The 135,500-nt window shown below is 42.4% G+C and overlaps 1 protein-coding gene across 7 annotated transcripts; it reads left to right on the forward strand.

Annotated features, from left to right (window-relative positions):
* Positions 1 to 15,096: 15,096 nt before the first annotated feature.
* LMO1 (LIM domain only 1) lies at positions 15,097 to 120,235 on the forward strand. Of its 7 annotated transcripts, none has more exons than XM_082195216.1 (4): positions 15,714 to 15,982; positions 89,496 to 89,709; positions 109,734 to 109,859; positions 119,777 to 120,235. In XM_082195216.1, exons 1-4 carry the CDS (start codon positions 15,961 to 15,963, stop codon positions 119,880 to 119,882), a joined length of 468 nt encoding a protein of 155 aa, XP_082051342.1. In that variant the 5' UTR covers positions 15,714 to 15,960; the 3' UTR covers positions 119,883 to 120,235. The 7 variants fall into 7 exon arrangements, with proteins under 7 accessions (XP_082051343.1, XP_082051342.1, XP_082051348.1 ...); XM_082195222.1 differs by lacking the exon at positions 15,714 to 15,982 and adding an exon at positions 23,107 to 23,701; XM_082195219.1 differs by lacking the exon at positions 15,714 to 15,982 and adding an exon at positions 23,107 to 23,697.
* Positions 120,236 to 135,500: the final 15,265 nt, after the last annotated feature.

Consider the following 135,500-nt stretch of genomic DNA (forward strand, 5'->3'; position numbering starts at 1 on the left):
GAATCAATGTTCAATTCAGTTACGTAAGCCATAGTTTGCTTGGTAAGAAAAAACGATCAACTGTGGTTTGCCAGAGACAAGGATTGTGAGCTGGGCGCATAAGGGAAGGAGTGAGGGGCAGAAGGAAGGCTGTCTGCCCAAGGTTCCTGTGGACTCACAAAATGCCAAACACATGGTATATTGAATGGGCCCCATAGGTATAATAAATTGCAAGTTTGTGCTGAATTTTTAGTCATCTAAGATTTAGTTGTGCTAACTCAACAGTTGTACCACTTTGGGCTCGTCCACACTGTTGCTTGTCCCGTGACTAGAAAGCGCAGATCCCAGCAGTCTTGCCTTGGCCCCGCTGCTTTCACCAGGAAAACCAAGTTTTTAGTGCTGAATCAGAGCGAAATTGATTGAAGTTTGCTCTGTTCAGCAGTCAAAAGTGGGGTTTCCCAGAGGAAAGTGGCAGGGCAACCAGAAGTGTGGGTGAGCCCTTTGTCCAGCAGTACAGGACTGAATCCTAAGGACCATGCCCAGCAGTCTCATCTCTATCACGCACACTCCAAAGTTGTTCCTCGGCATCAAGAGACCTTTTGCAAACACAGTCGATTTGATTTGGTACAAGAGATGATGGTAGCTAGAGAAAACAGGGCAATCACTTCCCTATTTGTTCTGCCAATATCAAATGTTCTTTTTTTGATTCAAACAAGGCAAAGAGCGCATAGGATGCATTGCTTAATAAACAGATTTTAGAGAAGAAAACAAGGAACCAAGAGCAAAGCAAAAAAAGGAGACATCTTGTATCACTTCAGTTGCTGGGAACCACCTCATGTAACGCGACCAGGGCCAGATTTACAACAAAGCTACTGAAGGTAACGGGGCCCTTTATATGTCCAGCTGTCCTTTGTCAACAACAACATTGTCACTGTTTTCTGTGTTGAATATATGCTATCTGGTAATTTATGGGCCTAATAGGTATCTAAAGCCATTTGCACATAACGCAATATGTATTTTATCAAAGTAATTGATAGAGAAATGAGCAAAGCAGTGATATTTTAGGGAGCAGGCTAGCAGGCGTGGCCCATTACGTACATCATAGGAGCCTACACAACACAAAACACTGTTGCTGTATGTAGGATTTATTTGCTTTTTATCTTACATTTTGGAAATGTACATCCAGGTTTTTTCCCCTTTAAATTTTTTGGCTGCCCCCAAGAGAGTGGAGACCTAAGCTATAGCTTGTTTAGTTTATATGTAAATCCGGCACTGAGTGCGACTCCTGTAATCATCAGTATGTGGCACCTTCCATGGTCTTGGTCTATGCTGAGGTTAATGGAGAAGAGTTCCCAGCCCCTTTTATATCTTACAAACATAAACCTTCTCAGAGACTATGTGACTAGACACCAGCACTCCTTTAACAGGTGGCTGACCTTGAAGCCCTGCCAAGAGCTTCCCATGACAAAGTGATAGATAACGTATTAGCCACTTTATCAGCAGGTGCCTGAACACAAGAAATGTGGCTGGCTAACTGCTGTACAGCAGTGGCTTCTCTCTCACCCACACCCCCACTCCAAGGAAAGGTGTGGCCACAAAAGGAGCAATTGCTGTATAACACTAACTCCTCACAACACAAAGGTCTCCTGCATTCCCATTACACCACGTGCCAGCAGAAACACTTTCCATACTCTTTAACGGTCTCTTTCCATCCCATCCATGGTCTGCTCCTGTTTAAACTGAATCTTGCATCATTGCCAATATATTTCACATTTTGAAAGCCTTAAAATTCCAGTGTTTGGACAAATTGTGTGGAGTCAGATCTCTAGACCTGCACTACATCTATATGTGGGAAAATATACTGTCACAAAATCTTTGGTGCCACCAAGTACTCCGTGGGAGAAGCTGGCTGATTTGGCTTGTCAACTGCGCCATCACCCCAGACTCCTTCTGTGCAGAGTATTGTAGCTTTTCAGACGTTGGAAGGCAAGCTGAAATATTTGACAGTGGTAGAAAAATTGTTTTAAAGTGTCTGTGTCCATAAGATCCACTCTAATATTGGTTGTCCCATGATCTTAAAGCAGCATTTCAACTCCACCCTTGCTATTACCGGCTACTTGGCAGGAGCACTTCTCTCTAAAAGTGTTTTAGTGCTCACAACTGACGGTAAGCCGTATTTTATCTATCTAATGTGTAATTTAATAAGCCAACGTGCAATTATTTGAATTAATTGGAAGATGTGTAAGAGCTTTTTTCTGTTGTAATGCACTTTGGTCGTCATCTTTAAATGCACATTTATATCTAGTGATCTATAAATATTTGAGGTATATTTATGCAAATTGGAGAGACTTCCAAGCCGCTATAGATAGTTTGCAAGAGTGTTTATAGTGCAAATTCACACTGAGTGCATCAAGCAGTGTATGCTAAAAGAGAATTATTAAGGTTTAGATTATTTTTGTGGGTGTTTTGAAATAAGCCCTGTATTTATGTTTGCACTTCTTGTAAATGCGAATTTGATACCAGCCCAACTACGGGCATGCTTGGTTTTAAAGGGATGTTATAGTAGGAAACTGATGGACATGCACTTTGAAACACCTTCTTGCCCCAACTGAGTCTTTCTGGTGAAGCCCCTGGCCATTTTCATGCCATCGCAACAGAGTGAAGCTGAGACCTGTCAGCAGGGTGGAGGGGACCAAAGAGGAGAGCATTTCTACCATTTTGTCTGTTTATCGCTCCTTTGGAACCTGAAAAGTAAACACACAGATAAGTGGCATGGAAAATGCCTCACACAGGGCAGATGAGTATTGGCAAAATGGTGCCTAAGAAAGCACTTTCTCTCCTACAGACTCATTTGTTCACTGAGAAAAATCGGATCCCTGCCCCAATGGTATTGCAGGGTCCACAGATTCACTTAATTGCTGCTTGAAGTAGAGCTTGTAGCCTTATGGCACCTGCTCTGTAGAATGCTCTGCCTCATGAAGTAAGGCGGCCATTTTGAGGCTGGTGCCCATTCAAAGCTTTTCTGTTTGCCCAGGCATTTACAAAATGTTGATATTGTTTACGGTTGTCCACAGATCTTTGTGTGGTCTGCTGGATTGGTTTTATTTCATACACACACACACATTGGGCTTCTTTTGGGAGTTTCTTTTCTTAATATGGTTTAACATAAATATGAAGAGCAATAAACAGTTCAAAATAAATACATACGGAAAACGACATACTTTTCCTTCTGAGAAATCTACGCTCCCTTTCATCCCATGGAAACACAAAATTGAAGAGGACGTAATGGTTCCAGAAAAAGCAAATATGGATGAAGAATTGGAATAGAGGAAGAGCAAGAACTTTTAGAAGATATCTGAAGGCAGCCCTGTTTAGGGAAGCTTTTAATGTTTAATGGGTTATTGTATCTTAGTGTTTTGTTGGAAGCCGCCCAGAGTGGCTGGGGAAGCCCAGCCAGATGGGCGGGGTATAAATAATAAATTATTATTATTAGTAGTAGTAGTAATAGTAGTACATGTGCCTTAAGAGCTTCAGGAGAAGCCCTCTTTGTTGACCCAACTGCAGCTGAGGTACAAGGGATGGATGCAAGGGTCTTCTTGGTGCTGGCCCCTTACCCCTAGAACTATCTACTTCCAGAGAAGCATCTTGCACCATGGTTATATTTTTCTGGCAGCAGCTAAAGATACACCTTTTTTGCACAGGCCTTTGAAACCACTAGGTTTTGTGTTACTGATTTGCTAATTATATATTGTGTTGAGGCTGCTGATTTATGGTGGGATTTTGTTATCTGACTTCTAATTATCGTGCTGTGTTAATTATTTGTTTTATTTAATGGTTTTCTGGAATGTGTTATGTGATTTCTGTGACCCACCCTGGGACCTTATGGTGAGTTAATAGCAAGAAATTGAGCCAGTCAAAAAGGAAAGGGGGGGAGGGGGGACTAGAAAGCTCACGGAGACACAGTTTTGGTGGGGAACAAGGAAGAACTGTCAATTAACGCAACAGTAGAGAGTACAGAGAAGAAGAAAATTAAAGAGGAGTGAGAATATAATTAAGAGGAACCCACAATCTCCTTGGCTGGCTTGCATCACTTTTGTGTTTCTCGAACATTTGCTACTGACATGTAATTTGCTCCAGGGTTAAGCAAAGTCGAGAAGTTCTATATTCTTTCATTGGGTCAATAGTTACTGTTCCTTACTCTAACTTCTTAAGTTAACCTCTATCCTGGCAGAGGATTTTAATTTTTAAAAATTATGTTTTGTATGACTTTCCTGAAACTGCTTTGAGAGGCACCTTTGAAAGGTATCTGAAAAGTGCTATATAAATGTTTGGAACAGAACCATGAAGCTGAAGGCCTCTGGTCAATGTGGGAGATTCGTAGATGGAGCATTGCCAACAGATGGCTATCTAGTCTCCGAATGATGACCTCCAATGGAGAGAGAGCTGTCCTCCCACACTGCCAGGTTATTGGTTCCATTGTCCAACAGCTCTTACTATTAGAAAGTTTGTCCGAATGTTCGACACAAGCTACTCTCCTATGACTAAACTCCATTGAAATCAGAGTTGCCCACTGAGGTGACAAAGAGCAAGTCTTTTGTTCTCTTCTATGTGATAGCCCTTTGGATATTTGAAATGAATAAATAATATTGCATTAAGATTATTTTGTGTGTGGTGCACTCATGAGTTCTTGCACCTTAGCAAAAGATCCCACAAAGGCAATGGTGCAAGCACACGCACAGTTGCATTGAGTTTGCTTTTTGCGGTACTTTACCAAAGCATACAAGTGTACAGGATACAAGAAGGTTTTCCTCGTTTTTATTAACCCACCATTTTGCAATTAAAAAGCAAAAAACCATCTTATTTTTCATTACAACAACAGCAGCAGCAGCAGCAGCAGCAGCAACAACAACAATTTATTTATACCATGCCCATTATGTGTACAATCACAGCGAAGTCTCTATTTTTCAGTTGAACACGTGTGTTAAGGAGCGTGGGGAGAAAATCATGAATTAATGGAAGTAACAGAAAACTGCAGCACAGTGCATGTGCCAAAATAAAAGAGGAACAGTTAGTGAATTCCTTATACATTGGTTCCACTTTGAAACCAGTTCATTTGGAACTCCAAAATTGGGATAGAATTCAGATGAAGAGAATTTTGGAACCATCCCTAGATTGGACTATCCTTGGAGACTCTATGTCAGCATTCCAGATGTCAAGTAGGGAGAAATGGAAACCAACAGAAAGGTCTCTCTGAAGCCACAGCCAGATAAGCTTGGGGAAAAGGGGAGGCATTGCTGCTGCAGTGTTTGGGAGTGATGGCACTAGGGCAAACTTTTAATGAGCCAGGGCCAAACTCTGGTGGCATTTGGGCTTGGCTTGTAGAAAGCTAGGGTGTACACTGCAATGTGCAAGCTCTTTAAGTTCACCCAGTCCTCTTCCAACTTTCACTGTTGCTAGAGATTTGGTTTAGGATTGGATGAACCAGTTACATCATGCCATGAATCTTCACAACTACCCTACAAAGCACTGATAAATGGTGCCTGCCTTGCCCAAAGCATCGAGCTTCACAGCTGAGTGACAGAACTGCATTGCATCACAGTCTTCCACCTTCAGCTCTCTTCCTTCTGCACCATTCTGGCCTTCTATCCAACTGCATTGATCTACTCAGATAACCGGTGCCTTTCAAATGCCATCGGATGCATGGCAAGCTTTTCGGTGCAAGCTCCCAGTTGAAAGAGAGGAGAGGAGCACAAGCAGAACTAAAGCTTTCCAAATAAGACACTAAATTCATGATTATTATTTTTTAAATCCTAAAAGTCTTGCCCCACAGTCTTCAATCAACGTTATCCCCATCTCAGTGCACCTATTGTCGGTTATGAATCACTGGCAAGGCACACACCATATAGCTTTCTAAGCCTTCCAGTAGGATGTTGACAAATTGCAGAGCTTCCAGCTGTCCAATGTCAGTGCTCTTTTCTTATTCTACCTTCTGCACTCATTTTCTAAATCCAGATGTGGAAAGAAATCTGATACTTGGGTTGGGGAAGACAGTGGTGACTACTTGCAGTCACAAGCGGTGTATTCTTTCCTCCCCAACATAGCTAATGGATCAAGAGCAGCCAGCATATGGGTCATGTGTGACTTTCTAACTATCAGGGTAACTACATTATATCTACAGAAATTCAAAAGGTGTACTGCTGAGCCATTGGTATAATGTTCTTCATTATAGGCTGATAGCAGAACCTTCTGGTGGAATCTCCCTACTATTGGGCTCCTAAGAAGTCCTGTTCTCCTTGGTATGTGGCTGCACTACTTACCGTGGGCTAGAATACAAAATACCAAAAGGTGGCATTAACCTTTAAAGCCCCAAAGACATGAGACCTGGGCCGCCTTCTTCTGTAGGTTCTTCTCTGCATACTCCAGCCATCAGCTGAGGCCCCCTGCTTCAGATTCCTCAACTCTGTGAGGAATGGCTGCAGGTAACCATGTTTTTTTTTTTTTTTTTTGGTTGGAGCAGCGCCCTGTGGAACTCCTTACCAAGTGAGGGGCACCAGGCCTCTAGGTTGCTAGTTAAAACATGGGGCTTTAAAAAGACATTTGGCTGATTCATTTCTTTTCCTGGTTTATTCTGGTGTGACTGTCTTAGAATTTGTTATTGTGGCTTTACACTCATATTTTGATCTTATAACCAGGGTTGGAATGGGGACTGAGTGTATATTTCAATACCTCTGTGATGATTGGTGGTTCGTTAGTCACCTTGACTTTCTTTTGAAAATTTGGTGGGATATGAGGTGTTAAAAAATAAAAATAAAATAGGCAAACGGCCTATAATGCACTGAGTACAGAACATGCCTTATATGGGACATCTATTGATTAGTCGGCCCAGAGAGTGGAGGAGACATGGCCTTTTAAGTCTTGGTTAAAAAAAAGAAAAACTTTGGTGGAAACAGGAGATAAATCTCAGAAAACTTCACATTATGTATCAAATTGGGTGAGAAAGATTCTCTTTATTCCTTCACCCAACTAAGGGATATGTAATCCTATCGAATGCATATTTAAAAGTCAATCTAATATGCATCATCATCATCATCATTATTATTAGGGTATAGTTTTAAGCCACTGAATAAATTAACAGAGCATGTTCTTTGGTGCAGACCCATTAATGTTAATTTTACCATGCCTGTGCATATGTGAGTATTCTGAGAATATCGCCTACCACAGTTTAAGTTGGTTCCAATATCATAATGCAGATACTCATGGAGCTGTAGTGAAGCCACATCCTGTACTTTGTTTAATGCCTGTGAATTCCCAGAGAAGGTCACCATAGATTGCACAGCTTATGAGCCAATATGCCAGCCTTATGTCATAGAGGGACACGGGAGGTGCTGTGGTCCAAACCACTGAGCCTCTTGGGCATGCTGATCAGAAGGTCGGCAGTTCAAATCCCAGCAACAGGGTGAGCTCCCTTTGCTCTGTCCCAGCTCCTGCCAACCTAGCAGTTCGAAAGCAGATCAGTGCAAGTAGATAAATAAGTACCGTTATGGCAGGAAGGTAAATGGTGTTTCCATATGCTCTGGCTTCCGTCACAATGTTCTACTGCTCCAGAAACAGTTTTGTCATGCTGGCACCATGATCCAGAAAGATGTCTATGGACAAATGCAAGCTCCCTCAGCCTGAAGTGAGATGAGCACTGCATCCCATAGTCGCCTTTGACTGGACTTAATCGTCCAGGGGTCCTTTACCTTTTCCGATAGAGGCATCACACACACATTCTATAGAGGGTCTAGTTTTATGAGTTATCCTTCACATTTTTATTTCTTTGGAGTGTCAGAAATAACACTGTGACACAAGTGATTCAACGAAAATACTCTGTACTTAAAGATTTAAGAATTCTTTCATTTTTAGCTGATCAAGTCCAAATTCCATATACAATTAAATACAGTAGATTTTGGTGGTAAGCTAAAAAACACAAACCCCCGCTCACACAGGACAGTATTTTAGCACTGCAGAAATCCCACTGAGAAACAGACTTATACATGTCTTAAGTTCTTTCTGAACTGAGACCAGATCTTGTTATGTGTTATAAAGCGTTTTCCTTACACGGTCCCTGAAAAATGCAGCGGTTTGTTCTGATGAGTTGACAGAGCTACTGGAGATCTGGTGCAGCCTAGTAGCCAAGGGACTGAGCTACTAGGATATCCCCACCTTTGCCATGAACTCACTAGGCATCCTTCGGCAAGCCAGTCTCTGCCAGCTTCAGTCCCAACACCATTTGCAAGAAAGGGGATAATAAGGAGGAAATCACAGCCCCGAGAAAAGCCCTTTTTAGGGCAAGATTAGGGCACCCAAAATGACCGCCATATTCTTGTGCAAAAAAGGGGGGTGTCCCGGGACAGTTGAGAGCTATGCCAACATCATGTAGACTCCTACTGGAAATCATGAAGAATCACTCTTAGCCAGTATAGATCAGCATTCCCAAACCTAATGCCCTCCAGATGTTTCAGACTACTATTCTCATCTGTCCTGACCATTGGCCTGTCCTGACCTGGGGCTGATGGGGGTTGCAGTTCAAAACATCTGGATGACACCAGCTTGGAGATGGCTGTTGCAGACAGTTCTGAGCTACATGGACCAATGGTCTCATTCAGTCTGAGGCAGCGTTTTGGAAAGGTTGTAGTATATGAAAGTTTTCTCCCTTTCCCAGACAGTTCTCCACCCTACTTCCCCCACCTGAATCTGCCTTTTTCAGTGAACAGAATAGTAAAGCAAACACTTCAGAAAAAGTTTTCCGACATGAAAACAGCACTAATGCGCTAGCCATAATATGTGTTGCCCATAAAACACAAATGCAAGATGAAATAATGCATCACTTTTATATAGATTCAGAGTGTTTGAAGTGCTTCACATCCATTACTGCAGTATTCCCTTACAGAAAACCCTGCAAAATAAGTCATCCCCATGCCATGGTGCAAAGATGGGACTGGCAGAACAATCATAGAAGTATCTGTTCAGACATAAGCTCATTGAGTTCAATGGAACTTGAGTGAGTGTAGAACTGTATAGCTTTTGGGAACTTGCCTAACATTGTGAGCTGCCTAAGATCACTCCAGTCTGAGGTGAGATAGCATGTGATTTTGGAAATTTAGAGCACATGAAAGAGCCACATTTTGTATAATGCACACAAATATCTCTGAATTTAACAGGACTACTTGAAACCAGGGATTTGATAGAATCATTTGTAGCCCAAGCAATAACTCTGAAGCTGAGCTCAGAATTCATCCAAGTTCTCTGAAAGGTTGGAGGTTGTGGGACCCACCAGAAGGCTGTGGGAGGTGTGATGTATTTGAAGCTACAATTGATAAAGCCAGGAGAACATTATCAGGCTGGATTCAAGTGAATATTACTCCGAAGGAAAGGGATATTTGAATTGAGTGAAGGCTGGATGTGTATTTATATCTTATCAGGAAAACTCTTCAACGTATATCTAGATCACAGGCCCAACTAGATTTGGAAACCTCAAAAGCAAAGGTTTCAGAATGCAGCTCGAAGACAGAGGAAGATGCTCGGAAAGATGTAAGTTTTTGCGAGCCCTGAACAGCAATGTCAGATTCCTGTTCTAGCCTGCCGGGAGCCCTGCAACATTTTGCTGTGAATAATTTGCGTCTTCTCATACTGCAGGGGAGGGAGGGTACCTGTGGCCCTCCAGATATTGTGAACTTCAACTTCCATCACCTCCAGCCAGCATGGCCAGATGTCAGAATATGAGAGATAAAGTCCAACCGCATCTGAAATGTTTGATTATAGTAGACACAATATTGTGATAATCTATTGTCATTTCCTTTATTTGTTATTATTATGGGGTTTGTTTACATTTCTTGTTTCTCTGTACACGGGATACAGAAATATTTTTAAAAATCAATAAAGCTGTTACCAAACAATAACAGTATCTGGCGAGTCCCAGGTTTCCCTTCCTTTTAATACTGAATAAGGCATGGTTTCTGATCATGCCTCTAAGCTGGGCAGCAAAGCTGGAATGCCCAAGAGCCTGGCAGTGGTTTCTGAATACTTGAAGTCACCTTCAATTTCTAGAGATCAGGCACCCCTCTTATCTTGTATATCTGAGTGCCTTGAAAACCTAGTTCTTCTCTACAGCTTTAAATGTGGGGTTATAAATGGAGGTTTCTTATTGTTGTTTTATGCTACTTCTGATTTTATTATTGTTGTTGCTAACTGTATGTTTTATTATAGATGCTAGATTTGTATTTTTTAAATAAATGTGTAAGTCACTCTGTGGATGGCCTTCTTGAAAAGCAGAGTATAAATCCTATGAACAAAATGGACAGAAAAAACAGTTTCTCCAGTCCTAATTTATCACACACGCCTCAGTTTCCACCCCAAACTTTTCCATTGCTAAGGGCAATGAGCGGCAGAGATGGGAACCAGGAGTCAGGGCCAAAGAGCAATCGGGATCAAAGAGTCAACCAAGAGGCAGAACCAAAGAGCAAGACCAGAAGCACACCAGTTGTTCAGCAAGACCTAGACAAAAAACCACTTGTTCGGGAACACCGCTACCTAGACAGGAAGAACTCTTATGCTACTTCCTGCCCAGGAGATGGCCAATCAGGTGGGTGGAGCTAGTCTAGAGCTTGGAAGGTTCTTCACTGAAAAGCTGCAGTTCTGTGCTTCATCACAAGGGCTAATCATCAGCGATTCCTGACACCCATACTAGCAGCAATCAGTGAAGAGAAACAGATAGGCTCTACTGATGCACCCCCCCACACTGACTTCCTGCCCAGTAAGTAGCAGTGCCTCTGCTGTCGGGAGACCAGGTACATGGCACTGCCCATTTGTATCAACCACTCATGATGTGGCATCCAGGTCTTTGCCTCCTGGATTGCTTTCTGAACCCTTCTTGCTGACTCCTTCTGACCATAGCTGTCAACTTACAGATTTGAAAATAAGGGACCAGCAGCCTTGAAAATAAGGGACCTGCAGCCTCACCAGGCACTCCAGTCTTCCTGCAGTCTGGCCAAGCTCATGCTGGTAGCTTCGAGAACACTGTTCAACCAACTTTGTAACCAGAGGTTCAACTGAATAGAATCTGAATCACATGCACCACAAGGCCTATGCAGCCTCAATTTAAGATGGCTCCCCGGCCTGGCTTTGCACTGCAAAGTTTGCAGCAGCACGTGCAACAAAATGGCAGCCAGCATTCAAAACCCCCCTCAGCTTGCATTAACTAGCCACACACAAGGCATGCAAGCTCCACCCCCAGTCGTTCTTAGACTTCTAATTGGGTGAGCAACACAGCCAAGCAACACAGTTGGAGCCTCCCTCCTCCCTGGCCGGCAGAGAGGGAGAGGGAGAGGAGCTGCTTCCTTTGAAATTTAAGGGACATCATTTAAGGGACATCCATCAATAAGGGACAGCAGCGGGACATGGTGCTGGAATAAGGGACTGTCCCTTCAAATAAGGGACACTTGACAGCTATGCCTTCTGACTCATACATACTACAGGGAGGCAGAGATGAATACACCCCACACAGGTTTGGAGCCTGGTGAGCTGCTTAATACTCACCCAGCTTTGAACCTTAGTAGTCACATGATAAAGCAATTTTACTATAAGGCTAGACTACTGAAGTTCAGGGCTAGGGGAGCAGGAAGCTAGTTCTATATCTTAGGGATGGTAAGTCAACTAAGTCTTATTCACTGAAATTTACGAACATGACTAAGTTATGTCCATTAATTTCAATAGGACGACTGTAAGTACAACTTAGCAGTGCACTATTCTGCTATTGAAGAGGGATTTTCTAGTAATTCCCCTCGCACAATTTATTGGAGATCCCCAGCTTGTATTATCATAATGTTCCTTTAGAGATTATGAAAATATACTCTAGTGCCAAAATGTCAGGACTACCTTAGGAATGGGCAAAATATCTCTACCTCATTCAAACTTCCCACAAGTTTTGTCTCACTTGTTTCAAAGATTTTCCCTTTGACATTCCCTTTCCAGAAGTGTGGTTTAGAAAGACCCAAGCCTACATATATTTGGGTATTTAATTGATTATTAAAATTTCATAAACTTGCGGAGTACATGTAGTGTACAGAAGGATCTTAAAGCAGGGATCTTTACATTCATCAATGCAATAAATTGGAATGCAGTCAAGATAGAGTATTTAAAACTCCTTCTAAATGGAAGTGCAGAGGTTAGGGTATGCATTTCAAATGGCAATGTAATTATGTAATTACAGCTGTTAGAATAATCTCATTTTATGCTTTAGTTATTCTCTCCCCACGCCCCTTTGTGACTTCAGTCAGTCTAAATTGGTGGTAAGCATCCCCTTCTTGAATGATGAATTCAAATTCATATCTGAGAACAGGACTAAATGCAACACTACTCAGTTTGTAGTTTCAAGTATGTTTCCGCCCATGAGACTGTGAACTTGAATTCTCCCTTAGAGAAGGGGCATAGCCCAGAAGCAGAATGCATACTTTATGTACATAAGGTTCCAGCTTCAGTCCTTGACATCTTCCTTTAATGGATCTCAGATCATAGGACTGAGACTGCAACAAAGCTATTGCCCGTCAGAGTATATAGTCTTGGGCTAGATGGGCCCATGGTCCAATTCAGTATGAGTTTGCTTCATTTATTCATATTCCCTAGGCAGGGTTTCCCAGCTGGTTTGGGGCTACAACTACCATCATCCCTAGCTAGCAGGACCAATAGCTAGCTAGCAGGACCAGGGATCCAAAAACAGCTGGCAACCCAAGTTTGGGAAACTCTGCCCTAGAACAAGGGTGAGAAACTTTTGACCCTTCAGCTGTTGCTGGATTACAGCTCCTCTAATCTCTGAGCATTGTCCATGGTCAACTGGTGTTCAGCCACGCTGCCTTAGATAGGCCCTAGATTGGTTCCCCAAACTGGTGCCCTCCTCATCTTTCATACTATAACTGTCATCCACCTGACAAGCTTGGCCGATGGTCAGGGATGATGGGAACTGTATCCCTAAAGTTATGGAGTGCCATGTGCACCAGGTTGGAGAAGGCTGGCAGCCTATAGTAGAACTTGCAATAGTACTTTTCCACATCACTGTGACTATGAAAGATATCCCAGCTTTGGTAACAGCATCTCACTAAGACCACTGCTTATAGCAAACCACAAAGAACGAGAGTGAATTTTTATATACTGATCAGTCATTGCTACAGTCCAAATGAAAGTTTCCTGGAAAGGCTCAAACCCGACAAGTTTTATCCTATTGTAAAAGAGCCTGCTGCAAAATGATTTCTCCACGGTTTGGTATTTCTCCAGCTCTGTTGTGTTCTTTCAAAATGTGATTCATTGAGTTAAGCAGGTCAAGTTCCTGTGGGTGCAGTATATGCCATCCACTGGAAATTAAAGACCAGAAAATTAACAGGGTTTGTTGTGTTACAAAGCTGAAGACATTTTATCCGCATGCTCCTAGAAACACATCCTGAGCTAATGGAACACAGTGCTATATTCCAAGTCATATTTATACTTGCAAAAGCAATGAGTGTACTTCAGTTAAGCTCACTTGGCAACTATCTCGCCAGCTTCTTTTCCTCCTTGGCTTTAAGTGATACGGACAAGGTGTGCTTTAAAGATAATGGGCAGAGTTGCCAAATGAGCCGGTTTAATCATGGAAGTCCTGACATGGGTGAATGTGAAAATATGGGATTGGGGGTCAGGGACCAAAAACAAAAACCTAAGCTGCAATGGCTGCAATTAGTGGGGTCCTCCCCCCCCTTCTTTCCAAGTGGTCCATAATTTGAACGTGGTTCATCAAGAGGAACCATCCTGAACCAATAGTTGAAAACTAAAGGGCTGGCAGATGCTCTAAAACCCGGGATGAGCAGTTAATATTAGGGGTTTATATATACATATATATAGCCAAATGGATTAATGGATCAGCTCATGCACTGCATCAGGAAACAAAAAGAGTACCTTCCATATTTCTGTGCACAATGGGGACAGTAACAATAGAAAGAGGAAATTCCTAATTGGGTGCAAAGAGGTGGGTAGCAGTGGAGACAATTGCAGCTCCTTTTTAAAGACCGAAGTTCACAGGAAGAAGAAGAAGAAGAAGAAGAAGAAGAAGAAGAAGAAGAAGAAGAAATAGGTGCCTTCCAAGCACCAAGTTCTCTATCCAAAATAGACTATGGGAGAGAGGAGACGAAAGAGTGTGTATGCGCTCGCCTATAATTGTTGATTTCAGTTTGTATTAGTTCTGCCTAGTCTCTTTTCAGCACTTTAGTTTCTGCTAATGGAAAATCAAGCCCATTATATGGTAAACGTGGGAAGCAAGTACATTAATAGTGGGCACTGACATTAATTCAGATTGTAAACAATTCACTACTGTTACCACTACATGCTAAATTATGTGTCATTTGTTGCTTTCATAGGGCTATTTCCTTCACGGCTTTTTCGGGGGTTTTTTTGTAACAGAAAGCATAGAGATTTTTCACAGTTGTCTGCTCTGATAAACAACTATTTTGAAATCCTCCCTTAGACCCTAAAGAAAAACAAATATTACTTGCAAACGCTTTCCAACCCAACCATGTCACCGAAGTTCATTGCAATTCAACTCTGACTCTGTACTTCGAGAAAGTTAAGCAAGGCAGGGTGGGGGGGGGAGAGATGTGGGGAATAATCGGATGCAATAGGTAGGCAGAAAATAGCGCTTATTTATACTGGAGCACGTGTGTCAGCGGTGCTTCTTTCCCCCAGCTATACACTCTGCCCCCCCCGTCTCCCCCCCTCTCTCTCACACACGCACGTATATGTACGCACGCACACACACCCACTTTAACTGTGCTTTTGTGTTTTGTCAGAATTAATGAGAAAAGTTCCCTTGCCCTAGGGGTAATTAGTGTCCTTGGAGTTAAATAAGCTAATACTTAGACACCTCTGGCACAGGCAATTATGTTTGTGTATTGAATAATTGATTCAAAGAGGGGGGGAAGGGGGGTTGCTAATCAGATCTGAGCATAATGAATTGATTTAATTAACAGGGGAATCTGAGGGTCCCTGGGAAATGTGTGCATTTATTCAGCAGCAGGAGAGAGTGCAGGCACATAAATTGAGAGAAAGGGCAGCAAGCAAGCGCATTTGCTTCAGCGATAGGCTCGCATCTTTCCAGCCTCTCCTCCGCCTCCCCCCCCCCCGCCGCCGCTCCTCTTTTGAATATAATTTTAGATTTAGAGTGAAATCAAGAGAAAAGCACTTTAGAAGCTTGTCCGGCTCTGCAGTAGCAACAGCCAAAGAGGGTTTAGCGGAGGATCCCAGGCGCTTGCATTAGGATCATTAGGGGGCTCTGATTGTTATTATTGTTATTATTTCGACTGCGTGGAGGTTACGGGGAAAGGGACGAGCAGGAGAGAGAGAGAGAGAGAGAGAGAGCCCTCGATTCGTCTCCCTCCTTTTCTCGATGCGTGCCATTTCCAAACTGGCATTCGAGTTGCAGCCCCAGAAGGAGGGTGGGTGTCTCTGAGGTTGCTGCTGCCGCCGCCTTGGGGAAAAGAGAGAGAAAGCTAGAGAGAGAGAGGGAAAGCGATCGAGCAAGAGCGAGCTGGCTCTTCGGGGGTTCGCCTCCTGTAATTCTAGCTGAGCGCGATCTGGGTTAAAAGTCGTGCAACTGTAGCCGGCTTGGCCGGGGTGTGCATGTGCAAAAGGGGGGTGGGGTGGGCGGCAGGGGGAGAGCGGAGGAAAGAAAAGGCGAGAGTGTGGGGCGGGGTGGGGGGGGAGAGGGGGGAAAGAAGAAGAAGAAGGGAGGACGCCGAGCCGGGCGCATTCCCCCTCCCGGGCGGCCCGCTTTGCAAACACTCCTCTCTCTCCCCCGCGTGCTCCTCTTCTGCCGGCGCCGCCTGCCCTTTTTCCAACGGAGCGGAGGAACAGCGAACCGGCGGCTTGGAGGGCGAGCCGGCCACGGAGACGGAGCGGCGGAGGCAGCCGATCCCCGCCACAATGGTGCTGGACAAGGAGGACGGTAGGTGGCGGGTGCGGCGGGGTGGGCGAGAAGCAGCAGCAGAAGCGGCGGCGGGGAGCTGTGGCGAGGAGCGAGCGTGGCTCCCGCTTGCCCTTTCCACCCTCCGTGCCTTCCTCGCTGCTGCTGCTGCTGTGCAGCTGGCAATAAGGCACCAGAGCCGCCCGAGCGGAGAGAGAGGCTGCCTCCGGGCGACGTGCGCGCGCGCGGGGCTGGCTGAGGGACATTTCTGCAAAGTGCACGGCCCGTCCCCTCGGCGCCTGTGCAAAGAAGCTTCTCTCTCGCTTTGCCCTCCCGCCTTCGGGGCTAGGATTCCGAGGATTTGCCCGGGTGCTGCTATCTTGTCTCTCTCCCCCCCTCACAGGACCCCGAAATTGTCATGTTGCGAAGGGAAGCCAGTCCCGTCCTTCCCTCCCGCCTGCTGCGTCTGCTTCTGCCACTTTCTTCTCCCGTCCCCGGATTAGCTCGCCTGTCCTTTAAAAACCCATTAGTTCCTCTCGCGAAATAATGTCGCCACCTTGCCTCGCTCTCTCTCCCCCGCCTCCTCTTATTGAGGAGAGCCGGCTTGGCTAAACGGCCTCGCCAAAAGGCTCCCGGGTGTTTTCAACGGGGAAACGGGGTTACTTTTAAATGTTCGAGAGAGCGCTTCGGAGGCCGAGCTGAGGGGACAAGGTGTGCGTGGAGAGGCGAGAGTGGTAACTGCGTGCAAGTTTCGAAGAAGCGTGTGGTTATTGTTAAGACTTGCCGGGAATTCAGGCAGGGCTCACTTGGGGGTAGCGAGGGAAGGCCGGAGTTTGAGGCGAGAGTTAAAAAGACTATATAAGCTGATGAAAAGGGCAATTGCTGAGGAGGAGGAGGAAGGGACGTCGCCTCTGAAGAGACGGAGGGAGCTCTCCCAAGGGGTAAATAGGCTCCTGGAAGTTGGCGTGTGTTGAGACTCAAGCGAGGATAAGTTAAGAACAGTGGCGTCTACTTAAGCAGTAATTTTAGCTGTCAGACCCGGCTGTAGCACTTTTTTGAGTTAACCATCTGAGGCGGCCTTTGTCCCAGCTGCACTTTAAAAACAGCAACGCAATAAAGTCATGGAGCAAAGCTTGAGCTTTCGTTTCCCCCCTCTCCCGCAAGAATATGTTGCTTTTTCGTTTTACAAGAAAACTATTTGTCAGCACAAACCTAATAAAGCTTCTCTTGCTCATTGCGCAAGGATTACTGTTGGGTTTGGTTGTTGTTGTTGTTTTTTGAAAAACCTACATAATTTGTGAGAGTGCGTCCTTTTAAGTTTGTGAGACAAATCTCTCTTCTTTTGCAGCTGGGAAAAAAGATTGCTGGTACTGTATAGTTCTCAAAATGCAGCATGCTTGGACATCACTGCATCTCGACATGTGTTGAGTTGCTGGTTTTGGGGTTTTTTAGGTGTGCACCTAAGGTTTCAAGGTGTACACCTAAAACATGTACAAGTCTTACTGTAAACAAACAGGTGTCCAGAAACCCATGTACAGCACAGACACATGTGCCAGAGAACCAGATTGGATGTGGCTCCTGCCTGAGGGTGAAATTTAAGAAGAGGGCTGAATGAGGCCATTGGCCTACCTGGTCCAGGATCCTGGCCAAGCAGGAGAGTCCTCTCCCCTCCCATGGTTTCCTAGCCTAATATGTGAAACTGTTCTTTTAGTATGTCTGGCGCTGTACCATTTTTGCATGGCGCGTTCATGAGCAACCTTTTCGTCTTCGAGTTTTTATTCAAAAGCATCAGAGCATAAATATTCCCTCACAGAGCTTAGCTAGGGAGCACTGATGCTTTCCCTTTGCAGCACCAGTGTTTCAACACAGAGTTGCGCTCTCTCATACTTTCTCCTTAGTTACTCAGTTATAGGGCTGGAAAGGCTTTTTTCGCTGGAGCTTACTTCCAAGTAAGGGGACATTGCATTGCATCCTTAAGCATCAAAAGATGCTCAGGGCCATGAAAAGGAAATGCTGTCCTTAGGTGTAAAATGATGTTTTGGCCTTGATAAAGTTATGGGAGGACATGAAGTTTGGGACATGAAGTCGTCATCCCGCCGCCCCCCCCCCCATGAAAGTTCTGTTAAAGTAGCATCCCTTTGTGTTATGCAAGAACAATAATGGTAAGAGAAAAGTTTCATCCTCCTGCTTTGCATACACTTTCCATTTCCAAGGATGTATCTGCTGAGTAAAGCTTAATAAAATGGAAGTGCTGCCTTCTCTAACTGATGTACCCAGTTATGAAAGCTGAGAACCAACGATATAAACTGGGGCGGGGGGGGGGGAGCGGGAGCACAATCCTGCGCCTGTTTCATGACTCTGCCTTAATACCAGAGGGCAGAACTTTGCGCACTTACAGAGATTAACCCATCTATGGCTGTGTACTAATCAGGAGAGGAATCTGACTGTCATACATTGAAAAATGCATAATAGTTAAAATTTATATGCTGTTTGTAAGGCCATAGAGCAAGGCTGTGGGGCAAAGTAAATGAATCAATCAATCAATCAATCAAGCCCTAGCTCCTGGTTGCTAAAAGCTCTTAAAAATTGTTATTAACAGGTAGGAATTAAATATCTTTTCAGCTCTATGAGAGAAATGTGGCATATGTTTCTGTCCCCAGTACTGAGATCTCAAATATTTTCAGGGTAGGTATGCCTAGTTGTCTATATGCCCAAACTGGAACTTTTGTTGCTATCATGTCCCCCCCCTCCCCACCAGCAGATATCTGAAACTTAAACACTGTTGTCTCAATCTTGTTTTCTAGCAATTGAGGTTTTCCCTCCCAGTCATCAAAACTTAGGCCTCCGTCATAACAAATAATGGCTATATCTCTGAACAAGTTCATTTAGGACTTGGGTCGAATCCCCATAGTAACTACATATGAATTTTAAAAAGCCTCCGCCTTGTCTATTCCCCTAAAGACAAAGATGTAAGAGGTTAACTAATGTCAGTATAATTAAGCAAGGTTAATTCATTGCTGTTTTATTCCTGTGGGATTTTACTTGCATTTCCATCTGCTCTGGTTTTGATGGTGTGAACTGCACCAAATCATCCGAGTGATGTTGAAATGTTACAAATTTTGTTTTACTAGACAAAAAAAAGGTCTTTTTTTCCTTGATCCTTTTAAATAATAAGCAGGGTGACATTCTGTCCTCCCTTAACTTTTTTTTTTTTTTTGCCAAAGGGAGCCTTCCAGCCTATATCTGTTTAAATCTGATTGACGGGTCAAACAGCATGATGCTGCCTCCACAGAGGTAGTAAGGGAAGCAGGTGAGCTACTAGGAAAGACTGAGATCTAAGGAGAGTTTCCTAATGGGGGTATTTGGGTTCTTTCAAGTATTGCAGACATACTCATTAAACATAAGGAGCTCAGGGGCTGGAATGATGGTGGTGTAAGGAAGTGAAACTAGAAACATTGATTATCCAGACAGTTCTCAACAGCCCTCCTTCCAGGAGCTCTCACAAATGGCTGTATAAAAGGAAATAATGGGGATGGTAGTGAAGGTAAAGAGGAAATTAGAATGGGATGCACTTAAAAAGAAGAAATGTTAAGGAACAAACCCCTGATGAGAGGGATGTGGAGATCAGAGTAACAAACTGAAGCGGCGCCTGGGAAATTTTTCAGAATTGTTTGCAAGGAAGTTATTCCAGCAGAGAAATTTACGTCTGTTGAAATGTGTCTCAGAAATTAAGGGCAGAAGCTGGGAAAAGAAACTTGAAGGTTTGCCCCCCCCCTCCAATTGGGGGTTTGCGTGCTGTTCTACACTAATATTTCTCTTTCTTCTTGATTGGGCTCCAGTTGTTGCTAATCTGCAAACATTAAAGGGAATGTCCTATTGCTACATTAAAAGTGAGAGAAGTGGAAGTTTTTATTGGCCTTTGGTATTCCTCTGTAAACTAAGGTGGAGAGATCGTGTTAATGATACTTTCAGGAAGTCTTGTTTATGGGCAGAAGGTCAAATTGTCACTTTACCTCTAACAGTCTTATCATTTCATCTCATAAAGTATCAGCAATTAAAAAAACCTAATACAGTCAAATTCTGAAATAAGAGTTGTTCTCTTCAAAGTGGGTGTTGGAGTGGCCATTAATATTATGGGCTGTCCTTTGACAAACTTTGGTTTTTGATATCTTCTAGGAAACTAGCAACACTAATGGTTTAAAAGCTGTTCTCTAGCTAGGAGTAGACTGCAGTGCACTGATTTTTTCTGTATTACTAAGATCTCTGCAGATCAAGTTCTGGAGCACGAGAGGAGAACTGGCTTCATATTTATTTTATTTTTAAATTTTCTGTCCCACCTTTGGAAGCATAGAGTTTGTACAGTTGCTGTTCTTTCAAATCTGATATTTTTTGTCAGTGTTTTTGTCCGTGTTTTTGGCAAATGCTAGTTTTTTGTATAAGTAACTTGTTAATTAACATTCAGGCAAAAGTCTATTTCTGTGGGATAGGACTCAATAATATTCCAAATACATGAAAGGACAAGAAGACAAAACTGTCATAGTCTTGATTTGATGTCTCCTGGCACCATGTCAAGTTGTGTCAGTGAGGTACCATCACGTCCTATAAGTCCAGAGTGATCTGATGTGATTAGATTGATGAAATAGAATGTGATATTGAGGTAGTGATGGGGAATCTTATTTTAGGACAGAAGCATAGGTCAAAAATTAGGGCTGAAGGAGCAGATTCTATGACCTGGAATGTATAGAACTCAAGTTATACTCATGTGGACTAGGTTACAACTGAATTTCATTTTCTTCATCTTTATTCCTTCTTGGGTGACTATGCCTGTTCAAACCAACTCAGTGCCAGGTGTAGATCCAAAGTTGGATCAATATGGACTGCTTTTGAATTGCAAATGATTCAAGTCCTACTCAGTCAATTTGGTGCAGAATAATATGACCCATTCTAACCTTGGTTTAACTGAAGGTGCTTCGGTTAATAATTTGAGGCTACAGTTTGGCCGAAGTTAAGCACTTTTCACTCACACTGATTTCAGGAGGAGAGATTTTAAAGCAGGCTCTTCACTCTTCCATTGAGATCAAAGGGATTTTTAAAATGCTTAACTTTGGCTGGATCCTTTCCTTAGTTTATTAGCATTTTAGAGAGCATGGGCGGTGGGGGTGAGGATGCCAAACAGTGGAGGAGGAGATGTTGAACTGGGTAAAATTAATAGATGGAATTGTGCTGGCGTACTGCTTCTCATTGTAGTTTCAATTGAGGTTTAAAATAATGGGATGGGCTTAGGGGACATTTAAGTCTCCTGTTCCCATGAAATGTAATAACTCTCTCTCTCTTTCTCCCTCTCTCTCTCTGTCTGGATATCTCTTAAATGATACTGCTGAAGGAAATCTGTGGTGGTATAAAGAGGGAAGCAGTGTTTCAAGAAACTTAAAATTTGATAGCTATTAAAGTTTAACAATGTGTTAGAGAAGTATTATATTTGCTTTTATGATTCATTTAAAAGAACCTCGAACAGGATGAAACCTGACAAAATAGATGCTGTGTATACTTTTTCAATTTGGCAAAAGTGATGCTTTCTGAGGGCATTTAAAGACCAGATCTAAAACTATGGATTCTTAGGATTGCTGGAAATGATAATGGCATGCCTTCTGAAAAGAAGTGCCTTTGGGATTGTGGCATTAAAATCCCACTGACAGTTGTGGCATTCATGCTATAACATAAAAAAAATTCTCGTTTGCAGATGGGCAGTGGCCAAATGAGAAGGGAAGTTTTAAGTATTGAATGAAATGATTCTCTATGCAAAATGATCTATTTAACATCAAATACGTTCAAGGACTGTTAGGATTAAGCATTCAAAATGAAGGGGAAAGGCAAAGCCATTTGAGTTGAGGATAAGGAATCTAATTAAAATAGGTATTAAGGGTATCTGGCTTGAGCTTGCTATCGTGCTTTAAAAAGATGACTCTTGTATCTGTTGTAAAGTAGAGGGAGAAGTATAGCAGAAACTGGAATGAAATGTTTTCTGGGATTAAAAAGGCAGTCGGAAACTTGTTCTTTAGCACTGAGTACTTAAGAACCTCATCCTGTAAGTGTAACCCTTATTTCCTGTGATAGAAAAATCTGAACGCTTCTTCTGAGAGTACGTTTTATGTGTGCAACTAAGGAGCGTTTCGGTTCAGATTTTGGTTTCAGCATCAGCAGTGTAAACTATCATAGTGAGACAGTGTGGAAAGAATGAATTGCAGACGAGAACTAGCTAGTAAAGGATTCCCCATCTTCATCATATCTAGGTGTTACTGGTGAAAAAAATCATGGGTAGAAGGTCTCCCAGTTCACTACCTTCCCCTGTACCCAAGAGTTCAAGTTTTAGATTAAAGCATATTGATGTGAATATTGTAGTTTGTGTTCAGTGTTGTGTCAAAATGTCAAAGTGGGGTGTGTTTTAGAAATAAACCAAGTGATTTTACAGAGGAAGCTGCCAGAACGGCTTTCAAACATAGAAATATAACATGACTGTAGGATTAGGGTGGAAGAGTCACATATATATTATTCAGATGATAAAGTCTTTTGCATAATGACTTACCACCTAATTTTTTTGTGGGAACCCATGCATGTGAAATAGCACCCATGCACACCCACACATGTAAGACTACAAAAAGTTATTTCACACTGTATATTAAAACAACAGCCTGAGGGTGTTTTACCATCTCAGTAAAGTGGGAGGGGGAAATTGGGGGGATCTGCCCTGAAACTCCTATCTACTACAGTGTACAGAACTGTGTTTCTGAACGATAGACTATGACCTGCTAGAAGCAACCAGTTATTTCAAAGTAAGCAGGAGAGAAGGAGAAGTGTGATGGGGGGGGGGAATGTGTGTGTCTAAGTATGATTAATAATGCAGATGGTAGTTTACTGTACAGATATTAAGGATATTTTTTCTCTCCTACTGAGCATCATATCAAAGGTGCACTCAATCAAATAAATGAACCAATGTAATGAAAATGGAGAGCATCAAAACGACAAAGTTAATAGAAACGCAACGTAGTTGGTGCTCTCTGGTTATAGCGCAAACGGTGCTGCAGGTGGTGCTGCTGAGCTGGAAAGCTTTAAATTCTCCATTAAAACCTGACAGAAGAATAAGCGGGTGTCCCTGGGAAATGAGTGCATTTATTCAGCAGTAAGGGTGCAAAGCTCACACAAATGGAGAAGCAGAGGCAGCAGTAGCTAGGCTCAGATATTTTTCTCCCCCTCCTCCCTCTCTTTGAGTGTAATTTTAGATTGAGATTCAGCTTAAATCCAAGGGGAAAACACTTTATAAGGCTGAAAGCTGTATAGTTGCAACAGCCAAGGTTATGGGCTATCAAATGCAATTACATTAAAACAGATTATACTGTGCAAATTGAGCCATTTAGAAGGTGAGAACCAAAGAAACAGCTCTGACCCCCCCTTCTTTTCTAAATTGCAGTTTTAGTTCCTTGCAATTCCAAGGTACGAAAGTAGGTGAGACTGCTTTTGTATCTGCAAAGTGCTTCATTTTTGAAGGTAATTCTAACTGAGTGCAATCTAGGTTAAAAGCTGGACAACTGGATAATTAGAGCTCTCTCACTGCTAGAGGACAATCAGCCGTACGTGGCAGCTCATCTTGGCTCCCACGTAGACTAGCTCTTTTCTGCCTTGAGTGGAGGCTATTGGAGACAGAGCATCTGCACCCCGACTTCCTCTGAACCCTGAGATGATGGTGCTGGACAAGGAGGACGGTAGGTGAGCTGAGATTTTGTGGGCATCACTCAGCATATTCACGTATGCTGCTTACATGCAGCGAATGAACCTTAAGCGTGCTTTAGTCTCCTGTCTTCCGTTCATTTTATGACCCTGTCTGATATAACAGCTTGCTCCCTCCTCTGCTCTGGCTGATCGGCAAAGGGGGGGAAGCAACTCACGCTGCTTTACTTTTGGTTCTAGTGAAGGCTAACAAGTTAAAAACTGTTTAATTTTAAAATAATTGTGGGAGGGTCCCCCCCCTTACTTGCCACCCTGCTTGCTGAATTTATTTTTGTCATCTTGGTGTAGTTTCTCCCTCTCCCCCCCCCCTGTTTGCTACTTGAGAGAGTATTCAGAACTCTGCATCTCTAAAATGCCTCTCTTTCTCTAGCTATAAGCTTAATAATTACAGTTGTGAATGCACCTACTAAATGGCTCGTGGAACAAACATTTTGGTAGGAAAGAGTTGATTTCGTTAAACATAAATGTGTGTATGTGTGTGTGTTTGGTAACTCCTCCTGTTTTAATTTCTGAGGCTAACTTATCCCTTGCAAAGAGTAAATGAATAGCATACAAGTACAGCAAAGGGTTCAAAGACAGATGTGGCATAGTTGTGTGTGACTGTGAAATGACCCGCGAGACGCAACTTAACACTGGTGGTTTCTAGGAAAAGTACGGTAAGTGAGAAAGACATGCTGTTTATAAGCATTGTGTGTGTGTCTGATATATCTGCTTCAGCTAGTCTTGGGGTGCCTGTGATACAGATTATCGTTGGTCAAGTTTAAGGGTAGCGTATGAAATGTTGCGCTTGGAATGCGAAGGGGCAGCTAGTAAGTTAAAAGAAGTGTGAGAGTTCAGAATCCTCCCTCCCCTCTACTGTTCGCTTCGTTTTCTCAAAAATGAAAGCGAACTTGAACATACTTCCAGGGAGAAGTTGTGTGTTAGGTTAAATATTAGTTCTTCATATGGTGGTTTCATTTAAGCACGTTGTCATTTACCAAGTGACAGCAGACAGTTTCTGCTATCTGTTTCTGCTATCTGTTGCTGAATAGCATGTATGTTGGTTGGGGTATGTGTTAGGGTATCAATGGGGAGAGAGTGACAAAAAAAAAAATCCCACACTGGATGTGGCCAGGTTTTCAGTGTGGAGATCAGCAGCAGCATTATTTTTCTTTTCCAGCCCACTTAGGATGATAAATAATGTTGCTGTTGAAGAAAGTGCTCAACATAACTTTTCATGCAGTTGGTGTATTATTTAAGGCAGCTCTGAATATTAAAACAAAGCAGTGTTGATTGCATAAGGTTGCTATTTACAACATTGGCTAGCTCAGTTTTTTTTAAAGGCAGCAGTCTTACACAAGCATCTAGAAATACGTCCCGTTGAACTTGCTGGAGCTTCTTTCTGACATGCATAGGATTGCACCATTCGTGTCTCTTTTATCAAAGGTAAGTTAACACGAGAGTGGAGTGGGACAGAGATAAAGCAACACGCTTGCATTTAAGAAAATTGTTAATGCACTGATGTGTTTCAGGATAACAGAAGTTCTTTGAAATTTAGGTTTTTCTCCCTGGCATGTAGTGGGGTGTACCTAATTTGGATGCTGGGAGCCCCCCTGAAAAGTATTGCAGTATTTAATGCATACACTGCTTTGATCTGCTTTACATAAGTTTAACAGTGCAATGCTTTACATCGGTGCAGTCCTATGCATATCTATTCAGAAGAGAGTTCCACAGAGTTCAGTGAGACATACTCTCAGGAAAGCATGCAACCTTACTGTATTTTTAAAACTCCTTTGATGTTTATTTAAGTGTATTACAATGTCTCTAAAATTCTTAGTTTGAGCTGTCAGTCATATGCACGAGTAAAAGCTGCCATCTAGAATTTTGTATTAACTGGACATGTGTGATGACAGAAGTTTTTCTACCAGTTCTGTTTGGCTTTATGAAAATGCCCTGGTGCTTAAAAAGTAAGTCGTCCAACAACATTTGTTCTAGCCTCTTTTCAATAATCAATAGATATGGCTTCAAATAACAAAGTGGTTTAAAATTATGAACAAAATAGTTATTTAGTATAGATTAGTATAGGTTAGAGATAGCAGTTTTGCAGAGAGAGTTGAAAGTGGTATCACTCATTTTTGTTAAGCACCCCAGAAACTCCACTTACTTCTTTTGTCGGGGTGTTGCTTTTGGTCAAAGAGGTGTTTCAGGTATTTGAAGCACTGCAAAACCTGCAAATCCTGTTTCCTGGAGCCAGTAAGGGATGAGTACACACACCACAGGCAACAGCATCTCTATCAGACCACTCTTTTCCCCCTGAAAAAACTGGCAGAATTAGCAAAGGTATTTCAGAGGGCTTACTGTTGTTAGACACTTGCTGAATGAACATTGTTGTTGTTGTTCTGTCCCAGCTTCTACCAACCTAGCAGTTCGAAAGCATACCAGTGCAAGTAGATAAATAGGTACTGCTGCAGTGGGAAGGTAAATGGTGTTTCCTAATGCTCTGGCTTCCGTTGCATCAAAAGCGGTTTAGTCAGGCTGGCCACATGACCCGGAAAGCTGTCTGTGGACAAATGCCAGCTCCCTTGGCCTCAAGCAAGATAAGTGCCGCATCCCATAGTCGCCTTTGACTGGACTTAATCGTCCAGGGGTCCTTTACCTTTTTACCTATTGTTCACGGAACAGATGGCATATATATATATATATATATATATATATATATATATATATATATAATGTGTATATATATATATATGTTACATGAGAGTAAGCTCTGCATACATAAGGAAGCACATCATAAGAGTACTGAGGTTGCAATGCTATGCATACTTACTGAAGAGTAAGCTCATTGAAAGCAGTGCATAAATTATGCTGTTGGCTTATAATTCTAAACGTTATTATCAGAAAGAAAGGTTAATTGTACACATGATTAGGATCAGGCCCAAACCTGCATGTGAATAAGAAATATTTGGCAGGCTGACCTTATTTTTTTACCCGTCCACTATAACTGTACTGATTTCTTTGTTTCCCTTCAGAGTTTCAAGTGTTCAGAGGAAAGCAACATCTTCTATGGTTGGAGTTTCTTGTTGTTTCTTTTAGTTCACACTTAGTTGAAGGTGTTGCACCGTTGAGACGGAGTTTGGTATCAAAGCCAAAAAGAAATATTTCATGACATGATGGTCTTTCTGAAATCAATAGGACTTGCATAACAGTGCCTGAGATCTCTGCTAGAATTTTTGGGTGGTGGTGTAATCTAACTAATACATGAAGGAAAACAAAATGAAGTTGTGTGCAGGAATTTAGAAACATTGTTTCATATGTAAAAGGGGTAAGTGAGGAGTGCAGTTCAGAAATAATAGAACTCCAACCCCACTCCAGCCGCCAAATTAAATATCCACATATCAAGTTAAACTAAAGTGCTTTGATAAATCTGTTTTAAAACCATTCCTTAATAAAGGAACTTTGACGGTTACTCTGCCTCTACTACCTAGTTTGATTTGCTGATAGCCTTGGACCACATTGTTTACATTAAAAAATAAATAAATTATTTTTTTGAGGAGGGGGTAGTTTGCCAGAAGCTGGATGCTTGGAGTAATGGATATCAAATAATTTTTAGAGGAATGCGTAGGTTAACTGCTTTTGCAATCCTTTACAAAATACTTATTATACAAAATGGTGCAAACCTCTACACCCGTTAATACCAAGAAGAGAATGAAAGAGCAGAAACCTGAACTGCAAAGATCAACCCCTGAATCTGCCCAGTCCCTGTTTGTATATAAGGTCTGATGGGCAAGGGAAGTCAAGTGAGTTGGTCATTCAAAAAGGTGGTCAACAGCTTAGGTCAAATGATCACCATGACAGTGAATATATTTGGAATTCATATTAATTTGGTATTTATATTTGAATTTTGCTCCTAAACGGTGTCTCCAGAACTTTAAATAAAATTCCAAATTTACCGTATTGGCCTGAATATAAGCCTCACTCCCCCCCCCAAATTATGCCAAAGTACGGCTTAAATTTGCGACCTTACAAAAATTGGCTTTTACGATTTCGCTGCTGAAACAAACATACGGTAAAATGGAATGGGTGTGAGCGCCTCTGGAATTTTAAGGCAGCGGCTTATATTCGCGTATTGTCTTTTCTCTCTCCCCCCCCCGCCCCCCGAATTTTAAAGGTGCAGCTTATATTCGGGCCAATACGGTACATGAATTCCAAATATATTCACCTGTCATGAGACGTGAGCATATCCCCCAAAATCACTCCATCAGGAGCATAAACTTTTGCAAAAGATAGCTCAGTGGTTAGAGCATGAAACCTTTAATTTCAGGGTCATAGGTTAGAGCCCCATGTTGGGCAAATGATTCCTGCATTGCAGGGGGTTAGACTAGAAGGCCCTAGTGGTCCCTTCCAACTCTACAATTCTATGATTCTGGGAAAAGCACTATTTATACCTAATCTCCAAATCCTGTATTTGAGTTTAAGATCCTAGTATTGGAATCTTCAGTTTGAAAATTCAGCCTTTGCATGTAGATTTCAGTTTGATGCTTCTAATTCATTTCATTTTGGAATTGCAGAAGGCATAAATTGCTGGTGCTACTTAGGCGTACTATTTAGTTAGCACTGTGTTTTTCTTGAATGGTTTTTTTTTAAAAAAAGTAAAAGTAACAATATGTAAAGGAGAGTAGATACGGATGAAGGTTGTTAGCAGTTGGAAACATCGGCCAGTTATAGAGCAAGACATTGATCAGCATATTGTAGCATCCATAGCTCTTGAACAGAACAAAGGTCACAGTAGCAGGAAGCATCAAGATTAGTTAGAGAACTCCAGGCACTTGACGTTGGGGTAGATTTCTCTAATAATAGTGAAAGTCAAAGCTTGCAGATAAATTGATCAAGAAGGGACAATCCACTTGATGTAAGATACCATTAGCAGCACACTTACGGGCATTTAAGAAGGCACTTACAGAGTAAAAACAAACCTGAAGTGGGGTGTTGACGGTATTGAAATGTGGGAATGGGAGATACCTGGTGTATTGATAGTGAAGAAACGGATGAGAGGGGAAAGCAAGTGACTCACTCTAAAATGTCACCTTAAGCACCACTCTGACTGCTTTCTACTTTGAGAAAACGATATGCATGTGCAACATTATGGAGCCATTGAACAGGCACTTCTGTATATTGTGCGTCCCACCAGTCCTCCTATAATGATAAATCTCTTTGCTTTGGAATAGATGCATTTCCAGGAGATATCCTGGTAAAAGTTATCTGTAATTACCTGCGGCAAATTGCAAAAAGAATTAGAAATACATTGCTGCTGAGGGACTCTGTAATGTACCTAGTTCAGAAAATTATGCAGTCTACTAGGAAGAATGAAGATACTTTGTTCAAAATGAGTGTTAAAAGTATCAGTTTATTAATTGTATTTATCATTGGCAATGCCAGAAAAGAAAAGAGAAAAGAAAAGGTAGTTTTAGCAGCGGTAAAAGTAGAAATAGATAAGTTTGTCGTTCTGGTATAGCATAAAAGAACGCCACCAAAACATCTTGCTTATGTAGTGGTAGTAACATCACAACATCTTAGAAGAACACACAATTCAGTTTCATCACTAAATATTGGGGATTGTCACATGTCAAACTGGTAGTACTGGTTTAAAAGTAATTCTTGGTTTAAAAGTAAATGTCAACCTAACATGAGTGAACAAGGCTGATGGCACATGGCTGAATGTAATAAACTGAATGGTTGTATGTGATTAAAAACATAGCTATTTTGGGGTCCCACACTAAGTACAGCACTGGCTTTTTAGAACATCAGTCTTAGAATAGGCAGTTCAAATGTGTGAAGCTACAGTATGTCTGGACAGAAATTTATTCCTCAGGGTCTTGAGTCAGTGGTACTTTAACCAATCTATTTTCTCCACCCAAAAGGAAAATGAGGTGTTCTAAGAGCCATAACAATGAATACATGTGACAGCAGAGAGCCTGGATCATCCACTGGACAGAGAATTTGCTTTGTAAGATCTGGGTTCAAAGCACAACTTTGCCACAGGTTTCCTAGGTTACAGTGAGCAAGTAAATATTTTCTGTCTCGTACTCTAAACATTGGAATATTCAGAGAGTGGTTGTGAGGAAGAGTGAGCTGAAATTTGTCAAGCGCTTGGCATGCCATTGAAAAGATTGATTGGAATAGACTTTTCTTTATTTTAAGGTAACATCAAGGCTGTAATCCTGTGATTATGGGCTATGCTTAAGGTTCATTTGAATCAACGGCAATTGCATGCATGTTGCTGTTGTAGGATGTCAGCCATCATTTGACTGGCTATGCTTGCAAACCCAGTTCCTAGAACTTTTCTAGGGAACAAAAACACATAATAAATAAAACCTGAGGCTGGATCCCTCCTTCAACTTGTGCTCTTAATTTCCAGATGTTGCTGTTGGGATCAGTTTGGATACTCTGTTTTAGCATTAATCACTGGAGAAGGGGGATGAATGTGTATGAAAAGTATGCACTTAAAGGTTTACTTTTAACTGTAGTATGGAAGAATCTTTGAAATGCAGGGATACAGACACTATCTTTCTATGGACTTGCATTCAGTGTTCATGTTGCACTCACAAGAGATGATAAAATATCAATCTCTTTGCTGTAGCAGCTCTTATGAAACACTGGAACTACAGAATCTTCAAAAAATGTTCCTTTTAAGAGCAGTACATTATTAATAAAGTAGTCCATTAGGTCTGGTGATAAAGGGTCAGAGAGTCTGAAATATCTGTCTCTCAAATGGTTAAGGAATTCATCACGGTTGGAGGATTAATTGATTTCATTTGGGAAGCATTTTAGGTCTTCACATTTCAAGTTCAGAGGTAGCTGTGCTCTGTAAATGTGACTTTCCTACTGGAAGTTCTTGTTTAATCCACATCAGATCATAAATTTGACCCCCCCCCCACCTCCCAGTGCAAGTGCGCCTCTGACTTGGACTGAACATTTGTATATTCATTAATCTGTATCCTTCCAGCTATCTTCCAAGGAGATCAGCATGGTGTTTTAGTCCTGCAACCACCCTGTGGGGCAACTGAGTCTACGCGAATCCACCCAGAAAGTGCCGGGATCTTGAGGCTGGGTTTCCACATTCAAGAGTACTGTTTAATCTACTTGCACCAAACACTTGCGCAACACTTTAAAATAGTTAGATGATGGAAAGAGCATCATTATAACCTCCAGGTGAGATTTCAGTATGGAATTTGAAGTTAACAAGACCTATTTATACCGATGTTAGTAAAGTTGGCAGTGTGTACATAAATTAATTTCAGCCACTTTTGGGCTTGCAAACAGCAATAAGAAACAGTTAGTGGCTGTGTTTGTACATAATGATAAGCATTCATTTATTGTGTTTGGAAAGAGTCACAATGCCCCTGCGAGTCCCACCCTCTCCCTTCTCAGATGTAGCTACAAAGAGGAATTCTGAAGTTGTTGCGTTTAAAACAGTTTGTTGCACCTGAACCCAATCAACGTAGGTAGTATTAACTATGGCTTGCTGAAATAAGTCAGCTTCAACCATGGTTATGAATCCGGTTTCTTGAAACCCACGGCTAAAGCTGACTTGTTTCAACAAAAGATATGTAAGATCAACCACAGACGGGACATTGTAAACAGTGGTTAAATGAAATCAGAAATGAGAATTTCCGACTGAAAGCTGCATTGGAGGAGGAGATGGGAGAAGTGGTGCATGGACTGAGGATCACTTAGGCTCAGTCCTCTCACAATAATCCATAGTCGACCATAATGTCCAGACACAGCCAGTGTGCGTTGTGGGTGCAAGTGCTGTTATTCATTTCAGGTCTGCAAGTACCTGTCAGCATTGTTATTTCCCATATCTATTAGGTTAATATTATTGTCCTCCTTTCTTCTTCTTCCAAGACACATCCTGAGATTATTTTTTATCCGCTTGGCTCAAGAAATTCTATCAGGAATAGCACTAGGCAGTACTGACGCATAATTGAATAGGTTTTAAAAAACAAAAACACTTGATTTATTCCTGGACAGTGTTGAAAGGTATGGCTCAAAGTCACTGAAAAGAAGGGGTTTGGTAGAGCAATTCTTTGTTCTGTACTTCCTTGAGCTGGATTTTCTCTTCTTAAAAAGATTGATACTTATATGCTTAAAGTGAAAGAGATTGGATGTGAAGTATGTGAGCGGCTACCTTCGTGTCTTCCGTGGAATGATCAAGAGCTGCTGCGATCTCACGAGCTGTGTTCAGTTTGGACGGAAGAAACAGAAACATATTGCAGTGGACTTGATTTCTAATAAATAAAAGCAAGTATAATGAGTGTGTAACTGGGGAGGAAGATAAAGGCAGCCATGCTTTAAATTGTTAATGACGGTGCCAATGGCTGCAGCTTTACCACAGCTGTTTAAATTGATCAATTTTGTTTAGGCAGTAGCCCGGCGTGCAGCCCTTTCAAGGGAGCTCCAAGATATTTTTAAAGACAAATCTGGATCTTATTAAATGGGCTTTTTAAAGGTCTGGAGTGCCAATATTGCAGATTATTTTTAAGGGTGGATTTGCTTTCTATTGTCACAGTTCCGACAGGAGCGCATTCTCTGTGTAACACCTCTAAGCCTCGGGCTCCTAATAAAACCACAGTTTTGAAACCACTTAACAATTAAAGTACCAGGATTGTTTGTGAGTGGATTCCGGACTGCAGCCTAAAGAGTTCCACTTGTTAATTTTTAACTAATGACACGTAATCAAAATGGTGGAATGGAACACCAGCACGAAATATGCCACTGCTTTGCCATGAGTTGTTGGCAGGCTTTTATTGACAGACTGTCATCTTGCTGGGCGGGGAGGGGGAAAAGTATATATATTCCAAGATTGTGGATGGCCCTTTAATAATGCTTAGCATTTATATAGCAGTTAAGAGTGTTTGAATCACTTTTCCTGTATTGTAATATTTGCAGCAACCGTGTAAAGCCACTAGGACCCCAATATGCTAACTCCAGGTGTGAGGACTCCCTAGCAAAATGCAGTGAAAGGCAGAAGCACTACAATTTGTGCCAAATGACTGTGAGCTGCCTGCTGGTCTAAATTTCACGCAGTTCCCTAGTGTCGCTGCAGGGCGCTGTGGGGTATTTAAAATGGCAGGCAGCTTCCCAGATCCAGCTGCTGACACAAGGTTTGCCCACAGCTGGGAGAACAGGCATGTAGGAAGGCTCAACCTCAGGGACAGTGCACCAACCCCCCTCTGGTCTGTGGGCCTCAGCACCTGCCTGAGGGTTCCAGATGCTGCACCCGGCCCTGAAGGTAGAGGTTAGAGATGGAAAATGTGACGGAGTGGTTTGCTGAAGAACATCAAGGGAATTCATGGCAGAGATGACTTTGAGGTTCTGCCGCTTAGCCACTGTTTGATACTAGAGGTATTCTGGTAGGTGTTTACTAGCATTTGTTCCATACATCCATGCCCAGTAAGGGCCAGATTTGTGTGTTCAGCCGCACTACCTATTTTTGAAAAGTTCATCTGCAGCGAGTACAAACAATTGGGGTAAACGGGACTTTTGTTGCTATTGGTCTGTATTCGTGGATGGGGGACTACTGAACTCTAATATGCAATGGCACCTACTCAGCTCAATGCTCTTTGGTTGAAGGTTGAATAAGCGGTTGAAGGTTTCTGCAATGGCACCAAAGGCTGGCGAAACCTATCCAGTAGCTCAGAGGAAAATGAGCCTTGTTTGAGCACTAGTTATTCCTTGGCCCCTATAATGTGTTTATAGTTGCGTAAGCTTAAGCTGAATCTGATTTCTTTCTCTCTTTTTTAAAAAAATCATCCTTTGAAAGGAAAATGGTTTCTATAAATATTCTGCTATAGATATGAAGCCAACAGTGGGCAGCCGCCTTACACCTTTTGACCTGTCTGCAAAGAACAGAGCTCTTCTCTGCAAAGGACTCCTTGATGTCTGTTTTTACTCTGTGCCCTTCCATTCATTTGCCTATACAAAGCAATAAAGGGTAAAACTAAAGTAACATAAATTGGTCTGTCTTCCTGAATCCATGTCTCGCTAATGTACCCAGATTAACTCAACTGTAAATTGTCTCCTTTGGATGTCGTGTCTTGCTGAAAGTTTCCTATATGATTCATGATTTGAATTGCTTTTAACAGCTATTGGCTAAGCAATATGGTAAATGTACAAGGTGATGCAATTGGCATTAGTGAGAGAGAGAGAGAGAGGATGCACAGGAGCATGTAATGCAGTCAATACTACATTAACTACTGATGCCCAATTACAGAAACTGGAAGAGTGGCTTTTAGGAGCATTAGGACTTGCAGAAGAGCTGAGATCACCTGCCGCTCCTTGCCTAAAAGCTTCACCCTTTATGCGCTGGGATCAAAGCAAACATTCAGTTGCTATTTTGTCGTGCACAGCAACAAAGGGGCGTGTGGGGAGGGGGCGGTTCTTGTTCTTTTCCTTGCCTAAAAAGAAGTGTCACACAGATGCTTTTAATGCATGTAAATTCATGTCTTCGTTTTTCAAGATTTTGCTCTCCCATCTCCTGGGGGGGGGAGGCCCTATTTGAATAAAGACTTTAACCACCACTGCTCTAACTAGTTCTGTTGCTCTGTGCCTTTGTCACTGAAAGACGTACTCTACCTCTCCCCCACTTCTTTTTTTGTCTTTAGTGAATTAGATGGAGCAGAATTCATCCTCCCCACCCCTGGTTTCTGCACTTTCTCTAATCCCAACCTGATTGTTTGAGAGGCGAGGTGCCTTAAGTCGCTAGAAAGCATTCTAAATATAGAGAGATGATGGCTTCATTTCCACTGAGGTGGTAAACCTGAGATTCAACTGTACTGCTTCAAACAGCAGTTGTGGACTCGCACGATTGAAAGTGCTTCTCCACACAAAATCAGTCAATAAAAATCCCAGCATGTCAGGGAGAAGGGTGGGTTAGATGCTTCCACCATACCACTTTCCCTGGGGGTAGGGGTTTGGGGGGCCCTTCAGGTTGGTGTTTTATTGAGGGTACATTCAGCAACATGTTATTGACAATACTAGGGCTAATACTGCATTAGCAGTGGATTTAACCTGTGTTATTAGTTATTCTATGATGATTTACCAATGCTACCACAGGATTTATGTCAGGAGGGGTTGCAGCACAACAAAAGCAAGGATTTTAGCAGGAAATTACAGGATATCTGCCCCAACAGGATCATGAGTGTAAATCTTCATGAATGTGCAGGATAGATAGATAGATAGATAGATAGATAGATAGATAGATAGATACAGTGGTACCTCTGGTTGCGGACAGGATCCATTCCGGAGCTCTGGTTGGGTCCTGAGGTTTTTGCAACTGGAGGTGTCTTGTGCATGTGTGCAGCTTGGTAGAGCGCTTATGTGCATATGGCATATGGAAGGCTAGGATGAAACAAGTTGTTTGGGATAGCTAGAGTTCAGCTGGTTGAGTAGAGTACAACAGACAAATACTTTAAGCTCTTGGGGCATCAAAGAAGGAGCAACTGAAGCCCATACTTTAAAGATACAAAGTTTTGACACCTAGAGTTCAAATTCCATGCTGTAACTCTCAAATATTATTTTTCACTGTTTTTAGTCTAAAAGTAATTTGCAATATTTAGCTCATCCTTGAGAAATACAATGTGATTCCAGTTTTACAGATGAGAGGAAGGGAGATTGATGCTTGTCTAGGAGCTGTTCAGTGGAGTTAATGACTGAACTCTGATTTGAACTTCATGTTGATAGGACAGAGTGCAGTGCTATCTACTGGACCATTGTATGTGGCAATTTATAAGAAATAAGGAGAGGGTGTAAGCCAGTGGTCAGTGTGCAATGTCGATTCTTAACTTCCACCTCTCTTGTTTCATGTCAAAAAGTAATGACATATGCGAATAATTTTATAATTAGGCACAAGTCAAGCACAAGGAATGATTAAAGCCACTGGGAGCTTGAAAGGGTCTAGCATTGAAATTGTAGCAGTGCAGAGCGAAAGGTTTGTATTGTAATGTTTAGTGAAGTAAGTTTAGTGGAATGAAGAATGCCAAGACTGAGGGCTCATAGACATCATGACCACTACACAGAGGTAAGTGGAAATAGCCTCCATCTTGCTGTGATATGCAGGGCAGCTGGGTTCTACCTTCTCCGCCACGGTGTGGCAAATCGACCTGCATGTTAAAGCCACTGAGTAGATATCAAGTGGCCTCCATAGAGTGGTCTCTTTGGAACCCCCTCCTCTTCAGTATTAGACAGGCACCACCTATGTTATGTTTTGGTGCCTCCTGAAGGCCTTTGTCTTCCAACAAACCTGTTAAGTTGATATCTTTTCCAGTCTGCATTACTACTGGAATTGTTTATACAATGTTTTATTGTTTTACCACTTGCTTTCTGCCTTGGGCTCCTTTGGAAACGAGGGAGAGATATAAATTTAGGATGGAGTTCAGCGTCATGTTGTGGAGAATGTGCCACCAGAACAAGCTTTGCTACTTACCAAATGGAACAATCCTCGCCCCCCGCATGCTGTTCTGGGTGTTTTTCCAACCCTCCTGATCCAATTTTAGGGTTTGGGAAAAGCCCTCATGCAGAGCTTTTGTTGATGAGACTCAAAAGAAATAGTATTAAGAAATAATGGAGCAACCTTATCAGTGTCTTCAAAGAGCAATTCTAAGAGGAGGAGCCGAAACTATTGTTGTCTTAGTCCCAGTTCATACATTCAAAAATCAGGCATTCAAAGTGGATTTAATCACTGTAGCTGTATAGGAAAAATAACATAGGCGCTGGATCCTCTTTGTCAAAAAAGAATTTTTGGGAGCCCTCTGACATCCTTATCCTTTGGAAAGAGAAAATGCATGAAGGACTTCTTGACAACCTCGTGGACCTAAGCTTCTATGTTACTTTTGTGGCAAAGAGGGAAGATTTAGGAAATATATCATCTGACTATGACTTAGATTCCTAGACTGAGACATTCCTTCTTTGTCCTGCTACTTTGCATGGAAAGGAGCAATAGAAAGCAGTATGTTTTCATCGCCTTCCTATGAATATATCCACCCCCCTTTTTCATAGAGGGAGAAAACTCAAGTCAAATGCTAATAAATCCCAGAACAGGGATGGCCAACATGGTGCTCTCTATATGTTGCCAGGCTACAACTCCCATTAGCCCCAGCCAACATGGCCAAGGTCAGTGGGAGTTGTAGTCCTACAACATCTTGAGGGTACCACATTGTCCATCTCTGTCCTCAATATATAATTTCTCAAAAGAATTCATGGGTATCCTTACTGATGAATCAAGAGTGCATACTAGTGTTGTTCCTGTCTTGGCTAATACTTTTGCACGTCTGCATATGTTTTGTTCAATCAAGTATTGGGCAGAATCAAAAATTGGGAGAGGATTGTTGCTGTTAGCTCTTCTTTATCAGTGCTCCTTTGCAGACCCAAAAGACACTCAGGAGAAGACCAAAAAGTCATCCCCTGGCCTGCAATCAGGGCAAAGAGTGTGTAATGTTCTGGGGTCATGAGTCTGCTTGGTTAAGATCTGGTGGTTCTCATAAATCTTGTTAGAAACGGATGCCAGTGGTTCAATATGCAAAACACTTCCAACACATGCTAAGTTGTTTAAACAAGCAATAGCTTCCAACTGGTCAAACTCTTGTGATCAATGTTTAGTTTAATGAGCATTGTTGACAATATTTCCCCTGTAACAGTTCAGGTCCACAACCCCCAAAGTTTAAGAAACCTAGGCCTCCTTTTGATTTTAATCACACACCCTTGCACTCTGATACTTTCCTTGGTGAAGTTCTGGGCTCACATTCCTAGTTAAGATCACAGGCACACACACCCATATGACTCATTTGTTAGCCTTTTCTTTTTGGAAAAAAGTGCACTCTTTAAGTGGGCTGCTCAGCGAAATAGGTACATTCATAAAATAGCTGATTGAAAAGCAATATTTCAGATAAATACAAGCCAGTGATCTATCAGCAGCTGTAATAAAAGCTGGGCTTCAGGCTGTGATTTTATTTTGAAATAATAAGAATTGCTTTATTCTTTTTACTTGAGTTACCATGGTAATTCTGTCGTGTAGCAGTGTTATATTGATTTAGAAAGTGGACAGTAATATTTCTTTTGTGTTACTCTGTTTCTAGGGGTTGATTTCTAATTTCCACTTGGAGATTACTTTTATAAATTTCTTAAGTCCTTCCCCCTTTTTTCTCTAGCAGTGTAATTTCCCTCTCACACAGTGCTATTTTCTGAGCTTATTGGTTTGCTCTTATTTTAAATTAAACTTGCAGGCTTCAAATATTGAAATGACATCTTTGTCTGTGTCTGTACTTTGGTTTAGCAAAATATTACAGTCTGGTGTTTTATACTTAATAATTTAAGGGAAGCTTTATGGCTGCCATCAGTGGTTCTTGGGTAACGTATGACTAAACCAACAGAAAGCGTGGACCTCTAACATTTTAATACTGTGTAATGATGCCTCAACATTGCATACCATTTCCTTGTTAAAGAAAAATGTACCTGGTATGCAAGAGCAGGTTTTAATAATTAAGATCTCAGGTTATTTATGTGAATTTATAATAGCTGGCTTGGTTTCTGCCTTCTTAACTTCCAAGGTAGCTAAGAAAATAGCCAGTTCAGTGCATGAGGAGTTTGGCGCGATGGGGAGACAAAGCCTTCCATACATTTTCTTCTTTCAAAGTGTTCTTCCATGTCTGCGCAGGTGGTAGCTAGAGCAAAATTATTAAAAAGCAAACACCTAAAACGGCGACAGCTAAAATGCAACACGGTTGTTGTGCCCATAGGACATCTACTCATAATTGCTGGCATCATGTAGTGTTCTTAAACCTTGGGTCACCAAACGTTAAACTACAATCCCCATCATCCTTGACCATTGCCAGCTAGAGGTGATGGGAGTTATAGTAACTGGTCCAGAAGCTTCAACTAGTACCAAATGCTGAGGTCTGGCAGCATGTAATTCCACTGCTGAGACAGCTGCACATTCAAGATTCTTTTGTCAATTCGCAAAGACCTCAACAACTTGGGCCCCAAGTATCTGATCTCTTGTACTCCATCTTGATCATTGAGATCCCCTGTTGGGGCATTTTCTCGGGATTGCCCACACCCTTGAGGTATGGTCAGACTTCATAATGGGCTGAGCCTTTAGTGCAGGAGGGCCTGCCCTATCGAACTTCGTACCAGTAGAGGTTTGCCAGGAACCATCCCTGCCTCCTTTCAGACATCTTTGGAAACTGTAATATTTAGACACACCTTCACAATCTGAATTCCTCTTTTTAGCCAGCCAGTCTCTACCCATTTTGCATTGATGTTTTGAATTATGCTTAATAGATGCATGTGGACTGGCTTTATTGTGTATGCTGTATGATTTACATTCTGAAAGTGTGGGTGGGTAAATAAATAAATAAAGTTTGACAGGATCTGTGGCCCAAGGCCATCTAGGAACCCTGGTATAATAATAAGCCCTCTTCCTTTTTCTCCTCCTGACCTTAAACCATTTTTCTTTCCTCTTTTCCTTTCTACTGTTCCTTTTTCTTGTTCCCTACTAGTTGTCAATATGTTTGGGGGGAGACTAGTTCAGGCCCAGGTAGCAAAGTGCTGCACTCCAGATGTTGGACCACAACTCCCATCATCCTTGACCATTGGCCATACTGCCTGGGGATGATGGGAGTTCTAGTCCAACAACACCTGGAGGCCATCACTCTTTCATGTTCAAAAGAGTAGATTTAGGGAGGGATTGAATTGTCCTACTAGGTTTATAAAATATAAAATGTATACATTATTATTATTTTTAAAAAACAAACTATGATCCAGTTTCAAACATTTAGGAGCTATAACTGATCTGCCAACAACATTGCCGTACCTTTGGTGCTAGTTATCAACACTTTTGGTCTGGATACCCAACTGCCGAAGATCATGTATCCGTTATCTGTTACATTTAATTGCTTATCAGCAACTTCCTCTAAGCGCATGAGAAATAATGCTCACATGATACTCTTCCTGGGAAGGGTTTGTCTTAGGAGTCTATCCTTGCATGTTTCTTTGATCAGTTCCCTCCACTGAAATCAATAGGGATCCCTGTGTCGTCTGTGTTCCACAGATCTACGAACACACTCACTGATCCTTAGATGAGACTGATGTGCTTTTTAGTTATAAAGTGACCTGCAAAGGTTGTCATCCAATTCCTGAAGGTGCTCATAGATTGATAGAATTGTAGAGTTGGAAAAGACCCTGAGGGCCATCTAGTCCAACTCCCTGCAGTGCACAGCTAGTAAATATTTGACATCATTTTTAAATTGGGCATAATTTTACAGATTGAGAAAGGCATCCCACTTAGGATTCTGTCTATTTAGAGGATCAGGACCTAATTTTATTACTTAAGACAAAGGTAGTTCTTCATTTGCTTTAAAACTTTGTACAGTGGTACCTCGGATTAAGTACTTAATTCATTCCAGAGGTCTGTTCTTAACCTGAAACTGTTCTTAACCAATATAATATTATTTCCCAATATAATATTGGGAAATGTGAGACGAGGATAAAAAATAAACGGAAAATTATCAGACAAGCTGAGGGAAGTTCTGGAAAAAAGGGTTTAAGTTAAAAGTGGATGTATAATTTTGGGGGAAATTTTTTTTTATGGAAAATCTAATAAAAAATATTTATTAAAAAAAAAAAGAAACTGTTCTTAACCAGAAGCACCACTTTAGCTAATGGGGCTCCCTGCTGCCGCCGCGCCGCCGGAGCATGATTTCTGTTCTCATCCTGAAGCAAAGTTCTTAACCCGAGGTACTATTTCTGGGTTAGTGGAGTCTGGAACCTGAAGCATATGTAACCTGAAGCGTATGTAACCTGAGATTACATACATACATACATTTGGGAAAAATGGTTCAAATGTGAGGGCCGATATGAAACAGTAGAGTTATTTTTAATCTGAGAACAAACTTTCAGCATGCTTTACAAATCACCCACCTTGATATTTTTGCACATAAAGCAGGTGAGAGTCCCTAGCCATCCTTTTGACGTCACTTGGCCACAGCTTAAATGCAAATGCATCAAATTAGGAAGCCTATCCCTTGTAGCCTTGGGCTTCTCTCTCAAACCTGCTATTCTAGAATGGCCTTATTGTTTGGATACAACCAATATTTTTAATCAAAATTCACTTGGCAGGGAAAACCCTGCACATTTCATTGCAGCCTGAAGATATGTTTATTTTATTTTTCTGCTAGATGTTTCGCTTGATTTTTTAAAAAACCCATTACTTTCAAAATACAGGACAAGGTAAATCTTGGATTCTAAAAGTAATGTTACCTAAGATCCTGGATTAGCTATGCAAGGCTGAAATGAATAGCCTTTCATAGAAGACAGCATATCCCAGGGTGAGGGAACTAGTGATCCCAAGTGCTGGATGTTGCAGATCTCCAGCTCCCACCATTGTCCTTGCTGGCTGGGGCTGGTGGGTGTTGGAAATCCAAGGACCACTGCCGGAAGATCTTAGAATTGTAGAGTTAGAAGTGACCCAAGGGTCATCTAGCCCAATCGCCTGCAGTGCAGAAATCTCAACTAAAGCATCCATGACAGATGGATCCTTGAATCCAGACTTGCAGATCCTCAACTTGAACGCTGGCCTAATTTCTAATGCTTAGGTGGTTAGGTGCAGTGCCTTCTGTTGGACTGGAGACCATAATTCTTCCCTTGCAGGAGATATTGCTAAATAGGAAGGCTGGCAACCTGGATCTGAGTGAACTTCATAAGCAAAAGAAAGACCTTCCAGGTCATGCCCAAGTGATCATCCTGGATGCTTGATTCATATATAACTCGTTGACATGGTAACAGCATCGCATAGTTTCACTACATCAGTTTTCCATGGTGATAGTATTTGAATGTATCGTCACACATAGTGAGTGCATAAATTGACTACTGTAGTCTTCACTAGGGTTGAACTAGGTTGAAACACTAGCCTTCCATAAATGTCAACTCTTGCCACATGCAGATGAAGTCAGATAGCTTCAAATTGATGACCTAGCCTGAAGAAAGGAGGACAATTGAGCACAATTAATGTTAAATGTTAACATGCAAAGCGAGCAACTGGGGGACTCCTGGACAGTGAAAATTCAGGCATAAAATTCCAAGGCAAGCCAGCTGCTTTTCAGTTTTTATGCAAAGATCTGGATACGGTTTTTGAGTACTTTTAGTTGAAACCATTTTGAAACTTACCCAGTCATCAGGGACCCTAAAAAGTCAGGGTATCTGCTCATGTGTTTTCTAAGTCTGTCCAGTCAAACATGCTTAAAAACCCTTCTTCAGACCTTAGTGCTCAACACATAAAGATCTGAAGGACCATGCCTAGAGATGATGGCACACCCCCTGTGCCTTCTCTAGTTTTTGCTGTGGCATATTGTGTGTTCAGATGAACACCAGAATATAGCTAAAGCTTTTGAAGGATGAGTAATCCAGGTTAAATCTGTGTTCACCTGAAAAGTTCACTAGCTCTCTGTGGACAAGCCACTATTTCTCAGTCCACACATTCATGTCCCTTAGCTCTGAATAATTACTTGCCTGTGTAACAAAAGCCATGAGAGCTCAAATGCTAACAAATAGGTATTTCGTGTCATCTGGAGCACAATAGTTTTCATTGCTGGCAGCTGTAGGCCGTCAAATAATAATCACTGAGATGCATATAAATGCGTAATCATTCTACCTTAAGTCTTCTTTAATAAGGCTGCAAATACAAAGGAAATCCATATGCATAAATATTTTCCTAATATGCGTGGGGACAGGTGGAGAACGATAACTAAACATTCAGAGCTGATGGTGTTGGTGCTTGTTTCCATTTGTGGACACATAGAGCAATGAAAAGTTGAGCAGGGCAGCAAAGGATTTCTAGTACATGAAGGCAAGACACCAGAGTCTAAGCAGGAGTAGCTAACCCCAGTTCAGGGGCCTAATCTGGCCTCCCACAGGAATTTTTTTCTACATCCCCTCCAAGACCCAGCCTAGATATAAAGCCCAGCACCCTGACGGCAGTGCAGATTGCCCCATCCCCAGTCATCAGATCAATCATTTGATGAGCAGAGGGAAGGGGCGATTACCCCCCCCCCCATTTCTGCTGATTTTCATGTGTGGCTGGCTTTGAATGCTTGGGAAAGTGTGAGGTGACCAGATCCACTGTTAGTCACACACACTGTTGGCATAATGAGTCCATCCCCAGAGGCTTGCTCAAGGGTAAACATGGCCCTTGGAAAAACATGTTATTCTCCCATTAGTCCCAAACATTATTAGTCATCATATGTGGCAGGCGATTGCAAAGGCCAGGGCCTTCTCAGTTGTGGCACCGATGTTGTGGAAACCTGTCTCCGGGGTAGTTTACCTGAACCCATCTTTATGTTCTTTTTGTGGCTTTGTCAAAACATGGCGCTTTAGCGTGGTGACTGAATGCTTTTAGGATTTTCTTCTACTTCTTTGATAGTTGATTCTCCTTCATGGGTTTTTTAAAGTTATTACTGTTGCTGTGCTTTGATTGACTTTAAGAGGTGTGCATGTGTGTTTGTCAGAAACACATTTTAAAAATAAAACCAGTTAATACTGTTTGTTTGGTCTGAGATAAAGAGAAACAGGGAGAGATCACATGAGGGGGAATCAATATCCTGACTTCCCCAGCTACTGTTAGTATCTTGGAGAGCCTTGCCTCAAGGCATGGCCTAAAAATACAAATAGATAAATAGATATGTCAGTGAGTTTATGGTCTGTATGTTGCTTGGACAAGATATTTGAGGCTCCCGCCATCTGCTTTAGACTGTAATTGCAATTTGTCTCTCCCTCTACAGTTCATTCGATTATGACTATAAAACACACCTTCTGGGATGGCATAATTGGGCAGCTCAGAAGTAATCTTGGTTTCCACAGGAGAGAAGTTTGCAAACTGATGTATGTAGTACCAGAACTCACTAAGAATCTGATTAGAGGCAGGAAGATCTTGCGCAAGGACTGTAAGCTCCCTGTTGATTTGAAAGGGTCAATAGATTGACACTGGCCTAACTACTGTGGATTAAGTTAGGTTTGATTCAAATGCTACTTTGTTTGTAGTACTGATTGGGCTATTCTCCAAGAAGCCACTGTTAACATAGTATAAATACACATGGGCCTTCCATTTAGTGCTATGCTTACTGTTCAGCAGTTGTGGATACTCAGCAACAGACATGGCAAGATGGCGCCAGTATAGCTTGTCTTTGTTTCTTTTCGCTTTCTCTTCTCTCTCTTCTTTCTCACATATGCACCATCCCATCTCTTTCTATTTTTAAACAGCATTTGAAGATCCATCTTTAAGAAGAACTGTCATTGTAGCCTTCAGCTCTTCCTCTCCTTGGGTCTCCTTCCCCTTGCCTTATTGTCTGTCTCTGGTTGCTTCCATGTGAGTCCTCATTCCCAGGAATCGCCAGAGAAATTTACAGGGAGTTAGAGATGGAGGAGAATTTTGTTTGGTCTGCTTTTTCAAACTGAGCTGACACAATTCATGCCTCACAGGCTAGTACACAGATCAGAATGTAATTATCCTTCAGGTTTTGCACTTCTTTGAATTTTGCATCACACTTTTTGTTTCAAAAATGTATTTAAAATGTGTCTTTTAGGGTAAAAGATGTTTAGAAATGCATCCACTGAGATGAAATAACATACTGTATTTAAGTGCATGTTTATGATAAAATATTTATTTACATATGTATTAAAATAAGTACAACTTTTTGTATAGATACTTTTAAAAAAGAAAATGCAGATTGATTCAGAAATGAGACTAAATGGTCTTATGAATGAACACATGAAATAGACATAGATCTGAAGTATAGTGTTTCAGCCATCCGTACAGAGAATCCCTGCTAATTTGTTGGTAATTGAATTCCATTTCCCCCCTGAGTTATCTGTCCTTTTTTAAAAAAATGAATCTGAATTTTCCAAGTTGCTGTGGCGTTTAAGCACCTCACTTTAATGTATAAACTATTAAAGTGCTATTGATGCACTATAGTGTGGCTTATGAGTTAGGGTGACATACTTTGCAATGCTGTTGTGGAAGAAAAGTTAAGGGAGAGAAGCAGAAATCCACCTCCTTCGAGTGAGTCAAATTCCTAGAGGAGCAAGGGCTGTTTTTGGTACCCTGCATGTTGGTAGAGGCAGTGAGAAAGTGCCCTCATTCATCCCTGGAACTCTCCATTCCCTTGTTCTGTGACATACACCTGCATGTTGCTGTGCAGCCTCAGATGGAGCATCTGCCTCTTGCTCTAGCTTCTGCACTTCAGAGACGATGGGGGCATAATGTCCTTGAGCACCAGCAGCTTTTTGGCATTTTGGACGTCTATCTCAGTGGCCAGCTCCCCCCCCCCCCAGTGATATGCCTGGACAGGATGGTACAATCTTGGGGTTGGGGAGCACCAGGGTCACCATTTGCTGCCATCCCCATATCCTCTGCAGCCATAAGCCAGCACAGCAGGTAATCTAGACCCTGTGCACCGTGCATTTTCCATTCCCTGTAACTTTTAAATTTAACTCACAGCTGTTGGCATTTCTTTGGAAAAGGTGTATATTTTCACTGTTCAGATATATATATATATATATATATATATATATATATATATATAACTTTTGAAAAGGCAGCAGTCCTTAGCGCATTATTTTTTACAATGAGTAAGTACCATTGCATTCAATGAGGCTTACTTCAGAGTAAAATGTTCTTAAGATCTCACAGCAAGGCTGCAATCATCTACTTTTGCCTTTGCTGTGGAGACGGGCATTGTGGGGCGTTAATATAGAGCTGTATTAAATGGTTTGTGGAACCACAATTATAATTGCACTTCCAGCTGATTGGGGGGAAAGCAGTGCTTCAGCAGCCCCACAGGATCCTAGTGTGGAAGCAACCTACATAATATTAGAATAGAGAGAGAGAGAGAGAGAGAGAGCTTGTTTCCTTTTTTAACTGCTGCCCACAGCTTATTATTTAAGTCATATAGAACAGTAAAGGTGATTGCTACACAGCATTTGCCAAACTAGTTCCTAATACTTGCCGTTTTCTTTCTGTGAGATGGTTTACACTTAATGCTGAAACCAGGTGTAGGAATCAGGATCAGGTTGCGGGATCACCTGTGCCAGCCTTTGCCAACCCAGTGCCCTTGAGATGGGTGTTACAGTCCAAAGTATCTATGCCTTGCTATGAACATAGCCAGGATCCCAAGCTTTCTGCATTGAGTGTTTTCTAATGTGAGATCCCATAGGCCACCCCTACTATTTAAAACAAGTGCAGCATTAAATCTCAACCAGTCCTAATAGATTTTTGCAAACAAAACAAAACAAAAACCATTGGTGGATATTCTATCTATACAGCACCATTAATATTGGGGTTTTTCATCAACCAGTCTAGGGAACTGGGATGACAGCTGAAAGGATGTATTTTGCATCCAACATATAAGCCAAAAGAATGCAACAAAGCTAACATTATTTTGGTTCATCCTTGTTGATTCAGTTTGTGACATGAATAATTAGGTGCTGATAGTCGTTGAGGAAGATGGCTTTGTCTCTCAGAACTGTGAGGAAGAATAAATTGGCTGTTATGCCATTTCGTGAATTAAATGTCTCTTGTTTTCCTCCTTGCATTGTTTTGCTGTTTAGGGGAAGAGAGAAGAGGCTTTGTTTATGCATTTGCTCCATCTTCTTCTCATTTGATGGAGATGCTGACAGTAGCTGAGTCAGAGCACCTGCAAATAAGAGTTATAATGTACTTTACGGTATATGGTTTACACATTTCTTTAAAACAGAAACGGTGTCCTAGAAATATACAAAACAATGCTCAAGCGAGGATGCAATCTTGTAGCTCCATCAAGAAGCACTCTGAGCAAATATATGATTCCTTTGAGTTTTTGGATGAACAGAGGCCATAATTCAGGCCAGCGTAACTCAACCTTCTTGAGTCTGCTGCCTTTGGATCTACACCCGACCCCTTATTGACTTGCTGGCCAACAGAACTCCCCAGCTAAATTTCCTTCAGATTCTCTCATGTGTGCAAATGCCCAGTAACATAAGCAAGCAAAGTTCTTGGTGTAAGTAAAGTTGCTACTAAGTTTCACCTGCAGGCTGAGAATTAGTGACAGTTCTCAGGCAGATTTGGCACATCCCCAAACATAAGGAACTAGATACAGATAGGTAGCCATGTTGGTCTGCCATAGTCAAAATAAAAAAATTCCTTCCAGTAGCACCTTAAAGACCAACTAAGTTAGTTCTTGGTATGAGCTTTCGTGTGCATGCACACTTCTTCAGATACACTGAAACAGAAGTTGCCAGATCCTTCTATATAGAGAGAAGGTGGGGAGGGGTATTACTCAGATTGATGGCATACTCAAATGCCAACAGTGTCCTTCAGCTCTCTATATTGGACAAACAGGCCAAACCTTACGCCAAAGAATAAACGGACATAAATCTGACATCAAGAATCACAAAACAGAGAAACCAGTAGGAGAACACTTCAATCTCCCAGGACATTCTATACAAGATCTCAAAGTAGCTGTTTTACTACAAAGGAATTTCAGAAATAGACTGGAAAGAGAAGCTGCTGAATTGCAACTCATTACCAAACTTAAAACCATGGAGAGACCTGGTTTGAACAAAGACATTGGATTCTTATCTCATTATACATGACTTAGCCATTTTTCACCTTCTCACCCCTTGCCTTTTCCTGTAAGACCTATTGCAGTCGTTAAGAGTCGTCAACAGGCTCATCTCAGCTATCTGCCAATCTCCCATTCCCACCACCCTTCTGAGTAATACCCCTCCCCATCTTGTTTAAGACAACATCTTAAAAAGCAGAGACATCACCTTGCCAACAAAGGTCCGTATAGTAAAAGCCATGGTTTTCCCAGTAGTGATGTATGGAAGTGAGAGCTGGACCATAAAGAAGGCTGATCGCCGAAGAATTGATGCTTTTGAATTATGGTGCTGGAGGGAGACTCTTGAGAGTCCCATGGACTGCAAGAAGATCAAACCTCTCCATTCTGAAGGAAATCAGCCCTGAGCGCTCACTGGAAGGACAGATCGTGAAGCTGAGGCTCCAATACTTTGGCCACTTCATGAGAAGAGAAGACTCCCTGGAAAAGACCCTGATGTTGGGAAAGATGGAGGGCACAAGGAGAAGGGGACGACAGAGAATGAGATGGTTGGATGGTGTTCTTGAAGCTACCAGCATGAGTTTGATCAAACTGCGGGAGGCAGTGGAGGACAGAAGTGCCTGGCGTGCTCTGGTCCATGGGGTCACGAAGAGTCGGACACGACTAAACGACTAAACAACAACAAAGAGTGTTGGAACAGTTGTTAGTGGAGGAAGAAAGCATGGTAAAAGCCTGTCCATAACAACAACCACAACCACCACCACCACCCACATAGTACAATAGGGCAGGGCAGTCCAGGAGATGGAGTGTCTAGGAGAACTCCAAGTAAGCAGCTCGCTCCAGCAAGTCTTAGAGTGGACTGAAAGGTTTTATACTCTCACGGCAAGTTTACCACTCAGAGGTGATGCAACTCCTGGACTGCCCTGCAACTCCTAGGCATCTTTGAGGCTGTAAAGGGACAGGTCTCTGGCATGGAGCTCAGCCCAGACACTGTTCTATTCCAAAACATCCTTGCATTGATGAAATGACATGGGCGTGGAGAGATCACTTCCTGGGGAGGGGGGGCAGAGCACTCCAGAGCTCTTGATCTGCTCTGACTCTGGCTCTGACTCAGACCAAGAACCTGCTAGATGAGGCCAGTGGTCCAACTAGTCCAATATCCTGTGCTTACAGCCAGGGACGCGGACTTATAAAAAATATTGGGGGGGCCGGGAAAGCTCGTGAAATGTAAATAAGCTCATGAATATGCAAATAAGCTCATGAATATGCAAATAAAGCGGCGGCGCCCCCTCGTGAGCGAATAGGGGAGAGCGTGCTGCTGCCTATTTATCAGCTCCGGAACAGCTGATATGCGGGAAACCTGGGGCTAGAGGCAGGAGCCCCCGCCCCCGGGGATTCCCTAATCTCGTGGGGGACGGCCGGGGCTCTCCGGCTAGGGCGCGCGGCTGGCTGGCTGGCGAGGGAGCAGGTGGGGAGGAGGCGGGGGACGGCGGCGGCGCCCGAGATTATTGGGGGGGCTGAGCCCCCCAAAAAATTTTTTTGAGGGGGCTCAAGCCCCCTCAAGCCCCATGGAGTCGGCGCCTATGCTTACAGCGGCCAACCAGATGGCTATGGGAAGCCCACAAGCAAGACCTGAATGCGAGAGCATTCTTCCCTCCTGCAATTTCCAGCAACTGGTATTCAGAGGCATGCTGGCTCTGGCCCTAGACGTACAGCTTAGCCATCAGAGTTAGTAGCTATTGATGATTGTGTTGCTGGTTCCTGTATTTCCCCCTTGAGTCACTGATCCGATGGATCTGCTCCATCTTTTAAGTCAGAGCTCGCTCTGCTCCTCTGAGCCGGGGTCCTTCACAGTGTCTGTTTTCCATGGGACGTTTCATGAAGTAAATGTATACATTGGTAAAACATGAATATTGCTTGTATCAAGAGACTCTTTTTAATAGATGGTTACTACCACTTGCTTTGATGCAAAAAAAGTTGATTGTGAAATTGAATGTGGGATATAGAGTGAAAGCTGAAATGGAACATCTTCACATGTGAGGAAGAGTGGGATATAACAAGAAGAACAGCAATAGTAACAAATGTATAACAAAATACCGCTTTCTTTTTCTTCTTTAAACTGATTTGATTTTAAACAACAACAAAAAATACATGTCCATTTAATCCTCCACCGTTCAGTTAACAAAGTAAACAAGTTCATGTGTTGCTGTTCCTGACAATATGCATTATACATTTGTACATTATAATTATGCACTTTATCGCTTAGCTATTTTACGTTTGCACGTATCTTTTCAAAATTGATGGAAGCATGTGACATTGTATCGTTGTTCATAGACCTGCAGTTTTAGCTAGTTTAAACCCAACACACTGGTTATTTTCCAAAATTTAACGAAATGTTTCCATCCCCTCCCCTGATGTTCACACATTTCACTCTTCTCTCTTAAGGCAGGGGAAGCTAGCTTGCAGCTCTCTAGAATCTGTGTTCCTGTGCAACTACAACTCCTATCATCCCTAGTCAGTAGCCACACTGGCTGGAGCTGATGGGAACTGTATTTCTGCAATGTCTGAAAAATAATAATAACAAACTGAACAATAAGATTAGAAAAATGAGAAATGGAGAGAAACCAAAGCTGACAGATTCACCCATTCCTACTCTAAGGTTAATCTATTCATCCTCTCAGCAGTTATTATTATTATTATTATTATTATTATTATTATTATTATTAAAAGCAGCAATGGGAGTCTGAAATCAGCAGCAGAAAACTGGCAGAGGGAGGGGCTTCTTATCCATTTTTCCCCCTGCTGTCTTCACAGAACCCTCCCCACTCCTTCCTGGGGCTGCGGGGGGGGGGATTCTTTGAACCCATATCTTTTTCTCTGTGTTGGGGAGGACAGCTGAATGATGGACAATACCATGATTGCAATGAACAATAAGGAAATAGGGAAAGGGTTAAGCACCCGTCCCACCCTCCCACCACCTCATTCTCAGTTTCAACCCAAGCGATAGCTTTTATTTTAGAAAAGTGTCTGGGGGAAAATCACAAAAATTTAGCTTGGCCTTTAAAATAGAAAAAAATATATACAGTGTTTAAAAAACAAAAGAATTGCACAGACCGAGAGTGTATAGAAGCTCCTGCTGGTTTCTCTTTCCAGATATTTTTCTCCTAAGCCCAAGCAAGCAGTGGTCTTGACTGGGAGAAAAGAGATGTAGAGAAGTAAGCACATAGTGGGTATTGAGGGGAGGGTTCCACACCTTCCACCCACAAATCCCCATTGCTTTTAAAATTTGATCCCCTGCCATCACCTTTCCACCTGATAGTTGCAATTACTAAGTCCCCATGAACTTTAGGAATTTATTCTGTGTATACATGCATGGGATTGCACTATAAGGCTCTAAGCATAGTTGGAGTCATGACTAGGGCTTATTTCTGAGTGGGCACACATAGGATGGCATGGCAAGTTAGTTGGCACTTGGTGCCCGCTGAAATCAGTGCGGCTTAAGCCTACTGTATTTAATAAGGGCTTTCTTGTGTGCACACATGGTTAGGATCCAACCTGTGGAACTGCTGCCACTGTATCTAGTTTGGCCCTCAATTAAAATGAATGTGTTAAAACAGGATTTGACCCTGGATTTCCACCAGTGGGTGGATAGCTTGAGTCGCAAAACTTGAGGAACATTTCGGGGGTTTTTAGTCCTTGTTGCAAACAGTAGTCTATTCTTTCCGCTGTGCTTTATCAAAGTTGCTCTATGAAAGTCCATAGTGGGAACACAGTTTTAATTGTTGGAATTTGGGGAGGTAGATGGAGAAGAGCAAAAGAAAGGCTCAAGAAAAACCCATCTGAAAGAAGTTGGTTGCATACAGAGTATTTCTGCCTCCCTCCAATGTTAAGTAATCTGTGTTAGAAATCCTTTATGTCACGTCCTTTACAGTTCTCAATAGGCTTTTTCAGTCAAACAGTATGGATGCTAGCAGGAGGTATATTTGGCAAATGACCTCTTCTCAATACATGTATGTTCAGAGGTTTGCTTTTCTCTATTCTTTTAATGCTGTGCTCTAAAAAAAAATACATTTTTCTTCCTTAAGAAAAGGGAGATTGAAAAGGCACATTGAAAAAAATAATTCTGAAGGGTGGGAACTCTCTGTAATTTTTCTTCCATGTTAGTAGCACTTAAAAGTTTTCAATCCCTGATTCTGAAACTTGTTTTTAAATAATAACTTTTTGGTTCCACTTAAAAACTGGTGGTATTCAACTTTGTTATACTCAGAGTAGGCCCATTTAAATTAGCATGTCTAAGCTATGCCTATTAATTTCATTGGTTCCTCAGCAAAGCATAGCTAAATGATCCTCTTGGTTTTTTAGTTATGTTGAATACTTGGGAATCAAGATTCCAGCTTCCCAAGCAAATTAGTAATGAGGTCTACTTTAACTAAGTATTAATCTCTTTGTGTTGGTTTTGTGTATCTTTCTAAATACATGACTACTAACACAGCTGGTTAGTATGTAACACTTTGCATCCTTCATGTTGCTTTAGGGAAACATCCATATTTTCTTGGATGGTATATCAGAGGCAAGGCCTCCTATGGGGTAGCTGTTATTGATAACACAATCTTATGCATGTTTACTCAGAGGTAGGTTTCACTGAGTTTAGTGGGTTCCATCTATTAAGTGTGCATAGGATTGAACCCATAGGTACATTATTTATTTATTTATTTATATCGTGCCCAAGGCAACCCAAAGTGACTTAAATATAACATATATATATATATATATATATATATATATATATATATATATATGCATGCAGGTTTTGGTGTCTTCGGGTGTCTTCCCGTGTAAGAGTCGGGGTGTCTGTGCGACGTTTCGACGAGGTCTCACTCGTCATCTTCAGGCTGGTGCTTTCGGCTTCTTGTTACTGGAACAGAGCAGAATCTGGTGTTTGAGTTCCTATAAATACTGTTGAGGGGTGTGGTGTATAGCCTCCAACGTTTTGGGCAGAGAGGAAGTTCCTAGATTAGTGTGCCTTTTCTTCTTTTGTTCCTTAATTACTTGAGGGATATCTTGAGTGATTTCATGAGTGATATTCTGAATACCACTGGGTGGGTCATTAAGTGTAGATTAGTTGCTAAAGCTTTTGTGTCTTGACCTCTTGAGCTTGTGAAGAGTTTTTCTGAGAAGATGGCTGTGCTGCATTTAGTTGTGCTCTGGCTTGGCTTCGTGTATAGGGGCGAGCTGTGGTTTTGTGCCTTGTGCCAGCCAGATCTGTGTAGGGATTGCAGGGGGGTGCAGCATCCGGAGGTGCCACTATAGTTTGGCTACTGGATGGAGTCTGTAATATGTCTGTGGAGAGGGTCTGGGTTTGGGTCTGGTGTGGTTGATTGGTGACGGCGTTCTGTGTGCCTCTGGTTCTGGTGTCGGTTTTTGTGGGGAGGGCTAATTTCCAGATGTCTGGCAGGCGGGACGTGTCATCACGCTTGTTCATGTTGTGAGGGTGTTTCTCTATCTCGATGGCTTCCATGATTATTCTCTTGTGGTGATGTTCCATGTTAAAGAGCAATTTGGAATCTGCAAAATTAATTTCGTGTCCTGTTTCTTTCATGTGTTGGAAAAGAGAGGAAGTTTTTTCTTCTTTTTTGACGGCATTCTTGTGTTCTGCGATACGTGCATTTATTCGTCTGTTTGTTTGTCCAATGTACGTGGCTGGGCAGACTTTGCAGGGTATTTCATAGACCCCTTGGTTTTCCAGCTGGATTTTGTCTTTTGGGTTTCTGAGGATATTGGCCACACGGGAAAGAAAAACTAGATAGCTTCCTCACACATCTCAACAGCCTACACCCCAAAATACAATTCACTATGGAAATAGAAGACAACAACCAACTGCCCTTTCTTGACGTCCTAATCTACAAAAAACCTGATGGCTCCCTAGGACACACTATCTACCGGAAAAAAACACACACCAACCGCTACTTACATGCACAATCACACCACCACCCTGCACAAATAAACTCCGTAGCCAAGACTCTCATCTCCAGAACCAAACGCCTGGCTGACAAAGACCACTTGACAACTGAGTTACAGAATCTCTCAAATGTGTTAATCGCCAATGGATACCAGAAAAACAGGGTTACGAAGCTAATCCAAAAAGAAACACCCCCCAAAAACCAAGACACAGAAGAAAACAATGGCATGGCCCTCCTTCCTTATATCAAGGGCACTACAGACAAAATCAGCAAAATCCTCCATAAACACAATATCAAAACAGCCTTCTGCACCAACCAAAAAATAGCCAATATCCTCAGAAACCCAAAAGACAAAATCCAGCTGGAAAACCAAGGGGTCTATGAAATACCCTGCAAAGTCTGCCCAGCCACGTACATTGGACAAACAAACAGACGAATAAATGCACGTATCGCAGAACACAAGAATGCCGTCAAAAAAGAAGAAAAAACTTCCTCTCTTTTCCAACACATGAAAGAAACAGGACACGAAATTAATTTTGCAGATTCCAAATTGCTCTTTAACATGGAACATCACCACAAGAGAATAATCATGGAAGCCATCGAGATAGAGAAACACCCTCACAACATGAACAAGCGTGATGACACGTCCCGCCTGCCAGACATCTGGAAATTAGCCCTCCCCACAAAAACCGACACCAGAACCAGAGGCACACAGAACGCCGTCACCAATCAACCACACCAGACCCAAACCCAGACCCTCTCCACAGACATATTACAGACTCCATCCAGTAGCCAAACTATAGTGGCACCTCCGGATGCTGCACCCCCCTGCAATCCCTACACAGATCTGGCTGGCACAAGGCACAAAACCATAGCTCGCCCCTATACACGAAGCCAAGCCAGAGCACAACTAAATGCAGCACAGCCATCTTCTCAGAAAAACTCTTCACAAGCTCAAGAGGTCAAGACACGAAAGCTTTAGCAACTAATCTACACTTAATGACCCACCCAGTGGTATTCAGAATATCACTCATGAAATCACCCAAGATATCCCTCAAGTAATTAAGGAACAAAAGAAGAAAAGGCACACTAATCTAGGAACTTCCTCTCTGCCCAAAACGTTGGAGGCTATACACCACACCCCTCAACAGTATTTATAGGAACTCAAACACCAGATTCTGCTCTGTTCCAGTAACAAGAAGCCGAAAGCACCAGCCTGAAGATGACGAGTGAGACCTCGTCGAAACGTCGCACAGACACCCCGACTCTTACACGGGAAGACACCCGAAGACACCAAAACCTGCATTCCTGTACCCGTGAAAATCTACGAAAGCAAATATATATATATATATATATATATATATATATATATATATATATATATATTTCATTGCTTCCTCAGCAAAGCATAGTTAAATGATCCTCTTGGTTTTTTAGTTATGTTGAATACTTGGGAATCAAGATTCCAACTTCCCAAGCAAATTAGTAATGAGGAACATATATTTGTGTGTGTGTGTGTGTGTGTGTGTGTGTGTGTATTAATCGCTTCAAAAATGTTTAAGTTGGTAAGTGGTACTTGACAATACAGTGGTACCTCAAGTTACAAATGCCTCAGGTTACAATCGCTTCAGGTTACAAACTCCGCTAACCTGAAAGAGTTACCTCGAGTTGAGAACTTTTCCCCAGGATGAGAACGGAAATCATGCTGGAGGTGCAGCAGCAGCAAGAGGCCCCATTAGCAAAAGCGCGCCTCAGGTTAAGACTTTTCTGCTAGGTTACTGAATGATTATTTAGTGCATGGCCTAATTTGTCTGGTCTCTTCCCTCACAGGGCTACTATTCCCAGGGTTCCCTGTCAAGAGGGTTTGATTGTCAAACCATTCTGAGAATGGTAGCTCTGTGAGGGAAATAGGAGGTCACCTAACAACTCTCAGCACCCTTAACAAACTAACCCTCCAAGAATTCTTCTGAGGAGGGGAGCCATGGCCATTTAAAGTAGCAACATAGTGTGAGTGTAGCTTGAGTCTGCGGCAGGGCTAAATTGAAACAAATTTTGAAGCTGGAGTGGTTCCTGTGGTCCTGCGGACTTTTCCTAAGCTCTTCAGTATGGCTAAGAAATTAGCAGCATGACACTCGTCCTGAGCCATCAGTGTGTCTTCCTTGACACCTCCGATGTCACATCTCAGGAGATACAACGTTCCAACCTTCCACTCAAAAGTGCAAAAGGAGAAAGTTCGCTTCTCTCATTTTGCTCCTGCCTGTATAACGCCAGTTCCACCCACTGTTAAGACATCAGAACCTTTTATCCAGGCACTAAGTTTAATGTGTGCCACAAGGCAGCCTTTTACAACCGAAGTTCTGAAGCATTTAAGACAAAACTCCCAGGCTAGGCAGAAGTGTCACTCTTTTCGGCTCTTCTCTTTCCCTCCCTTGCAACTCCAACCCCAGAAGGGACAGTTTAATGGAGTCTGACGCTTTCAAACTTGGAAATGGTTTTAAACATCAATTAGTTGACCAGCTTCCTCGGGTAAAATTGAAAATGCTTGCCAAAAATCTTGTGGTATTTAAACCTTTTGTAAAGTCTCTTGTCAAATACAGAAATGATTGCCTCTTTTCCCACCCCTCTCTCTCCTCCCCAGCCACTCTCAGCCCTGCATCTGGTTTAATATAATGGGTGTTTGCATGAATGGCTTAGTTAGCCGGAGTGGTAATAAAACACTTTAAATTTATTGTGACATTTGGATTTAATTAAAAAGTACACACTTAGAAAAGTAAAACATAATGTGAAGAGAGAGTTAGGAAGGTTTTTCTCCTTTTCTTCCAAAAAACTAATTAGAGTTGTATTTTAAATTGTTTATGTGCTGCTAATCATTGTAATAAATCATTTATACTGAAAAAGACACACTCTAATGTGCCTGTGTAACTGTTTATGTTCTCAAGTTTCTATCATGAACAAATTGATCTGGAAGTGAATTTATTAACCACTAGGGAAGAAATCATTAGTGCTTTCTCTAAATATTTCCCAGGTGCATTTTTATTATAGTAGTTTACTGCTTTAACTAAACGCACCGCTATACAGACTTGCTTGTAATTATGATGCAAATTGACTTTCCATCACTTAAAAGTGAGGGAGCTGTCTTTTTTCGTTGCTCATATTTGTCTTTCTGGTATCAGAAAATGACATGTCTTTAACATTTTGCAGAGGCAAATTGAAATTTAGCCAATCTACTCTTCTCTTTGGCACTAAAAGGGGGGGGGAGTTTTCTGCTGCACTTTTGATTAAACTGGTATATTATTGTCATGTTTTTTGCTGCAATGTGGAAATCAGCAACCACTCCTTGGCCCTTCTTAGGGTCTGGTTTCTAAACAGGCCATGTTTTTGCTCAAATCCTCTGCTGTTTTGCGATGTTTTCAAAACCTCTGAAAGCTGAAGGCACCCTTTCATTCAGAATCAAAGCTGGAGGCATGTCTCATTCTTACACCCCCAAAATGTTTACTTTTTGAGCATGCAAATGTAGGATGCGTAAAGGAGTCCAGCCTCCATATATCTTCTTGAATGACTATCCTGCATGTGGCTACTACCCTGTTGCATTTGTCTGCATTGGTAGTGATTAACTGATCTAGTTGCATCCAATCCATAGATCTATTTGCCCACTGCTAGGAGATTGGAAACAGGAAAGGCCAGAGTAGCACATTGCACTCAGTTATGACTTCCTGCAGGGCCCACCTTGATAGCTCTCACCATTTGACAGGACTGACTGCACTGTCTTCTTAGGAACATTGAAAACTCCCTTGTGACAGCTCAGGGCATTTGTCCATCTACCTGATGGACTGCTCTGTTGGGCAGCTATTCTCCAGAGTCTCTACCAGAAGTCTTACCAGTTACCTGCTATTTGACCCTTTTTAACCAGAGATGCCAGCTGGCTCCCAACCCTTTACTTCTGATGTTGTTGCATATCCACATCTGTGCTAATAGAAAGATACCTTAGAATATTCACGATATTGAGTGAAGCCCATTTCAATTATCATATTTGTGCTATTAACAGGCTTTCACTAACTGCTGGCGCTCTTTCCTTTTCTCCTGCTTCTTACCGTCAAATTGCTTCCTAAAACATCGCTTCCCTAATCTCAGTTTCAGAACCAATCTAAAGCCAGTAGAAAGTTTCTCTTTAAAGGTTTTATGAAATCTTATAGGCCAATTACTAATGGCCTGTAGACAATTTAGTGTTCTAAAGCATGAGTCGTCAATATCTCAAGATCTGAGTTAATTTCAATCGGCAAAACAATTTCTGACCTGTAATGTGTGTTTTCATACAGAGAGTTCTTACCAAAAATTGTCCATTGGCAGGAAAGAGGCATTGTGGAAAAAAGTGGTTCGTTATACTGATCAGCTTTACTTGAACATTGGCTTTACCTTATATTTTTCAGGATATTCTAGCCAACCCACATTCTGCTACCCCATAGTGCATCCTGCCCCCCCCCCATTTTTGCAGGTAGATGGTCCCTCCATCAGTGGCTAGCTGCCATTGCGACAGATGCTGCCCATTCATCCTACTGTTTAGCTGGCAGTGAAAAGGGTACCACTGCAAGTGAAATCCAGCTAACATCCAATCCTATTATATTTTATGTATATGTTAAAGAAGAGTATGTTAAAGCTGCTGCTTCTTTTTTTAAAAAAGTAGCTATTACGCTGTGTTCTACCACATTAGGTTTTCCTAATAATCCATAGGAGAATATGATCAAGATGTATTACTGCTTCCTGATATGGTAGACTGTGATCATCACTAAGTTTTATGAAAGTTCTGCAGTGGTTGAGATACTTTAATCTGCATTTTGATACATCATTGAAAAATAATAAAGAAAATGGAGTGTCGTCTTTGGAACACTCTTTTCAAGAATGTGTCTGAAGTAAAATTAGTCTATACTGAGCCACAGCATAAATTTTAGTCTTTCGATCATTGTGTGGACTTTTTTTTGTAACCAAAAAAGAGGCCTTTACACATTAGCAATCCATCTAAGTTTGCTACTCAGAAATAACTTTAATTCCCACCCCCTTCCCCATCAAGATGCCATTAATTGAGAATAGTAAATGCTACTCTACTTCTTGCTTTTAAAGGAAGGAGGCCTCTGCTTCTGTTTCTGAATGCGTTTATTCCTTAAAGGCATAAAAAATTCAGCGAAATGTAGCTTTATGAGGCTTTGCCCTCGGGTGGGAAAAATATTGCGCCTGGGAAAGGGAAGTGGGAGTCAACAGACACTCAAGGAATAGTTCGGAGAAAAGGCTTTTATTTCTACCATCCATGAACTGGTAGAAGGAGCAAGTGTGATAAGTCACAAAAAGCATGCACGAGTTCACAATCATGTGCACAGAGTTTATATACCCATTCCAGTTCCCTCCTCCTTTCTCCTCCTTTTCCCAGAGTCCTGCCCCATGAGTTCCTCTGAGCATGAACAGAAAGCTGTCTTGGGACTATTGTGGACTCTTGGCACCCTTCCCGGGAAAGGGGTTTCAGAGTGTTCAGATATGTTTCAATCTCTTGTTCTGGTATGGTTCCCGGACAGAAAGCAAGTTGCAATGTGGTTCTTTAGCAAGGCCAGAAGGCATGAGAAAGGCCTGAGAAACAATGGACTGTTTTCTACCTTTGTTACAGCAGAGCGGAATGTTTCTGATGCTTACCTGCTGATAAAATGATTTTGAAAAGTTTTGAGAAGCTTTGAGCCTGCTTTTTTTTTGGGGGGGGGGTGACTTCGGGCCTTCCTTCAATATAAAACAGTGTTTCCTATCCCATTGCAGCTCATGCAATTTCAGCTCTACATAACCAACACCTATCCATATTTTACAAAGTGTAGTTTCCAAATCTGTTCCTTAAAACAAGTGTGGCACATGTGAGAAATGGTGTCTGAAATGATAGCTCAAAACCAGTGGCCTTTATGGTGATATGTATCAGCAAGTATGTAAAAGCGTGATTTGAAGAGCATCAATACAAATGCAGACCAGTTCAGATCGCATGTGTGTATCTTCTCTAGGGCCATCATAAAACCATGAATTTGTAGCACGATTGCGAAAAAGCAATAGTAAACGTATGATACCTGAAGCACTTTCCATTTTTTAAGTCAGGTCTTAGACTTTGAGATGAAGTGGCAGGTCTGTTACTGAGCTTCCACTTTTTCTAGATACCCCCCGCCCCTTTTAAGTGCTAATAGAAAACGAAGATACCAGACTCTTTGGGGAAAGCTACAACTGTTTAAAGTGGTGTGAACCAGCTTTGAATGTATAGTGCATATGGGGCCTGAGTTGCACTCCCTGTTTCTACAGTTCTCCTATAATGCTTGAAATGGATGCTTATTCATGTTCACACAATAGATATCCTAGATTCGGGCACAACTCAAGCTTACGGAGCCAATCCAAAGCCGCTCTCTACTGCAGATCAAGTAGTGGTGGTGGGGATATGTAGGTTTTTGCCTGCCTTTACCAAATATCATTCTGCAGATTTGAGGAAGCCGTTTGCTTGTACACACTTATGTACCCATTGAGAATGTTGGCAACCTTTGTTGCCACTGTCCTTTGCAGCCATGCGAAAGCATCCTAAATGAATGTCTCATGCAAAACAAATGTTTTCCTAACGCATCTGAAATCCCTGTTCTCTGCCATGTTTGCGTGAGAACTGCTTTTTTTTTTAAAATGTCCAGCTCTAGAGAACTGCAGCTAAATGGAATAAACTGGGTTGTCTGACTCTAGAAATGACTTTAATACACATGCATCACAGCAGCATCTTAGGTTTTTTAAAAGTACAGCTGTGTTTAATATTTAGACTCAGATCTTCGCCGGTGACATTCTAATATGGTATTACACCTTATATATTATTAAATCTGCACTGTGTTTAGTCTCACTGATCTCATCAGTACACTGGAAGTGAAAACTATGCTTAAAATACCTTGGGGGCAGCTTCTCCGGGATAAAAATTTGTTATATGTTATGTGTGAAGATATCTATTTTCTGGTTCTGTACCCGCAAACACACATATAATGAACATATAAGGTTAAAACGTATGTCCCATAGTAGCAGTGCATTTACTCACTTCTCAAAATATTACATAAGAATTTTGAGTTGGGGGAAATGTAGACGTATCACTAAACACAGTTCTGCTTCTGTGGGACTGCTGTTGTTTTGTTGGATTTGTTGTAAATGGAGGGAGGTTGTATAAGTTAATTGGCAGATTAATCAACTAAAAGTTAATAGTACACGTCTACACAAAAGTAAGTCCCATTGAGTTCAATAGGACTTGCACCTCTGTGAGTGGGTACAAGATTGCAGCCCAACAGTGCAGTCCTAGTTACCCCTCTTCTGAATAGACATTCCCTGTTTAGGAAAGTTTTTAATGTCTGGTGTTTTATTGTATTTTTAATATTTTGTTGGAAGCCGCCCAGAGTGGCTGGAGAAACCCAGCCAGATGGGTGGGGTATGTACACACACACACACACACACACACACAGAGAGAGAGAGAGAAATGCACCCTTAGCTGATGGATCTGTGAGGGATAGTTCTAGTTGGCATGAACAGTAGACAGCAGGAAAACTCTTGTGTGTTTGTTTTAAATGCATTTTGGTTTGATGTTTCTATAATACGAATTAAAAAGAGAATATCAAAGAGTGACTCTTAACCAATAACATGTTGTAGCTCATGTGCAAATTTCTCTCAATGCTTCCATGTTGTTGTTGTTTTGCAATTTTGCCTGATGTACGTTTTTGCAAAGCCATTTCCCCCCATGTGCTGCATTTTTGTATGCTATTTTTCCCAATTTGTGCATTTTTATGCACATTTTACCCTAGTATGTCAATTTTTGTACACATTACTTAACAGAACTGCATTGCAAAATTCAGAGGAGTGTGGATTTTGAAAGGTGGCTGTGTTTTGGTCTGCATATTGTTCTGAAAAGTGTGAATTACGTAAGTTTGCCTTTAAATTCAAACTGAATCAAATTTCCTACACCATCGTTTTGTCATCATCATTATTTTATTTATACCCTGCCCTTCCTCTCATAGAGGACAGGGTCAGGCACAACATGATAAATGACAATACAACAAAAATAGTTTAACCAATCATGGACATTTAAACTAACAGCAAAACCACTGCACAAAAGAATTACAGTAGCACCAAAAACAGCAGGACATAAATGAAATATGTCCCCAGATAGGTTTGTCGGACACATTGCAAAAAAGGGGGATATAAATTTAGACCAAAACATTTGAACTCTGGCTTCATGTTGGAAGAAACTAGCCTCCTTGGCTCTTGGTACCTCATTGTTGCCGAACTGGAAAGGACTTTACTGAATGACCTCTTCAGCAGTGGATTCTGGGGTATGTATTCTCTTTCCACGTTCCCATCAGGAAAAGTTGCCTGAGATTGCCCACTGCTGCTTTTATCTGCCCCTGAATATCGGGGAAATAGGCAATTGGCAGATGTACTCAAACCTTTGTGAGGGTTCATATAGGCCAAGCAAACAGACCCTTGTGTGTCCCTCTACAAAAGTGAGGACCTAAGTGATTGAGCGCTTTGCAGAAAGAGATCACATCGTTTAAACAATGATCACCCAATATAATTGCATGGGTGACGGAGGGGCAGAGAGAGATAACAGGAAGATAACAATGATCTTCTCAGAACCCTTTGCAGGTAAACCAAGGGCTCAAAATACAAGCACCCACCAGGAATCTTGACGCTACTTCTGCAACTGGGGCTTCAGGGAGAAGGCGCCCCACACTGGTAAGCACAGTAAGAGGGGGGCTCCCTAGGGAGAGGAAGGTCACTCTTCAAAGCAGAACTTCTATGCCTCCTCCATCCATGCCTTCAAGCACCTCCCTGCAAGAAAATTACCGTATTTTTCGCTCTATAAGATGCACCAGACCATAAAACGTACCTAGTTTTTGGAGGAGGAAAAAAAGAAGAAAAATATTCTGAATCTCAGAAGCCAGAACAACAAGAGGGACCATTGCACAGCAATCCCTCTTCCTGTTCTGGCTTCTGGGATAGCTGTGCAGCCTGCATTCGCTCCATAAGATGCACACACATTTCCCCTTACTTTTAAGGAGGGAAAAGGTGCATCTTATAGAGTGAAAAATACGGTAATTAGTGTGCAGAGCGCTCAAAACAGCAATGGCCACAGAACATCTCCTTCTTTCCCCCTTTTATAGTGAAGAATAAGGCACTATACTAGCTTTGTAAGTCAGGAATCTGAGTATACAAAAGAAAACAGCTTTTTCCCAATGTGGGGCTTGAACCCATATCTATCATTCATATATATTCCACACGATGCTCAGCCAGTCACTTTCGGGTACACCTCTTCAGTTGCTAGAGCTAATAAAAGATTAGAAACATGGGATTTGTGTTTTGTTTGGGCACTTCCTTCAGTATTTCAAGCGTGTTTTGATGGAACCTCACTGGAGAAAGTAAGACTAAGATCCATATTTACAAGAGGTGGGGAAACATAAGAGAAACAAACGCCTAGCTTGAATATCCCACGAGTGAGAGAAAAGACTATGGTAACAGGTATAATCCCATATTTGTGTTTATACAGCAATGTTTCCTTTTTTACAGCAGTTTGTGCTTCCTCAGTATGAACTTGAACTGCCCTCCAAAAATGGAAAAAAACACACACGTTATGACTGGGTTTGGTAAAGTCTCTTGCTTCCTCCCTTGTTCTTAGTCCATTAAAAGCTTGTTCTCCCAGCACTGAGTTCACTTTAATAAAGTGGAGGGAGGGGAGGAGAGGGAGGAGTAAAAACCTAACACGATTCAAAAGTAATAAAATGGACTATGCAACATCCTCCTCCCCAGAGACGGTTTTGTTCTTTCAAATCTGGTTTCCAGACACTTATGATCCATGAACTTTTCTCAAAATCTCTCTGAATATCTGTAGCTGATCTTTTTTTGTGTGGGCTAATATATTGCCTGATTAGTTCATGATGCCATTTGACATTTTGTGGATAATTCCTTTTTTTGTTCAGTAAAGAGCAAGGTCATTTCTTCGTGGTTCATTAGTTCTTAGCAAATGTTTGTGCAAAAAGGAAAACACTGACGATAATCTGGCTAGCCAAGGTGGGGTCTGTACTGTACTCTGCTCCAAACACTTTGGTGTTCTAGCACATGGTGTAGTTGCCAGCAGGAATCGGACATGATTGTCAAGCGCAGAAGTAACAAAATCTCAGGTAGTAATAAACCTACAACAGGGCTTAATTTTTCTTTTTATGTTCCTGACCGCTGAGGAACATCTGCTATGGAAACTCTGTGTTGTAAATATAGATCAGAATCTTTCAATTTTGGTTTCTCTCGGTTTCTCAATTTTCCAGTCTTAAGCTCAGTTCTCCACATTTGCACATCAGTTTGCAATTTAAACAGTCCTCACGAAAATCCGTAAGCATTTTCGGGTGCACACATTTTCAATTCAGTTTTGCATAATATATACAGTTTTGCAAAATCATTCTCCCTGATGCAGTAGAATACATTTTTGTATGTTGTTTTCACTAATATATATGCATTTTCTGCACAATTTGTCTCACTAAGTGCATTTCTGTACACTGCTTAGCTTGAGAACTGTACTGCAATATTCAGAGATGTGCAGATGCCAAAGGGTGTCTGTGTTTTGGTTTGCGTATTGTTTTGGAAACTGCAAATTTGATAGGGTGACCTTTAAATGCAAACTAGCATGTATTCATTTTCAACTCCTAGCTGTAGACTCAGTACTATAGAAGATTCTGAGGAAATGTTTTTGGGCTCACAGTCAGTTCACACAGAGGTCGGGCCTCTTATAATTCCTGGTTGCCTCTGAGAGCTGAGATTGTGCCCTGTGCCTGCACATTTTAGGAGCAACTGGGATGCTTGTTCATCATTACTCATCATCTCATTGAGGAATACCAGCTAAGCTTCTAAAGAGCCCCAGCATTTCTCACAGCACAATTTGAAAGCCAGTGATGTACTGCACAAAGTGGTAGCTTCTAGAGGTAAATTGTGTTAGGACTCAGCTGGACTGGTAAAGGAAAAGCAATTTATATGCGTTGTATGTGCGATATAACATTATGCCACCAGATGGCGATGTTGAGTCCCTTTTCCCCCCTACCTGTTTTCCCTGTTTAAATTTACAATGCTTTAAACGGAAACGCTTCTTTGATGTGTCTAGAGCCAGCCTAAGTCTGTTGCAGCCAAAACATTTAAGAGTGTCATGGCTTAAAGACCCTTTTATTTCCTCAGTCCACCTTTGAAATGGAGGAAGTGTGTGTGACAGGGGTCTGGCCCATGCCCCCCCACCCCCCACCCTCCAAAAAGGTCTTCTGCAGGGACTGTTTGCCACCAGTGCTGCCCATCTGTGTCCATCTTTTGCCACTGTGGAGATTGTGCACCAGAATATACCACACAGGAGGCTAGATTTGGCCCAAGGGCAGCAGAATCGTGCTTTTCCTGATTTCCCCTTTTATCCAGAACAAAAGTGCCTCTTTATTTGTGGTAGTAATAATAGACGCAGAAATTGAGGGGTAGATAATGAAGGTTGATTCACCCAGTTTTGAGAGAAGATCCATTCATTTTTATATTGTATCTTGAAAGTCCATTCAAATAATTCCTTCACAACTCAAAGTCTTCTGAATGGTATGTTCCTCTTAATTGCCTCATTTTTGCTGCTTCTTTAAAAAAAAAAAAATCAAGTGCCCACAGAACTTTAAACCATTTTAATCTCTATCTAGTGACTTTTTCCATATTAGCAGAGGCGTTTAGTGCTTTAAAAGCTTTCTTGAGTCTTTCTAAATAACTTAATTTGAGCTTGACAGGTTTTAATTACAATCTCTTGAGATACTTAGTGCTAGTTCTGAATACAAAGCAAACCTGTGTCAAGTTGCTGAGCATTAGCCATCTTAATTGCTTTTGGGCTGACCTTTGACCTCAGTTCTCTCATCTATATGTCTTGCAAATTTTCTTGCCTCATCTGAAATAATTTGAGTGGGTTTTTTTTTTTTTTGTATAATCACATGAATTAGTTTAAGGTTATTCAAGTGCTTTGGGGGAGGGTTGGCTTTGGTTTTGGCTTGTACTACCAACTTCTGTGATTTACTGTGTGCAAAGAAATGTACCTGCCATTTGAGGCTGACTTCATCCAGACTTCGCGTCTTCTAAATGAAGCTTATTTGAGTGGTGCCTACAAAGGGGGTTAGATAACTGCAGGTTTTGCAGTGTGCCTGGATGTTGTCCTGCAAAGACCCGTGGGAACTGAAGGTTGTCTTTAGTTTATGTCCATGCTGGAAGCACAGCACAATGGTGTCTGTTCTTGCTGGACTCTGTGAATATCAGAAGTACGTAAACACAGTTCCCTTTCTCCGGAAGATGTGATGTTAAGTACGGGGTTGGCCATTGTGTGTTTGGTTTTTGTTTATTAAATAGCAGCTGTGGGGAGGGGGCTGATCTTAATTGGGACCACAGGGACAAAATCACCCCTTCCTGACACACCACATCCCTGTTGGAGATTCCCTAGGGCTGCTGTACCTTGAACAACAACAGCCTTGGCCCAGTATACCAGAAGGAGCGTCTCCACCCTCGTGGTCCAGGCCAGACACTGAGGTCTAGCTCCGAGGGCCTTCTGGCGGTTCCCTCACTGTGAGAAATGAGGTTGTAGGGAACCAGGCAGAGGGCCTTCTCGGTAGTAGCGCCCGCCCTGTGGAATGCCCTCCCATCAGATGTCAAGAGAATAAACAACGCTCTGACTTTTAGAAGACATCTGAATGCAGCCCTGTTTAGGGAATTTTTTAATGTTTGAGGTTTTATTCTGTTTTTAGTGTTCTGTGGGAGCCGCCCAGAGTGGCTGGGGAAACCCAGCCAGATGGGTGGAGTGTAAATAATCAAATCATTAAATTATTATTATTATAAGAAGCCAAGTATATGCTTTTCAGGGCTCCTAGTTTTTGCTCTTAGTTGCTGCATAGAAGACGTAGTTGTGCAAGATAGCCTGTTCCATGCCTATATATAGTATAGGGACGTGGGTGGCGCTGTGGTCTAAACCGCTGAGCCTCTTGGGCTTGCCGATCGTAAGGTCAGCAGTTTGAATCCGCGCAATGGAGGATTTGCTCCCTTTGCTCTGTCCCAGCTCCTGCCAACCTAGCATCTCAAAAACATACCAGCCTGAGTAGATAAATAGGTACTGCTGTGGCGGGAAAGTAAACAGCGTTTCCGTGTGCTCTGGCACTCGTCCCGGTGTCCCATTGCACCAGAAGCAGTATAGTCATGCCAGCCACATGACCTAGAAAGCAGTCTCCAGACAAATGCTGCCTCCCTCGACCTGAAAGTGGAAAAGAGTGCTGCACCCCATAGTCAAATTTGACTGTACTTAACCATCCAGGGGTCCTTTACATTTACCTTTTTACCTATAGTACATGTGGAGACATTGCCTGATCTCAAGAGAGCTCCTGTGCTGAACCTAGAATTCCCATGCAGGCATTTTAAGACGTGGGATTACCTTTCAGGTAGGCTCAGATGCTAGAAGGGTTGTTCTTGTTGTGATCACCCTTGGGGACAAGCACTGGAAGTGTGTGTGGTTTTTAAACATACTTATAGCCCCCTTTTCAAATCAGATGACTACACAAAGCTTACATGGACCCATAAATTAATACAACAGGAGCTAAAGAAGGTTTAGATGTATTTATAAAATCTATGTAAGTGTCTCTGAACAGTGTGGCTTGAAACATAACACACTTTGCATTGTTGAAATTTAATTTCTTGCACCTATGGGTTTGTTTCATCTCCTGTTTTGCATTTTCTGGGTACGCGCTTCATTATATACAGTACCATTTAAGTTTCTCTAGTCTTCTAGTAGTGAAACTGAGTAAGGTGCTAATCAAAGCGAGAAAAGACATGGTAATATGAACGTTCAAATGGCGCAGGTTTTCCTAGGCTGCCTGAACTACTGTATGAGTCAGCCTGAAGCTTTCTAGAATTGTTGAGATCCAATTCCCCCCTCCCCACACACACACCTGATATAGGTCTGTGAGCACCAAAAGGTTCCAAGTTGCTTCTTTTCTTTAGAAAACTTTTGAGTTGCACTGAAGCCTGTAGCAAATTAGCCTTGAAAATACCCACTTATTGCAAGTTCGTTTTCTGTGTTCTGGAGAGTGAGTGCATTTAAAAGTTTGAATCCAAAATTGATTTTGAAGTACCCTAATCTAAAATAACCCTGATGTTAGCAATGTGTCTCTAACTCCTGCTAGACTCTAGCTTTCTGGTTCAGTGCATTGGCACACAGTTACCTGAGGCAGTGAAATTGAGACTTGCCGAGAGAATCGGACTGTTCTAAAAAGATTGGAAGGTGCTTAGAATGCCTTATTTTATTAGTTTGGTAAGTCCAGTTCCCTTCAGCACTCAAAAATCCAACAAACACTAAAGGAACTTAACAGCCGTGGAATAAAGTGATGGGTCCTCTGAAGGATCTGTAATTGCCTTACTGCACAATTCTACTACAACATGTTGACTCAGAAGTAAGTCCCATTGAATTCACTGGAGCTTACTCCTAGGTAAATGGCTATAGAACTGCATATTTAAAGGCAGTAAGCGAGGCAAGGGATAAATGGACCTAAAAATTGCTTCATTTGGGCAGAGCAAAGGTCTTTCTGGTCTCCAGTTCTGTCTTTGGCCACATATCAGGAGTGTCCATTTCTGTGTCTGGCCTTATATAAGAAGTGAGGAACTGTGAGCCCTCCAGATGTTGCCGAACTACAGCTTCCATCATTCCTGATCATTGGACAAGCTGGCAGGGGCTGATGGCAGTTGAGTTCAAAACATCTGGAAGGCCACAAGTTCCTCATCCTTGCCTTATATTATGGAAAACTCTTTAGGAGTTTATGCCATGCTGTTTTGATAGTATGCCGCATTTCCATTGCATGTGAAATCCATTGAGGCCCCATTTGTCTCGTGGCTGATATCCAAATATCCACTGATATTCACTTAATTTATCACCCACCTTTCAATGGCTATCATCACATGTTATGATAATAACTTTTATAAACAAGTTATGTGTTGTATAAAAGGGGTTCTGGGGGGAGGTGTGCTGAATCTACACACAATCAGAAATTCCTTTTGCAACAAGAGAAAGTAAACAGTGGCACCCCCCTGACCAAAATATATTTACTTTTGGACCAGTTTGCAGTTGAAACCCAATAGCACAGGATGGTAAAAAATAATAATAATCACATGTGGATCTTAAATAACTGTAAAAGGAGCTGCATTCAAACTGGTCAGATAGAATTGTAAGGTGATGCACAAACAGGACCAAAAAAAAGCTTTTTATGTATGCTGATTGGGTATGAATTGGTTGAAGCACCCGGGAAAGAGATTTTGGAGTCATAGAGAGCTCACTAAACACACCAGCTCAGCGTAGAGCAGCAGCAAAAAGGGCAATTTAAAACTGGGAATACTTAGGAAAGGAGGTGAAAATAAAACAGCAAGTATCACTGCAGCCTCTGTATTTATTGCAGATTTGCATTTAAGGTCACATTGCATTTGGCCCAAAGTCAGATGATTTCTTCAAACAGGAAGAAAAGAGAATGGCTTGGATCATAAGCCAAATCACTTCTCATGGTGTGAGGGGGTCCCTAATCCCCCTCCAGCTGAACCACCAAGAATTACTCTGGGAGAGATGCAGGATTGTGTAATGGGAAGGGTGAGTCAGGAAAACTCCATTCAGAAAGCAGAACTCTGCTTGCATTTCACTGAATCCGAGCCTATGCCTTGAGCTTCTCAGAAGACAGTGGTGCTGGGGCTGAAGAAGATGGCTGCAGTTCAGTGGTAGAGCACATGTTTCACATGCAAAAGGACCTAGCTTCCATCCATGGTGTCTCCAGGTAGGACTAAGAATCTCTCCATGTCTTAAACCCCAGAGAGCAGCTCACAGTCAGTGTTGACAATAGTGAGCTACATGGACCAATGACTTGACTCAGTAGAAGGCCGCTTCCTATACTCCTAAGGTGTTAAGCAGTGGGGAACACTCAGGAACTTTTTCTCCTCCTTTGAATGTTCCCTGCATTTGCAAATAAATTGTTGCATGGATGCCACCTTGCGAAGCCTGGGCAGCCCAGTGGAATATCCAAAGTGCTGGATTCCGTCTTCCCATACTTAAAAATGCTCTTGTAAACACACACCCCTGGTTTGAGGCGCATGTTAAAGTAACTGGAAGTTTGAAAGGCCTCTAAGTTAATGGGATTTCCAGAACCAAGTGTGTCAAAATCTGCTCTAGTCATGATCTGTGTTTTAGTCTCTGACTTCAGGGTAGGCTAAATGAGGATGCTGAAAGGATTTTGCCTAAGGACTGTGTTTAAGTAGAAGGTGTCCTCGGGGCCAGCACTTTAGGTATTCACAACCACTTTCAGAACCAATTTTTCCTCCTTTCCTTGTAGTGGAGGGTGAAAGGGATATCTGCTTCCGAGTCGATAAAATATTCGGGGAGTGGCTAAATTTGGAGCACTCGTTATGGGATTTAGCAGGTCTGGGTGAAACAAGCATGCCTTATGTGGCAGCCTCTTACAGCAGTAGTCCAGTGTAGGGATATTTTTATATTTATGTTCAAGGATTTATGTTTCACCTTTCAAAACACAGTTTTCCTAAGGTGGTCTACTGTTAGTTAAAAAAAAAAATCACACTGAAATGTGAAATATTGGAACTAAAAGAGCGGCGTAAAAGAACAGCACCCCAAAATACAGCCAGCAATACCACCATTTTAAAAAACAATCTAAAGCAAAGGGCAGTAACAATTTAAAGTCTGACGCCCTTTAATCAAAGGCAAATTGAAATAAAAAGGTATTGAAGTCTGCCTACATGAAAACAGGAAGGGAGCCAAATGGTACCTCTTGTAGAAAGATGTTCCACAGATATGGACCCACCACCAAAAAGGCCTCGACTCTTGTGACTGCCAATCTGATTGTTGGACCTGCAAGCAGGGGCTGAATTTAAGACCTGGGCAGGTTAACCTGGCACAGGCAGATATTCAGTTAACACTCTCCAGGACCATATAGGGCTTTAAGGATCAATGCCCAGCACTTTAAATTGGACTTGGCAATGAGAGATGGAAAAGGAATGAGAATGGTGATAAAAGGAGTGGGAAAGGCTACCTGTAGTGGAGGTATTTAGATCCCAGAGTGGTGGTTGTGCATTGAGTCTGATCCTACATCAGAAACAATAGTTGAGAGAGAGGAAATAAGCACTTATTATTCATTTTATTACCTCATATCCCACACCTCTTCCATCATGGAAGATGTGGTTCCAAGGTGGTCACCCATCCAAGCGTTGACCAGACACAAACCTCTTTAGCTCTAAAATGGAAGTTGGCCTCATGCGCCTTTAGACCACTCCCTGTGACGTATTGTTTCTATTGTTTTCCCCCTTTGACACACACTGTGTGTTGTAGTCATACAGCAAAACAGAAGCTATGTTTGGAAATATTAGCACTTCCTGCATATAAAGTGAAAGAGAATTGATCACTGTTTTTGTTTGCAAAACTTGACTTTAAAACAAAATGGTGACCCCTCTACATCAAGCTATCTTCATATGGAGCCTTGGAAGCTCTGCCACGACGGCACAATTTTCTTGCATAATGGAGAAATATACCACTTTTGATATTTAGACTGCTGAGTAGAAAATGGCTTTACTCCCATAACCTTTGGGTTGTTCTCCCCTGCTTTCACTCGACAAAATTCTAGCCTGCTTTATTTTTGAGTCTGCAAACTGATTATATATTGTAAAAGATCAGTGTTTTCATGGGTGAATAGTAATTACCAAGTAATGGCTTAAAACATTTCCTGAAGGAACATAAAGCTGTTTTTTAAAAGTCAAGAGTACATTAAAAGGATTACCGTGTAGATTTGATTTTTAGATAACACTAAAATGGATCCCAAATGGACTTATGAAAAAGGATGTTATCTCTTTAATGGAAAGTGCATGGTCTGACAGCTCAGCATGCAAATGGTCTGTAGTTATTCCTGCAAAGAACTGGGTGGGGAGGGAGGCTTTTCGTTCTTTCAGCTGGAGAGGAAAAGTTTTTTTAAAAAAAATCTCTTCCAACTTTTAATAGAAAATGTTTTGGTTCTGCTGTTATTTGTAAAGGTATAAAGAGGCTAAGTGTGGAAGGGAGCAGCATCTTTTTGAATCGTCGGAGGTCTGTATTTCATGACCTACATTTCATGATGCATGAATTGAATAAACTAGGAAGTCCATTAATACAGACTTCAAAGGGGTTGTCATTCACCTTTTCTGATACAGAGGAAGTGTAAATGACTCTACAACCATTAGATATTGTATGGGGCACATCTTGAAAAGCTGAATAATAAAAAAGGTCAGATCCACATACGTCTCTAGGCCTTTTCAGAAGTTGCAAGGTTTAAACTGTGTTTACCATGCGTGCTGGACCACGGTGCTTCTATTCAGACACTGTCACCTTGAGTAGCAAAGTCTGGACACACTTGCAAACCTTCCTGTGGTCAAAAACTCTGATTCCAGAACATCCCCAATTTTGGGGGTGGTGGGGGTGGGCTTGTAAGTTAGTTCATGTGAACCCACGTACAGGTCCCCTTGGTGGAAGGGGCAGGACTGGTGCTCACAGGCCCATGCTGCAAATCCAGTTATAATGTTGTAATTTCTGAATAGGATAAGCAGATTTTAGACAAATATATTTCAAGGCTTTCTTACAGATCCTGAGGCTGTACGTGGAGCAGTTCAGTAATAGTGTGAAATATCATGCAATGACCAGATTTCTTCCAAACGGATTTGGCTTTTCTCCATTCTTCCGCCTCTTCCCAAACCTACATTGTTACCTGCAACAATGAAAGTGTTATGCCGTTTTTTCACAAAAAGCACCAAAACCTGCAGGTCTGAGGGCAGTGATGTGCTGATGACTTGAAGATACGGGGGGGGGGCATCTGTGGGAAGAGACTTCCTCTCATGCCCTCCCATTATTTTGGGCTCCAAAAGTCTTCAGAAATGTCTGTAGTCCTGTAAAAGCTTGAGACTGAAGAGTTGTCATTTGACTGCATTAGTGCTCCTGTGACAGACTAATCTTTGTACACAGAAGAGAACATCAGATGCCCATTTGGCAGTGAATGCTGAAATTCTATTAAGGTTGTGGGGAGGTGGAGCCTGATACACACTGTGTGTGAGTGTGTGTTTTGCAGGAAAGGGGAAAAATGTCTTCCTTGCAATGATAGACCTTTTTAACTTCAGAACAACTTTAAACAACTTTAAGTGTGTTAAAAAATTAAGAAAGACAAGATACCTGGAAAGCATGGGTGGATTTACAAACAATAGCTGAAGAGTCAGCTGAAGAATATCATAAAGGTCTAATCCCAAAAGCTATAACTTCATGGAGATTTGGGGTGGGGGTGGGGATACAGTTAAGCAATATTCTTGTATGTGATACAGTGATTGCAATGGATTCAAATAATCAAAGTTTATAAATTCTTAAACGGTTATACAAAGGTGACTGTCATGAAATAACATTTTAAGTTCCAAATCAATGTCAGGCATGATGAACAAAATTTATTCCTCTTTTGGAAGGATGCAGGCTAAAGGGCCCCTGACAGTTAAGTCCAGTCGCGAATGACTCTGGGGTTGCGGTGCTCATCTCGCTTTACTGGCCGAGGGAGCTGACGTTTTTCCGCAGACAGTTTTTCCAGGTCATGTGGCCAGCATGACTAAGCCGCTTCTGGCGAAACCAGAGCAGTGCACGGAAACACCGTTTACCTTCCTGCCAGAGCGGTGCCTATTTATCTACTTGCACTTTGACGCGCTTTCGAACTACTAGGTTGGCAGGAGCAGGGACCGAGCAATGGGAGCTCACCCCGTCGCGGGGATTCGAACCGCCGACCTTCTGATCGGCAAGCCCTAGGCTCAGTGGTTTAGACCACAGTGCCACCCGTGCCCAATGCCTATTTCAGCAATCACCTTATTCATTCGACTTCATGGGAATGATTGCCTATAATACACTGTCAGCTCTGGTGAAGAGTCCTAACTCTGGAAGCAAGCTTAGTTAAGATTGGACCACAGCTGGCTATCTTTTAATGGACTGGAACCAGACTTAGTCAAGCTTTTAGTAATGAATCTACTTTAATCTCAACAAAGGCCGCCTCTGCACTATGCATTTAAATCACTGGGCTACCACTTTAACAGTCATGACTTCCCCCAAAGAATCCTGGGAACTGTAGTATCCAAGGATACTGAGAGTTGTTAGGAGGCCTTTGTTCCTGTCACAGAACTACAATTCCCAGAGTTCTTTGGTAAGAAGGATTGGTTGTGAAACCACTCTAGGAATTGTAACTCTGTGACAGGAATAGGGGTCGCCTGACAACTCTCAGCTCCCTTAACAAACTACAGTTTCCAGGATTCATTGGAAGAAGCCATAACAGCTAGTGGAATAATAGTGCATTAAATGTGTAGTGCAGCTGTGGCCTAAGTCTGGTTGCAGCCCAGTGTCAGGACTTCAGTGTATTCCATTCTACCCATTGCATTATTTGCAATAACAAAAATACACACACACACACACACACACCCTCTGCATACCAAAGACTATGTGACCTTAATTTTCTTTACACATGGGAGCTATAATGATAATTTGGTTCTAATTCTGTTTCACCCCGATCCATGAGTGACCAGAGTAATGCCTTCCAGGATCTTCTAATAAGAACACACTCCGTTTTCTTGTTTGGGAAACAGATTCTGTAGGAAGAAGACAGTGCTAATGCCTTACATTACTGTCACATGAACCTGTCTTTCTGTGGAACCAGAGCCCACCCATCTGTAGTCCAGTCTGCCATGGTGGGGGCTGTCCAAGGTATCCAGCAAGGGATTTTTTCCCCTAGCACTGCTACCTTGGAAATCCTTTTAACTGGCAATGGCAAAGGGTTGAGCTTGGATCATTCTGTATGCATAGTATTTGCTGCATTGCTGAGCTATGGCCCGTCTCATAAGGAAATGTTCACAAATAATGTTCTTCCATGAGTTTCTTTGAAATTCAGAGTGAATATGGTGCATACTTTTATGGAAATCCTTGCAGGACGCTGGCATTAAAAAGATTTGGATGTTTTGCTCCTTGATGATTTGTATACCAATAAATGTGCTTTTGCGCATATATATATATATATATATATATATATATATATATATATATTCTGAGAGTCTGTCAACAATAAGACAATTTTGCTTATAGACTGGACTATAGTGTAGCATTATTATAATTATAATTATTATTATTATTGTTGTTGCCAGAAGATGAGCAGTTGCTTCTGTTTGTGCAGTGTGGCGAGTCTGACATTTTACAACCATTGGAGACAACTTTGAAATGCTGCTTCTTTATTGTGTTGACCAAAGTTAATGAGATTACTTTGCCATTCATTTAATTTTGCCAGACTCCTAGATGCCAGTCTTTTACTGGAATGAGGTGGCTCAGCTATAAATGCTGGAATTAAACCTTTTTAAAGCTTGTGCTCTCAAATGCCATGCTGCGTCTTCCCAGTCTCTGACCTCAAACCATAAATTGCTTTAAAGGTGCAGCCGTTACAGAGCCTGACTCCATCCTTATACATGTTTCTTTGATTCACCCAGTACTTTTTAATTCACAGGAGCATAACTTGAGAAGAATGGGACTGAAGGGTGCTTCACATTCCAAAATGTCAACAATAATGAATGAGCAGTCAGGTTTTCTCAAGTGAAAGGTAGGGAGATTTCCTGGGAAACTAGGATTTCTCCCTGATAACTCCTCAAGCGTGCCGTAAAAAGATCTAAATTAACTAATAAACATTCACACATAATGTGGGTGCCCTTTGCGGGATCACGCATGGTGCTACAGTTCCCATGGAACTTTCTAGTAGAGGGGGGCTGGCTTGCCTCTCAGTGTTATTATTTGGAGGTTCACGCCCAGCCTCAGGAATCGAGTTTCTTGCTGGGAGGCGGGACCAGCCCCATTTATAAATAGGGGGTGGAGCTGATGATAACCAGGCAATCGGCTCTGGAGATTCACCCTACCTACCTGCCCTTTGTTTAATGTTTTCTTGCTTGCAGGTTAACTTTTTCTTCATGTTTCGCGGGCGCTGCTACAGTCTTTGATTGGTTGCTGTTAAAGGATCAGGAAGAAATTTTCCTGCAGTGGCAGGTTTTGTCTTCCCCACAGCAATTCATCAGAACTTTGGCGGTAATGGCCTTGGGTGGAATCCTTTAGTCTTTTCCTCCCTATAGTGTGTGTGTGTGTGTGTGTGTGTGTGTGTGTGTGTGTGTGAAGTGTGGTGTTTCCTGCTTAGCAGGGGGTTGGACTCGATGGCCCTTGTGGTCTCTTCCAACTCTATGATTCTATGATTCTAAGTGGTGACTCACCCCCCTGTGGTGGCGATTCCAGGGTCCCCTCTTAAAGCGGTTATATAATGGGTGTCACTGGCCATACACTGAAAGGTTGTCAGTGAACTACCCTGCATGAGGGGATATGGACTGGGCCGCCTGCTATACTTACATCTCACAGAGTGCCCCCATATCCCATTTACCCTGATGTGCCCCAGTTTCCCTGGCTGTGGGGCTGGGAGGGATACACACCCAAGGCCTAAGCCAAGGTCTTCCTACATTTGGAAGTTTAATAAAGTTGTGGCCTAATTTTAATTCCATAACGTCGTCAGAGTCTTTATTCCTTTCTTATGATCCCTGGGGGCTGGGGCTGTTACACCTGGTCACGCAATAAACCACTCACCACAGAAATTTGGGCATAGACCAACTGGATCTGCATAGGGCACGCTGCATGCACAGTTGTACGTCTCCCACTTCTCAGTATGGTGTTACACTTGTTCCTGGTTTGAAAGCTCCAGCTAGTGCAAAATGCTGTGCCCAGGATATCTTAATGACCACCTCATCTCTTGTATCCCTGAGCAGTCACTGAGATCTTGGGGCAAGTCTCTGTTGGTGCTCTCCCATGTCTCAAGAGGCACGGCTTATAACTGTGCATACCTGTGGAAGTCTCTCCCACCTGATTTGACAGGCACTCCCCTTTGGTGAACTTCAGGTTCATGACAAAGTCACTTTCTAGTGGGCATTTTAGGGTAGCGTCCTTGTTACTGTTTCATTTTATGGTGATTTTTTTTTATCGTTTTACTCGCTGTACGGTTTGTTTTTAGGCACACCACTTAAAAATGCCAACGATTCAGTGGTATGTAAATGCCTTTAAATAAATAAATACTTCAATAAAGAAACAAAACTCCCTACATATTGCCTAGCAAGCTTTCTCCCCCAAGGGCTGATGAACTTCTGGGAAGCAGTTTCCAATGTGTATATGAGCCATTGGAATGGGCGGGGGGGGGGTAGGACAGGAAGAGAGCTAAGTACATATTGAAAGCACTTTTGCCACACATTACTAAAAAGTCTTTTTGATTGCCGGCCATAACTTCAGTTCTTAAGAAGTGCGAAGTTATTCTCTCTGAATAAGTAGAATGCCAGTGAGACGGTGGGTGTAATTGTGTTTCAAGACTGGGTTTTTATTTGTTTATTTTTTTAACTCCGGTACTTAGTGCGATCTTGGATGCTTCACAAAGAGTAGAAAACTGTGGTGTCTAAGCTGAGGGAATGCCTATGATATATTAATACTGCAGGGGGAGAGAGAGATGGTTAGCGCTTAGTGGAAGCACTTATTTCTGAGACATGCTCACTCACTTGCCACTTCCGGGTCTCTTTGAATGAGTCTTCATAAAAATCTCCTCAGCACATGCACGGGCCATATCTGTGTGTGAGCTGCTTAGGCTGACTAGTGCAGCTGCTACAGAATCAGACAGCAAACCAGGGGGAGCGCTCCAGAAGAGCAGAGAAGCATACCCAGAAAACCAGGGGGGCAGGGACTCCCGAGGTCCTTGCTTTGAAGACCAGAGCAACATGCCCGCAAGGCATTTTGGGCTCCCAATGAGAAGCTAAAATCTGAAAGCCATATTCACACATGGCCTTGGGTGGGGATCGTGGTTGCATTCCTCACATTGCACGTTGACATCTGCACATTGAAAGCCATGCTGTTTTGATTATGTAGCAATTAAGTTAAACCTTTAGTTTCCCAGTGATTAGCAATTAAAGGAGCAGGGAAGAATGTTTTCCCTGATATAAGGAAGGAAATGTTCGAGTGCGTCTCTGTACCTCAGTGCTAGAATTGCTGCACAGCTGTAAGGTTTGGTAGCAAAGCTTGACAGTGGATGGTTTTGTTCCATTCCAGCCTATTCGCCGTTTCAGAAATATTTCCTCCCCACAAAGCCCAAATTTCATTCCAAAGCATGAATTCCAAAGCTTAGCATGGATTTTCTTTTCCTTTGCTAAATACAGCTTGCTCTTCAACGTTTCCACTTGCAACCTACAAAAGTCCACAGTGGGAATCCAGACTTGACACTTGAACCCTGGCCTGTGGTTAATCAAGGGAGTTTGTTTATAATGGGATTCAACCATTTCAAATGGGTAATAGTTGGGGGGAAATGGAAGTTATGTAACTCCCCTTTCCTCCCATTTCAGTGCTGTTGCTTATTGTCTACTATGCAATCATTTAAGTACCAGGAGTCTGTTTTTTTAGTCTTCGTTTTCTTCACAAGATCTTCTAAAGAATTACCTCGCAAACCCACGCTTTTGTGCAATGAACTGTGTGATGAGATATGGGTGGTAAAGCACGCGAAAAGTGCTCTAGAAACGACAAGCAATAATTATTGTCTCTATCTTTGAAGCAACAATGAATGAAGCATTTGCTCCCTGATTTTAGGTGCGGGTGTAGTAGGGAGGGAATCTTGAGATACATTTGAGTTTTTTAAAAAAGAGAGTGGCTATTAGGATTCACATACAAGTCTGGGGGGTGGAAACTGCTCCAACTTGAGTTGCAGCCGGAAAGAGTTAAAGCCATCTGCCCGAAAGCATTGTGTAAAACACACACAATGTTGGGGAAATAAGCCAATTATGTGTGCTTCACAGGAGGTGGGGGACTGACCTTTGTGTATAATTAGTTCTTTTATTTAAAGCAAAGATTTTGAATAGAATAACTAATTAGCTGTCATAACTGGCAAATTGAAGATTTTGGCCGGATCCCCTTATGGGATGTGGGAGGCCGTCTTTTCCCACACAGAATATTCGCACGCTTCTTTAATTAGGCCTGCTTTTAGTTCTGTGCGGTGGTAATGAGGAAGCCAGTTTGCCGCACTCGACGGAGCCCCTTCTAACAAGGCATAAAATACAGGTGGAACTAAACTGCCTTCAGCTACTGTTGCTTTAATGTGAAGCATTTCCCTTCCCCAACCCCCCCTTTTTATTAAAAAAAAATCCACGTTGATTGTGAGGTGATTGAGAGCGACTGAGATTGTGGTGATTTCGACAGCGGGCTCAACTCTGGACTCGTTCCTATAAAACACAAGAAGGCAGGGAAGCCTCGAGGCGTCTTTCATTAGCCAGCAGTCCCACATTACTCTTTCACAGACCAATTAACCTTTAGAGTTGCATTAAAGAAATGAGATGGTGAATTTCCATGCTTTTCAGATAGCAGCAGCAAACCTCTTCCAGAGCAGACGACACTGGGGTGTTTGCGCTTGACGTCTAGGGAATCTGTGTGGCTGTGCCGTGCAGGCAAGCAACCCTTCCTGCGTCTGCTCTAAGTCTCAGGCATGTTTTTGGCCTCGTGTGATGGAAGGGACATGCAAATGGTTTTACCTTTTCAAGGCCACCTCAAAAAGCCAATTTAAAACAAAGTTGGGTGCTAGTGGCCTGACTCAAAACAGAACGCTCTTGCCATGGAAGGCCTAGGCTGATTAAAGCCAGTTTGTCATTCTTTGAACGGCGGTAAAGTCTAGCTTACCCAGTACAATAACAGCCTGTTTAGACACCCTCGTAAATTTCAGTATGACCAGAGGTGGTGTCCATAATTTTTTTAATGTACGCTGAAGCCGTGAGCACTCCAAACAGTTTTTGTTTTTTGTTTTTACCAGCAGCGAGTCTATTAAATTGAAAGGACGGGGGGGGGGGAGAGGGGACTGGTCACCAAAAATAGAAAAAGTTCATCCACTGATCTTAAGAAAAAGGTGCCCCAGCCCGCTGGCATTTGTGTTTGTGTGTGTATGAAACAGGAACCTGGAAACCAGCCTTCTTCCTCAATCAACATTTTCTGTGTAATACGTCTTGATCACATATTTAAACAAGCAAGTATCAGTTTGTTACTGCAAATACGTAGTTTCATTTCTAGTATTACCTTATTCTCTCCTTGTGGAATTGTACCTCTGGCAGGCTGTTTATTTCTTTTTGATAAAACACCACATAACACATAACAGCATGCAATAAACTTTTCCCTCACCTTCCTTTCCGGGCTTATGGCTTTGGATGACTGCTGAAGGTGGAAGGAATCGAAATCTTCCGATTCCAACCAAAGACGAGGCTTTTGAATGCGTATGTTATGGAGGACAATTATGTGCAGGGCAGATCTCAAGCTGGTTAAGCAGTGTTCCCTTGGCAGTGCAGTGCTTTCATTCCTAAAGAAAAGGATGTGGGGAGACCATGTCTATGCCAAAATGCCATCTTCTGATCTGAAAACCCTTCACTCCTGAAGACTGGGGATTCTTTACCATTACCCACTGGTCAATGACATGCAGCCTACGTTTTATTCATTTATTTTTGAATCACTTCCTATGATGCATCTTGAAGTGATGTACAATGTAACACAAAACACTGAATATATTAAAAAATTACATATATAAAAACATGACTGGAGGTCAAAAAGTATTTTCCCTAGCTGCCTGAGATCAAATAGTAGGCTTCTGCTGTTTTATGTTTGTGACATTAAAGTCAGAAAGGAGTTGCTTTCAGGTGCTTTCCAGAAGAGTAGTTTTATTTACCCTTTGTACAGAAACAGAACAGCAACAACAAACAATCATCAATAGCCCATTCAAACCCTGCAGGACTCACTTCTGAGAAGGCCAGTGTGGAACTTGAAGTTCCAGTCTTGGGTAGCCATGATGCAAATTGAAACCAGTTGCTTTTCTTTCTGGATTAGTTAATCCAGATCAGTATCCCTCTGGAGCTGTCCAGTACCAAGAGCTGGCCCCTAACAGATTACGGTAAGGAAATGTGTCTCTTCACAGAAAAAAGGTTGCCCAACCCTATTCAACCATGGCACAAATTAATTCCTGAGCACTCTATTTGCATACGGGTAGGGGTCTCTTACAGAATTGTCTGTACAAGTCTCAGAATAATAATTATCAGAATGATAATTAAATTGCTCTAAAATAAATACGATATAGGTGGGCCCTCACTGTATCTAACTTGCAAGGACTGTGGTGATCACCAAGTTGCTGGAAATGGAGAGATGACTGCAACCTTTATATTTCCATTCTGAATATTTCTGTTTCTTGCCAGGGCCTGCTTTAACTGCTAACAACATTCTGAACTTGAAAGCACTTCCATGTTGGAATGAGCATCCACCTTATTTCTATTGATACACCGCCCACGCATAAGGCAGTGCAAAACAGTATATACAAATAAAACATAAGATACCATAAAACAATATAAAATAATCATAAGGATGATTAGCTCACCCTGAATTTTTTTTAACAACCGAATAGGCCTATGGCATTTCTTTTAAGTATTCAGGAGATAGAACCATAGAATTGTAGTTGGAATAGCTCCAAAGGATCATTCTAGTCCAGTCCTCTACAGTGTAGGAATCACAGCTAAATAATCCATGACAGATGGCCACCCAACCTCTGTTTAAAAACCTCCAATGAAGGAAACGCTACCTTCTGAGTCAGTCTGTTCTACTGTCAAACAGTTGTTGCCATCAGAAAGTTAGAACCTTACACTTGTCCCTATTGGATTTCATTTTGTCAGCTTGGGCCCAGTTCTCCAATCTGCTAAGAACAACTTGAATTCTTCTGAGATATTAGCTTCCCCTCCCAGTTTGGTGTTATTTGCAAATTTGATGAGCATCCCCTCTGCCCCTTCATTCAAGACATTAATAAATATGTTGAACCGCAGGCCCATCACAGGACCCTGCAGCACTCCACTTGTCCCTTTTTCCAGGACAATGAGTGAGCACTCACTGGGTTCAGTCAGTCAACCAGCAACAAATCTACCCAGCAGTAACATTGTCTAGCCCACATTTTACCAGATTTGTTCCACAAGAATATCATGGGGGACTTTGTCAAAATCCTTACTGAAATCAAGATACGTTGCATCCCACAGCATTCCCCTGATCCACCAAACTTGTAACTCTATCAAAAAAATAAGAAATAAGATGAGTCTGGCATCATTTGTTTTTGAAAAACCAATCCTGGCTTTTAATAATCATAGCATCCTTTTCTAAGTACTCACAGACTGTTTAATTATCTGTCTAGGATCTTTCCTGGTATAGATGTCAAACAGACTGGCCCATAGTTGTGTGGTCCTCATTCCCTGCCTTTTCGAAGATTCCCTCTGTCTGAGCATTAGTGAGGATGACTGCTAAATCTCTGCTAGAAGAGTATGGGAACAGTGACACTGAGTGTCCAACTTCTAGTGGAAGCAGGACAATTTTTCGAGCCATGTGTAGTGACAGATGCATTTTGCTATGTACAACATATACATGGCGAGAAGCTCCCATTAGCTGCAGCTTCTCACCTGCGGATACACAGCAACATGCACACGTGACTCATTATTGCACATGTGATGGCGCATATGCAGATTGCGGACAGACTCCTATGGAGAAGTCGTTTCCCTGTGGAAATTTTGTGGCGTTGGATCAGCCCTCAAAAAGAATAAGCACAGTGGTTTTACCTGCTCTGAGCCATGTCTCCAGAGGCGTAGGACTGGAAAGTTACAATGCCACAGAGACAATGTTCGCTTGTTATTTGCCACAGAAATCCGCAGTGATGAATGCCGGCAGTTTTGAAATTTGTTTCTCAGTGCCCTTCCCACATCAACCAGTTGCCAGCTAATTACATCCCCAACTTTTCTACATCTCTATTTGTTCCATCTCCAGGTTGGTTCGGGTGTCGGGGAGAAAAGCATTCCAGACCAAAATGTAATTTCAAAAAACTGAACCCGACTGGCACGGGTTGACCTTGCTCGTTATTATCTGAGTGGGAATAGCGGCTTTGAACATCATATGATCTCTGAAACGGTTGCTTTTTTTCATTAGAAAACCCCCTGCTGAAAACTGACCAAATGTGTCTGTGTGTGTGTTTTATCTTGCAAAGATAACTGCAAAAAAAAGAGAGAGAGATCTTTTTCACGAATAACTAGAAGGGAGAAGAAGAAAAATCAGAAAGTGTCCCTCTTTCTCTTAAGCCTTTCTGAAGACCATTGTGTCTCTAAAATGGATAGTAAAGAATCCGAATTGTTTTTGTCTGCTAGGTATGTTGGAGGCAAGAAACCTGCCTATGACCAATTTCCACATTCTTAAAAGTATTTCCTCCTGTTGTTCTAATTCAGCTTTTTATAATTTGTTCTAAAAGGAGACTTATGGATTGGAGGGGGGAGGGGGGAGAAAGTGAAGGTACATGCCAGTCACAATTTTATAAAAAAAAGTCATGGTTAAGGTGTGACATCTCCCAAGGGTAAAACTACGGCTATTTTATGTCCACTCACATTTACGCATGTTGGAAATTCTCCGCTGTCTGACGTTAAGGCACTTGTGGGGGGGGGGGGAACTAAACAACTGTAGTCACAGCCTTAACCTAGTTTAATGCCATCCATAACTTGTGTTTCTGGACTCACAGGGCCATGGGCTGAAAGCAGCCTTCTAACTTTCTCTAGCTGATCTCCTCCGCAGCCCCTCCACACCCTCCTTGAGGTTTTTTACCTGGCTTTAATTTGTCCATGAATTCTGTTCATGCCATTTGCTTCTCTGGGTAGAGAAGAGAGAGAGAGAGAGTAGTGATGGTGCTTTGCTTCTCCCAGACCTTTATTTAATTAGCCAATTAATGGTCTTTTAAACTGGGGGGGTATTGTTTTTGTTTGTTACTATATTGTGCATTTTTGTGTTTTTATATTGTACACCACCCTGTGATCCTCGGATGAAGAGCAGTATATTATTATTATTATTATTATTATTATTATTATTATTTCTCAAGAGGTTAACAGGCTACGAAAGGATTGTGGCTAACATTATCTGGTGGCACCATACTGAAGGTGGAGGGAATGGTAATGCATTCACAGCCTAACTGCCACCCACCTGTCCCCATCGAAAAATGAAAGGCTACTATGGATTCTTCCATTTTTATTTTTAAAAAGAGGAATGAAGTTCGGTGAGACTTTTCTTATGCCTGAGTGCTGGTGAAGTCGTGCTGATGCCTTCTCTGTCAAATGCCTGCACCATTAATATATATTTATTTGTACTCCACATTTTTCCCTGACAGGACTCAAGGCAGCTTACAGATAAAAACAAGAATTGCTAAAAACACACAGTTAAAACACAATTAAACATTAATAAAATGAAAACTATATACATATAAAAAAAAATTACAATAAAAACAGTATGGCACCAGCCCTTTCATTAAAAGCCGTCAATTTCCAAAAGTGTGTCGGGACAAGAGGTTCTTCACTTGCTGGTGAAGAACAAGAAGGAGGGAGCAAGTCTAGCTTCTCCAGGGAGGGAGTTCCAGAGTCTAGTAACAGGCCCTCAATAATACTATACCCAGACTAGGAAAGATCCCCTCATGCCCTTTGACATAACATTTCAGCCTATATGAACTTCCGTAGCAGCTCAACACAACACTGGTGGCCACTTGTATTGGGTGTGTGACTGTCATCCCGGCAACTATTTTCTCCTAGCTAATGAAACCGAATATTTCCACTAAAGTTTCTGTTTTGAAAATGGATCTCGCTCCCTTGCATGCAATTTGTTGACATTTTGAAATGAGATTTTATTCCAGATTTGGAAGAAATTGCCAAAATTCTGATTCACTTGACAGGAGTCGAGAAGCCCTCCCAAAACGTGTCTCAAACTGGATGAGGAGGGGGTGGGATGATTTGTATAATGAAGCATTTCAGGATGTTGAAATTAGACAGCCTGTTATCGCTCAAAGACTTGGCTCAAGCGCTTACTGCATTTCCCCCACCCCAAACGGAAAAGGTGTCAAAAATTTAGATTCGGGGGGGGGGGGACAAATCTATTTTGGCAAAAGTAACACAAGGTGAACAAAATTTGGAAGTGAAACCCAAGATCTTGTGTAGGTGAGCCACTTCTCTGGTAACAGAAAAGAGTTTTAATACCTTTGAGTAGGGTGCCCAGTACAAAAGGGGACCTTTAAAGAGTTGTGTTTGTTTGAAGAGAGATTTTCAGTAGGTATATCTTGCATTACAAAGCTACAGCTGTTGAAATCCTCTCTTCCAAACAACTGCCCTGCCGCAGGCGGGCTCCCAAGGAAGTGGGCTGTGGTTGTGGTACCTCTTCGCATGGTAGCAGATATAGGTGCTGTAGTTGTGTTCAGGTGAGGCAGAGGTCAAGGCAAAAACCTGGACACTGGCTGGATGGAAGACATGGCTTCAAAAGTACTTTCTGCTGCCTTCTGAAGGCTGGTGGATCAGTACTGTTGGTGACCCTCTGCCCTTGAAATGTTGCTGTCTTGCACTGCAGCCATGCGAATGGCAGGGGCTGCCCCAGAAATCTTTGGAATCATCCAACAAAGCCATGTCTTCTGTTCAGGGAGAGGGAGGCATCATCAAGATCAGTGTGTGTGTTTGAGAAATGTAACAGTTGTGAGGGTGCTGCCCTGACCTTTCAAAACAGGTGGGATAAAAATCTAGCCCATAAATAAAAGTCACCACATGCTCCGGAGTCGTCATACTGAGTGCTTTCATACTCCTACCTCACAGATTTTGGTGCCGCTGGGAGGCAATTGATCATTGCAAGATGCTGCCAAGACAAAATATGAACTGAATTACACCTCCCATTTGGGGTGTACAGCAACCCTGTTTTTGTTTGTTTCGTTTTAGTTACAGATAGGTAGCTGTGTTGGTCTGCCATAGTCAAAATAAAAAAAAATTCCTTCCAGTAGCACCTTAAAGACCAACTAAGTTAGTTCTTGGTATGAGCTTTCGTGTGCATGCACACTTCTTCAGATACACTGAAACAGAAGTTGCCAGATCCTTCTATATAGTGAGAAGGTGGGGAGGGGTATTACTCAGAAGGGTGGTGGGAATGGGAGATTGGCAGATAGCTGAGATCGTTTCGTTTTGTAATGGATGGCTGCACTCTTAGCTTTGGAGAAATGCTAAGTATCTCACTCCACTCCGAACAAAAATCCCAATTCCTATATGGGTCTGTGCTTACTGGGTTTTATTTATTGAACTGGATTTCAATGTCATAAAGTCTGATACAAAGTGGCCTGTGTTAGACATACCTTGGGTTCAACTGTGAGAAGTAAGAAAGCATTTGTTCCTTTACATGGACACTTCTTGGGTCAATAGTTTTAGAGGGTCTTGTGCCAGCCTCAGCATCCCTCAGCTGTCCATGTAGCGGTTCTGGTGGTAACTGATGCAACCAATAAGAGGCAGACAATTTTCTTTGTCCGGTCTCAAGTCCTGTCTCAGCATTTTCCACTTCACTATTGGTCTCATATGGAGGGAGTCTTAGAATTGGAAGACACCCAGTAGGCCGTCTAATTGAAGACCATACTCTGTGGGAAATGGGCTGTTGGTTTTATTAGCCAAACTAAAATTATTGAATATCACGGTAAATGCAGCAATGCAGCTGCAAATGGACTCCTGAGTCCTTTCCAAAGCAGATTTAATTGAAAATAACTCCTATTGATTTCAGTGGAACTTTTAAGCTAATTTACTTGGGATCATGCCTAAATATACATGGACAAAGTCATCCATAAGCAGACAATGGCTGTACAGTTAGAGGGTAGACTGATGAACTCAGTAAAGGGAAAGTTGGATTCAGCTCCCCATACAGCCTTGGAGTTGACCGGGTGGTCATTAGGCAATATGTTTCAGTCCAACCTGTACATTCATTCCTAAGTCTGTTCTGTCCCATTTGCACATTAATACGTACACGTGTAAGCTTTTAAAAAAAGAACAGTCTGCATCAAAGTATGTATTTGTGAAGTATTGCCACAAAAGACACATTTCTAAACTTATTATTTACTCAAAACTATGTGTATTCAAACATATTTTATCTGAAAATACGGACTTCTTATAATAATTATTATTATAAAAGCTTTTCATTTACAAAAGAGAAATACCATTGATAAAACACAACAGCACTCAGTAAAAATAAATAATTGTCAGTATTGATCAAGCAAGTCAGGTAATGGCTGGGTAAATGCATTTTTTTTTAGCACAAGAGCTGCATCCAGGGGAGAGTGAAATCTGAAGGATAGCTACACTCTGACCCACACCTTACTTTGGAAGCTGTGGATCAGGTCAGTTCATCGGAAGAATTTGCGAGGGACAAATTCTCCACGCCTCTCTAGATCCTGTGTGCAACTCTGGCTTCCTTAGCGGAAGAGTGGGGTACTCACAGTTGACAAATAAATAATAACAGGGAGCTACCCAGGGGAGATCTTGTGTAATGCCTATGCATGCATCCATATATTTCGAGTCACAGACATATTTTGAGTGGCACTATTGATTGTGTGCCGTCTTTGGAGAACAGGGTTGTATTTTTCCTTAGTAATATGAGTTTGGTAGGCTTTTTTTAAAAAAAAAAAAGTCAAAAGTTGCTGGCATTAACACTGAAAGTGGATTTTTGTGACTCCAGCAGGCTCAGTGAAGAGGGCTCTTTTTAAGTCTCAAGGGTTTTTGAACATTACTTGACCTGTCTCCATAGTACTGAGCCCATTTTTGATAACGAATGGATCAATACCTCCCTGTTTGTCTTGAAGTGTCTTAAGTGCTGTTGTTGTCCGCTTGCAGTTCTGACAAAGCAATTATTACTGTAAGAGTGGCGGTTTTTATGTGTTGAGCATTTGCTACCCTCAGGTCACCCTTGCTTTTAAGGAAAGCATAAAATGTCACTTGCCATAGCGGGATTAACTAGAACCACTATGGTTAAGGGTCTGTTAATAATTCCATAATATATCCTGCTTTGGTCTGAATACTACTTCAACTTGGCAAGAGAGTTTTTCCTTTGACTATCCTACTAGCAACCATTTCCTTCTCTCCTCATTTCAGGCCAAATAAGTGCATTGGGGTTGAGTTTGTTTTTAGTGCAAGGAAACAAGCATTTTTAACAGGGATATTGATGGTTCCTAAATATTCAGGAGTAGGGGCAAAGACATTTGCTACCGGGGGCAAGAGAAGAAATTATTATTTTCTAAGAAACAAAACACAAACCCTGGAAATCCTCACACACAGTTGGCTAACTTATTAACTCTTCTATAATTGGGGTATAGTTATATATGGATCCACTGCAACCAGAATTTGACAGTGCTCTTTGCTTTCTTCTTTGTACCTCGTGTGTATGTAATGGCACCTTTAGGGATCACCCCAAGAATAAAAGAATAGTATTCAGAATGGGTATCATTATTGTTATTACTATTATTTATTAAATTTGTATACAGTGGTACCTCGGGTTACATGCACTTCAGGTTACAGACGCTTCAGCTTACAGACTCCGCTAACCCAGAAATAGTACCTCGGGTTAAGAACTTTGCTTCAGGATGAGAACAGAAATCGTGCTCTGGCGGCGCAGCAGCAGCAGGAGGCCCCATTAGCTAAAGTGGTGCTTCAGGTTAAGAACAGTTTCAGGTTAAGAATGGACCTCTGGAACGAATTAAGTACTTAACCCGAGGTACCACTGTACTGCCTTTAGTCTGAAGATCACCGGGTGGTTCACAGCATAAAAATACAAAATGCATAAAACAAACAAACAGACAAATCAAAGAGAAACACATTTAAAATGCCAAAAAATATTTAATCAGCCAAAGGCTTAGTTATAGAGAAACGATTTTGCCTGACACCTAAAGATGCATAATGAAGACACCAGGCAGGCCTCCCTGGGGGGAGCATTCCACAGACGGGGAGCCACTGCATAAAAGGCCCGTTCTTGTAGAATGCCCATGTGATACCTTTTCTCGTGACATGCTGAGAGGCATACTACTTTATCACTACACTCGGAAGCAGCTTCAGGTATTGACCAAGGTCTAGCAATTGACCTTGATGGTTGAAGCTCCAGGGAAGCATCTAGGATTAGCATGCCAGTCAATTGACCAAATACTGTCAGCTGGCCAACTGTTACTTGACTGTGGCCAAACATTGTCAGATGCTTGAAGAATTTGCCTCCAGCCTCCTTAGCATAACTCCTTTCAGTAGCAGCCCTGGGTGAAGCTGCCCAGTTGCCCATTCCCCAATACTTGTGTTGACTCCAGCTACCTGGACAGGCTGTGCAACCCCAGCCACCCCAGCCTCGTCCAGGTAAGGTACAACAACACTGACATCATCCAGAAAGTGGCTCAGTGGCCCTGCCTCATCTCATAGGCCACTGTTGCTGCCTTTCAGCTTCTCACTGCAGCTTTTCCTTCTCTGGCCAACGAAGGGGGCCAGGCTGGTGTTCTCCTCACAATGATGTTTATCTTGAGAGGCAAAAGGTGCAACATCCCAGCAGCTCTTGGTTCCCTGATCAGTGGGAGAGGCTACTTACCTCTTTTTCCTTCTTCTATTTTATTTTGCTGGTTTTTCAAAAAGTTGCAACAGGTTGATCATGCCAATCAACAAAAATTAAAGTCTGTTGTGTCTGAAATGTATATTTTTTCCTTAATGAAGCTTTTTGATCATACTCACTGGAGTAGTTCTGGAAGTCAGGCAGAAGAATCAGTAGAGGTAGCAGAGAGGTTAACCTCAACTAGGTGGGCAACCTGTGGACATCTGGATGTCTTGGACTCCAGGTCCCATCATCCATGACTGTTGGACGTACTGGCTGAGACTGATGGGAGTTGGAGCTCAACAACATTTGGAAAGCCGCACCCTTGACTTAAGCAAAATCCATGGTGTCAAGCCAGTTTGATTATGGGAGCAAATTATGGCCATATCCCTGCAACTAATCGTGCTGCCCAGAGCAAAAAAAATAATGGGACTCAGATTGTCTGTTCACTTAGTAGACAACCGGCTAGAAAACACCAAGAACCTGCCAGCATTCTGTACTGGGGATTTCCGCAGAGAGCTAGCAGGAACCTGCTCAGTAACGTTACCTGTAACGTCCTCATGGGTGTGCTTTGTTGTTCATAGGTGTGCCAATGTTATCCGTCCAGCCGAAAGGGAAGCAAAAGGGCTGCGCTGGCTGCAACCGGAAGATTAAGGACCGATACCTTTTGAAGGCCTTGGATAAGTACTGGCATGAAGATTGTCTAAAGTGCGCCTGCTGCGACTGTCGCCTGGGAGAGGTTGGATCAACACTTTACACAAAGGCAAATCTCATTCTCTGCCGCAGAGATTACCTGAGGTAAGTTAGATTTTATGCCACACCTGCTTATAAGCATCTCACTCAATAAACTGCTTTCTTTTTCTTCCTGCCATTGGCGTTTAAGACGTAACTCTATTGTTTGTTTACTTTATTTCCTTTTGGAAAATCTGTGGCATACCTGTACAAAGAAGACCAACCCCCATAAAACAAACCTATGTCAACTTTTCAGGAAGAATAACTTTGGTGGGGTGCTTTTTGTTGGAACCATAGTACAGGAGGAAAGGGTTATATTTGCCCCCCCCAAAAGCCACAAACTGCTATTTAAATAACAAAAGACACATGAAATGCATTCACACCCTAAGTTTCTTAGTTAATTTTCTATTCTGATGCACCTTCAAAGGAAATTATGCTTAGATTTTTAGCAGTAAATAAAATAGAAAGCCTGTTGGACCTTATTTGTCTCTCATTTCTTTTGGCCAAAGTTGCCAAAAGTTGGGGAAATGAATTGGGATTGCAAACGTTCCCTCCTTTGCCCTTCTTTTGCCCCAAATTGCATAAGTACTGAGCAACCAAAGGGGAATCCCTCAGTTATTTGAATGCAGAATCTCCCATGATCCTGAGAAACCTTCAAAAGATGGGTTTTCTCGCCCGGGGTAAGGAGGAGAATTCCCACACTCAAAAAACAATATGATCTCCCCCTTCACTGCTTACTTTTTCCTGCAGTGAGGGGAGTAAAAGTAAAAGAAGTGCATAAGTTTTACTCATAATTTAGTAACAATTGAGATACAATCAGTTTCCTGTGAAATTCAGCAACAAAAATACTATGGGGTTGATACTCAGATAATACAAATAGAAATAAAGAACTAAATATATATATATATACCGTATTTTTTGCACCATAACACTCACTTTTTTCCTCCTAGAAAGTAAGGGGAAATGTCTGTGCGTGTTATGGAGAGAATGCCTACGGGTGACATGCCTACGGATTTTTCTCCTCTAAAAGCTACGTGCGTGTTATGGTCGGGTGCATGTTATAGAGCGAAAAATATGGTATATACTCAAAACGGGTATGGGGTGCCTGTGGTCCTTCAGATGTTGGATTTTGTGCACCAGGAACTTCAATCTTCATGGCCTGTGTTCTGAAATAAAGGGAGCTGTGGTCCAACAATATATGGGGGATCATGTCTTCCCAATCCCTGTGCTATAGGCAGGGCTTTTTTTCCAGCCAGAACTTGTCATAACTCAACTCCAGCACCTCTCAGGTGAGCACCATTGCCATTCTAAGAGAATGAGGGAGATGTTCATGGTGAGTTCCAGCTCCTCTTTTTCTAGAAAAATAGCACAGGCTGTACAAAACATTCATAGTATCATGAAATAAAGGAAAGGTATGCAGGCCTTACAATGGTTTTACCTTGCTTCCAGATACGGGCTGAATAATAACGTAGCTCTTGTAAACGGTCCTACCTGACACCGCTTTCCAAATTCCAAAACTGCCACTTTCCACCTCAGCAGCGATCATGTGAATCAAGCCTATACAAAGTGTGGGGGTAAACTTTTGCTGAAGATGTTTTATATGCATTGAATCATTCTTAGCCCCATTGTATGGATTAGGTGGGCTTGAATGGCTCCTTCAGCTTTCTTGCGGGGCTCAATAAATTTGTTAAAATGATGCTGTATCCATGTAGGATAACAGAGGTGGTTTTTTTTTAAAAAAAGCATATGGCAGAAAAGCTTTCAAATACCATTTGAAAAGTATCCCCGGCACTCTTAGTTCACTGCAACAGGGCATTGGTCCCTGGCACAGAGGCCTGCCATGCTGTAGCTAAAGAGGCATCATCCTGTGTAGGGCAAGTGGAACGGGGCTGTCCCGCTCAGGCCCTCTTGCCATTTCAAATGCATTAGCACACCTACACATGCCATTCCCTTTACTCCTACAAAATGCCAGCATTACTTTGTACCAGAGCTCTGGGATTTGGGACCTCTCTGTCCTTTCAGGTGGCACGCAAGGGACTGCAGGCGGAATCGGCTATTAGCTGTCATGCCAGCGTAGGCGAAAGTGGGGGAAGGTGGCCTGGTTCCAGCTCCAGTTCAAAGGCATAAATGGGTAGCACTGAAGACTGTGGCCTTCTGCAGATGACTTGCTTATTGAGCATCCGTCCTGATTTGCTTGCACAAAGCTTATGCAGAGGTTAGACCATGTCCAGTCTTTACTGAGCAGTTGTTCCCCTTTGTTTGCACAGTGATTATACACCATTAGTCGTTAGTTCTGCTCACACTTTTCAGCACATTTCCTGTCACTTTCCTAACCATAAAAAAATGTTTGTTTGTTTCTTAAATAGATTTGTTGCTCCGTGGTGACAGAGTCCTTTAACCCACTTTAATTGAGCAAACTTGCCTTTCCGGTATGTACTGGAAGCCCTCCTGCAAAATACTGACACTCTGGAGGTGTGACCCCCTGTTAGCTTGTATGTTCTGCATCATCACCTTGGCCCTCAGTATCAAGGCTAGGGCTGCAAATGTTCTTGACTCTTTCCAGAGAGAAATCATCACCACAGATTTGGAGGGGAACTGCAGCCTTGGCACACTAAAATATCCACTCTCCCTCATTTTAAATCAGCCCTCAGAAAGGTCTCCAACTCTTACCTTTGGGTATAATTAGAATCATAGCACTGTATGGAATTAAAATCTTGTTTGTTTGCTGGCTTTATTAGATTTCTTACCTGGCCTGTACCATAAGGTCCCAGAATGGATTACAGAAATAAAATATACAATAAATATACAATAAAATATACAATAAAATATAAAATTTATTTATAAAACAAATAAAACAGAGCCGTGAAAATGTAAAAACAGTTCAATACATAAAAGAGTTTAAAACAATGTCACATCTAATAACAATGCAAACATTTGAAAGCAATTCCGTATATATATAAACAGTTTAAAAATACTTCCAGTACAGATGCAATCTGGGAAAAGGACTCATCCATCAAAGGCTTGTTGAACACTCCACCCTGTGGAAGGCCACCGTCTTCTCAATAGACAAATGTAAACCTTTTCTGGTCCACAAATCAGTCCCTTGGTACCTATACTACACTGGCTCTCATCTTCTGGCATCTTTGTCTGTTTTTTTGTTTTAATGTAGCATTAGCATCCTACCTTTCCTCCAAGAAGCTTAAGAAGACATATATGCTTCTTCTTCTTCTCCTTCCCATTTCCTCCCTCGCAACAACCCTGTGGGCTGAAGAATGGGGACTTTCCTCAGGTCACCCAGTGAGCTTCATGGCTGGGCAGGGGCCCGAACACTGGTTTCCCAGGTCCCAGGCCATCACTCCTAACCACTACACCACACTGGCTCACAATGAAGAAGGCACTGACGTTTCAGGAAAGAAGAGGGCATCAACCGTGAGAGGGACTTGTGCCTCCACTTGCCCTGCTTCTTGTGTGAGGCAAGATCTGCAAGTCTGCTTTTTCCACTGAGATGTGTGATCTCAACATGCATACTCCCCCTCCTTCCGTTTTGAGTGTCATTTGCATCACTCTTTTTAGCTATCAAATGGAATTATGGTTAGTTGATTATTAGCTATGGCCCCACAACCCAGCAAAAACTTGTCACAGTTGAGACTCACGGAAATAAATAGGATTTTAGTTCATCACAGCCAAGTCCCATTTCAGTAGTCACAACTAGCTTTTCCTGGATTCCGCCCAATGCCTTTTTGAATGTTATGAATAACTCCTCGCTCTTTCTTGTAGGAGCTATTGTAAATGAACCTCACAGACCTGCTATCTGAACATAGATTTATGCAAACGTCCATTTTATTTGTTCAAATAAATACTTTGGAGAGGCTTCTTGTACTGAAGCATGTAAACAATCACCGTGAACCATGTCATGGCTGCGGGTCAGGTTGTACGATACGATTTCAGGGAGCTGATGTTCCTTTCCTGCCAGCCTCAGCCAACTTTAGTTCCATTCACATAATTATTTTTTTGTATTTTGGCTTATTGTAATTAAAGGGAAGGCAGGAATAGGAAGGGAAAGCAGGGGGATACACATCTCTGTATTCTGACAATGCCTCTAAATGGCTGAGTGGCACATTATTGGAATGTCATATGCCTTGTAAAGCTTGTTCCATTCAGGACAGAAATAGAGGCTCCCAAAGAAAATTAGTAGTTGCATTCTCAAGGTTAACATTTAAATTTACATTAGCAGGAAAATACGCCGGTTGAGACGCAGTTTCAGAGCCTTTCCATAAAGATGCCATTATATCCAGAAACAAGGAGGCAAGTAAAACAGCTAGAAAGCACAAGGCACAGTTTTGTGAACACTTTGTGATAGAGGGAGATCTAATGGTTGTGGCTTCTGGTGCCCGTGCTGCTAATATTCTGCAAACAAAGACAGTGTCTGGTAGGGCAGCTAGGGAATAGGCAGATCTGTCAGTTTTGGCTTCCCATTTTCCCAGTCTTAAATTCAGTTCTTCACATTTCCACATTAGATTGTTATTTTTTAAAAATAAAATAAAATAAAACCTAATGGAAATTCATCAGCATTTTAAGTTCTTTTAACATCTATATATTCAAATAAATTAGTATTTATTCATTTAACAAAAGTGTATGTGTATACACACACACACACACACACACAACCGTCCATCTCATAAAATATTAGGGCAGTGTACAGCGATATATGTATACAAAAAAAACATAAAACACCACTAACACAGTACGAAACAATCATTAAATGACTGACTAATCAAGAAGGTTTTAAATGATTGTGAGGGCTGGTGGCCTAAAAGGGTCTTCAAGAGACGCCCAAGTGTCAAAAGGTAAGGATTGTCTGTCAGATCTCTGCCAGAAGAGTGTTCCATGGCATTCGACTAGCAGTACTCAGTGCCCAAGAACAAGTTGAAGCCAATCGGGGTCTGTAACATCAGAGGCGGATCCGAGGGAGCACAGATTTGGGGGTCTATTCAGCTGCATTGGGTGAGAAGCCTCGGAAGTGCTGCCAGTGGAGGGTGCTATATTTTGGCATCGCACAGGACACCACTGAAATTTGAGACCTCAAGGGTGGAATCTACACACATATAAAAAAACCGCTGTGAAAATGCTTTTAAAAAAAACGTATTGAAAAATATATTGAGCTCACCTTTGCCATCTTGTATCACATTTGTGTATTGCACTTTACAGCACATTTAATATGTTTTATTTGCAGCTTCAGTAGCAGACCTTGGACTCAGCTATACAGCTGTATAGCTCAGTCCAAGGTCTGCTACTGGTAACATGGGGGACAACTAACAGCATTCCTCTGGATGATCTCAGGGCTTGGCCACACTTTCCCCGTGCCTAGAAAGCATGCGTCTGACTAGTTTGCCTTTGCCCCACCACTTTCCCCTGAAAAACCCGCTCTTTGGTGCTAAACCAGAACAAATAGCCGATTGCCATTTGTTCTGATTCACTGCTAAACTATGGGTTTTCCTGGGGAAAAACAGTGGGGCAAATGGAGGCATGGATGAACCCTCAGTGACTGAGCTAGGATATAAGGGCTCAGGTGGTACACCGGGTAACCTGAGGAAGGCAGTCCTTAAGGTATATACTAAAGAAATGATGGGTTGACTTTCTTTCTCTTTGTGATGAGGAGAGCCATCCTGGCCATCAGCTGCATGTCCTGAGAAGATACGTTTTATTGCTCAAGAACCATGACTGTAGCTCAACAGCAATACTCTGTGTTTCCTACCCTCAGCCAGTTGCATAGTGCAGCGGTCTGTATTTTAGTCTGTCCTCAGCAACCGTTCTGTGGACATCCTGTTTCAGTTTCCAAAGTGCTTCATAAGCACTGTGGGTGAAAGGTGTTTACAGTAGCTGCAGTGTCTCCTTTCATTACTGTCTGTGCAGAGTAAGACCTTGATTCTTGGAAGTGTGCCGTTTCTACCTGGAGAAGAGCTGCTCTCAGGAATACCTAGTTTTCATCAGGCTGCCATTTTGAGGCAAGGGAGTGGAACAAAATTAAATGGTCAGATCTGCACGTAGACCCTGAATGTCACATGTACGCATGCCAAACTTGTCAGACTCAAGTAACTCTGTCAAAGTGATGAATACAAGTGACTGCAGCTTCTGTGTTCAGGAACGGACTTTGGTAAAGCCAAGAATCGTTTTAAGGCAAATGGTGCTTCTTCAACAAATAGATGTCGTGTTTTGTGGCCACTGGCAACAAATAACACTGGACAGGAATAGTGAACTTTTAAATAGAAAGCACCAGTCTTTAGAATTTCGATGGAAACATCATTAATATAACTTCCCAAAAGAAAATGGCAATCAATCTGTTCATATTTTTTAAGATGTGCATCTATGTAAAAGGATAAAAACAAGAACCGTACATGAAGTGTGTGTGTGTGGGGGGGTCCATTAGGGCAAAATAGATACTGCCCCACTAACCTATGTGCGTCTCCAGCTAGCCCCCCCCCCCACCTGCCTGCCTTCTTACTTACAACCAGTTTAGGGAGTAGCACTGGCTGCCAGCTTCATCCTCAGTCTCAGTGTTGCACTGAGCTCATCAGGGAGGAAGATGGGAACAAAGCTCAAAGTAGTTGACTTTGCTTGCCATTGGCTCTAGCTCCCCCTACTGCTAGCCTCCTGCATTATGCCCTAGCAGTCCCAATGGATGTCACTGACACACAGCCACTAACAACACACGTGGGTAGGTGGAAAAAAAGTCCACAACCTTTTTTTTTGCACAATACCTTCCATGGTTTGGTGTAGCAAATGGCAGGGACTAAATGACCCCATCCAGCTTTCTGGGTAGAATTTCAGAGGAAACAAAAGCAATGTGGTGTAGTGGTTAGAGTGGGAGACCAGGGCTAAAATCCCTGCTTGGCCCTACTTGCTTCAACCTAACACATACCACAGAGTTGTTGTGGGGATTAAATGGGGGGGGGGGGACGACAACGACCATGTATGCCACTTTGAGCTCCTTGGAGAAAAGGTGTGATATATATGCAATTAATAAATCATAAGGCGAGGTTCATTGTACTGACTTATTTTCCCTCCTGCCCCCAATATATGGAGGTATCATTGATTAGGTCCCAAGAAATTTGAGTTCCCATAATGAGGCACCCTCAAAACAAGCTATTGGGGAAGTCCCACTCCTCTTACTTCTCAAAGTGTCATCCTTGCCCAGTTCCAAGGTGTGGAGTTAACACATGGCTGGCTGGATTCCAGCACTAAAAAAAGAGATAGACACTGCAGTTGTATGAGTTCTCCAGATAAGCAGCTACACACATGCACACACCACAAATGTGGGCAGGAATTTTGCATCACCTTTGTTATTTATCTCAAGCACGTCTTCAACTCACTTGGGTGCTAAGCATGCTTCCCTAAACAATGCTAGGGAAGCTATAGCACTTTTCATTCCTTTTTTGTGATACTATCCTACAAGACTTACTACGAAATGTGGGTTTGCCACATCAGAATGGCAATGCCAGGATAAGGAGTAAGGCAAAGACGCTGCTATAATAATGTGATCTCTATAAAAGGATTTCCCTATTGCTTTCATTTAACCTACATTTGGCTTGAAAGATCTGAGCAGAAATTTACAGCTGCCCATTTCTACCGTGCTCGGATGTAGCAGTCATCCCATTAGAGCATACTGGCTTTGGTGTAATGGGTCGCATAAAAGTTCTATTGCACTGTCTGCAACTTTGAAGCAAAGACCTTCCCCAAAGTATGATATCTTAACTGAGGCCGTCTAGTTGAAGTTCCACACTCTAAAGGCAAAAATAGATTGCACTTGGTTTGTTAGTTGACTTTTTTATTATTTCCTAAAGCCTTGTGATTAAGTGAAAAGCTTGCGTGGACTAAATCTTGCAGCCGTTTGATGTTCCAACCTGCCTCTGGCACTTTCAGACTTGCTGTTTTGCTACTGATAATTTTTAAACTCTCCAAAGAGACCTCTGCTCTGTTCATGTGTGTTTGCATAGCCTCTGTGAAACTCAAGTTGTGTGTTAATGCTCGTTGCAGCAGTTACACCCCCACGTAATACTAATACTGTGGCCAGCAAGCCAAAACCCTGTGGTTGAAATGAAGCACTCAAATTTGTACAAATTTACTGGATTTCTTTTGTAAAATGGTTACACGGTTTGCTCAAAAGAAATGGAGTCGGGCTCTAGCAAATTCTGGAGGACACGGAGAAGAAAGTGCCCGATAGTAAAATTCTTCCTTCTTCAGAGATGAGAAGCTTTATATTGAGATCACCACTGGTTTGAGTCTACTGCTTTGAAATGTAACGGCTTCTGTCTGAAATTAGTAATTGATTTCTTAAACTCTGGCATGAAGAGAGGAGGACTGATAGCGGAAAGGGCACAGTGGCTAGGATGAATCTTACATAACGAGAGCCCTGCTATATCAGACCAAAGGCCCATCTTCTTCAGCATCCTGTTCCTCCAGTGATCAGCAAGGTGCCAATGGAAAGCCAGCAAGATGAACCTGCATGCAGCCCTGCTAGTTCGTCAGCTGCCTCCTCAGCTACCATGGAAATCTTGGACAGCTGAGTGGAGGCTGGCTCCTCGCCTTATGTGTCATTGGCATAAGAGCCAACTCCTAGGGGCCAAGGTCTCTTCACCAACCAATAAAATTGAGAGGGCCAACCCCCACCCCAAATGATGGGCATTGACATTCAAATGGTGTGTCTTGGGATTGATTATGTGTGGCAGGAATTCCCTTGGGTCCCTCTCATATTTTATCCAAGTTGGCACTTGTCAGGCTTCAGGGAATCAGATTTCTCCCACTCCCACCCCACCACCTTGGCAGTAGGTAAGCAGAACAAAGGAAAAGGAGTCTTCTTACCAGTTAGAAACTTTCATGATCACAGCGAGAGAACAAAGAATCCATTCCTAGGAATTCCCAATTAAGGGTCCCACCCACTTCCTCCCTAGTCACCCACATCACTACCGCGTCTTGTAACCTGATCCCACAATCACTGTGCTTTCTGTTCTGCCACCTTTTCAGCTCTTCTTGTTCTTGGGCTGGGTGGAGGAATGCTTCCCAGAGACAGTGAATCTGTTAATTCTCTCTCTCCCAGTGCTTCTTCTCCTAGCTGTTCCCCATCCAGTATTTCCCAGTTTCTGCCTTCTGAACTGTGTCCCTCTGCAAACCACTGTTCAAAATCTATACTGTCCTCCTGCTCCTGGGAAGATTCAGGATCCTGATCAGGAGCAGGGGGACGCTCCCACCATTCCTCCTCAGTGCAGTCCTCCTCAGGACAGTCCCTGGCAGCACCCCTGGTATCTTCTGGTAATATTGTGACAGGACCCTTTCCCAAGTCACCACTTGAGCTCTTGCCACACCCAGCCTCTCATTCCTCCTCCTCTGCTTGCCATCTATCTTGATTGGCACCATGGGACCCACGGCAGGGTTGGGTTTTTTTGTCCCAATGTGCCTCACTTTACACTTGCATACATTGAATCACATCTGCTGCTTCAATCCCCATTCATCTATTAAGGATAAAGTCTTCCCGTTCTGGGTGGCTTGTATCAAAGGGTGATCACTATTCCATGCAGACCCCAGGGTTGTAACCATTAGCTATCCGTTCGCCAACAAAAACTGCTCTTTTATAAGATGTATACTATCCAGGTAAGCAAGGCACTGTTAAACAGCATACATGTGGAAGGGTTACAGCTCAGTAGCAGAGGACATGTTCTGCTTGCCAAAGATCTCAGGTTCAATTCCCAGTAAAGTGATACCTTGGATCCCAAACGTGTTGCGAGTCGAACCTCTTGGCTCCTGAACACCGCAAACCCAGAGGTGAGTGTTACGGCTTGTGAACGTTCTTTGGAACCCCAATGTCCGATGTGACTTCCTCGGCTTCCGATTGGCTGCAGGAGTTTCCTGCAGCCAATTGGAAGCCGTGCCTTGGTTTCTGAACATTTTGGAAATTGAACAGACTTCCAGAACAGATTCCGTTCGACTTCTGGGGTACCACTGTACCTCTAGGTAGGGCAGGGAAAGACTCCTGTCTGAAACCCCAGAGAGCCACTGGAAGTAAATGTAGGTCAGGGTGTCTAATCAATACCCCTGCAGATGTTGTTGGAGTCCCAGCCAGCATGGCCAGTGGTCAGGATGATGGGATTTGTAGTCCAACCACAACTGGAAGGCCATAGGTTGGCCATACCTGCTGCAGGCAATCCTGAGCTAGATGGACAAGATACATGTGCCATTTAGCACAACTAAAAAGGTGCAATTTATTTTGTAGAAGGGAAGTAAGTGTTCTTCCTTATAGATCTTTACCATACATATGCCAAAGAGTGAATCTGAAAAGGTAGCACATGTATCTTGTTCCATCTGTGCGTCTGTCTCTTCATCGGACTGGAAAAGTGTAAAAAAGACTCTCAAACTAGGTCACCTTTTATCATACCACAGAAAAAGCTTGTAACAAGACACTGCACTTTCTTGATGCAACAATTCATTGGTTGCTGTCCTGTTAATTAAGTACGCAAATATTTACCCAAACAGCCCAAGGAGCACTAGATCCTTTGGATAGGCAGAGCTTCATAAAAGCTGCTGTAGTGTTTCTATGGAGGATGCACAATGAATTCTGATAAACTGGAGCTTGAAAATACCATGGTTCAGCAAATGGGGATTCTGCTGAAAACTAGATTCAGCGGCTGAGTGCATCAATGACAGGCATGTCATCATTACAATAGCAAATCTGTGATATTTTTAAATATGTCTCTGACGAGGAAGTCGTCCCCCCCCCCCCCATTGGAAGATTTTCCAGAAAGTCAAGTACATACAAAAATGTGCTTGTTAGGAGAAATTCACATTAAGATACTGAAGAATTTTCATAAGGAACTTGATGGAGAACAGATTTTTTTTAAGAAAGGAACCGGAAAATTGGCAGATCTGTCAATCCCTAGAGATATGCTATGTGAATATTGTTTTCTCATAAGCAGGCATATATTGAAGGTCAAATTTTGTCCCATTTCAGAGATGCTGTGTAATGTAATGTGATGTGTTGCCTTATGCAGTAATTCCAGTACAATTTCTATTCCTTATCTAGATCCACAATAGTGGAAGAGATGAGACATTATAAAAACCATTTGTACTTTCTGCCCAGACACAGAGGTCCAGTGCCGAGGGCCTTCTGGCGGTTCCCTCACTGTGAGAAGCCAAGTTACAGGGAACCAGGCAGAGGGCCTTCTCGGTAGTGGCGCCCGCCCTGTGGAATGCCCTCCCACCAGATGTCAAAGAGAAAAATAACTACCAAACTTTTAGAAGACATCTAAAGGCAGCCCTGTTTAGGGAAGCTTTTAATGTTTAATAGGTTATTGTATTTTAGTGTTTTGTTGGAAGCCACCCAGAGTGGCTGGGGAAACCCAGCCAGATGGGCGGGGTATAAATAATAAATTATTATTATTATTATTATTATTATTATTATTATTATTATTATTATTATTATTAAAGTTATATAAGACTTATTATTACTATTCATATTGAAATCTTTTCATATTGGGGCACTTTCATAAATTTCTTTTGATGTTGATGCTGTTGCTTATTTACTGAGACAATTCGATTACAGAAACACTTTCTGTGATTAAATTATTATTATTGTTAGCAGTATCACATTTTATATATGGCAGGGGGTTGGACTCGATGGCCCTTGTGGTCTCTTCCAACTCTATGATTCTATGATTCTATGATTCTATATTTTGGAATATCACTATGATAATTGCTCTGTTCATCTCAGGTACATAGAATCATAGAACTGTAGAGCTGAAATGGACCCCAAGGGTCATCTAGTCCAGCCCCCTGCTATGCAGAAATTTCAACTAAAGCATGCATGACAGATTGCCACCCAACCTCTGCTTAAAAACCTCCATGGAAGGAGAGCCCACCACCTTCTGAGGGAGTCCATCCCACTGTTGAATAGCTCTTACCACCAGAAAGTTCTTCCTGGTGTTTTGTCGGAATATCCTTTCTTACAACTAGAAGCCATTGGTTTGAGTCCTACCCTCCACTGCAGGAGAAAACAAGTTTCCTCGATCTTCCATGTGTCAGCCCTTTAGATATTTGAAGATTGGCTATGCTATTTCCTCTCAGTCTCCTCTTTTCCAGGCTAAACATTCCCAGTGCCCTCATAATGTTTGGTTTCCAGACCTTGATCATCGTGGTTGCCCTCCTCTGCACACATTCCAGCTTGTCAACATCTTAAATTGTGGTGCCCACAGTACTCTAGGTATGGTCTGACCAAGGTAGAAAAGAGCAGGACTATTACTTCCCTTGATCAGGACACTATATTTCTGTTGATGCAAGCTAGAATAGCATTGGAAATGTTTTTGCTGCTGCATCACACTGTGGCCTCATGGTAAGTTTGTGGTCTACTAAGACCCCCTAGATCCTCTTCACATGTACTCCTGGCAAGCCAGGTGTCCCCCATTTTATATTTGTGCAGCTCCTGCGCATGTTGGCCAGGGCCGAGCACAATGGTAGAAGGAAGCCATTTTTGGAGGCATGCTATGTGGAGAGCCATAATGAATGTTCCAGTTCTACTGGAGAAGGCGAGGCAGTGTCAGACATAGCGAGCATCCTGACAGAAGGCACAGAGGTGGGGCTGAGAGGGGGACAAAGAAGACACCCTTTGAGATGAGTTTGAAAGCAACACTGTCCTCATTAAGAAAGTGAATTGGCGCAAAGAAGCATTAAATCTAATGTGCTTTTCTAAAGAATCAATTACTATTCCTTGGAAGAAGCCAGCCTGCTAGCCATATTTATCATAGGACCTGCTCACTGTGCCATCATTTTGGACAAAGTACCAAACCTTAGGTAAATCTGCACACCCGCCATGGATTTGTGACATAGCTGCAGCCCCTGAAACATGCGCAAACTACTGTACAAACGATTGCTGCTCTGAACAGAGAAGTCTTTAAATAAAAAGCCGCCTTCAACAGTCACACGCCACTAAGCGTGCTTCCTTTTATTCCATTTTCTCCCATCAATTCATTCGTATTCACTGCCAGCCCTCTGTGCCAATTAGCTTTAATTTTTACTATACACAATGACATCAACAGCCAATGGGATTCTAGGCTCGCAGGATTTTAGTGTGCCTATAAACTACAGAAAATTGTCCTTGGCTAAACTCCGGCTTTCAGATTGGCTGACGACAATAGGCATGGTTAAGTTCAGAGTAAGAGCCATTAAGCATAATTACTACCACAGGGTAAAAGTTTAATTGTGTTAAATTTTAAATCTGCATAGCCTAAGCTTATTTACAAGCTGGCTAGGTCCTTCTGTTACATAAGGGAAAATAAATCTGTACTTAAAAATTTGCTGCTTGCCAACTTTTATTTTACAAAAAGTTTTTTAAAAGCTGATAAAAGCTTCTCTTGTCTCTGACTCATTCCTTCCTGTTGGGATCACGCTGGCTAAGTATTGAGGATCTTATGATATACTGCACTAATATGTCTGAGCCTTCTATTGATATGAGTGACAAGATTGCGTTTTGTATGAAAGACCGGGGGGGGGGTGTCACAGGGACTGAGGATCCTCTCCCTTGTTTTGATACATTTAAGTCATGAGGATTTTTATTGCTGGAAGAAATCCTGACGTCCCTCACTCCTAACCACCTCCAATATCCTGTTGTAGATCCTCTAGGGAAAGGAGCACAACTGGTCATGTTATCAAAAGAAAATGTATTTATTGGTGGGAAACATACCTTGCCTTCAGGGCTATATAAATCATGAGACATGCTCCCCTCCTTCACTTGAGAACACATATGGATGGCTTTTCTGATATTACCAGACTGTGGGTACATGGCAAACATCCGGACACTTTCACCCTTTTTGAAAATGGAGTTGCAAAAAAAAATCTAAGGGGCAGATGAAGTCCTTAAGGGAAGAATGGGACATAAGAAAAGGCTTTTTTGTTGTTGTTGAGAAGGCCTTCCCCAACTTGATGTCCTCCAGACGTTTGGCACTACAACTCATAATTTCTAACCATTGGCCATGCTGGCTCAGGCTAACAGGAGATGTGGTCCAAAACATCTGGAAGGCATCGGTTGTGGAAGGCTGGTTCAAATCAAAGTCTTTCTGTTCTAACATGCTGTTACCATCTTTGGCCAGTTGCATGCCTATAGGAAGTTCACAAGGAGTGTGTGGTGCGGATCATTTCTTGGTGCCCCCACCCCAACCTGCTACTAAAATAGCAAACCATTTAGCTGTCGCCACTAATTGTAACTGATCCAGGAATGGAGAACCTGTGACCTTCCAGATGTTGTTGGGACCCCCAACTCCCATCATCCCCAGACAGAATATCCCACTAGTTAGAGATGGTGGGAGTTGTACAACAGCATCTGAAGGCCCAATGGTTCCCCCACTCTAAGTCATCCAAGTTGGTGGTCATCACCTCACCTCATCTTGGGGGGAGGAGAGAAGAAAGGAAAAATGGTTTGGATCCTACGCTAAGTTGACTTAAGGAAGTTCACCCATCTTCTCATCCCCAAAAATCCTCTGGAACCCCATTCCACATTGTTTAAGAGGGCTCCAGAGAGGCTTTATAGGTGTGGTGGCGGCTGCAATGGGGAGAAAGTCATGGAAACCTTCCCTTCTGTGAACTTATTTAAGGTAAGTAATTTTAGGGTGCAAGCCAATGCGTTGAAAAATCAAAGCTTGTTTTCTGCCCTCAAACTCTGCTTGTACATCCTTTTGAAAGTCATGACCAATTGTTTGGGAACATAACCTCTGCATGCCAAAGAGCTCAGTCTAGAATGCATAGCAGATGTATTCAGTTTATGTCCCTTAGTTCCTGTTGACAACCCCACTTAGATTACCTAACTGCTCGTTGAACATCCCAGGACATTTTTAAATGCAAGCAACTTTACCCTTCTGTGCCGTTCCCACAAAAGACAATTTGAACTTGGAAGTGCTAGAGTAAGTGAGATATATTCATATACTGAAGAGTGGGAAGAAATGTTCGAGAACGAGATTAGCACGCAGACTAGCTGGGAGCTATATTTGTTACAGACATTAAAAAGCAACATGATTTCAGCTGGACAGAACATAAGCCTTAAATCTTATGCAAACATTCAAAGCTGTTTAACACTGTCTTACCCCCAAAGCCCCTGGAAGGAGGCAGGTGAATCCAGTACCAAATACATTTTTCATGTCCCTTAAGCTGACTGTTTAAATAGTTAAGTGAACATCTGTCCAAACTTCCCATCATTTCCATTTAGAGAAGCCGCTAATTCAAAGGGTGACAAAAAGTGCCTGTTTAACAATGCAGATGGTGCTGTCTGCCCCCCCCTTTTTTTGTTTAATCTAGATTGAGCTCCACACAACTGTGATGCTAATGAATAATGGATTTTTTTATATTCACACATAGAGTGGCATTGCGCTCTGAACAAATCTAGGATTAGCTTGCTTCTAGTTTCCCCATTTGGATATAGGGCAGTGATTTATTTATTTTATAATGGTAACCGATGTGGATATTTTAAAGATCAGAGGGTAGCATTCTGATTTCAAAGATGAAAGCAACTTGTCAACTTTGTCATTTGGAAGAGTAACACAGATTAATATGAGTGCAGCAATAAAACGCTGAGAACCTCCATTTTTTTGCAATTTAAGTGAGCTGCAGCCATCAGTGATACTTATATTTTATTGGCAAAATTGACACAAATTTGCAACTGTCTGATAAACACATTGTGTGTTACCTCCCAGTTTTCATAGAACTAGTGTCCCTTTAAAGATAAACAAGTATAGTCTCATTTCAAAGATAAAAGAAGTGGGGATACTTTCTAAAGCACAAACCAAATCAAGATGAGGCAATGTTATAGTTTCCTGAACTGATTTAGGCCATTTATATTCATAAAACCTACAGAGAGGTGATGAGTTAGTAGTCATTCAGTAGCAGCAGCAGCAATTATTATTATTATTATTATTATTATTATTATTATTATTATTATCCCACCTTTCCTCCAAGGAGCTGGAAGTAGCATGCATGGTCCTCCCTATCCCCTTTTTACCTCACAACAACCCTGTAAGTAGGTTATGTTTAGAGAAATAATGACTGGCCCAAGGTGAGCTTCATAGCTGAGTCAAGACTAGACTCCTTTACACCACACTGTTTGGGGCAAAAAATCATATTCAGCTGACCCCAGAAAGCACATTGGTTGAAAAAATTCATGTGAGATTCGAAGTGTTCAAATATTTGTGGGGTTCCTTTTTCAGTGGGATGTCTTTTGAGGGATGTGAAATGCCCTGCATAGTCATTTCCTGGGTTTGTTTCCCTTTCGTTGCAAAATTCGTTTAATGCCTCTTTCTACTTGTTTGCTTAAAGCTATTGTTCACTATAGCGGCCATTAAGTTAGATAACAGCTTGAGCTAAAACAATGTAAAGTAACAATAGGATAAAATCCATTCAACGTAGTCATTACAACAAACTAATGCGAATAAAGACCTTTCATATCAATTGACTTAGGCTGGAATTCAAAACACACTTCCAAAGGCCTAAATCCAGCTAACACAGATGAATTTCTGAGTAAACATGCAATAGATTGATCTTCATATCTAACTTTTGAAGATAGTGTTGGCTTCACTGCTGGGGCATCAGAAAAGGCTATCTCAAATATTTTAGGTAGGGGTAACCAGTGTAGTGTCCTCCAGATGCTATTTTGTCCCATTCATATGTGTGGGCCCCTTCCCCCAAGAAATACTACTGAAATGGAGGAGGCCTTTTCAAAGAGCTAAAGGTTGTGCCAACCAGCCCAGGGACGGAGGAAGGGGATACAGTGGGGGCAGGCCACCCTGGGTGTCACCACTGAGGGGGGTGACAAAATGCCAGGCAGTACTCACTGCAAGGCCTGCAGCGCGCCAAAGTCATGCGTCTCTCCTGGGAGCGATGCATGGCTTTGGCGCCCACAGGCTCCGTGCTGCCCCAAATAGTCCGCCAGCTGCTTCATCTGTAGGGCAGCTAAGTGGAAGGAGGCAGGCAGACCCCTCAGAGGCCCCGTGGAGTATCCTGACCTGGCTCTCCCCGCCCCACGGGCAGCTGGCCCCACCCCTGGGTGCAGGGTACACACGCCACTCCAGGCGCCCGATCAGCTTGCTCCACCGCTGAATCATTTTTGCTTGGTTCTATTTTAAAGTGCAAGTTAGAGGACTGACACTAAAACTCTGGACAAAGAGACTCTGGGTCTTCAGAGTCTTGCGCAAATACTCCTAACTTTGTTTGAGAAAGAGACAAAAGCTTCAAATACTCTCCCACTTCTCCAAGAACAGGCTGCACAGGAAACTCTGGTTTCACGCAGATCTAGACAATGTTTTTCCTCTGACCTTGTGGTAACTTTTCCCATCACCTCATGGTGAGACCATATAGAAGTAGGTCATCAGAAGGTTATGATGCATATTTTTACTCCGGCACCCAGTGGCTGATGGAACGTGATTCTCAAGGCTCTGTCGAGGTAGACTACAGCCTGAGCTCAGTTATAATGGAAGCAAGGATGCGTCACGGTTGATGAAAAGCTGAACTCAGATCTGGGTTTAAGCAGCATCCGTGTGACAGCTTTCTTGTGTGTGGCCTTCAACAAATCTCAGATTCAGCTCCCCATCTGTAAAATGAGAATAGTAATGAACCATCTTGCCAGTCTGTTGTGAGGATGAAAGCAGTGAAGATTGCAAATTTTCTCTTCAGGATTAAAAGCACCAATATTAGCAATAGCACTAGGCCCATATTAATATTTATATATACAAGCATTTCTATCTACTCATTTGGCCCTAAAGAGCCTTCCCCCTCAAGGTAGCTTGCATCTATAAAAGACATAAGCATCAATTACAGTTATTGTTACATTTCTATAGCAGCAAACATGAACAAGTTGAAACAATACAATTTAAAACAAAACCAATTTTAAAACCAACGAAAACATTTGAAAGCATATAGAACATCTAAAAACACAATGGCAAACTCTCACAGCTGCTAATTTCAAGGTTGCCACGGCCAGTATCTTTCAGTCATCAAAAGCCAGGGTGAACAAGAATGTTTTTCGATTCCTCCTGAAAGTCAACAATGAAGGAGGAGACAGATGCATCTCCCCAGGTTTTGAACACATAAGAGAGACCTTATCACAGACTCATACTCACATACCTAATCAGCACACTGTGTAATTTGTTGTTTTTACTGAGTATTTTTTACTTAAAGTGTAGCTAGCAGTTGATTGGCACCATTGTCATACAAACTTTGAAGTGGAGTCATTTGCAAACTACAGAGGTTTAGCTCTTGTGTGTTGGAAAAGGCAACAGAATGCTGTCTTCCACACCGCTGTAGTAATTACATAATAAATCATATTGGATCTAGAGTAAGTTAGTTGTACTTAGGCCCCATTGAAATCTGCCTGAAAAAATGAGACATGAAAGAGTGGAATCCCGCTGATTTGAGTTTAACCCACTCAATCAGGATCAAACCTATTGCCTTTCACATAAAGATATTTATTGCCTACATTTATTGTTAAAGAGGAACTTAATCTGACCGGGTATGAAGTTGCTTTATATTGAGTCTGTCCAATGGGCCATCTAGTCCCACATTTTCTACTCTTGACTGACCATAGCTCCCCAAGGTTGCAGGCTACTTACGGTTCTTTGACCTGAAAATACAGGACCTTCTGAGTACAAAACTTGTGGTCTACGACTGAGATACAGTGAACTTCCCATGTGTCGTACTTGTCAAGAGATTCCCGCCTCTTTTATAAGAGTTGTTGTGATGCATTCTTCATGCGCTGGTGATGCTGCAGCGATCTTCAAGGACTTGTAGGTGGGCCTGGAAGAGCAAACCGTACTTCTTGGAGTGTCATGCTCTGAAAGCAGCCAGTATCTGTGGAAGCAGATAACAAAGTTGGCAAAGCATTCGTGTTGACACAAAAGCTATCTCCAAAGACCAGGGGTGGGGGTGGGGTGGAACCAATTGATGTAGAGGAAGAATTACTTTCATTGAGAAATTGAAGAGAAAGGAGTAAAAGGGAAGCAACGCTATTTTTTGCCAAAATTCATTTCCAGGTTGAGATTCCAATTAAGATTCTTAACATTTTAACTGTGGGAAGATTGGACTCTTCTCAGAGGGAGACTTTGGGCCCCGTAAACATGGTTTACGTGGAGTCAACTTGACTTTTCCAGTGGATATGGATGGACTGAGTAGCTTTTGCGAATGCCCATGTATGTTCAGATCACAACTCCTCCATGTCCTAGAAAATCCTCCAGTGATGTGGTAGATAGTGATCTTGATCCACGTGGAAGCAGTCATGGGATCTGTTCTGCACTGGAAAGATCAACTTGCATTTCCAATTCAGCACTAAATGACTGAATGTGAAATAATTCAGATGAGTTTTTTGAGCCAAACCAAACTTGCATGGATTGATATCACCCTGGGGTCCCATCAGCATAGGATCCTATTTCAGTGTTTAGTTCTAGATTGAAAATACCACCACCACCCCCAGTCTGAAGAAATTAAGTATCATGTAGAATAAACTTAGCTCTCTCTGCCTCCCAGGTATCTTAACTTCACCCAACTTCTGCCTATAACAAAGGCAAATTGTGGCCCACAGGGAACATGTTTACATCCAGTGCTCCCAAAAAAACATACCCGGCACTTCCCCTCCTCCCCCCGTATAGCTAAGAAATCAGTAGGAATTGATGAAAGAATAGCAAATTAGAAAGCGGAAGGTCTGAAAGAGGGGCCTGTAAAGATGTTCTGCAAAGATGCTCTTAATTTGCATAAGGGGGGGCAATTAGATTGCTTTGACTAAGATGTTGGAAGCCCCAAAATAGTGCTCTGTGTGCAAAATGCATTTCTTCATTAGGCAGTCAATTAGCAGGAGGCTCAGCAGCCGAGCAAAGGAGCCCAGCTTTCTTCTCCTTCTCCCTTTTTCTTTTCTCCGTGCCATTTCAGCCCACATTCCCACACACTGGCTGGTCAGCGAAATAAGGGACGGCAACTTCTCTTTATTGGTGCAATACAGTATTTGATACTGCTAATTACACTTAATTAGTCCTTCCGCCATTTAATTAAAACGGCTTCTAATGATTGTGCTTCCTTGGCAGGCTCTTTGGGACCACGGGGAATTGTGCTGCCTGCAGTAAGCTGATCCCTGCCTTTGAGATGGTGATGAGGGCCAGAGATAATGTTTACCATTTGGACTGCTTTGCCTGCCAGCTTTGCAACCAGAGGTGAGGACATGAGGCTTTTATATGAACAGAACAGAAAGAAAGAAAGAATGCAAGTTATTCCCCACCCCCCACCCACCCCTGATCCCAGTGGAACAAGAAAGTCTGGCTCACGGTTTGATATCCATCACCTTCTCCCAGGCCTTCAAATTGCCACTGCTGGGTGAGTCATTTTACCTGCTAATGGAACACTGGAGCCTTCCCCCTGATAGGCCAACATGCGGAATTGGTGGTAGGTTGGATTGTGGCAGGAGCAAACAAACAAACAAAAGTGAGTGCTGTGCTGCAGGCTAGCAGGTGGTGTTAAGCGGCACCGAGGCAACTGAATGAGCCGCTTCAAAGCCAAGCTTCTTGTCGGTCTGCTGCACATCCATTGATATGAGGATGGCTTGGCATAAATACTTTTTAAATCAAGGTTACTTAAGTTGGGCATCTGACAGGCTCGGAGGCCGGGCTGGGAAGAGTCAAAGGAAATAGAGCTCTTCAGAATAATTCCTCGCAGAGCCCCATCAGCTCGCCGCACGGTCGGGAGGGTCTGTTCAGAGCGCAGCTTTAAGTGGGACATATCATGTGTGCCTAAAAGGCAAGCTATAATAGGAGAGGCTATATAATGAAGAGCGTGGTCGCTATTCTGGCGTGCTTCACATCACCATTGTACTGAAGTGTCCTGCAGCTTTTAATGCACCGTAGTCGACTTGTATGTTGTGCATGGATATCAGGAGGGTATCCACTTAAGGTTTAATTTGCGGAGGGTTAGCTGGGGCCTGGAGCTTTTCTCTCAGATAACAACCATATTTCCCAATGACACATAATCATCAAACCTAGGAGTCCTGTCACATTAAAATTCCAAACTCTACACAAGGCCAGCCTGGTCTTGGAACCCTTTTGGGAAAGGTACAGGTTTCAGTGAGTTTCCAAAGGCAGGAAAAGGAGGGAAATCTGTTAGTTATGAAGCAGCTACAAACAATGCTGCCCTGCTATATGCACCCTCATAGTACATATTGAGATTTGCCACGCTGATGATCTTTGCACTCAGGGTGGTGTTTGGTCTAGGCTTTAAGCTAGATCAAATTCAAGAGCAAGACAGCATGCAATCCAAGCAGGGCTGCTTGCAAAATTACAGAAACATCTATTCTAATTAAAAAGTATTTCAGTATCTCTAAAGAGAAGGCGGAAATGCTTCATGCAAATGAGGGTAGCTAGCCTGGTGCTCCACAAACGTTTGGGACCACAACTCCTTTCAGCCCCAGCTAACATGGTCAGTGCTCAGGAATTATAGAAATTGTAGTCCACAACATTAGGAAGGCACCAGGTTGGTACAGATAACTGTGAGGAAACAGAATCTGACAACGTCCAATATCAAATGTAGCCGTACTGGAAATTCAGAATCAAGTTTCCATAAAAATGCTTTAAATAAAGAGGAACATCAGTGTGTTGGGAATTGGGAACCATGTTAAGTCTGCCATTTTTATGCCTACTTGCCTGTGCTTAAGTCCCATTTAATTCAATGGGATTTATTTCTGAATAGATATGTATAGGATTGTGCTCTTGGAATAGTTCCAGACACTACACCATGTAGAGGGGAAAGGAAGCACAATTTTTGTAAGCTTCCTGATCGCTACAGTTCTTCGTAACTTTTGCATCTTTCTCCTACAGAGTTGCGAGCAGGAGCATCACAGAGAAGTTGCGCAGCCCAGTCTGGCTCCCAAATTTCGACACATTTATAAACACGCACATCTCATCACAGAGGGGAATGTCTAATTGAAACTTGAGGCATTTAGAAGAAGCCTGAAGGACAGGAAGTGGGAGCACTTCCTGTTTCCTGCACACAATTAAACCACTCAGCTGGCATCCTAGCATAAGCTTGCTTTCAAACAACAAATCCATGTGCATGCCTTACTTTAACCCAGATAAACCGTATTTCTACCTCTTAATATATTTTTTTAAAAAACCTCTAAGCCTTATATGTGCCAAACAGGTAATCTAAAAAGCTCAGCTCTTCGGCAGCTTGACATGTTGCTGCTGCTGCTTCACCACACTAAGGAAGTTTGGAATTAGCAAGCCAAATCCGTTTTTGCTTGACAAAACATTCGGACAACAGACCTTCGTGCACAAAAAGGTCTCCACAGGATTACCAGTGAGTAGAGCTGCACTGCTGGCCCTCTGAATGTCCACATGTTGGCATAGACACCTGCACTGTCAAAGTAGCTCCTTTCATGTATGTTTCCATGTGTTCCAGAGCCCAAATCACATGGGCACCTGCGCATAAGCAACCAGTCACACATAGGCTTTGACAGTGCAGGTGTCCACACCAATCGGTGAACAGTCAGGGAGCAGAGACAGCAGCACAGCCCTGCTCCCTGGTAATCCCATGGAAACACCCTCGCCAGATTAATAAGTGAAGGGTGCTCACCTTTTGGCCACATCATATTAAAAGCAGTGACCAGTGGGCGTGTGGATTGGCCATAAAGAACATCATTATCATGATGAATCCATTCACTTTACTCAAAACCCCTTGGCTCCACAGCCATGCAGGCTCCCTTGAGTGCAAACCCAGTGCATTTCTTCTGAACAATGTCTATCAAATAATTTAGCTTTTCGGTGAAGTCAGTGTAGTTTCCCCTGACGGAAAGGTGCAGGGAACAGAACATATCCGAAGTTAAGAGTATCAGGAATTCTGTCGTTTTGGGTGGCTGTTATTGAAAAGGCTGCATCAAGCATGAAGCTGGCAATATTTGTTTGGAGTAGACTGCCTTTCTGTATGAAAGAGGCAGGCTCAATAAATCAAGCTGTCCCATTTGATAGGCTATTCCACTGAGGTTCTAGTGACATCTAGTGGGTTCAGATAGATATCCCCATTTCTGTGTCCACCTTTGTTGAAAAATGCTAGAATGTGGTAGGATCTTACTGTCTGCCCCGACTTTAAATGTGTTTGTGGGGCCTTTACCAAAGTTATGTGAGGAAAACGTATTGACTGTTTTTTAGTACTATGATGGTAACAAAAATACTTTCTTTCATCGCAACAGACCTTTTTAGTACACAGTGGGGTTTCTGAGGCTTGTTCACAAAGCTTTAGCAACCCTAATTAAAAATGAAGAGAAAAGTTGGCTGAGTTGATGGTCTGGACATTCTATGAAATAAGGCAAAGCTGAAGTTTTTCCGACTTTCCCAGACATAGACTTGTACTCACAGTCACTGCAGCTTCAGCCTTAAGCATCACAATCCTCCATTTATTTATTTATTTATTTGTAAAATTATATCGTCTCCTTCCAAGCATTCATGGAGCTATTCTATTTTATCCTCCTAGCAACCCTTCATTCAATGATTATGCTATCCCCTATCTTCAAAGATGGTTCATCAGAGATTTGAGCAGAAGGAGCTTGCTGGTTAGGGTGGAGCCATGCTAGCGCCCCAGTCACCATTGCTTAAATGGGGAGAGGGAGGGGCAGGTAGGTCAGGGGGGTGCAAATGCGCCAGCAGCACCAATCTAGTGCTCCTGCTGACCTGGCTGGGGAGGAGCCAGGTCTGCAGCATTCAGACCTGGCTCCTCCCCATCTTTCTTGCAGTAAGCAACAGTGGCCCACCTGCAGAGGATTTAGCATAGCTCTTCTGGATTTGAACCCAGCTCTCCCCAGTCCAAGACCAACACCCCAGCAACCATACTTTGTAGTTTCTCGGTGCTACTGAATGAAGAAAAGGCTAGGTTAATGTTTATTTCTGTATTTATTTGATTCCATTTCTTAATTGCATCTTGAAGTGAAAGAACCATATAAGCAATTCCATGTATGTAAAGCATTGAAAACAATTCCTTTTTTAAAAAAAAACCAATTAAAAACCAGTTCATAAGTAGATCCAAACCAGGATGTGGAGCATATTTTCCAATGTTTGGAAGCGAAGGGGGAGATAAGCACATAATAATGAAGTTCCTTGGACCTGAAGGGATGGAAACAAAATCAGATACTACCTTGTCAATTGGATTTGAAATTGTTTTTATATGTGTTTTTACTGATGGTGTTGTTTTTAATTATCATTTTTTAAGATGCTTTGGTTGTTAATTTCCTCAAGTTTGTTTCATGGGAAGCGCTTCATAAATTAAATGAATGAATGTTACTTCTAGGGCATTAAGTTAGAGGTGGGTGGCTCCTGGCCCTCCAGATATTGTTGGACTCAAACTTCCATCAGTCCCAGGCACACTGGCCAATGGTCAAGCAACATTTGGTGGGCCAGAGATCTCCCACCCCTCTCTTAAGTCATAGCCTTTACACACACACACACACCCCCGTGACACACACACCCTACAACTCCAGTGCTTGAGAAATGTCAAAAAGTGTGTCATGGAAGATGTCCCCCCCCCCGGTTTCCTAAAATATATGTCACCCAGATATATGATCAAAAGTTAGACTCATTTTAGATGACTTGTCTGTGCTGTTAGCACACTGTTTTTTTAAAACCACAAACTCAAAACTACTTCAGCACTCTATTTCCATTAATTATCTTCCACAGTGCACTGTTAGTGTTACTGTCAGCGTTAACTGTTACTTCTAAAATATTTCCTGGCAATAACTCTATTGCAATTTGTTAGATGAGAACTGGGTTTGTTCGGTTTATTTGTTGTTGGGTTTTTTGGGGTTTTTTTATTAAAAAAATCCTTTTAAATCCTCAACCTCATTTCAAGAATTGTAGGCAGTGTTTAAAAGAATCCTGAAGGCAATTTACCTGCTGCTTTACACAAATGTTATAAATTTAAACATTGGTTCCTAAAGTGACTGCGAATGGGACACCTCATTTTTTTAAAAAAAAAAAAAAGCTCATGCCAGCAGAATGAAAGTAAATTATTTCTACTGATTCTCCCTGCCTTCTGCGCTTTCTGAAAAGCTGCTCCAGAGAGCTAGAGGCCATTCTGGAACCGTGTGTTTGCAGAATGGACAGTTAAGGTCCAAGTCATTGATTCTGAGGTGATTCGGGCTGCACTTCTGCACCCACTTACATGGGAGTAAGCCCCACTGAACTCAGTGGGACTAACTTCTGAGTAAGCATATAAAGTGGATGGTTACTCATTGCATCTGGTACTGGTTCCTTTCACCAAGTCCTCAGGCACACCAGTTATCTCACATGATATGGATGCCCCAGGCTGCATGAAAATCTGTGCACTCTCTCCAAATGAACCCATTTAAGTGAATATCGTGGAAATCATAGATTTGTAGTGTTGGAAGGGACCCTGAGGATCATCTAGTCCAACGCCCTGCAATGCAGGGAAATGCAGCTGTCCCATACGGGGATCAAACCTGCAACCTTGGCGTTATCAACACTACACTAGAACTGAGTATCCAGAGTTGTTACATGCCAAATAAACTCATTGGTGTGTGTTTACCAGCAATGTCCCCATATATAATGCATTTTTGTATATGATTTTGATTAAGACCTGATTTTGGTGCATACTTTACCCCAATATACACCTTTTTTGTATGTATTTTTGGGTTGGACAACTACATTGCAAAATTCAGAGTAGTGTGCATCGGTTTGGAAGGTGAAAATTAGGTAGATTCGCATAAAAATGCAAACTGACTGAATTTCTCCCCCTCCCCATGTCCAACCCACATCTGCTGCCATGTAATATATGACACAGCCCAGCTGCTGGGGGGGGGCTAGTTTGACCCCACTTTGAAATTCTAGTCGGGGAGCTTCCAAAATGTCATTTCTAAAACATAACACATTTCTTCTCCATGCTTTTGCGAGGTCTTCCATCCCTGCTCCTCGAAACCTCCGCTGATTTGGCAAGAGGCAGCTGTCAAGCGCGCTGCACTTGTGCCGGTGGCAAGACTTTAATCTTCATTTTGCATTACTACTCCTTCAGTTTTTTGCTTCTTGGTTTAAGGCAAAAATATGTAGCGAGTCAGCAGCTGTCTGTTTTTCAGTCAGCAAGGGAAACCTTTCCAATTCAGCAAAACACTTGGAGAGGCCTGCACTTTTCACAACAGATTTTGAGGTGCGGATTTTAGCTGGTGTGATAATTATTTTGTCTATATCTCCTTAATAGAAACCCAAAAATCATAGAGCTCGGTAGTACTGAAAGGAGTTTTGAAATTCTCATAAGGCTAATACATATAGGGCACCAAGCTGAATCTTACCTGATCTATTAATTAACCCTTTCCCCATTGAACCCATAAGCTTCTTGCCTATTGTCATCAAATTAAGCTGCCAGCAAACCTGAGGGTCAGAAGAAAATTAGCTGTCACCAAGACCGCTGATACTTCATCGTGCTAAGTAGAACCGGTATTTCCCCAGTGTGCAAGTTTGCTGCGGGAGGGTTTAATTTCCTATTCTGTGAAGTCTATAATTTTTTTCTGCGGCAGCATGAAAACTGCTTTGCCGCATTCTGGTTCCATCCTTCTCAAGCAACATCCAGATTGGGGATAGCCAACATGGTGGCCTGCAGAACTTGTTGGATTTCAATCTGCATCGTCTTTGACCGTTGGCCATGCTGCTTGGGGGAATGGGAGTTGCAGTCCAACATCTGCAGACCACCATGTTGACTACTTCTGAACGAGGCATTATTTGAAACTGATGACAGGGGACAAGGGGAAGACATTCTTTTGCTGCTTCAACTGCATATATGCTGATGTCCACACGTATATGCTGATCAGAGTCTCCCACATAAGCCAGATGAACGATCATTACCCTTTTCAGTAGGTGATATTCAATGAGAAGGAACCATGATTATTGCTTCCTGGATATGATACCTCAATCTGTATTGCAATGGGACTGGACTATTGAGCAGGAGCTCTCAAACGTTTGAAGTCATGTGCACACTAGGACTGAGAAAAATAAGCATGCATTCCATGAAGGTGTTTGATGGAACACTTCACTTTCCTTTATAGTGCAGGATAATTCTAGCCCTCATCAACACATGTTTGATGATAAATGTGTGAATCTTCCTTGAGCCCAAAGTTTAAGTAAGTCCCAGTGAAACTAAAATTGCAATCCGAAGTCCATTTTCTCAGGAGTAAACCACACTGAACACAGTGTGACTTACTTCTGAGTACTGCAAATTCATTTTCCAAAACTTAGCAGCATGACTCTCTGGTGATATAAACAAGTTTCTTGCTGCCAGAGAACAAGTTACCTTGCAGTGTGGTCCCTCGGTTGAGAGAAAATGCATTAAGTATCCACCAAAGTGCAAAGGCTGACACCTCCACTCCAGTCATACACTTGGCGTGCATGAAGTATTCTCTCGCCTTGCCTTTCAAATTATGCCTCTTGCACAGCCCTGAATACAATCAAGTGTTGCATCCCAGCAAAGTAGGAAGTAGGAAGACAGTTTGCCTTGGTGCCCATAGTTCAGCTGCTAGTCTTTGTTATAGGCCTGGCAAAGTTATTTCAGCCTTACCTAAATGATCTCACAAGTGGCCAATGCTACGTGTGCATAGCCCTGTTTTTAATGTGAAGACACTGGGGATAAGGTACACCTATAGGGACAAGATTAGCTGCCATGATCCAGCTCTCCCTTCAGCATTTCTGCTCAATGTGTGGGTGGGAGAATTGTGCTTTGGGAGACTGCATTTCTTACTCATCATTCATCAAAAGTAACATGAATGTCAAAGGAAATACATGCATACATCATTTTATCTGTATGTCGCCCTTCCATAGTTGGAACCATGCTCAGGGGGGATTGCAACACGTAAAAAAAATGCATAATCACATACATAACAAAAGTAGTAAACAATAAATAAAACATCAAAAAGTACACAACCAAACAGAACAATTTCCACATAAATCATAAGATCAAAAATAAAGATACAAAAAAATTAATTTCAGTAACGGCAACAACACAGCAAAACCTCATAAACAACACCCCCAGCCCAAGAGCCTGGTCAGCAGCCTCAGCTTCTGCAGCTGAAGTGAGTCTTCCAGGACTCACAGCCAATAAATAGCACATGGCTCGTATTATGTTGGTGCAATATTCCATATACAATGTGAAAAAAATTACCTAGACATAGATTTCCGTGCGCTGCTCTGGTTTCACCAGAAGCAGCTTAGTCATGCTGGCCACATGACCCTGAAAAACTGTCTGTGGACAAACGTCAGCTCCCTCAGCCAGTAAAGCGAGATGAGCGCCGCAACCCCAGAGTCATTCGCGACTGGACTTAACTGTCAGGGGTCCTTTACCTTTACCTTTTAGATATGGATTAAGTTTTAAGATGGGAAGAGGCTAAGAGAAGAGACAGCTCCATTGCAAGTTCTCATTTGGTAACTTAAGCATAGGCCATGGCTCTTTCAAACTACTGTTTCTGTCAACTAGACTACATATCAGGTGAATGTAATAGTGGAGATCCTTGTTTTTAAGGTTTAGCAAATTCAATTAGGTTCAATACCAACAGGGGCTTGCAGATTTATGGCAGACTTGGAATGAAGGTGTGAGTGTTTGTGAGGGGTTACACTTTTAGAGATCGTAAGTCGGACCCTTTATAATTTGATGGGTGATACAAAGAATGTGTGTGTGTAGAACCCAGTTGCGTTTAAAGACAGAAGGCACCACCTACATCCAGTACCAGGTTGAGACCTTAGGTGAGCACTGGAAGTGTTCAGCAGGTGTATAAGCAAAGGACCAGGACCGCGGACAGCTCACTGCAGAATAGGATAGTCAGGCTGGACATAAAACACCAGAACACAAGTTAAGATGCTTCCACACAGCCTTTTACTGTGGACCCTGTGCTGCAAGCTTTTCTCACCCGCCACATAATGTCATCCTTATCGAAATGCCCTCCCATTCCCCACTTCCCTAATTTATTCTGCATTTACTATTTGTGATTCTTTTATTTGTTTTACTTATCAGATTTCCCACAGAAATGGAAAATCCAGATTAAATTGTAAAAACGATATGGAACATCATTTTTTTTATGAGATCACTGTCATATGGATGCTGTGCAAAAGTTGCATGCAGGAGCAGCCCTGAGTCCACAATAAATTACCGTCTGGAAGCGCCCTATCTGACCTGAATCTGTATTGGGCCTGAGTTCCATCCTGCTCCACAGTGAGCTGTCCATGGTCTTGGCTCCCCCACCTGCCCACTACCTGGGCAAATCTCCCAGTTCCCACCTGCAGGTCTCAGCCTGGTACTGGACCTCTCATAGGTCACTGAGAGAGTGTGTGTAACTAAACATAAAGGGGCTGATTTATTAAAGGATTGCCAGAAGTGTCTGATGCATTGCAAACTCAGGGCCAAACAAGTTGAATAAGCCTGGTTTGTGGCCCCTGAGATCACTGGGTTAATTTTACCTTTCCATTTAACAGTTATAATTGAAGGCCTCTAGACCTTTTGATGCTAGAGGCAGAAAATCTTAATGACATTCTTCTCTCCTACCCCTCACTTTGGTGTTTAAAAATATGATCATAAGCCAAATTAGTGATCATTTTATGCCCTTTAAAACTTGCCATTTGAACCAAATTATCTAACTTCGCCTAATGTTAGGGCCAATCCCCCTTTCTTGGGTTTCTTAATCAGCTCATAGCAGCTCAAAAAGAGTGATCTGAATCTATGTTTGTAGAGCATTTTTATCTATACAAGCTTACCCTGCCATACGACCCAGTTTTATGTTCTTCTGATTCCCACTGCCCCTTTAAAAAAAAAAACAAAAACCTTTTTGCTTTTGTGTTGATTATATGTTCATCTCTTTGAGAAGTGTTTTTCATTCCTGATGTGGTGGTAATAGAAAAGTATTTGTAAATAAATTAAATATTTTCAGGTGGGGAGGAAAAAGACGCACAACATAACCGCTTCTGTTTTTCTCAAAAGCCAATGGAAGATAAAACATAAAGACCTTAAAAATGATGCATTACTTGCCTACTCAAGGTCAGGAAAAAGAGATTCTTATTTTTCTTTCCTTAGGTAAACGATCTCTTCTTTTTCTTCTGTGTTCTAGATTTTGCGTGGGAGACAAATTTTTCCTGAAGAACAACATGATCTTGTGTCAGATGGACTATGAGGAGGGGCAGCTGAACGGGAGCTTTGAGCCCCAAGTTCAATAACAAGCCCTGCTTTGCTGAAACACTGTGGGATGGACGTTCAGCCGCACTAGCAGTGAAGGGCGTCTGTCAGCTTGCCTGCAATATTTTTTTAATTCTCGGTCCACAAAGGACTCTATACATTGTAGTATTTTCCCCCCTCCCCACAACACAAAGCAGTTACAATTTTAGATGTACAGTTGTGCCTGCTTAGCTGAGCACTGCATTGCCTGTATGTTCGTGAGTTTTTTGGGGGGGATATTTGGGGGAGGGCTCTGTACAGTCTGTTTTTTCTGTATATAAACTGGAACATTTATTTTATGAAAAATGTAATGCAATTTTATTACAGGTGTGAATTAAAAAAAAATATGAATGTTTCCTGGCCATCTTTAAGCGATTATTTGCTCTGGTGGTATTCATATAGGAAGAAGCCATGTCACTCAATGCACACCAGTTTCTCCATGTGGAAGTTCTCAGAGTGGTCTGATTGTAGAAGAGAAGTTCTGTCCTGTGGCTCGTCAGTATTCTAAGAATCAGGTTTAAGAAAAGAGGAGGACAATAGTTCATCCTAGCCTTCTCTATGACATACCTTTTATTTCTGCGTTCAAAGAGCTTCTCTTCGATACTGAATACGTAATATTTAAACCAGCCAGCAGGAATATAGGAAGCTACCTATTGGTCCATCTAGCTCAATATTGTCTACCCTGACAGACAACATGCTGAAAATTGAATCTGGGACCATCTACGTGAAAAGCAGGTATTTTACCAGTGAGCTACGATCCTTCCCACCGAGCCACAGCAACCTGGAGTGGCATATGCCAGGAAATCAGGGGTCGCCAATCTGACCACTAAGACTTCCTCTGGCACCCCCAGGGTTCCAGTCCCCCCTGCTCCATTGAAAAGAGACTTGGAAGATGCATTCTGTTGTAGTCAATCTAATAGCTTGTGTTGTGTGCTTGGCTGCCGTGTGTGTGTGTGATGCCCACGATGGTTTCATCTGCTTGCAAACCACAGTCCTGGGTTTGGACATAATGAGAAACCAAACCTGATTGTGGGTTTATGGTATGTTTTGCTTGTGTGAGGGGAAGAGTCAAGAAGGAGCAATCAGGCAGCATACACCAACATCCTGCTCAGTCACGGTAAACCACAATAGGCCAGAAACTATGGTTTATCCTGATGTGCAAATGTGACTGCTCAAACAAGCCATGGTCTCTTTCATCTAAGGTGGGTTAGTTGCCCCACTACCTCCTTTGTGAGAAGCCCTTTGCATCACCCATTATCATACCATTAGAGAAACAAGGCAGGTTATAGAGATAATTTGGCTTTCAGCATAACCCTGAGCAAAAAAAGAGGGGAGGGAGAAACCAGTCCTAAAGCACCACTCCCTCCCCTATCTTCAATCTTCACAAAACCTTTGCAGCCCTCTTTGATAACCCTTACCTCTCAAAAAGTCCTCCCCACTGTAACCACTTTTTCAATAGGAATAGTCCCACCACCCCAGTAACTAAACTTTCAGCGGCAGCAGAAGAAACAAGTGCTCAAAATGACTTGGGCCCTTGGAATATAAAAGGTGACAGGTGGTTTTTTGCAGAACAAGGGCTTTTCATGGGAAGCAAGGGGAGGAGTGCTGGCCGTGGCTGAGAAGAGGAGCACAGAAGAAAGCTTCTGGCAGGACTGCTGTGCTTGGTAGCACTTCAGAGAGAGGAGACGGGACAGAAACATGTAAGAGCAGATTACAGTTCCTTTTCTAGGAATTCCTGGGGCTTGTGGAAACGGAGGTGATGAAACAGCGCAAAAGACTATGATGAAGGACATCCAACAGCAGGAAAGAAGGATGTCAGCATTAAACAAAATGCTCCCCAAAAGCAACAAAGAGATGTGAGCCTCAGTAAGGTGCCCCAAGAAGAACATGTTCAGATAGCTGAATTGCCGAACATGTTTGGGGAAGTGTCATGACTTGGGGTTTTTTAGGTACTAACTAAGGGAAAGGACAGTTGCAACTTGGCGTCAACCTCAGTGAGACATGAAACGCATGTATGACTGCATTTACCATTTAGGATTTAACTTCCCTGCCTGCACAGACACATGCCATGGTCCCAATGCAAAGTGGCAACTTTCCTCCCAAAACCAATACAAACTTTCTCCTCCCCAGGCACCATCCCACTGACATTAATATATATATATAACACAAGGTTTACATAATGCATTCACACATACACTCCCAACCACAATCCGTTCTGGAGGCCCGTCTGGAAGTTGAAATGGGTTTCTGGGAGAGGTGCCGTGCACAGGTGTGGGTGGCAATTGCCCGCTTCTGTGCATGCGCGAATGGCGATCGCTGCTCCTGCACATGCCGAATGGCGGCAAACCCGCCGGTTACTTCCGGGTTTGCCATGGACATTGGGCAAAATGGACGCGAGCGGAAGTGGATGTAAGAAGAGGTTTGACTGTATTGTATGTTCCAGATCATCACCCGTTTATCAAAAGGTGTTCCCCAGTAATCATTTAGCTTGATCCACTCCAATTTACTTGAAAATAAACCACACTGACCTTAGGTATTTACTCTCAAGGAAGGCACCCAGCAGTGCAGCTTGAGCTGACCTCTTCGTTCACCTTCCTTTGATGCCTTTTGCTTCCATGGAATCCAAGATCTGAGAAATGAAGTTGCTAGTGATTTCAAGTAGTTGTCATATTTTTAATGGGAATGTCTTTCTTAGACAGGTTAGATGTGTGAATGTGGAAGCTGTTATTCATGTGCCCAAAATAGGATCCTTAACAGTTGCCAGTCTTGTAAGTAATTCTCCTTATGGTCATAATGGTTTCCTAGAGCTTGCCTTCCACCAGGGTAAAACATGGCTCGCTTCAGAGATGTTGCATGTCAGGGAGAAGTTTGGACTGGAATACAGCCAACATCTCTTCTCACAGTGGCCAACCAGATTCCCATGGGAAGCAAACAACCAGGACCTGTGCGCATCAAATAATCTCCCCTCCCATGGTTTCCAGCAGCAGCTATTCAGCCTCTAGAAGTGGCGGTGGAACATAGTCATCAGGGTTTAGTGGCCAGCTCAGTCCTACAGATGCCAAATTCCTGCTATCTCTCTTCCCTCCTCCCTCCGTCCCCTGCCTTTCTGAGAGTGCAAGCATCATGTCGATTGTACTGTACTGTCATGTGATCTGGGCATCTGTATCGTGTGTGTGGCCTTGTGCTTGCTCCTCCACCATGCAAAAACTCGCTAGCTGGTAAAGATTTGAACTGGAACCATCACAGCTCATTCAGCTGTAATGCAGATGCAGGCCATGCTGAGTTAACTTGAGAATGGCTGTGCAAGCAGCTCTGGGGCCAGCTCCATGCCAGAGATACCCACAACTGAAACACCCCCAAACCTAAGCCCCAGGGCAACAGGTCCACTTTTCTCTAGACAATCTGCCAGCTGCTGTTCTTGTTGTTTTCCCCAAAACTTTAGTATAAAGGAGGGAGATTTGGAATGCACACATGAATCGCTAGAAAGTTAGTTGCACTTCAGGGCCATAGCACAGCTCGCTGAGGCTCCAGGAATCTCATTTGTTTAGCATCTTCGCCACATGGACTCCCATGCAAATCCTGTTTGCATTTCCCTGCCTCTCATCTCGTTGCATTCAGAACAGCTCAATGCTCGTGTGCCCATGCAAATGGCTTTTTGAATTATTTCCACGATGTAAGTTTGGCAAGCGGGGGAAAAAAAATTTGTAAAAAAAGAAATAAATTGCAAAGAATTATTGATCGGCTTTCACAGAAGCTGCAACAAAACAGCCAGAATTTCACATAAAACCTGGGAGAGAGATTGTACAGAATCTATATAACGGTGTACATAAATATATATGTGTGTGTTGAATAAGGCCCTCCTGCCGTGACCCACATTCTTAGTGCAAAGGAATGATTTCCTTTTTTAAAAAAAGTGGAATAAAAATGTAATCATGAATTTTGTGTGAACACTGCAAATTTGCTTAATAGAAACAAGTATTGAAGACCAGACCTGCCGCTGAATAATCGCTGCAGCTCTGAAGAACGGAAACTGGGGGAGGAACCTTTTGATGGTGCTGTACTCATCACTTGGCATAAATATTCATTCACGGAATCAGAGCCGGGTAAATGGCATTTAGTATTAGCAGATAGCCTTTTTGCTGATAAAGATAACCACCTCTTAATCAGTTTAGTGACCACTGGCCTATAGTGAGGCATTTAAGCTTTTGAATCAGACCCTGCATTGAGAACAAGTTAATCCCTGCCCCTGGTGCTTGAACCTTAATGAATCTTACTTTTGAGTCCATTTATAGATGCTGCTGGATGCAGCAAAAAGAAAAAAAGTGCATGCTGCTCAACTTCTGAGGCCGGGTTCACGTGGCCATGTGGTTCTAGAAACAAACCATGCAGAGACAGAGGGAGAGGGAGAGGGGGAGAGAGAGAGAGAGAGAGAGAGAGAGAGAGAGGTAACATCTAGAGGTCTAGAAAGGCAAAACGGGAGTTACTTATCAGGCATAGGTACCACAAAATTTGGATTGGTCTGGTAAATAGGAAATCAGATGGCACATACCGTCAGGTGTTCAGATGGGAGTCTTTCTCAGCCCTACCTAAAGATGCTGGAGATTTTACTGAACCTGGAATTTTTTGAACCCAAAGTATTACTCTGTCACTGAACAATGGCCTTTCTACTTGCAGGGATTTTAACCTTTCCCCTGCACCCTAAAAATCTGTTCTGGACTGGTGAAGCCTTAGCTGTTAATAGATCATGACCATCCACTCTTGCTTTGTAAATTTAGAAACCACAGGAATTCTAGGACTGACCAACAGTTCAGTGATGCAGGAGGAAGTCCCTGCCTGACCGGATTCCAGTAAAAACAAAAAAGAAGATCCCGTAAAAGTAGAGTTTGTCTGCACCCGAAACTGAACAATGATCAACTGTGATCACTGTATTGGAAAGTGTTTGGTCTTGTTTTAATTCAGGCTTACACCATGTTGGAATAACCAAAGCTGCCTTCTCCCACCGAATCCGTAATGCTGTGGTGATTGTTCTGCCAATGCTGACTTCATTTCCATTCTACCTCTTTCGCTTCCTAGTACATCTGTATTTCAGAGAGCCGTCGCTGCTGCTGCTGCCACCACCACAACCACCACCACCTTTTCCCTCGACTGCATTCCTTTCATTGGCCAGGCCAGCTCCAGGCAATCTTAACTCTCGCGAATTCATATCTTTCCAAAGAAGTTAATCTAATATTAACAGCAATTTGTTACCGTGCTATTAGCTTAATTTGAATTACAAAAAGCTGCTGCATTTGCAGCTCAACTCTGAGCCGTTCATTTGTAAGCTTTATCCAGCCTCTGTGCTGTTAACGATCACTCACTTTGCTGAGAGCGATACGCAAAAAAAAGAAAGAAAGAAAAGAAGGGGGGAAGGAGGAGTGGGGGGTAGAAGAAGAATCTCTTTGCCACGGCTGGCTGTAGCAAGTTACATATGGCAGACAGGGGGAAGCATAATGAGGTGTTCACTAATTGGCTGGGTGGTGAAAGATAGTCTAAAGAACTCTTTCAGCGATAAGGGCTACAGAATGAAGATCTGTGCATGTCCTGGAAATGGGAGAGTCCGCCGAATACAAATACAATACTGCTCTTCCAGTAATACCGCTAAAGAGTAGACAGCAGTTTTCCCTTGTGGCAAATGTATACAGTAAATGTCTTTAGTATGGAAATAAGCAGACATATGGGCACAACAGCAGACATTTCTAATACCAACAGATTCCTGACGCATTTAGATGCTGCTTCCACGCTCTTCGTCAACATGTGCATTAGGGTTTTCCGAGATTTATCTACTGCCAAAGTAAGTATCTGTCTTTTTGCCGGCAAATTCTTGTAAGAGTAGGGAGGGGAAAGGAAGAGGAATGCTGATGAACGCAATGAGGAAAGCTTTGCCCCCTCCTCGGCACTTACACACACACACCTTCCCAGCTTCGCTACGCTTAGCTCAGATCTCCAACTGAGGAGGGCTGGGATGTAATTGGATGGAGGTCCTCCAAACGAGAGCTCGGCAGCAGATAAAATGCTGACAGCAGTTCAGTCCCTTCGGCAGTAAGCCGCAGTCTGCCACTCTATAAAAGGGAATGGTCCTGGTAATTCTGGGCTAATTGTTGGCCATGATGGGCATTGACCTGATCAGATTTGAGGCTGAATTTGCTGAGTCACTTTTTAATGGGGAGAGGATGTTCCAAATGTCTGTTCACTGTTCTCATCCACTACCAAATACCATCTTTTCTTGGGAGACTTTCAGAATGGTCCACATACTGAGCTTATCTTGACCCTATTGGAGTGGCGCGCCAGTTCAGATGGGAAAGTGTTTAAGATGAAATCTGTGTCAAGGTCATTGATTGAAGATGTAAATCAAGTTTAATATATGTTTGGCTCGCAACATGCTTTGGAAAGAAATGTGCTAAAATGTGTGAGGTGTTTTAAATATATATTATATTAAACCCACGAAAATGGCATTGCAGCTCCTTCAGAGTTCTGAAGGGTGCAACTAGTGTTTTTTTTAAAAAAAATGTTTAGGGGTACTTTCATTTTGACTCAAGAAAATCACCATTTTTCAGTTCAAATCGGGGGAAATAAATACGGTAAATGGACAAAAGTACAAAGATTCACAAAATGTTTAGGGGTATGCGTACCCCTGCATACCCCCAGAAAAAAGCACTGGGTTCAACTGAATAGAACTTCCTCACTGTGTGTACCACATGTTAAAACCTGAGGCATCGAGTGGTGAGTGGCATCCATGTGTTCTTTAGCCATCAAAGGCTCATCAATAGAATTGAGTGGCATCGAGTGGTGAGGCATCCATGTGTTCTTTAGCTATCAAAGGCTCATCAATAGAATAGTCGTATCTCCAGGTGTCAATTCAAGCATAATAGCGTTCAAAGGAAACATGTCCCAGCTTTTGTCCAGCACAGAAGCTTTTACATTTAAGTAAGGAAGAGAGATTATTCTGGCAAATAACAGCACTGGCTCAGCAGCAGACACAGAGTTCAGGAATCATGATTCTGGAGTTTAGGAATCAGGCAAAAAGTTTAGAACTAGTTAGAAGCAGCAAAGATGTCCCAACCCTTTCCATATGGTTCCACAGCTCCCCCCAGCCTCCACCAGGGCTCTCTATTTAACTGGAAGATCAGGCGGAGGAGAAGGCACCCCTTCTCCTGCTTCCAAAATGGCTGAAGTTGGGACACAATGGGGAATCTCCTTACCACCACCAACCCCAGTTCCCACCATTTAGGCCCCTTCTCTGTTTCCTTCTCCTCCTCTTCCTCTTCCTCCTCCTCCTCCACCAGGGCCCGGCAATCCAAACTCAATCTCGACTATACTGTCAGGCCCATGACAAAGACAATACAGTGGTCCATGGGGTCATCTAATGTGTGAACCAATCCATGGAATCTGAGGTACAAAAATGTCATTTAATCCAATCCTATACCTTCAATATAGGGCTATCCATCAGTTCACCACAGATCAATCACACAGTCCTGGGCTCTGTGTTCTAGAAGCTCGCCTGAGTAGCCCATTCTTGATAGAGTAGCATGACATGCCTGAGAAAGACGCAAGCTATTGTGCTATTGTGGGCTCAGTAATGATGAGCCCTGTTAGAAAATGTTGTCTGTCTTCCACTTCTCCCTAAGTCTTAACATGCCTACTGCAGTATTTCCTCTCTGACCTAGAACGTTTTCCAGAAGATACCGTGAAGTGCTGAATTGATTTTGTGGGCATTACACCAGTATGAAATTACGAATGGGGTCCAAGAAGGTCCACTATGATAGCTTCATTAGATTCTGTTTAATGAACTCTTACCTTCTACTTGACATAGTTTTTCTGGTATGTATGTCGACATTATTCCTCTATCAATGCTACATTGACTTTGGTTTTGAACTCATACCCAACTTCACACTCTGCTATAATGCTGTCAACTCACATTTTGTCACATTAAATACAGTAAAACCATTCAGATCAAATGTTGGGGTTTTTTTTTGGAAGCTAGTTGACATTTGTCATTTCTCCATTTTTCACAACTGCCAAGTTTTCCTTTCAGTGCCACTGACTTTTAATTTTTTCTGTTTATAACTTTTACTTTGTTCTCAGTTTAATTTACCACAGACATGCTTTTCTTTTCTTTCAACATTTATTTCTTCAACATGAATTGTTTTCCTAGTTCTCCTATAATTTCTGACTAGATTATCGTCATGTTATAAGCCATGAGTTTCTTGGTTGCTTTTGCTGTAAGAGGCTGCCTCTCCAGAGTTTTTGTCTTTCTTAACGAACACCCAAGAGGTCTTTGAAACATCTGTTAGATTTCTGTCAGTATCTCTTATCATGGCTGTGCTAGCTGGAGCTGATGAGATATGTGGGCACCAGGTTGGCAAACGCTGCCTTATCAGGGACCCAATTTCCTTTAAAAGTAAGTAGCATGCATTTCTCAGATATTGAACATAACTCTATTGGATCTACCTTGGGAGATAGTACTGAGGGTGTTTATATTCCCCTATGAATATTGGCATGGAGAAGTCCCAAGTTAATCTGTTACCTACTTCTGGGTTTAATATTAACAAATCTTTTAAATAATATATTGGAACAATTTGATTTGATTATTTGATTGCCTTATTTACACAAATCTAATGCGCACTCAGTTTTCAAAACCTTGAAACCAAAAACAATTTGCTATATCAGTGGTGTTTATCAGGTTTGCCATCAAACCTAATGCGCCACCAAATCTAATGCACACCCTAATTTTCACAATGTAATTTGGCCAAAAAAAGGTGTGTTTGAGTAAATACAGTATTTAATTTCTATACCACTTAGTATAGGAAAAATATATTTTCACCTGGAACACATAGGCCATTCATCTTAAAAGGCTGATCCTAAAGGTGCAATAGAAATCCTGGAGGGTGGTCTTATGTGTGTTACAGACCACTTATAAAACCAGGCCATAATATGAGGACACATGAATCAGCCACCTTTTTGCTAGTAAGCAAGTCTCAATCAAGTCAGTGCCTATATAGGAGATCCCCGGGGAATACCATCTTCATTTCTCTAGTAAAATAAAGGTGGGCTACGATTGTTGTAAATAAACCAGGGTTTGCTATGGGCACCAGTCACAAAATGGTTGCTCTGGGGCCTTGTAAGAGAGGCTGCGCTAGTGCAAACAGGAACTGAGCAGGAGCAGCAAAGAGCTCCTAAACTAGTGGAGAGATAGATAAACTTTATTCGCATTAGCCAACGGCCATAGCAACATAAAACAAGCAATATATACAATTAAAAAGACAACAATGGGTAAAAAGGGCAGTCAAACGACCAAGATTATCGTTCAGATAGTGGCCCTTAATCTCATTGCACCCTCGATAAACCTAGCAACCTTTGCTGTTGTCTGATCATTTTGATCTGATAAAAGAAAGGACAATGTGGCCGCAGATGGGCGGCCTGGGATGGTAAGTAAGAGTGGGGTAATGAACTCATTCCTCAGATCTTTATAAAGGGGGCAGGACAGGAGAACATGCGCCACTGTTTCCAGATTGCCATCTTCACAGGGGCAGAGTCGTTTCTCAGTTGGAATCTTTTGGTATCTGCCCTCAAGTACAGCAGAGGGCATCAAGTGGCCAGATTGGATGTGCATTGTGGATTATTGAGGGGATCTTGACTGAAACCTCACAAATAATAAACCTTACTAAATATCGATATCAAGGAACAGATCGCCTTCAGGTGCAAGGAGGAGCTCACATGAGTTAATGATCCACTACTCCAACATAAAGGGATGTGGGTGGCGCTGTGGGTTAAACCACAGAGCCTAGGACTTGCTGATCAGAAGGTCGGTGGTTTGAATCCCCACGACGGGGTGAGCTCCCGTTGCTCGGTCCCTGCTCCTGCCAACCTAGCAGTTCAAAAGCATGTCAAAGTGCAAGTAAATAGATAGGTACCGCTCCAGCGGGAAGGTAAACGGTGTTTCCGTGCGCTGCTCTGGTTTGCCAGAAGCGGCTTAGTCATGCTAGCCACATGACCCGGAAGCTGTACGCCGGCTCCCTCGGCCAATAAAGCGAGATGAGCACCGCAACCCCAGAGTCAGCCACGACTGGACCTAATGGTCAGGAGTCCCTTTACCTTTACTATTCCAACATAAACCGTTGCACATAGAAAACAAGATGTGAACGGGAGCAATTCTAGTCTAGCTTTCCCCAGAACGTGCTAGTTTTCTGTCTTGGGGGAAAACATTATATGGAATATAGCAGCATGCAATAAAGAATGCCCCCACCAGTAGTGTTAAGTGGTGTGGTCCAGGCTCACCTCAGTGAGAAGCAATCCATCATTTTCTGACAGGGTATAATAGCTCAATGGGTATAGCATTGAGCAGATGCAGCAGCAGATACAGCAGCAAATGCAGGATTTCTCCTTGGCTCACAGCGATTGCAGTTACAGGTCAGGAGTTGGCAAAACACATGTTCACCAGAAGGTTCGGCTAATGCTCATTGTCCCCCTCAAAGGTGATAGTGGAAATTCAGCATATAACTTGTTCTGAAATACAGACGAGGTTGGGGGCCTTAATTCTTAAAGGTAAATGGAAGTCAGACTAACTAAATATTTTAAAGACAAATACCATCAACCCATTTTTCAAGCAATTAACAGATTTTACCTTCATTTAAAGATGAAAGTTAATGAGGAGATGACCCACTTTAACAGGCTGCAGCAGCAGAGCAGAGCAAACTAGATAAGGTGGTCCAAACCAAACAGAATCGGCACACACAGCAAAGCATTAAATATTTAAACACCATTTTGGTGAGCAGAGGCGACTCCAGTCCACTTGCCTGCTTTCTTCTTCAGCTGCTTTCGCTAGGCCTATGATGATGCTCTTATTAATCTTAAAAAGTTCCTTGAGCAAATAGTTCCTTTCCCCCCAATCTGCAGGGTAATAGCAGTAGATGGATTCTCCCTCCCAGACAGCATGAAGTGGCATTTCATTATGGCTGGACACCCAGCGAAACTGAATTTTGGAAGATTCAGAATGGATTTTTAAAAAGCACTTCTTCATGCAGCACTATGGAACTTTCTCCCCTGGGAAGCAGTGATGGCCACCAACTTGGAGGGCTTTAAGAGAGGATTTGACATTTTCCTTTCTTTTGAATAACCTAAAAATGTTATTTAATTAAGCTGCAGCTGCTACTGGTAGCCCCAAAATGGAAAACGAGTGAGGTCACAACGAAAGAAGAATGGCAACTCAAACTGATGGAAGATGCGCAGCTTGCAGACCTAACATATAGAATAAGAGAACAAGAAGATTGGGAAATGTTTATAGAATATATGGGGGGGGGCATGATAGTATACACTTGAAAACGTCGGCAGCATTAAGATAAATTCAACAGTGTAAATAAGTTTTGATGGATGTAAAAATGGAATACTGAATGGTTTAGTTTATGTAAAATATGCAGGGATTTATGTTATGCAAAATGAACCATGGAAAAGAGAAGAAGGGAAGTCGTTGATATCTTAAGGTGGTTTAAATGAATATTCTAAATTGTAAAACAGAAAATGTAATAAAAATTAGAGAGGGGCGGGGAGAGAAAGAGAGGGGGGCGGTTTGACAAATTCATGGAGGAGAAGACTATGAATGTCTACTAGTCACGATGACTTTGCTCTGCTTCCATGGCTTGACTACCAGTTGCTGGAAACCCCAGGAGGAACGAGCGCTCTCATGCTCAGGTCCTGCTTGCAGGTTTCCCACAAGCACCTGGTTGGGCCCTTTGAGGTTGCTGGACTAGAGGAGCCAAGGGCTTGATCCAGCAGGCCATTCTTACAGTCTTATGTTCTAACTCATGGCTGAACCTAAGAAGGATGACCATTCCCACCGAAACTAGGCTGGAGAAAGCTAACCAGGAGTGGTCTTCTTTGTGAAAACACAGTGAGCTCAGATTAGCTGTGGTGCTGAAGAGCAATCCCTAGACTGCTCTGAAGCAGCCCGTTCTTTAATTCTAACTGCATGTCCTTTGCACCTGACTCTAGCTGATAGATGTTGAGGGTCTAATAAAAAACAAAATAGATCTGCCAAGTCCAAAGTTCGCCCAGCCCTGCTTCAGAAGAATGCCACTTTTGGTGCAATGTTTTTTGGGTTTTTCCCTGAGCCTGATCTCACAGAGCAATGGGAAAGAAAACATTTTCCAGATGTGAACAGTGCTGCAGCATTGCTTATGTACCGAGAATACTGTGGCATTCAAGTGCATGTGCTGGGGTGGTCCAGACCTGGGTTTGAGTCTGACATTGCTGCTTGTTATCAGCTGGGTTCATCATCTGCTTTTCAAAGTGGCCAAGGAAGACAGGCATTTGAACATGTCACCCCTGATGAAATACTGCATAGACCAGGTGTGGGAAACCTTTGGTCCTCTGGATGTTGCTGAACTAGAACTCCCATCCTCCCTGGCCATTGGTCATGCTTGCTAGGGCTAATGGGAGCTGTAGTTCAGCAACATCTGGAGGGTCAAAGGTTCACTTCCCCTAGCATAGACTATGTTTGCGAAATTCTTATTGGGGGGGGGAGAGAAATCACCAATTGAGCAATTAATCCTGAATGAGTGTGCCAGACCTCGATATATGCTTCACTGAAAACAGAACTTTGTGTCATACAAAGTAGGGGCTTGTGCACTAGGGACTAGCATAAAATCCCAGTTGAAAAGTAAAACAGGAGCTTCGTGGGACTTACTCCCAGGCCATTGTGTATAGGACGGCAGATGGAAATTATCAGACATTTGTAGAGTTGCGATATTTAAATGGAGGATGGGAACAAAACTAGACTGGGGGGCGTGTCTTGGTTTAATGCTGGGGTCTGGAAGGACAACCACTTGAAGCAGGACTGATCATCTGGGTTTCCTGTTGCCAATAAATAGTTTAGACCACTGTTGTCATATTCATTCAGAGATTAGAATACATAGATAACAAGTTGTGTTGGTAAAGGGGTTGCAAGCTTCCCAAGCCCTGCAGGTGCTATTACTTTTCAGTGTAATAGCTGAAGCCCATCTAAAATTCGCGATCTTCATGCTAGGAAGCCAGATGGGCTTCAGGTGTTATAGTGGCAATGAATTTAAAAGGTGGTAAAATTGACGCACATCACATTTATAATCAAACGGAAGGTGTTTTTTTATTTAGACAGTTCCGTATTCAGCACAAACTGATCTATCGCTACATGTGATTACACGAGAAACAGCATATAAAACATTACTAAAAGCATGCTGTAAAAAAAAAACAAAAAAAACCCCGCGTACATTGGGAGATTTGTCCTTGAAATGATCTATGACTGGTCAGCTCTTTTACCATCCTATGAAACTGCATTCAGCACAGGAACCCCACTGCGTATCTAAATATTCTCATTTGCAGCCTTCAGTGTCATAGGACCAGCCCATGCAGTTCATCCAACATATATGTTATTGTATATATTTGAATGGGTGGGTGGCTGGATGGGATGCTTGGTAAACAGGGTTAATGAATCCATTTTGCTGTACAAAAGCCTCCAGGCATTACAAGATTTGGGCTGCAATCAAAAAAACACCCAGTGCTAGGCTGGTGTCTTTGTATGGATTGGGTAGAAGGACCCTCTGCCCAGCCCTGATGGTCTCTGCCCGTCTCTGGCAGCTTCTGCCCATTGAATGGGTAGGATACAGGGCTGCTGCAGCATCCCCACTGACAGCAACCAGCAGACCCCACAATGGGACATTCCGGGATGGGCTAGGGCTGATCTGCTCTGTGGTCTACAGTTTTCTGAGCACGCACGCACAACTATAATGTTGTTGGAATGATACTTAAAGGGACAGGAGCCGGGAGTTCATGGTAGAGTGCATGTGTTGCTCCCAAGTTAGCATCTTCAGTTTAAAGGAACGTGGGGAAGGGAGAGGCCTCTGCTCCTAGAGAGTTGTTGCCAGGGCCAGATGGACCAGATGGACTAATATTCTGACCTGTTTATGTTAGTATCTTGGCTCACAGGCAGAGGTACCTGGCCTCCCCCGAGGCAATTGAGCGAGATACTGTGTTTACCATCCGTCTGCGACCCTGGCAGGCTAGGTAAACAAACCCGGCGATTCTTCTCATTAGACGTGAGATAGAACACACCCTCTGCTTTCCTCTTCTTGTCTCCCTCCCTGCATTCCCCCAGGGAGGGGAATGAGACAGACAGGAGTCCTTTTACATGTTTTATTCCTGTCACTCTAGCAGTACAAAGAAATGCTTCTGCTCCCTTCAGACTCCATCAGACTCCATCAGAAGAGACACAACTCCTCCCCTGTACTTCCAGCACAGGTCACATGATACTCTGAGCTAACATCCGGTGCTCAGTACAGAGAATAGGCTCCACCTTTTCTCCAACAGTACAGTGCAAAACAACAGCATCCTGTTTTGCATTCCAGCAATCTGGAGCTGGCTTTTGCCCTAACCAGATACTGTGGGGCGCAATACCATGTGCATCCTAGGAATGTACCTTCTCATTTGTTTTACAATGAAGTTGGAAATCTGCAACCCCGTCTATGCCATGTAGTTCAGTTGCAGCCTGCATCACTTCTGCGTGCCAGTGCCAATGTGGATACACACTGTGTGCAGCTTTTGTTGACCTGGATGAAGTAATGTATGAGTCTATCTCATTCTTTAACGATTTATATCATAAATAAAGGGAACAAAGCTTAACACTTTTTAGGTTCACAAACCCAATCATTAAATAATTCCTCTATCATCTGCAAGAATTAACTGTGTATATAAGAAACCTTTGTCTACAAAATAACCACTGGCATCATATGGCAATCTTAAAACTCAGAACAGCAAGGTTACCAATCTCACTGCTATGTCCGCCCCTCTCCTTGTTTAGGGAGATTCTTTAGCTTAAATAAAAACCAGCTTCAATCTCTGCTGTCCAAAAGCTTTCTCTCTCTCCCAGTCCGGCCTCCTCCTTTAATTTGCATTGGTAAAGCATGAAACAAAACTAAGAGTGTCAGTAAACCACTCATTTCAATATAGCAATGCTCTTCTACAAGTGAAGTTTAACCTACCATATTTTTCCGTGTATAACACGCCCCTATGTATAAGACGACCCCTATTTTTTTGGACTGCAACAAAAAAATTGGGGGGAGATTGCCCAGACTTGTTGACCTTTTGGGGGGGTCACCACCACCAAGCACTCTACAGCCTTCCCGCAAACAGAAGTCGCACGCATTGCCGCAGTCATAAATCATCTGCACGCCCGCCCACCCCTGCTAGCTGTGTATAAGACAACCCGCAATTTTTGCCTATTGTTTCTAAGGAAAAAATATCATCTTATACACGAAAAAATATGGTATATTGTCTTTCTAGATTTTTATATTATTATTAACATTGTTATCTTCCAGATTCAACAGTTTTTTAAAAAAACAATGTTTTTCTTCCATACTGGGGGCAATTGACCAAGATGATTTTAAAAATTGAAAAGAATTTCAGGGAAGAAGCAGCTCTAGCATGCCTGACAAAGCCCAGTCCAAGACAAAGTGGAACGGAATTTGGCTTTGGGAAGCATGCAGAAACACTGAATGAACCATCTGCACATTTGCGCTAAGGGCATTACGGAGGAAATCTGTGGCCCGGTTTTGCCA

This window comes from Podarcis vaucheri (genome assembly GCF_965113315.1).
Source record: "Podarcis vaucheri genome assembly, chromosome: 1".
Lineage (NCBI taxonomy): Eukaryota > Metazoa > Chordata > Lepidosauria > Squamata > Lacertidae > Podarcis > Podarcis vaucheri.

Excerpts from the sequence above, each read along its gene's own strand:
- LMO1 (XM_082195217.1), top strand. The coding sequence starts at position 15,658 with ATGTGCAAAAGGGGGGTGGGGTGGGCGGCAGGGGGAGAGCGGAGGAAA. Across the intron at positions 15,983-89,495 it reads GGTGCTGGACAAGGAGGACG|GTGTGCCAATGTTATCCGTC; the intron begins GTAGGTGGCGGG and ends TGTTGTTCATAG. Across the intron at positions 89,710-119,776 it reads TGCCGCAGAGATTACCTGAG|ATTTTGCGTGGGAGACAAAT; the intron begins GTAAGTTAGATT and ends TCTGTGTTCTAG.